Source organism: Artibeus jamaicensis, unplaced genomic scaffold, assembly GCF_021234435.1.
Source record: "Artibeus jamaicensis isolate MK-2021 breed Jamaican fruit bat unplaced genomic scaffold, CSHL_Jam_final contig_233, whole genome shotgun sequence".
In the NCBI taxonomy this organism is placed as follows: domain Eukaryota; kingdom Metazoa; phylum Chordata; class Mammalia; order Chiroptera; family Phyllostomidae; genus Artibeus; species Artibeus jamaicensis.
The window spans coordinates 52,561,888-52,704,019 of record NW_026521486.1 but is presented as its reverse complement, the minus strand read 5'-3'; the positions used below and the strand labels follow the sequence as shown (position 1 = coordinate 52,704,019).

General features: G+C 45.8%; 5 protein-coding genes across 9 annotated transcripts in view; 4 read left to right on the top strand and 1 right to left on the bottom strand.

Moving 5' to 3' along the window:
* The window catches only part of GTSF1 (gametocyte specific factor 1), a 13,983-nt gene extending 5,819 nt beyond the window's left edge, over positions 1-8,164 (top strand). The window contains exons 4-9 of the mRNA XM_037159674.2: positions 1,596-1,722; positions 2,144-2,227; positions 2,680-2,743; positions 4,249-4,343; positions 5,263-5,295; positions 8,080-8,164. Of these exons, the coding sequence (XP_037015569.1) occupies positions 1,596-1,722; positions 2,144-2,227; positions 2,680-2,743; positions 4,249-4,343; positions 5,263-5,279 (387 nt within the window). The 3' untranslated portion in view covers positions 5,280-5,295; positions 8,080-8,164. The remainder of the gene's footprint in view (positions 1-1,595; positions 1,723-2,143; positions 2,228-2,679; positions 2,744-4,248; positions 4,344-5,262; positions 5,296-8,079) is intronic.
* Positions 8,165-49,966: 41,802 nt separating this feature from the next.
* On the top strand, positions 49,967-71,888 carry ITGA5 (integrin subunit alpha 5). Its single transcript, XM_037159657.2, has 30 exons — positions 49,967-50,452; positions 57,007-57,137; positions 58,447-58,559; positions 58,695-58,815; positions 59,039-59,100; positions 59,191-59,236; positions 59,435-59,560; positions 59,788-59,832; positions 59,971-60,014; positions 61,756-61,812; positions 61,996-62,048; positions 62,354-62,562; positions 62,817-63,008; positions 63,231-63,276; positions 63,455-63,556; positions 63,751-63,806; positions 63,943-64,097; positions 64,398-64,535; positions 64,670-64,737; positions 65,339-65,489; positions 65,592-65,684; positions 65,812-65,891; positions 66,000-66,080; positions 66,380-66,485; positions 67,467-67,619; positions 68,447-68,533; positions 68,634-68,747; positions 69,341-69,442; positions 70,007-70,129; positions 70,792-71,888. The coding sequence occupies exons 1-30, from the start codon at positions 50,079-50,081 to the stop codon at positions 70,873-70,875; spliced, it is 3,312 nt and encodes a 1,103-aa protein (XP_037015552.2). The 5' UTR covers positions 49,967-50,078; the 3' UTR covers positions 70,876-71,888.
* Positions 71,889-75,375: 3,487 nt separating this feature from the next.
* Positions 75,376-96,435, top strand: ZNF385A (zinc finger protein 385A). 5 transcript variants are annotated; one of them, XM_037159665.2, is made up of 8 exons: positions 75,377-75,475; positions 81,709-81,845; positions 89,608-89,718; positions 91,349-91,511; positions 93,824-94,066; positions 94,445-94,614; positions 94,839-94,934; positions 95,082-96,435. In XM_037159665.2, the coding sequence occupies exons 1-8, from the start codon at positions 75,466-75,468 to the stop codon at positions 95,310-95,312; spliced, it is 1,161 nt and encodes a 386-aa protein (XP_037015560.2). In that variant the 5' UTR covers positions 75,377-75,465; the 3' UTR covers positions 95,313-96,435. The 5 variants fall into 5 exon arrangements, with proteins under 5 accessions (XP_037015562.2, XP_037015560.2, XP_037015561.2 ...); XM_037159666.2 differs by lacking the exon at positions 75,377-75,475 and adding an exon at positions 80,526-80,640; XM_053661679.1 differs by lacking the exon at positions 75,377-75,475 and adding an exon at positions 81,570-81,600.
* A 4,478-nt stretch (positions 96,436-100,913) lies between these two features.
* GPR84 (G protein-coupled receptor 84) lies at positions 100,914-102,648 on the top strand. The gene is given in 2 exon segments (XM_037159670.2): positions 100,914-102,064; positions 102,067-102,648. Coding segments are annotated over 2 exon segments (1,191 nt in total). The 5' UTR covers positions 100,914-101,316; the 3' UTR covers positions 102,510-102,648.
* Positions 102,649-112,459: 9,811 nt separating this feature from the next.
* COPZ1 (COPI coat complex subunit zeta 1) lies at positions 112,460-133,128 on the bottom strand. Its single transcript, XM_037159658.2, has 9 exons — positions 133,022-133,128; positions 122,201-122,269; positions 120,357-120,438; positions 119,652-119,743; positions 118,190-118,245; positions 116,322-116,399; positions 116,102-116,153; positions 114,894-114,932; positions 112,460-113,855 (listed from the first exon to the last, which is right to left on the bottom strand). The coding sequence occupies exons 1-9, from the start codon at positions 133,037-133,039 to the stop codon at positions 113,808-113,810; spliced, it is 534 nt and encodes a 177-aa protein (XP_037015553.1). The 5' UTR covers positions 133,040-133,128; the 3' UTR covers positions 112,460-113,807.
* Between the last annotated feature and the right edge of the window lie 9,004 nt (positions 133,129-142,132).

Here is a 142,132-nt window from a genome sequence, read left to right as displayed (position 1 = left end):
ACAGTTCCTCTGGAGTCTTTTCATCCTTTGTAAAACAGAGGAAACACGAATTTTTGCTAGCAGTAAGAAAAATCCCTCTTGCCTTGTGCATTTGATGTGTTCATTGTCCTGATAAGGGTTGAATCTATAATACCTTGTTTTTTGATATTTTTTGTTATAAATTTTAGAGAAGTTGAACAGATAGAGGTTAGCCCAAGAAAAGATTATTTCTAAAACTAACTGTTTTTCCAAATTTCAACAGTAAGCATCTTTGAGGGGGGGAAAAAAAACAACTCAGAGTTTCTTTCCTGGTCATTCTCTTGTAGACTTAGCTGATGTACACTGCTTTAATGCTGGTATATTAACTGAAACCCTTTGAAAAGATTATTAGAATGCAGGTATCAGATACAGAGGCCAAAGTTCTGCCAGAATTTATGCTTGGAAAACAATTTTGGTATTTAATCCAAACTGCATACAATTTATGTATGCCATTTTATAAGTGTCAATTTATAAATGCCATTTATTATTATTTCTCCACCTCTTTTTAATCTTTTGAGCAAAGCTCCCTTAAGGGTGAACCTGAGCAATACGATTAGAAGATAGCGCCACAGCTTCCTTCCCTAGGCCCTCAAACATGACCAGGATGAAGGTCGGGAAAGGGAGCCAAGCAATATGAAGATATTGTCATAACTCCCCTCTTCTAATGCTCTTCATCTTTGGCCACAAAAACTTTGCATTGGGATGCCTGATACCTCTTATGAAATCATGGAGATAAATGCCCTCACAATTTTCTCCATCCTTTATTTTTTTCCAGTCTTCTTCCCATTTCACATTATCTTTACTTTTTTTAGTATCATTTTTGATATATCTTTTGCTTCTCCTAGTAAATAAATGTATTAATTTCTGGTATATTTACCATAAGATTTGAGTGACAGTAAACACTTTGTTTTGTTTTAAAATAGGGAACTTGGTCAGCAGAGTAGACTCTATCATTTGGGCTTTTCCTTAGTGAAATGACAGAAATAAAGGTCAAATTGTTCAGAGCCGCATTTCAGGCATCATTACTTTAAATAAACATTCTGTGTTAATCTGAAAAATCATTGGTTTGCTTCTTCTGCAGCTCCCTTCTAACAGTTATTTTCCAGCTCTATTGTACTGCAATAACAACAGCACTGCTGCAGTGCAGACTTAGTGTTACTGTTCATCCTGAATATCAGCTTTCAAAGTCATCCAGAGAGCTCTGCCATTACATGCTGTGCTACCTGAATCTCGTGACCCTGAAGAACAGGGGAAGATGTGGTTCAAATACTCAATTCTAAATTTGCTGTTTACCTCCATATAAGCCAGTTTAACACCAATATCTGGGTTGTTAGTCTCTACAATCATAACAGAGAGGCTAACATTTTGAAGATTTTGAAGTACCATATGGTCTGTTATGAGTGATAAATAATTTCTTCTTAGTTTTCTACTATGAGTTCACCTATTGTAACTAAGCCACAAATTTATTGAGAGATTTAAGGGAAGCCATTTATAGATAAAGTTGAAAGGAGATAAACTCCTCTTGGACTTTTAAGAGGTCCACAAAATTGACAGAACCCTTAATTTTTATTCCACAGAATCATCCTGATGTCGCAAACAAATTGGCTACTTGTCCCTTCAATGCTCGCCATCAAGTTCCTCGGACTGAAATCAGTCATCATATCTCAAGCTGTGATGACAAAAGTTGTATAGAGCAAGATGTTGGTAAGACTGACTAGTTAAAATGTTACAGGACTAGAACCCATTTAAATTTGTATAATGCTACACTATCACCTTGATTTTTGCCTTTCACCATTCAAGAACAATGCTTTCAGCAGGAAAAGTTTGTCAGGTTGTTTTTCAGAATGCTTTCTAAACAATCTGATTCATTTTACTAGTAATTCATCTAACTGTAAAAGTCCTTTTATCCTAGTAAACATCTTTGTTTACTAGGATAGCAGAAACATCTTTGTTTCTGCTTCTCTTTCATGTATGTCAGCAAGGACATGAGACCACTCTATTTATCTTCCATACCATTCAGGAACAAAGACCCATTAGACTACCCTGCAATCTTTTTAGCACTGACCCGTTTAAACATAACTTAGCAATGTCCTGTTCTCATGTCAGAATCTCTATTGTCTTGCAGTCAACCAAACCAGAAACCTTGGACAAGAGACTCTGGCTCAGAGCACCTGGCAGTGCCCTCCTTGTGATGAAGATTGGGATAAAGGTAAGTGCTTCTGCGTCTTTTTCTTTACAATATCTAAATCTCAAAGCATTTTCTTTAGAGAGAAGAAAGATTTTTCTTTTTATAAACATACCATGTTATTTGGAATGCTTTTTTATATTTATTGGGCCCCCAAATAAGCACATTTGTATTGCTGTGCAGACACTTGGAACAGCCTATGCCTCTTGATTGGAAAAGGCACTTCTTTTACATCTGTTTTTTTCCATAAATTGTGTTATACCATCTGTATTTGGCTGTTACTAGGCCGTTTATTATTATTTATGTCATTTGTGTTTATATCCTTCAATGAAATTCCTGCTACTGTGTCACTTATGCAGGGTACTTGATCGATTTTTACTTCCTTCTCTAAACTTAGATGTATTATTTCCATCTTACAAATTCAGCTTGCATGTGCTGGTGTCTTGTAACACAAACTGCTTTGCTTCCTTTGGCAGATTTGTGGGAACAGACCAGCACCCCATTTGTTTGGGGCACAGCCAACTACTGTGGCAAGAACAGGTAAATGAAATGGTCTCAATCCCAGCACTGCCTCCCAAAATCAGAGTGCTTTGTTAAAAAGGGGGGAAAAAGCCACCAAAGCATGAATTGACCTCTTTCTTTGATGATGTTACACAATAGTGACAGTCTAGATACCTTTTTGGTGGATTTTCTTATTTCTCCCTTGATTCATAAAAAGGTCACATGCTTTATGTTAATCACTGTGGGAACAAAAAAATACTAGCATATAGTCTAGCAAAGGAGACAGTGGTGCTGACATTCTCGTGTCTTAGTTGGGTTTTTTGCTAGGTTCATATTATTTTAATGCTTTCAAAAATTCTCTAGCTATATACATGTGGAACATTTTTACTCTTGGTAACTAGTGTCTAAAGAAAAAGTAATCTTAAAAGTTTTTTATTTGAGCCTTGGCTGGTGTGGCTCAGGGGGCTGGGGATCAGCCTTTGAGCCAAAAGATCATTGGTTCAGTTCCAGTCAGGGTACACATGCCTGGGTTGTGGGCCAGATCCCCAGCTGGGCACATGCAAAAGTCCACCAACCAGGGTTTCTCTCACACATTGATGTTTCTCCTCTTCTTTCTCCCTCCCTCCCACCCTACTCTCTGAAAATAAATACTTTTAACAAAAGTTTTCTGTTTGAAATTGGGGAATCCAGAATACCTATTGGGTAGGGAAGAAAATTCCCACTAATTTTGTATATAATTTTTAAAACTATATGATTTTTCATTATTATTTGATCTCCATACCTTAAAAGATCACATTTAAAATCCAAATGAGTATATTTCTGGATTAGAAATTAAAGAAGAGGGTACTGGATGAAAGAAGGTAAAGGGATTAGTCAAAGAACACATATGCAAAACCCATAGACACAACAGGGTGATTATGGCCACAGGGAAAAGTGGATTGGGGGCTGGGGTGAGGCAAGAAAAGGGATCAGGGAATAGGGATATCTGTAATAGTGTCAACAATAAAATTTTTAGAAACAAAGAAAATGAAGGAATGTAATGCAAGACTTCATTTTTTTTTTAATAAAATACCAATCTTCATTTCTTAGCTCCTAAGGTCAGTTAGTAATTGTAAGTGTACCTTATTTTGTGTGTGTATTAAGACAGAAAAAAGGTGAATTTCTACAATTTTAATTTTACCTCAGTTCTGTGAGATTTGTTGCCTTTGGTTTGATAGTCTTCAAATTTGATTTTATCTCTGATGTTTATTGAGTTGATGAGCCTGTCATACAACTGAACAGTAGATGCCATTGCTGTTTATCTGAATTTCTGGAAAATGAAAATGCTTAGGCCCATTTTAATGCCTGTACAGAAGAGTGAGCTTTCCAGAGAAATAGTAATCATTCTAATTGCAAGAATGTTATGATGGAAATGTGTGTACATTTCACAATGTAGGTTGTTGTTTTCCCCCATATTACAAAAAACACATTTTCATTATCTTGTGTGTGCCTGCCTGAAGAATACAGATATGCTGGTATGGTCAAATTTATCTTTCTTTCCGCAGCCCTGCAAGTAACCTAGTTATGGAACATAAGAGTAACCTAGCTTCAGGCATGCGCGTTCCCAAGTCTCTGCCGTATGTTCTGCCATGGAAAAACAGTAAGTGAAATGAGACAAAATGCTTTTGTTCTTTTCTTTCTGCTAATGAATATGGTTAGCCTTGATATTCAAAGACATATTTAGTCTGCACACCTTGCCCCCGCATAAGCCTGAGAGTAAGTACCTCCTTAAATGTTGTACCCTAAGCACCTCACTCACTTCACCCTAGTGCTGACCCTTGTTAGTAACAGGAAATTATGAACAGGAAAGTACAAGGTCACAGAAACCAAAGGAATATTTTCAAGATGGGGTGACCACAGATGTCAAATATCATGAGTAAATTTGGGAGCCAATGAAAAGACTACTGATTTTGGCAAGTAGGAAGTTATCCCTGACTTGCAAGGCATAATATCAGTAGGGATTGGGATTAGAAATTGGATGTCAGGGGCCTAAAAGGAAATGTATAGAGAGAACATGAAAGTTATGAGTCATAAGAACCAGCATAAAAAGAGTATTTAAATTGTCTTCAGAGACCATGCTGAGCAAACAGATACTAAATTTGTATCATACCACCCTGGTAAAGAAATTACCACATATGGAACACTCAAGATACTGTCATTTAATATAAACTTTGTTTTTCTAAATTTGCCCCTGAATTCAGATTTCCTTGGGTTTGGTCTTTGCTACTGTTTGCGTTAATTTTCCGTGGCTAGAGGATTTCCTTTTAAAAAGTTTCCCTGTGGAGATTTGCCAAAAAAATGAGATCACCAAATCATATGCCAAAGGGCTTGATAGGTAAAGGACTATTTTCTTTTCTCATGTTGTTGAGTGAAATCCAATCACTAAGTTTAAGTTCTTCTACTTTTATATTGCATTTCAGTATACTCCATAATAAGTCATTTGTGTTTAGTAAGAATAGAAGATGGATTGAATTTCAGTTGATGTGGTATATTTATTTTGAAATATTTCTACTCTGTAGATGGAAATGCACAGTAACTGAGTATCTCATCAAGTAAGTGTTTTTTTTTATTTCACTATCTCTTCAGATGGTAGCAATATTTAACTGGACATAAAACAATTTGGGTCCAATTTTTTTTCAGATTATGGTACCAAATTAAAGCTTTGTGTGTGCCTATGCTTTTAAAGTATATTATATAGCTTCTGTTATGCCTTTACATACTAATGAATAGGCATTTACTGGTTAAATTAGAATTCAGTTAACATGCCAAGTTGCTTTCCCTAGAATTAGTACACAATGCCTTTTGCCTTTTTCTTTTTCTTTTTTTTTTATTAAAGTTGCATTTTTAGGTCTGTCGTGCCTCTTTAATGGACTAAGATTAATCAAACAGCTGTGCTTCACTGCTCTGCAATTCTTTCCCTGTGCAGTACAATCTAACACATCAAAAAATTCATACTCTTCTTAATGAGCACTTAAAAGTTTTTTTTATATAATAAATTTTATTTAGTTACTTTTCAAGTACATTTTTTTATTTATTTCTCCCATCCCACCCCCGCCCTGTCTCCCCCCTCCCTCCAATTTCCCCTCCCCCAGTCCTCATCCCTGTGTCTTTCATACTTGTTCCTCAAAATCCCTCCCCCTTTGCACTTAAAAGTTTTGGGTCTCAAGAGTCTTACACTATTGATCTTATCTGAATATTTGATTTAATAGAACCTCACAAAATTTGTATAAGGAGAGCAAAATTTCTTACTTTTCACAGATGAAGCCTTTCCTTAAGGTTACCCTGTGTACCCATAGCAGAGACAGTTTGAAACTTCAAATGCTGTCTTGACTGAGGCTGCCAGCCACATTGCTCCTGACAAAAGGAATATTATAAAGGCTAGAAATGAGATTATATTCCCCACCCATCTTTTTAAATTTTTTTATTGATCTTTAGAGCAAAAGAGAGAAACATCAAATTGTTGTTCCACTTACTTACACATTCATTGGTTGATTGTTTATGTGCCCTGACTGGGGATCAATCCCTCAACATTGGCATATCCAGAGGACACTCTGACCAACTGAGCTGCCTGGCCAGGGCTATCCCCCACTGTCTTATATATAGTAGGCCATCAATGAATGTTTAGTGAATGAATGACTAATTGCCCTATTGCCTTCCAGTTCATTCAGTTCCTCTGGACAGTGAATTAGATGGGTCTTCTGTGAGTTAGGGTTCATTTTGTACCAAAATTGATGTTTCTTCTGGTGAGAAGTAGAAAAGAGATTGTAAAAGCAAACACCCCTTAGCTATGGAAAATAACTATCAGTTGCTTCCAGGTATTGGCCATTTTCCTTGGTAGCTTCTGACTTGAAATTGTTAAATACATCAGGAAGGCATAAAATTGCATTTGGCCCCAGAAGGGAAAGAGACACAATAGCACTGGGGTGTGTCAGGAAAGCACACACAGATCTGGATAAATCATGAACTTTGAATCTTTCTCTAACACACTGTACAAAATGCTTGGCACTCTTATAACGTGGATAGTTACCTAGTAAAAATGACTACTCTTAAGGTGAAAGCCTAGGAGAAATTTTTATCACTTAAGAAAAGTCATTCCTCTCCTTTGAAACTTAACTCTTTGCTGTTAAACTCCTTAAATGCTGAAAATTTATTGTTCTGTGTAACCCCTGAGGAATAAGTGGGGAAATTATCCTAGGTTAGGTAAGAATCCTTAAACAGCCCTGGCTGGTGTGGCTCAGAATTGAGTGCTGGCCTGCAAACCAAAAATTCACCCATTTGATTCCCAGTCAGAGTACATGCCTCGGTTGTGGACCAGGTCCCCAGTTGGGGATGTTTTCCCTCTATTTATTTATTTATTTATTTATTTATTTATTTATTTATTTATATATTTATTTATTTATTTATTTATTTATTTATTTATTTTTCAAGAGAGGGGAAGGGAAGGAGAAAGAGTAGGAGAGAAATATCAGTGTATGGTTGCCTCTCATGCGTCCCCTGCTGGGAACTGGCCTGCAACCCAGGCATGTGCCCTGACTGGGAATCGAACCACGATCCTCTGGTTTGCAGGCCCGAGCTCAATCCACTGAGCTACACCAGCCAGGGCTAAATAAAATTTTTTTTAAAAAAAGGATCTTTAAACAGCCACAGGCCTTCTTATCTTCTTAATAAAAATAAACTATCATTTTTTGAATGCCTGTTGTTGCAGAATTCCCTAGCTTCTTTGGAAAGATGCAAAAGAAGTACAAGACAGGACTTACTCCCCCAATGATCTTAATTATGGGTGGAGAAAGAGTTTTTTGAATGCACATACATGAAAAGGGTTTGTTCACCTTGTACTCAGTCTGCTTTATCCCAGTTGTATTTTTATTAACTCCACTTTTTACTAGTTAAGTACCTCCAAAGCAGGTAATATTAATTTTTGTTCTAATGTATATTGTAACAGCTCAAAAACTATTGTTAAGTTAGTGAATAATAGCGTGAATGAAAAGAAAAAATTAATATAATTTAATTGAAATTAGTCCAGAATTATCTGTAGGAGTCAGTTGCTTGCATAGTGAATTCTGATTTTCTCCTCACTTATGAAACTGTTGACACCAGTGTACATTGATCTCTGCAAAGAATGCTTTTAATTCAGTTAAGAAGTTTCTGTGTGCTTAGTGGTACTAAAGAGCTCAGGATCAGAACGTACTCAGTGTTCTGCCATTAACAACAGCAGATTCTTCCAGCAACCAAGAGATTTCAGTTGGGTTGTAGTTGTATGGCCCATTATCATATGTAGTTGGTGCCTTTGACTTAAAAGGAACTAAAAATTCTTTTTTTTTCTCATTTCCTTACAGGTGCCTGAACTCAGAAGACTCTTGCTTCTTCCTGCTACCAGTGGGTTCTTCATTTTTCTCCTAGTCTAATTATAGAAAAATAAAGGTCTGTGACTTTCAAACTGACAAGTGCCTTTTTCCCCTCCCCCCTTTTGAGTCTTCACTCATCTGATGCAAGAAAGAATCATCATACTTAGAAAAACTGTCTCAAATAATTTATTGATGTAGATAGCTTGATAGTTTGGTTAAGTACCTGTGGCCCCAAGATCAGAAATCATATCCCATTCCATATTAATGAAACACATTTAAAGTAATCTTTAAAAATCTAGCAAAAGCAGGCAAGAAACTTGGGTTGGGAAAAGTAACTATATTTGTGTTTTCTGACGCACATGGACCAATTCTTTTTAGCATTAGTAGGAATGGGCCAGTTTGATTAGTGCATCTGTATATCCAGAATCTCCAAGAGATTGATAACATTTACAGAGCAAAATATCCTATTCTTATTTAGAATCTTTAGGATAGCTTGCTGCCTAAATATTTCCAACCTAGGGTAGGTTTCTTTTATTTCCATTATTTCTCCCACACTACAGCTAGAAATTTTACTAGCTGTTAACCTAGGTGTGGATTATGTAGAAGGGAATTTTGGCATGGAGAAGAGGAACTATGTGTACATGTGGCAAAGAGATAGGCTTCCCAACCTGTGTGTAAACCTGGAGCTTCAAAGCCTAAATGTGTAAGGGCCCTGTTGACTACCCTGGGATATATGTATAATAAGTTAGATTTTGACCTGACTGGTATAGCTCAGTGGATTGAGCATGGGCTGCAAACCAAAGGGTCACCAGTTCTATTCCCAGTCAGTGCACATGTATGGGTTGCAGTCCAGGTTCCCAGTAGGAGGCATGTGAGAGGCAGCCACACATTGATACTTATCTCCCTCTCGTTCTCCTTCCCTTTTCTAGTCTCTAAAGATAAAAAACCTATATTAAAAAGCTAGATTTTGAAACATTCAAAACTCTGGCTGTCCTAGCATCTTGGTTATCCTTACAAGGAGACTTCATAATCTCCCCAGAGATTGTTTGGATTGTTTTTGTGTAGTGGTTTGCAAGTTTGGTTTGGTTTTAAAACTGGCTGGCTTGGAGAGGGATTTGTGATCTGGTATAGATGGGCACTTCAGTGAATCATACAAATAATTCCAAAAATGATTTCTCTAACAGGGTAACAGATAAGGGAGAGTAGACTCTTGTGGAATGCCTCCTTCCATGAGTTTTACACAAAACAGGATTCTTCCCTGAAGTAAATCTGTTTATTTAGTTCCAAACTCTAAAAACGGGTTCAAGATAAGCCCCAGTACAATAGTATTTCTGCCTAGCTGTGTGATCTTAAGTGAATAACTAGGCCATTTCTTCTGGAGAGGGTGGTGAATATACTGAGGAGGGGGAAAAAAACACCTTTTATGCCCCTAATTCTGGTCATTTATGTTTGTATATCAATCAACACCTCACAAACACTTAATTTAAAAATAGTCTTACTACTGGAAAATACAAAACCCTTTTGATTTCATTTGGGTGATGACAGAACAAAACTATCATCTGCTCCACTTGTAACCCAGAACTCCTACCTAGTTTAGGAAAAACAAGCAGGAGGGTGAGACTCATTGCAAAGAATTAGCTGCTTGAATACAGCTCAGCAAATGAATTAAAATAGTTACTTTGTGTTTTTTTTAATAAGAGGGGAGATAGGCTAACATCTATCATTTATGAAAAACAAGTGAAAGCCCTGATTTTGTTATTTTAGGAGGACACCTCTTTGCTCGTGCCTACTAGAACTCAATCACAATATATCTGACCTTTTGGAATATAACACATAGGATAATGGCTGCCTATATTAGCTCAGAAAGTAGACAATCCTGTTGTTTCTTTGGTAAACTAATGATTAAAGCAACCAATTTGCCTGATCCAGGAGCTTTCAGAGACTGGGACTTTTATTGGGCCTACGATTCACTAGTCTGGACTTTGTTTGCTGGAGATTTTTAGAGATTCCCAAAAATTGAAGCTAAGAAGTAACTATTTAACTCTACTACTTCTGTCAGAGGTTGGGAGAAATTTACTTATTTTTGAGACCATCTTTTTCAGATGATAGCCTCCCTTTGGAATGTGAGCAGTGAAAGGTAAGGAATTGAATATTTTACTGTAATTTTAGTTACAGTCAGATGTTATAGTTCAAGGTTCAGTGCAGAGGTGTGTCAAAACCTTAACCCAGATCCTCTGAGTCCTACATTTTGATCTTATGCAGAACTCCCAGACTCTACCCCAAAGAGAGGATTTGCTTTTTTGTAAGATTGCCTGTCTCTAGAGGGGTTCTAGAAGTGCCATTGTGATTTGCAAATGTTATTACCAGGAATAAACAAATGCAGGTAATAAAGGATGTTTAACTCTCCTGGTAGATCTACCTGAACTAGACAAGGAAAGTATTTAGATTTAATCTCAAATAATGCACCACACTACCCTTTCATTGGTGAGGCAGAACAGTAGCTGCTTGTGTTAGTCCCTTAGACAAAATGTATATACCTATACTGGTATCCTTAAAGTCCTTCACTTGTACTTCTCACAATGCATATTAAGCTCAAAAGTAAACAAAAACCAAGGAGATAATGTTACGCTTATTATTACCACTTTTAAAGATGCAACTTGTAAAAATCAAGCTGATTTGTATACTATATTTTAAATTATCAAAGCAAGACTAGCCTTGCAAAGACGAGACCTTTTGGAAAACATCAGTTTCTTGTATCAATACAATGGGTAGAATAAAGAAATACCATTATAAAAACACTGTAGTGATGAATCATTCTTTTTTATCACTTGTCTTCTTGGTACTGTTAAGCTTTGGAACATATTCATATCCTACTTTACAGTCATCCTTTTCAGAGGGCCCTGAAGACATTAACCTGTTAACCTCATACCAACAATATCAGCTGACTTTATTCCAGCATACCAGTCTGAAGAATGCAAACCTGTATATGAACAGGGTATTGGACCTTTATGCAGCTATTCTACTCCTTAGTCCAACTCACTTAGATTTTATAAACTTGATAACCGGTGACAAATATAAAATCTAAGATTGTGTATAACTAGGAAGAACAGCATCTTAAGCCAACAGTAACCCTAGAGAACAACCATATGGTCAACAGACTTGCATTTATATTTACTTTAACTAAAGACTGTTTTATATGAAACTAAAATAGTGTAAGAACCTCTGAGGAAATGTGAAGAAGTTGTTTTGTTTTATATTATATATATATATGTAAATACATATAATAGAGGAAATAAGTCTAGGTTGTATGAAAAGCTGCATATGAATCCAACCATGCCTCTTAATCTTTATTAAAATACCTGACTGAAATAAAGTATGCTTTTCCGGTTCATCTGTTTTGGTTTTATTTCCTCAGGCTTTAGTTTCAGGTTTTCATTGGACAGGATCAAGATTATTTAGTTCCTCATGTTGGTTTTCTATGGAGTAGAACTTTATAGCAGAGTTGCAGTTGAAAGAGATAGTCTTTTTTTTAAGATTTTATTATTTTTTAAGAAGGGAAGAGAGGGGAAATAGAGGGAAAGAAACATCAATCTGTTACTTCTCACACACCTGAAACCCAGGCATGTGTCCTGACTAAGAATTGAACTGGTGACCTTTTGGTTTACATACTGGTGCTCAACCCACTGAGCCACACCAGCCAGGGCTGAAAGTGATGGAAAGTCTTGATCTTGAGATTAGAAGCTCCACTGAGATATCTTTTTGTTGAATTGGAGATTTCAACAGAAGAGTCCATGTCTTCTTAACTTTACAAAATCCTTGAAAAATAAGCATTGATACAGTTCTACTAGGTATGTGTCTTTTATATCTTAAAGCTGAAAGGAAGCTTAGAGAGCACCTAATCTAAAATTTCATCTTCCATATGAAGAATCAGGCCCTGTACAAATATGCAGCATAGCCATTTAAGAAAAAAGGGAATGGAAATTATAAACACAAAGTTCAAGATAGTGGTTATCTCTAGAGGAGAAGCTGGGAGGATGGGAATCAGGAAAAAATACAGTATATTACTAGTATTCTGTTTAATAAGTTGGGTGGTAGGTTTCCCAGTGTTTATCTTATGTTTCATACATATATTAAATGCTATATGGTTTTAAAACATTTAAGAACAATTGCTAAAATCATTGTACAGTGTTCTTGGTTAGCATTTTACATATTTTAACCCATAGGGTTAGGGGGAAACAGGCCCTGAAAATTTTATCTTTGCCAAGGATACACAGCTTGTTAGTAATGAGCTATGACCATAATGTGGGACTTCTGGTTTCTAATTTACTGCCTTTGTTTTTATAACCATCCTGCTTCTATGACCAAATGCAAAACCAACTTCCCTAAAAGTTGGTTTTGCATTTAACCTCTCATTCTTTCAGGCTATGAGTTTCTTTCTGAATTCATTTCCATGTCTACCAGCTTGGACTCCATGGTCAATCACTTTACTAACCTAATTATCACCCTAAGTTCCCTTGACCCCATTGTTGTCTTCCTCTACTTCAAAAATTCCCAAGTCAAATGAAACGCACCACCTTTTTTACTCTGTTTCTTTAGGTGCATAGTGATAGGAAATCACATAAATATGCCAACTGACTGCTGGGAATGTATGATTTCTTAACTCAGGCACTCATTCCTATTTGACTGTTTCAGATTTACCTGGTTACCATTGTACCCTTTTTATTGTTCTCAACTTTGTAGTCCATACTTCCCACCTCCACTTGCAGCTGATGGCTTTGTCTGTTATAGTCTAGAGAAAATACTGGTCTTCAAACTTCCTCTTTTTTCCATTTCTAGACTTAACTCTTACAGCATCTATTTTTTCTCTATCTCAGGAATATATTTCTTCTCCAAGGCTAACTCTTCCTTCTACCTGTACTATATTCTAGTGTATCAGCTATCTGTTACCCAAAACAAACATTTCCCCAAACCATAGTGGACTAAAACAATAATAAATGCTTATTACCCTTGTAGTTTCTATGAGTAAGGAATTTAGGATCAGTTTGCCTGGGTAATCCTGGCTTGGGCCTTTCATGTGGTTACAGCCAAGATGTCAGCCAGGCTGGCAATTTTCTGAAGACTGAGGCTGAAGGATTTGCTTCTAAGGTGGATCATTTACAAGTTTAAAAAGTCAGTGTTGATTGTTGGCAGAAGACCTCAGTTACTCCTCACATGGGACTCTCCACAGCCTATTTGTCCTCACATGTCAACTGCCTTCCCTCAGAGTAAGAGCAAGGTGGAAGTTGTAAATTCTTTTTTTTTTAGATTGTATTTATTTAATTTTTTTGAAAGCTGTTTTTATTTCCTTGTTTTTTTAAACTGTTGTTCAAGTACAGTTGTCTCCTTTTTCCCCAATCACTCCCCTCCACCTCAGCCGTCCCCACCTTCCACCTTCAATCCTACCCCCCTTTGGCTTTGTCCCTGTGTCCTTTTTTACCTAACTTCAGAAGCCACACTCAAGCCCAGCCATATAGCTTAGTGGTTTGGACTTTATCCCACAAACCAGAAGGTCACTGGTTCAATTTCTAGTCGGGGCACATGCCTGGGCTGCAGGTTCAGTCCCTGGTTGGGGCCCGCACAGAAGACAATCAATCCATATTTCTCTGTCACATTGATGTTTCTCTCCCTCCTCCCTCCCTTTCTCTCTCACTGAAATTTTAAGAAATCACACCCCATTATTTCCACAATATGCTTTTGGTTACACTGGTGAGCCTTTTCACTGTGGGAGGGGACTTCACAGGAGCATGAATATCAGGGGGCAAGGATCATTGTGGGCCAGCTCAGTGGCTGGCTGTCACACCCAACTTCTCCTATCCTCCAGTATGTTCTATAACGTATTCCCTCTTTTCTCTTTACCTTAATTCTATTTCTCTAACATTTTTCTTTGTGTCATGTTTTCATTAATAAATAGGTTATCATCTTTAACATTTAACTCTGTAAACTACAAAAATGCTAAGGTTACATTCATTCTTTAAAAAAACCACTTAACCCTGTCTGGTGTGGCTCAGTGGACTGAGTGCTGGCCTGTGAACAAAGAGATTCAGTTCAATTTCCAGTCGAGGCACATGCCTGTTGTTGCAAGCCAGGTTTCCATTGGAGGCTTGTGGGAGGCAACAGATCAACGTACTGGTATATCTGGGCACATTGATGTATCTCTCACACATCGATGTTTTTCTCCCTCTCTTTCTCCCTCCTGTCCCCTCTCTCTAAAAATAAATAAAATCTTTTAAAAAAATAAAAAATGGTAAATTAAAAAAAATGAAATAAAAACCACATACACTGTTGCTCATAGCAGTGAGGGTTCATTTGCAGAAAACAATCCATTTTAGCTTGTCTCAGCAGGAAGGCGAATGTTACAGGGTATTAAATGGATCACAGAATTGTTGGGAAGACTTGAGGAAACAAACCCTACTCTGAATTTCAAAAAATAACTCCCAAAGACTGCTCAGGGACCTGCTACTACTTCTACAATTAGGAAACTGCCACTGCAGCAGCCAGTTCAAGCACAATATCTCTGCTGCTGTCAGCAGCCCATGTGGATGCATCTTGTCTTTACCCCTGCTGGCTTCAGAATCCAGGTGATATTCTAGTGCATCTGATTGGCAAAACTTAAATCACATCTGAGCCCCAGCTACAAGGGAATGTGGGACATGTGGTCTTTTTAGCTTTCCAGCTTTTGTACACTGGAAGAGCACGTGTGTTCAGTAAACCAATACACAGAAGCCTCTACATTTCCTCTTGAGCTGTCGCTTCCTTCTTCCCTTCAGTGCCAGCATTTCTTGTAAAAATTGTCTGCACATGATCTGCAGTTCCTGTTTACTCCTTAATCCATTGCACTCTGCCTACTCTGTTTTCACCATCTCCATTCAACCTCCTAATTTACAAGACCAGTGGTCTATTTTAGTCCAACTCCCTGAAGCATTCAAAAAGCAGCAGGTTGTTACTTAACAATGCTTGTGGGAAAAGCCATATCAATGTAATGCACAAAAGAATTACTTAAGACCACTTTCCTCAAACAGGACTTGGACTTGGAGGTGCTTAGAGCCTTTGGCTTCAGCTGCCACCTAGAACTGCTCTTCCTCATAGTCACTCCACCCAGCTTCTCAGAATTCCCTCACATTCAATTAACCACCAAATCTTGGCATTTCAATACCAGAGATGAGTTCTGAAGCCAACCAATTCTTTGTGTCTCCACTGTCACACCCTTATTTCCAATCACCATCCTGCCTGGGTTGTTAGAGCAACCTCCGAGTCTTTTAGCATTAGGTTTTCCCCATTCCAGTTTACCCTCCACTGTCTTAGCATAGCATTCAAGGTATTTAGTAATCTGCTCCCAATTTACCAAGTAATAATAGAAAAGGCTTTTTGAGCACTTGGTATGTGCCAAGCTCTGTACAAAGTACTTTGTATGTATTGTCATTTTAATTCCACATAACCCCATGAAGTAGGTATCATTAAGTCTCCAAAGGTAGTTAAGGAAACTAAGGATCAAAAACTATACAGAGTTTGACCAGAGTTACCTCATTACTATGTGGAGGAGCCAGAACTGCAGTCAGGTCAGCTACCCTCAAACACACTGTTCTTACTCCCACTGCATTTTATAGTTGCCCCAACATCATCTCTCCCCACTCTGTGCATAGTCTAGCCTTAGTGAACTCACCATCTCTCTAACACATTGTACTCTTTAATGACCATATGTTGGCACATCTTGTTTCCTCAAATGTACATGTTCCCCCCACCTCCTCTCAACACTTTTCTGCTTAGTATATTCCACCTTCAAGTTCCAACTCAAATGTTACCTCCTTGGGTAACTTTTTTAAGCTCTCTGGTCTAGGCTCCTACTAGTTTTCTGTTTATATTTTTTTGTTTTTCAATTACAGTTGACATTCAGTATTACTTTATATTAGTTTCAGGTTTACAGCGTAATGGTTAGACAAATATAACTTACAAGCAATCCCTCTGATACTTCTAGTAACTACCTAACACCATACATAGTTATTACAATATTATTGCCAATATTTTCTATGCTATACTTTACATCCCCATGACTATTTTGTAGCTACTAACCTGTACTTTTCAATCCCTTTTTTCACCCAGCCCCTGAGCCCCACCCAATCTGGCAACAAACCATCAGTTTGTCTCATTATCTATGAACCTGTTTTTGTTTTGTTTGTTAGTTTATTTTGTTCTTTAGATTCCACATATAAGTGAAATCATATGCTATTAGCCTTTCTCTGTCTTACTTATTTCACTTAGCATAATACCCTCTAGGTCCATCTACATTATCACAAAAGGTAAGATTATATTCTTTTGCCCTGGCTAGTATGGCTCAGTGGATTGAGCACCAACCTGCTGAACCAAAGAGTCACCAGTTCAATTCCCAGTCAGGGCACATGCCTGGGTTGCAGGCCAGGTCCCCAGTTTGGGGACATGTGAGAGGCAACCACACATTGATGTTTCTCTCTCTCTCTCTCTCCCCCCCTTTCCCCTCTCTCTAAAGATAAATAAATAAAATCTTTTAAAAAGGTTGTATTATTTTATGGCATACTAATATTTCACTTCATAAATGTACCACCTCTTCTTTATCAAATCGTCTATTGATGAGCACTTGGTAGGCTTCCATTATCTTAGTTATTATAAATAATACTGCAATGGACATAAAGGTGTATATATCTTTTCAAATTAGTGATTTAGATTTCTTCAGATATATTACCTAGAATTAGACTTGCTGAATCATAAGGTAGTTTTATTTTTAATTCCTATGGACCCTCCACACTGTTTTCCATAGTGGCTGCACCAATCTGCATTCCCACCAATAGTACACAGAAGTTCTTTTTCTCCACATCCTCACTGGCAATCATCATTTGTTGATTCATTGATGATAGCCATTCTGACAGGTATAAGGTGGTATCTCATGGTGGGTTTTTTTGTTTGTTTGTTTGTTTGTTTGTTTTTAAAGACTTTATTTATTTATCTTTAGAGAAGAAGGGAAGGAGAGAGGAAGAGAAATATCAATGTATGGTTGCCTCTCATGCATCCCCTGTTGGGAACTGGCCTGCAACCCAGGCATGTACCCTTACTAGGAATCGAACCATGGTAGTTTGGTTCGCAGGCCCGCGCTCAATCCACTGAGCTACACCAGCCAGGGCTCTCATTGTGGTTTTAATTTGCATTCTCTGATGATTAGTGACCTTGAGCATCTTTTCACATGTCTGGTAGCCATCTGTATGTTCTTTTTGGAGACATGTCTATTCAGGTCCTCTGCCCATTTTTTAATTGGATTGTTTGGGGTTTGGGGGTATTCGGTTGTACGAATTCTTTATAAATTTTGGATATTAACATTTTATTGGATGTATTATTAGCTAATATTTTCTCATTCAGTAGGTTGTCTCTTTGTTTTGTTCATGGTTTCCTTTGCTATGTAAAAACTTTTTAGTTTGATGTAGTCCCATTTATTTATTTGTTTTTTGTTTTGTTTCCCTTCCCTAAGGAGATATATCAAAAAAAATATTACTTAGAGAAATTTCAGAGTTTACTGCCTATGATTTTTCCTATGAATTTTATGGTTTCAAGTCTTACATTTAAGTCTTTCATACATTTTCAGTTTATTCCTTTACATGATGTAACAAGGTGATCTGGTTTTATTTTTTTGTATCAATCTGTCTAATTTTTCCAACACCATTTATTAAATAGACTGTCTTTACGCCATTTTATGTGCTTGCCTCCTTTGTCCTATATTAATTGACCATATAGTCATAGGCTTATTTCTTAGCTCTCTATTCTGTTCCATTCATCTATGTGTCTGTTTTTATGACAGTATCATGCTGCTTTGATAATGATAGCCTTGTAGTATAGTTTGATATCAAGTAGCATGAGACCTCCAAATTTGTTCTTTTTTTTTCAAGACGTTGATAGGGTCTTTTTTGTTCATTTGTTTGTTTGTTTGTTTGTTTGTTTGTTTGTTTGTTTGAACTGAACAAAGTTTTATTGTATTTTTTCCATTACCATTTAGTCCCCTTATACCTTCCTCTACCCCAAACAATCACCTCACTGTTGGCCATGTCCATGAGTTCTTTTTCCTTTTTGTTTAATCCCTCCAACACCTACCCTCCGCCCACCTTAGCTGTCATCCTAATCTATATTTATGAATCTATCTCTATTGCGTGTGTTAGTTCGGTTTGTTCATTAGATTCCACATATGAGTGAAATCGTATAGTATTTGTCTTTTTCTGACTGGATTATTTTACTTAGCATAATGTCCTCTAGGTTTATCCATACTGTTGCAAAGGGTAAAATTTTCTTCTTTTTTATAGCTGAGTAGTATTCCATAGTACAAATGTCCCATAGTTATTTTATCCACTCATCTACTGATGGACACTTGGGTGGCTTCCATATTTTGCTGTTGTAAATAATGCTGCCCTGTACATAAGGGTGCTTATGTTCTTTCTAATTAGTGTTTTGAGTTCCTTCAGATACATTCCCAGAAGTGGGATTGCTGGGTTAAAAGGCAGATTCATTTTTAATTTTTGAGGTATCTCCATACTGCTTTCCATAGTGGCTGCACCAATCTACATTCCCACTAACAGTGCAAAAGTGTTCCCCTTTCTCCACATCCTCACCAGAACTTGTTTGTGATTATATTCACTGAAGCCTATGTTACATGCTTGTGGTAGCTGCAAGTGTGCCCACTAATTTTCACTCTGACTCCTCCATTACAGGATGGTATATAACATGGAAATTTTTCCATTTCTAATCAAGATTCTGTACCGGAAGTTCAGGATTAAATGAGACTTCAAAACTCTCATAAATCTTCCAACTTTGTCTTCCTCCATCTAAGATGTTGAGATGCTGAGGTGTTGAGTGCTACTCTTCACCAAGGTGAGAATAAACTCAGCTTTGTCTTCTCAGTGACTTGTTTGGGTCATATTTTGGGAGAGCCAGCACTCAACAAAAACTGTGACTAAACAAGGAAAAACAGTATCAATCAAGGCAAGAAAGTAGTTACAAGAAAATCCAAGCATACCTCAGAAGGTCAGTATAAGGTTAAGGAGTAACAGGGTGCATTAAACCTGAAGGCAAGTCTAGAGTCTTTTTCCATTTTGGTTTAGACTTAATGGTGGTTCTCACGACACCTGTGTTCTGGTGGCAACTCTGATGTGAAAAAGATTGTTCCTGATCTTAAGGAAGATATTTTTATCTTTTCCCCATTAAGTACAATGTTAGCTGTGGGTTTGTCATATATGGTCTTTATAATGTTGAGGTATGGTCCCTCTATTCCCACTTTGCTGACAGTTTTTATTATAAATGGATGCTGAAATTTGTCAAATGCTTTTTCTGCATCTATTGATATGATCATATGATTTTATATATGTGGCATATCACATTAATTGATTTGCAAATATGGAACCTAACTTACTTGCATCCCAGGAATAAATCTTTGTTGATCATAGTATATGATTTTTTAATGTATTGCTGAATTTGGGTTGCCAATATTTGAGTATTTTTGCATCCACATTCATTAGGTATATTGGCCTATAATTTTCTCTCTTTTTTTGTAATGTTTTTGTCTGGTTTTGGAATCAGGATGGTGCTGACCTCATAAAAAGAACTTGGTAGCCTTCCCATCTCTTGAATTTTTTTGGAATAGTTTGAGAAGGATAGGTGTCAATTGTCCTTTGAATGTTTGGTAAAATTCACTTGCGAAGCCATCTGGTTTTTCGGGAGTTTTTGAATACTGATTCAATTTCACTGTAGTAATCTGTTCGGACTTTCAGGGGTTTTTTATTTAGTCTTAGAAGATTGTATGTCTCTAGGAATTTAACCATTTCTTCCAGATTTTCCAATATTTGGCATATAATTGTTCATAGTATTTTCTTATAACCTTGTATTTTTGTAATGTCAGTTGTTACTTCTCTTCTTCCATTAATGGTTTTATTTATTTAGATCTTCTCTTTTTTTTTCTTGAAATCTGGTTAAAGTTTTATCAATTTTGTTTATCTTTTCGAAACCAGCTCTTGATATCATTGATCTTTTGTATTGTTTTTAAAATTTTTTTATTTTATTATATTTTTTACTCTTATTATCTTTTTCAATTACAATTTACATTCAATATACTATTTTGTACCAGTTTCAGGTATACAACTTAGTGGTCAGACAATCTATACCCTACAAACTGCTCCCTCTGTTATCCCAAACACCCGTCTGGCACCATACATAGTCACCACAATGTCACTGACTATATTTCCCATGTTGTACTTGTATGGTTTTTTAGACTCTATTTCATTTATTTCCATTCCAATCTTTACGACTTCCTTTCTTTTACTCACTTTGTGCTTTGTTTGTTGTTCTTTTTCTAGTTCTGTTAAGTGTAAGTTTAGATAATTTATATGAGATTTTTCTTCTTTATTCACGTAGGCTTATATTGCTATGTATTTCTCTCTTAGAACTGCTTTTTCTGCACCCCACAGATTTCAAATTAATTGTGTTTTCATTTTCATTTGTCTCAAGGTACCTTTTTATTTTTTCCTTGATTTCATTGTTAACCCATTCATTGTTTAATAACATATTATTTAGCTTCCATGTGTTTGTGTGTATTTCCATTCTTTAAAATATATTTTATTGATTACGCTATTACAGATTGTCTAATTTTTTCTCCCCTTTATTCCCTTCCACCCTACACCCACCTTCCACCAGAATTCCCCCCTCTTAGTCCATGTCAATGGGCTGTACATATAAGTTCTTTGGCTTTTATATTTCCCATACTATTCTTAACCTCCCCCTGTCTATTTTGTACCTACCATCTATGCTTCTTATTCCATGTACCTTTTCCCCCATTCTGCCCGCTCCCACTCCCCACTGATAACCCTCCATGTGATCTCCATTTCTGTGGTTCTGTTCCTATTCTAGTTTTTCCTTAGTTTGTTTTTCTTTTTGTTTTAGGCTCAGTTATTGATAGTTTTGAGTTTGTTGTCATTTTACTGTTCACATTTTTCCTCTTCTTTACTTAGATAAGTACCTTTAACATTTCATATAATAAGGACTTGGTGATGATGAACTCCTTCAGCTTTACCTTGTCTGGGAAGCACTTTATCTACACTATCATTCTAAGTGATGGCTTTGCAGGATAGATTAATCTTGGATGCAGGCCCTTGCCTTTCATGACCTGGAATACTTCTTTCCAGCCTTTTCTAGCCTGTAAAGTTTCTTTTGAGAAATCAGCTGATAATCTCATGGGAACACCTTTGCAGGTAACTGTCTTCTTTGCTCTTGCTGCTTTTAAGATGCTCTCCTTATCTTTAATCTTGAGTAATGTAATTATGATGTGCCTTGGTGTGCTTCCTTGGATCCAACTGCTTTGAGACTCTCTGAACTTCCTGGACTTCCTTTGTCAGATTAAGGAAGTTCTCCTTCATTATTTTTTTCAAATAAGTTTACAATTTCTTGCTCTTCCTCTTCTCCTTATGGCACTTCTATGATTCAGATGTTGGAACATTTAAAGTTGTCCTAGAGGTTCCTAAGCCTCTCCTCATTTTTTTGAATTCTTATTTCTTCATTCTGTTCTAGTTGAATATCTATTTTTTCCTTCTGCTCCAAATCATTGATTTGAGTCCTGGTTTTCTTCCCTTCACTGTTGGTTCCCTGTACACTTTCCTTTATTTCCCTTTGCATAGCCTTCACTTCTTCCTCTATTTTGCCACCTTACTCAACCATTTCTGTGAGCATCCTTGACTACCAGTGTTTTGAACTCTGCATCTGATAAGTTGGCTATCTCTTACTAACTCTGCTTATGCTTACTAACTCTGTTGAAGTTGTCACTCAGTTTATCTGTTCTTCCCCTAAGTTTCTTGGGCATCCTTATAACCAGTGTTTTGAACTCTGTCTCTGGTAGATTGCTTTCCTCCATTTCATTTAGTTCTTTTTTTTAAGTTTTATTTATCTATTTTTAGAGAGAGGAGGAGGGAGGGAGAAAGAGAGGGAGTGAAACATCAATGTGCAAGAAAAATATTGATCAGCCACCACTTGCACATGCCCTGACTGGGGACCAAATCCACAACCCAGGTATGTCCCCCCAACCAGAAACTGAACTGGCAACCCTTTGCCTTGCAGGATGACACCCAGTCAACTGAGCCACACTGATCAGGGCTCATTTGTTTTTTTTTCTGGAGATTTCCTGTTCTTTCATTTGGGACATGTTTCTTTGTCTCCCTATTTTGGCTGCCTCTCTGTGTTTGTTTCTATGTATTGGTAGATCTGCTATATCTCCCAGTCTTGACAGGATGGACATATGTAATAGGTCTCCATGATGACCTGAGCCAGGTGCTCCAGGAGCATTCCTTGTTTGGGTTGCCTGTGTTTTACTGTAGTTGAGCCTTGATTGCTGTTAGCATATCAGTGGGTGGGATGACCTGAAGTCTAGCTGGCTGTGAGAACTGGCCATGACCATAAAGTACAAGCTGCTGCGTGGGAGCTGACCACATGATGTAGGGTTCATCCCAGCAGGATCTGGTTTCTTCCAAGATGTCCCTTTGGTTATGCCACTTGTGGAGCTAATTGGTTATGGTCTGAAGCCAGCCACCATCTGTGTTGGTTCTAGGCCCTCTTGGGAAGGACTCCAGTGCAGGTCAATGTCAGATACTGTCTATGACCAGCCTGTGGCTACCTGTTTGGAGCTACAAAGTGATCTGTGGTTGGTAGCTGCCTCTGCTGCCACCTGAATGCTCATGGGAGTGGCCACACTGTGAACCAAGGCCTGCTGCCACCAGTCTTGGGCCTGGGGCAGGTCAGTAAAAGGCCCAAGGCACCCTGAGATCTGATGCCACAATGACTGCCCATTTGGCTCAGCTGCTGATAGAGTCTTGGTCAATACAGGAGTTGGCTGAGGCAGGGTCTCAGGGAGACACAAGGGTGGGACAAGTGCTATTTGCCAGGTTAATACAGATTTAAACTTGGCACCAATGCTAGGCCCGAGGCCATTCAGAAAAAGTTTCAAGGTACACCTAGGCTAGCCACCACCTGCCAGGGTCCTGCGGAAATTTGCAGATGGGATTTTAGGAAATCATCAGAATGGAGCTAGTGATGTTCACTAAGCTAAGGTAGTTCAGATTTGGTCATGTGGAGGGAAAAACTCAACACAGAAGCAATAGCAGCTGACCATCCATCCCTTGTCCTGAAGCCACACAGCTCAGTTTCTCCTGCATGTCTCTGGCACTCCTGGGCCTGACCAGAATTCAAGAGCTATTTTTGTTTTAATTTACTGATTTGAGAGAGAGAGAGGAAGGGAGAGAGAAAGAGAGAAATATTGATTTGTTGTTCTACCTATTTATGCATTCATTGGCTGCTTCTTGTATGTACCCTTCTTGTATGTATGTGGGATTGAACCCACAACCTTGGTATATCGGGACCCAAGTAGATATTGTAACCTACTGAGCTACCTGACCATGGCAAGAGCTTTTTAAGAAAGATTGTAATGCAGGCCCAGGCTGGTTGCCACCAAAATATCCTCAGGCGTGCACTTTGATAGGGCTGCATCTCAGAATCATCGGGACAAACCTAATGAAGTTCACCAGACTAATGTAGATTCAGAGTTGGCTATGTGGGCAGAGGGCTCAACAGAAAAACAATGGCAGCTGTCCCTTGCCCTGAAGCCATACAACTCAGTCTCTCCTTTAATGTCTTAGGTGCCCCTTGAGTCACTGACCCTCCACCAGAGCCCAAGGTGAGTGCCTGCAAGTGAAAGTTTGTGTGTTGGCCCTTTAAGAGGATGCCTGGGTTTCCAGCAGCCCTCCATCTTACCCAGATAGACAGAATCCCCACTGATTATCACAGCCAGATATTATGTGAGCTCCTCTTCCCAGCACTGGGCTTCTGGGCTGGGGAGCCCTGCATGGGTCTGAGACCCCTTGCTCCTCAGGGGGCATATCTACAGCTGCAATATACCTTGGATCTCAGCTGCTACACATGGGTGTGGGGCCATCCTATTTCACATCCTCACCCCTCCTACTAGTCTCCACGTGGCTTCTTCTTTATATCCTTAGTTATAGGACTGCTGTTCATCTAGTCTTCAGATGATTATCCAGGTTGATGATTCCACAATTTAGTTGTAATTTTGACATAGTCATGGAAGGAAGTGAATGCAGAGTCTACCTTCTCCACCATCTTGACCAGAACCATTCACGTGTTGTAATTATTTTCTAAATGCTTATATCAGGATTTAGAACAGGGAGCAGAACCCATTCTCAATATCTCAATATTTTTAAGTGGAAAGGAAATGTAAGGAGAATTATTATTATTAAGTGCTTACAAAATTATTTGAATAGCTGGAGAAGCAGGCTATATGGGAATGATTCCTAGAATACTACCAAACTAGTCTGCCAAGGGAGCTCCAGCCTCTGGAATACTGAATCTGAGAACATAGCACCATAGCCACAATCCAGGGATCAGGAAGCTGCCACAGGCAATCCCACAACATATGTCAGACATTTTGCGGAACTACTGACCAATATAAATACCCAAATGCACGGTCAGCAGAGAAAGGAAAAAGGAAACTTGACAATCAGTAGCTGAAGCTTTGAGTGTTTGCTCTAGGGTGTGTTGGAGTTTTGAATATTTGTTTTTGTAATAAGATTGAGGTCAGCTTTTTTTTAAAAGGAAATAAGTCACTTTCACAGTTCACAGAAAAAATGTGCCATGCCAACCTCCCCCCAAAAAAGCCAAAAATTTGTTGCTATAGTACGTGAGTACTACATGGTCATAGGCAGGCAAAAACTACTTGAGAAAAGTGGTTTATGAATGCAATTAAGAGGTAACACTGAACAAAGAATTAGACCGACTTATCTTGAATCTAAAAACAACCTTGTGACATTGGACATACTCATTAAACTTTCTGTGCCTCATTCCCCTCTTCTGTGAAGTGGGGAGATTGAACTACATGATTAGGACAACTGGAAAATTCTGTTTTTCTAGTTATTCAATTGAAAAACAAATTTTAAGTAAAGAGGAAAAAGAGTGTGCAACCATTTCTCAGGCTTGCTTTGTTTTTGATCTTTCTGCAAAATTTTCCTGTCAACCTGAAAATATTCTCTGAGGCCATCCAGATAAGGTAAGAGAAGCAATGGGGGAGAAAGTTACCTAGGGAGTTAAGGCAGTTTTGCATTCACCATGTTGAATCAAATACAGTCTTTCAAAATACACAGAACAACTTCAGAGCTCCCTAATTTCCCAATTTGAGGTTTGGTTAATCTGTCCCAGGAGTTAAGGGGGAAAGAAATCCTTCAAAGAATCACCACTGATTCTAGGAGCTAGAAGGCTCATCACAACCTCAGAAGCCAGGTTTGTTATAAGAGGTGCATTAAAAGCATCCTCTAGGCTATGTTAGCTAGGCCAGGGATTAAGTAGTTTTCCACCAGGTTCCCTGCAGCCTCCTTTGGGCTATTTCAGGTGCTTGCTGCATTTTTGCCCTGATTTTTTTTTCCTCGAGATTTGTCCTTCATTTTCTTGCTTCTCTGATGTAAACTGCTTTTCAGAACACCATTTCCAAACAAACCAAGGGTCAGTTTGCCATTACTGTTTTTTTGTTGTTATTTCCTTTAAAATAGGAAAGAGTGAGCAGCAACTGGTGCTGTCTTCAGAGAATGCTGTGGTGTTAGGGGACCCATGTGCAGCCCTTCATTTCTCCCTGCAAAAACGCTTCCGTAGTTTGCGCCAAAGCTTGTTTACCAACTCTAGCTTAGCCCCTGACTCTCCTCCCTTTCCCCTGTCCCCTGCATTGTGCATTTCAAAAGATAGAAAAAAATAACATATTCTTCTCAGCCCTCTCCAATGAAGACTGCAGAATAACTAGGGCCATATGTCGAACTGTACAGCCTTCGTCAAACCATTGGACAGAGATATTTCAAGTTGGCAAAAGAAAAAGCCATTTAATATATAACACAGCTTCTTTATTTTTTTCTTTATTTTTATTGTATTTTTCCATTATCTTGTATCTCCTTTATATCCTCTTCTACCTCCACCCACCCCCTTCCCCCATTCCCGCATCACCATACTGTTGTCCATGCCCATGCGTCCCTTTTCCTTTTTGCTCAGTCCCTCCACCCCTCCAACCATCACCCACACCCAACACAGCCTCTTTTCTAAGGGCCTCTAACAGATAGGGAGACCCCACGGCTGCCTCTCCTTGGTGGGGAAAAAAAAAAGATCAGAGCGAATGAGCAGCTTTAGTTCTTAGCCAAGGATGATACAAACCAGTGTTTGTATCATTGTATCAGTGTTCTATCTATTGCCACATGCAGCCAAATTTAATGGGATGTACACATGAAGATTTGTTATAGTTACAGCTCTACCCTCAGGCCTTTTATAGTCAAAGGCGGTATTTCTCAAACTATAAGCCAAAAATCACCTACACTCCTTCTGCCTCCTGGATGAACCCAGTGGCTTCCTGTGGTGTAGCATGCCTCCTCCTCTTGGAAACTGCTACAAATGAAGATATTCAGTTGTAGCCTATTAGCAAATAGCTTTCTCAGCCCATTTGCTGCTCACCAAGAGTTGGAAGAGCAATAGTTTCTATTAGTCCAGTGAGCCATTGGCACCCTGACCGAGAGTGGCAGTGCCAAGCTCCTTCCCTGGGAACCACACTCAGCATCAAGCCACCATAGCTTTGAACTGTGCCTAGAGAGAGGAAGGGAGAGAGAGAGAAAAAAATGTCAATCAGTTGCCTCCTGTATGTGTCCCGACCTGGAATCCAATCGGCAGCCTTTCGGTGCACAGAACCACACTTCAACCATCTGAGCCATGCAGCCAGGGCACATGCTAGTCATCTATCATCAAGTTTAATGAAATTACTCTAATGCACACCTTTTGTGCTGAATGAATTTTAGCTGTCCCAACTGAAATAAATTATAAAGAAAAACAAATATCACCTACATCACAATTACTTGGGCAATTATTTAAAAATACAGATTCCTTGGCTTTAGTCCAGATTTCCTGAATTAGAATATCTAGAAGCAGCACACTGGGATCTATTTTGCACAATCTTATATAATTCTGATGCATAAAAATTTCAAAAAACACATATCACTTTGAATAAAGACCTTTTTAAAGGAATTTACAAGGAAGATTATTACACTGAGTTTTTTTTTTAATTTATTTATTTTTAGAGAGGGGAAGGGAGGGAGAGAGGGAGAGAAACATCAGTGTGTGGCTGCCTCTCACATGCCCCCTACTGGGAACCTGGCCTGCAACCCAGCATGTGCCCTGACTGGGAATTGAATCGGTGACCCTTTGAGTGGCAGCTTGTGCTCAGTCTGCTGAGCTACACCAGCCAGGGCTACACTGAGCTTTTAAAGACACAAGTAGGTCCTTAAAAAATCTACAAACTAGTCACAAAGAAAAGAGTATAGCATAGCAGTGACTAAGAACATGAGGATAATGAAGGTACAGAGCCTGAATCATACAATGATTTAAAGGTGTCAATGGGGAAAATGTTCTTTTTCTTTTTAGATTTTATTTATCTTTTAGAGGGAAAGGGAAGGAGAGGGTGAGAGAAACATTAACGTATGGTTGCCTTTCGTGCGTCCCCTGCTGGGAATTGGCCTGCAACCCAGGAATGTGCCCTGACCGGGAATCGAACCGCAATTGTCTGGTTCGCAGGCCCATGCTCAATCCACTGAGCTACACCAGCCAGGGCTTGATGGGGAAAATGTTTTTAAGTTTTTAAGAGTGTTAACAGTAAGCACTCAATACATTTCAGCTCTAATGAATAAACTCAGGATACCGAGCAGAGATGACATGAGGTACATGTAGCATAAGATTATCTCCATATACTGTCTTATCTCCTTGACTTCTTCCTTTTAAGAGAAAATGTGAGACATTTAAGTCTTGACATTTCAGTCAAGGTTAGGCATCTAAAAAAAATTTTTTTTTAAAGAAATGACTGCTTTTTACTCAACCTGGGTAGATCAGAGGGTCAGCTGGGAAAGGAAAGTAAATTTCTGGATCTGGTTTGTTTTCCTAGCCCTATAACCTTCATGGATTGATATTGTATGTCCTGATCAATTTTAGAGGTATTTATTGACATTATCCCATTTTGCCAATAAAGTATCAATGTGAGAGCCATCACTACTTATAAATGACCTTCCCTTTTGAAGATGTAGTCCTGGGGACTCTCAGGACTCCCTAGTTTTTGGTTTCAAGATGGACTGAATGATTGCTAATGGATTCTAAAGGACTTGTCTTTGCTAGTGGGATGGGAAGAGAAGAATGAAGAGAACAATAGAGGATGCCCTCAGGCTCTGCCATATCTGAATCAGGTAGGAACAGAGAGACAAATAAGAGCGATTCTTTAAGATTTACTTCTCCCTGCTCATAAATAAAACTAACAGGGATCTTGTGATCCATGCTCAGGTATAATCTCATTAACTGCTGCTTCTGTCTGTGGGCAGAGTTAACCAGAGTGAGGAGGGTCATAGATTTCAGCCACCCTACATCTAGGGCAACTAAAGCAAGGAGGTGAGGCTCTTGAGCCTCAAAGATGTTTTGAAAGGGAAAGGACCACATATGGGGAAAATTGTACCCTGGTCTCCCTATATTTAGTCTCATTGAAAAGGCAGTCTCCCAAGAGAGAAAACTATAACCTCAACAGATTGTGAGAAAGAATTTAACCCTGAAATGAAGATGGAATATTGGTGAAGTTTTAGTCTCTGTTCCAAAGAAACAGCTGAGCCCTGGCTGGTGTGGCTGAGTGGATTGAGTGCCCATCTGCGAACCAAAGGGTTGCTGGTTCGATTCCAAGTCAGGGTACATGCCTGGGTTACAGACCAGGCCCCCAGCTGGGAGTGCATGAGAGGCAACCACACATTAATGTTTCTCTCCCACTCTTTCTTCCTCCCTTCCCCTCTCTCTGGAAGGAAATAAATAAAATCTTTGTTAAAAAAAGAAAGAGCTGAGGAAAAAAAGAAAAGAGCTGACACACACAGGGCTGTTGATTCCTCAGTGACCAGCAGGTGGAGATACAGTCTAAGGCTGCCTGGGACTGTTGTGGAAATTATTTGGCAATAGGTAGCTCCCACAGCCTTCTGAAACCTGAGGATAGATAGTAAGCGGGGAGAGTAAGCAGGGTACCTTTGTTGCTAACCCACATATACCCCATTTCTCTTTCTTCCCTTTCTTAGAAACTTTGGCCTGAGATTGTCACCTGTCAGCTTCTTGTATGAGGGTGATACAAAGAACTCTATAGTGGGGGAAAGATGAGAAAAGGAGTGAGATCACAGAGATATTTGAAGGACTTACCTGAAATCCAGAAGGTCCTATGTTGTTTAGTGCAGATTCTAGGTTGGTAGTAAGGTGTCCCGCCCACCAATCTAGAACTGCCAGTGTCTTAAATCCACGGAGGAGCTACCCTCCTAAAAGTGACACAAACCAGGACCAGCAGACCATGCAGGATACAGCGTAGGTGTCCAGCCAGCAAGCTGTCCAGCATCCATGGATGCTAGGCATCAAGTTAATACATGGATAGGTACCCTCTCTGCCAGGGGGCACTAGGCCATAACCACCAGTTGGGTACAGTCAGCTTGCCAACATGGAGGGCATTCCAAGGTACTGTGCCCATTGGCTTTCGCAAACTGAATGGAGCCCAGAACTTCTGCGAACCCTCCTGTGAATAGAGAAATAGACTAAGTTCCTCACTGAGGGCAACAGGAGAGAGGAAGGCAGGGAAAAGTAGTAATGCTCTACTGCACCTAAAAACAAATCAGGGGCTCCTCACAGTGCCAATGGAAAAGAAAAGTCTGGAAATGGACATTTCTGAATATGACCCAGAATAAAGTTGGGAGTTAGTGGGATGAAGTGGAATATATGATTAAAGTAGAGTGAAGGCAAATGTGATATGATAGAAAGAGCTACCTTGGAATAAGGACACCAGGATTATATCCCATATTAGCTGTATGACCTTGGGCAAGGCATTTCTTTTCTCTGGGCCTCAGTTTCCTTATCTATAAAATGAGGACATTGAACTATAGGTATCTAGAATATCTTCCTCCTCCAATATCTGCTATTCAATATTGAAAAGTAATTGACTTTCTTTTATTGAGGGTTTCCCATGTCTAAGCTAAGGGAACCATATACTAGAGGAGCGGGGAGAGTGAAAGTTCTGAGTTCACAATGTTCCTACTCCTACTGTGTCTATTCCCACACTAGACACCTACCACCACAGGGGTTTGAAGGTCAGAGGTCCAGACATCCTATTCCTCTATACACTGGAAGACCATAGGCTCTAGCCAACCTTGTAACTAAAAGAATATAAGCTACCATGTCAAATAGCAAATGATGTTCATCTGGATAACATGCATTTATTACTCAATAAAATTTGGTTTCAACGTGGTTCTATCTCTGATCTCCTCTTCATTGCCCCCAGAGCTGTCCTTCCTCCCTCTGGTCCCTTTGTGCACATTCAAATTCACAGTGGGATGACTCTGTTGGTTCTGGTTGCCTATGCAGTGTTTACCTGGTCCTTAGGAAGGAACCTGTGCCTAAATTTATCGTGTGAAGGGAGACAGCTCTACTTTCCCTCCCAGCATTGTCTCACTTCCTTTGCCCAAGTTTCTGTGATATATTGGAAAATCCTCATCTACCAAAGCTTCCTTATATACCCTGGCTTAAGAAAATATTTCTCTTAAGAATTGAAAACAGAGAGTTTTGGGAAACTGCAAAATGACAAATAATAATACTTACCTTAGTTCTCCCCTGGGCCTCACCTCCACCCTGCGGTATGTTAAATACCCTCAGAGAAGAAAGAATGGTCAGAATATTCTGACTGATTAACTTCTTATTTTTTTCAAATCCAGTTGTATCATGCCGAATTTCAAGGGCAATGTCATTTCACCTCTCATATTCTACCAGATGTTTAAGTGTGCTCTAATCTCCAATGCAGGGCAGGAGGTTGATACAATAACTTGAAGAAAAATAAGTATAAGATGAATCCAACTTTCAAGGAATTTATAGTCAATATTAATTACCTATTCATGCATAACAAATTATCCCCTAAATTTAGTGACAAAACAATAAACATGTAGTCTCTCACACAGTTTCTGTGGGTCAGGAACTCAGAAGCAGCTGAACTACGTGGCTCTGGCTTGATGTCTCTCATGAAGTTGCAGTCAAGATGTTATGTGGGACTGCAGTTATCTAAAAATTTGACTGGGGTTGGCTACCTTGCACTAAAAGATGACACACATAAGTGAACTCAAATTCAGACAAGCTGGTAATGGCTTTTGGTGTAAGGCCTCAGTTCCTCCCCACATGGGCTTCTCCACAGGGCTGTGTGAATGTCACCATGACATGACAACTGCCTTCCCTTAGAGCAAGTGATCCAAAAGAGGCCAAGGTAGAAATGGCAATGTCTTTTCTGACTTAGCTTGGGAGGTTACACCTGTCACTTCCACAGTATTGTGCTGATCACACAAGCTAGTCATGATTCACTGTAGCAAGGGAACACAGAAAGGGTGTGAATACCAGAAGATGAGGGTCACTGGGCCATCTTGGAGACTGGCTACCATGTAATACATCTGGAATTTCAAAGTTCTCATAAACAGCCCTGACTGGCGTGGCTCAGTGGGTTGGGTGTCGTCCCCTCCCCCCCGAAAAAGTTGAAGCTTTGATTCCCTTCAGGGCACATGCCTGGGTTGCAGGCCAGTCCCCAGTTAGGGGTGTGCAAGAGGCAACCTATCCATGTTTCCCTCACACATTGATGTTTCTCTCCCTCTCTTTTTTCCTCCCTTCCCCTCTCTCTAAAAATAAAAATACTTTTTAAGTTATCATAAATAATAAATTATGCTAAATAGAAATAGAAGAAGTAGGATGCTTATAAACCTGCAAGAAAGTTGAATATGCTCATGATAGAACAAATTTCATAGTCTTCACTAGATTTCAGCAGATTCTACTTTCATTAAAACTTGGTAGTTTTATTTTTGAGCTCCTTGAAAATATTCTTAGGAATAGGCTAACAGATTTCATGAATTACAAGGTGATAACCTTTATTCAAAGAATGTAGTTCATTTCACTATAACAAAGAGACCCACTAATAGAGTGGTTCAAATGAAGTAATAGAGCAGAAGTAAATGGGTTAGATAGTTCTCGACTGGTAGAAAAGGCTTGCATCTATCTCTTGGTCCAAGGTGGCTTGCCTAATTTGTCACCATATCCCAGCAAGCAGAAGGAAGAAAGAGGAGGTCAGGGGCAATCAACTTCCCTTTTTAAGGACATGACCCAGAAGTTACACACACTGTTTCACTCACATCCCATTGACTAGAACTGTTATGTGGCCACCACCCTACTGCAAGAGAGTCTGGGCAGAGCAGTATTTAGAAGGCAGCCATGTACCATGGTAAAACTCTGTGTGTGGGTGGCAGGGTAGAGGGGTCATATTACTAAAAGGAAGACCAGGAGACTGGATGCTGGGAGACTATGCAATACAGTTCTGTGAGGACTGGTCAGGTGACAAATATTAACAAGTAATTGGATCACATTTCCAGACACATTTCAAGAATTGAGCTCTGGCCAGGTAGTTCAGTTGGTTTCAGCATTGTCCTGATACACCAAGGTTGCAGGTTCCATCCCCAGTCAGGGCAACCAATGAATGCATAGATAAGTGGAACAGTGAATCAACGTTTCGATGCTTCTCTCCCTCTCTCTCTCTTCCCCCTCCCATTTCCTCTCTCTAAAAAATTAATTTTTAAACATTTGTTTTAAAGAAAAGGGTTGAATGTACAATATAATAACAATAGCAAGCAGTGATTTCTTGCTAGAAGATGCTCTTATTTTAAAAAAACTAAAATTAGCCCTGGCTGGTGTACCTCAATGGACTGAGGGCAGACTGTGAACCAAAGGATTGCCAGTTCAATTCTCGGTCAGGGCATACACCTGGGTTGCAGGCCAGGTCCCCAGTGGGGGCCAAGTGAGAGGCAATCACACATTGATGTTTCTCTCCCTCTCTTTCTCCCTCCCTTCCCCTCTCTCTAGAAATAAGTAAATAAAATCTTTATTAAAAAATTAAACTAAAATTATTTGTCATACAATTCAGAAATTACTGTGCTCTGTTTAGCGCTGCTTTTTAAAAAAATGTTCAGTTTATCCAAATAATACTTACTGATCTATGCAATGTGCTAGGCAATGGAAAAACAGAAATAAACAAGATCCTTACCTCACAGAACTTAGTCTAGTGGGGGAGGTACATTAAACAAGGGGATAAATGCAGTAGAATAAATGCTATGACAAGTCAAATCTGGGGTACTGGGTCGGGGAAGGAAGGCTTTTTAATGCCTGTGCTGAGAACTGACCTATAAAATACATTCCATTCTTTTCAGAGAACACATCAGATTTTGAGTAGATTTTAGATTTATCAGACAGACTGAGTGAAGCTTAAATATTTCCAGTCAAACATTGTGGTAGGTAATCGTACACATAGTATATTAGTTTAATTCTCACAACAAATCTACAAGGAAGGTATTAGCTCCATTTTACAGGTTAAAATACTGAGACCCAGAAAGATTAAGTAACTTGCCAAGGTCACACACACATCTATCAAGTGAGAAAGGCAGCATCCAAACTCAGGTCTTTCTAGCATCACATATACACTTCCTGAGCAAGCACATTAAGAAGGAAACATTAATATTAAAAATTGTGTGGACTATGCTTTCATAAAAAATGTATAGTTGCTTCTATCATATATACAATGAAATGTATTCAATTTTTAAGTTGCACAAGGACTTTATAAATACCCTGTTATAATTAAGTGTTAGGCTCTGTAGTCCAGACTCTGAGTGCAGGAATTTAGAAGAGTGAGACATTACTGAGAGAATGAGCTGGAGAAACTTATGTAGGGCTTGGGTGGGCCTTGTTGAATGAAGAAAGCGCATTCCAGATGCTGGATCACAGGAACCAAGTTAAACTGGGCACATCAATGAGACAATATAAAAACACTGAGACTCAAGTAACTGCAGGAGAGGGTTATTAAAAAGAAGCTTTTGCTGGTTTTCAGAGGTGGAAGAGTGGGGAGGCCTTGGTGTTGGTCTACCCCCATTTCTATGGCCCTACCCCATCCCCTTTTTTTGGAAAAAATATATTTCAGCATTCCCAAGATCTACCCTCCTCCGATATTATCACATTGTCACTTTGCACATCAAATATATATATTGATGTGCACAGTGTGGTTCAGTTGATTGGAGCATCATCCTGTAACCAAAAGGTTTAGTTATGACTTTGCAGGTTCAATTCCCAGTCAGGGCACATGCCTAGGTTGTGAGTTCAATCCCAGGCCAGGTACATATGGGAGGCAACCAATATATGCTTCTTTTTCACATCAGTGTTTCTCTCTCTCTCCCTTCCTCTCTCTCTAAAATCAATGAAAAATGTTCTCAGACTGCCAGTCAAGATGGTGGCATAGGCAGACATTGCTCACTTCTTCACAATCCACATCAAAATTATAACTAAAATATAGAACACTATCACTCAGAACTGTCAGAAATTGAGTTGAATAGAAGTTTGACAACTACAGAACTAAAGAAACCCCATCGATCCAGACTGGTAGGAGGGGTGCAGATGCAGGATGGGCTGGTCCTTCACCCACATGTGATAAATAAAAATTTAGAAGGGATATCTCGGGATTGAGACTCCCAGCCCCATACCAAGCCACCCAACCCAGGGTTCCAGTGCCAGGAAGATAAGTCCCCAGAACTTCTGGCTGCAAAAACCAGTGGGGATTGAGTTGGTGGAAGAAACTTCTAGAACCCCAAGCAGTTCCACTTTAAAAACTCACACACAAACTTACCTACTCAGACTCACTCTCTCTGATGTTCAGCACCAGGGTAGCATCTTAAAAGGCATCAGTGGTACACAAGGAAAAACTGAAGTGTTTAGCATCAAGGTGAGCAGAGGCCACTGTTCCTTTTCTAAACTCTCCCCCGACAGAGCCAGGACACTGGTACCATATCTGAGACTGTCAACCTGACTAACACTGAGCTACCCTGAAGATCCCCAGAGACTGCCTCAGCTGCTTTTCCATATGAATGGCTGGTCTTGGCTCTTGCTTCACGATTTCTTGAATCCTCTCAAACAAGCAACAGCTGGCTTCAGTGAGCCCAAAGCTCTGCACTAGAAGCAGCCAGATTATATTCATAGCTTGGCTTTCCCTGGGAATCTCTAAGCCCAGCCTAAGTAGCAGCCATCTCAGATTGCTTTATAGCTCACACAGGGTGGCCCTGGGCAAAACACAGGTGCGGGCTAACCTTGGCCTGCACCAGCTGGGAAACCCAAGAGCCTGCTCACCCAGTGGACAGCTACAGACCACATCAGAGCACCACCATCTTGTCCCTGCACAGCACATCCACCACAGAGGCCAGAGGTTAGTGGTCAGTGGTCACAGCCAGTCCTTGCAGCTGACAGGCCTCAGCAAATCCCTCCTATTGATCTACCAAAGGCAACCAAGGCTCAACTACAAGAGGAGGGTGCTCAGCCCACACAAAAGGTGCACCTCGAGTATCCAGCTTGGGAGACAGGGGAGGCTGTGCCACTGGACCCTACAAGGCACCTACTACATTAGGCCATGCTACCAAGACACAGAGTCATAGCAGCTCTACCTAATACATGGAAACAAACACAGGGAGGCTGCCAAAAATGAGGAGACAAAGAAATATGGCCCAAATGAAGGAACAGATCACAATTCCAGAAAAAGTGATAAATGAAATGGGGATAAGCAATCTATCAGATGCGGAGTTCAAAGCACTGGTTATAATGATACTCAAGGAACTTAGTGAGGATCTCAGCAGCATGAAAAACATCCAGTCAGTAACAAAGGATACACTAATTGAAATAAACAACAGTTTACAGGGAAACAACAGTAGAGTGGATGAAGCTAAGAATCAAATCAATGATTTGGAACATAAGGAAGCAAAATACAACCAATCAGAACAAGAAGAAAAACTAATCCAAAAAAAGTGAGGATAGCATAAGCAGTCTCTGGGACAACTTTAAGAGGTCCAATGTTCACATCATAGGTGTGCCAAAAGGAGAAGAAAAAAAGCAAACAATTGAAAATCTATTTGAAAAAATAATGAAAGAAAACTTCCCTCATTTAGTGAAGGAAATAGATGGTCAGGTGCAGGAAGCAGAGAATCCCAAACAAGATGGATGCAAAGAGGCCCACACCAAGAGTGGGCCCACATATCATAATTAAAATGTCAAAGGTTAAAAATAAAGAGATAATCTTAAAAGGAGCAAGAGAAAAGACGTTAGTTACCTACAGGGGAGTTCCCATAAGACTCTCAGCTGATTTCTCAAAAGAAATTTTGCAGGCTGGAAGGGATTGGCAAGAAATATTCAAAGTCATGAAAAGCAGGGACCTACACCCAAGACTGCTCTACCCAGCAAAGACACCATTCAGAATCAAAGGGCAGATAAAGAGCTTCCCAGACAAGAAAAAAACTAAAAGAGTTCATCATCACCAAACCATTATTAAATGAACTGTTGAAGGTACTTACTTAAGAAAGAGAAGATCAAAACTATGAACAATAAAATGGCAAAAAAATACAAATCTATCAACAATTGAATCTCAAAAACAAACTAAGCAAACAAGAACAGAAACAGAATTATAGATATGGAGTGTTTTGATGGTTGCCAGATGGAAGGGGAGTGTGGGGGAATGAGTGAAGAGTTGAGGGGATTAAGAAATACAAATATGGCCCTGGCTGTTGTAGCTTAGTGGATTGAGTGCCAGTCTGAGAATCAAAGGGTCACTGGTTCAATTCTCAGTCAGGGCACATGCCTGGGTTGTAGGTCTGGTGCCCAGTAAGGGGCACATGAGCGGCAACTACATATTGATGTTTCTCTCCCTTTCTCTCTCCCTTCCCCCTCTCTAAAAATAAATAAATAAAATGTTTTAAAAAAATTTTTAAGTACAAATAGGTAGTTACAGAATATCTATGGGGATCTAAAGTACAGTTAGGAAATGGAGTAGCCAAAGAATTTATATATATGACCCATGGACATGAACAATGGTCGGGGGATTACCTGATAGAGTGAGGTTGCTGGGTGGAGAGGGTATAAAGGGGGAAAATCAGGGCAACTGTAATAGCATAATCAATAAAATATAATTTTTTTAAAAAGAAAAAATCCTTGAATAAGGATGAAAAATAATATATACAGACACACACAGAATGGGGCAAAAGTAGGTTTACAGTTTTGAGTGCATGAAACATGGAGTTTATTCTTGTATTATTATTCACTAATATTTGCATTATTTTCCATATGAACAACTGTAAACTTACTTTTGCCCCACCCTATGTTATTTCCCTAACGTTGGCCTGGGGGCTGTACCATACACACAATTTTTGTTCCATTAAAGCTCCCAATCTAATGGGATGCAAGCAGACAATTCAGAACAGAATGGGGCAAACTTAACCCAAAATAAAAGCATCATGTTTCCCATTAGATGTCAAAGTGCTTATAGTTATACACGATGGGGCCATGACAAACTAACTCCTTTACATGGAAGAGAAGACTAAGCATAGATGGGATAATCCCAGGCTAGATAAGGTTACTGATGCCTCCAAGTCCCTGTAGTCAATCCAGAACAGTCACCTGCAAAAGGGCTGATGGAAAGGGTACCTTTTCTCCTGAGAAATCATCCTCTTCTGTCTTACCTGCCAAATGAGCATCGAATGGGAAGCTGACCAAAGAAGGAAGTAGGAGGCGCTATTAGGGTCAGACAGGACCCAGCAACCTGGACCCAAGCCAGCAGAAAACACCATTGAGTAACTTTCTCAACTTCCTGCCCTCAAACATCTACCCAACCCAACATGCATATTCCATCTCATGCCTCCTGCTCTACCTCCTCCATCACTATGGTTAGGAGGTACTGCACACTAGAAGGACAACAGACCACCAAGTTTCTTCTAAAGTGAGAGTGAAGACCATCCAGACCTGTCCCAAGTGGGAAAGGGCAAAAGAGATGACATAGTGCAGGTCTATGAGATCAGCAGAAGAGGATGTTTCTTAATGAAAACCCAGGATATTCATCCCTCTCAATACCTGCTCCTTTTTCCTAGTGCAACTTGCTATTCCAGAAGATCTGAGGGTTTCTGGTAAAAGTGAGCAACAGTTGGGTGAGGGAATAGTAGGGAGTGCGACTATATAGGTGTTTGTGCCTTTAGGCTTGTTCCAGTAGTTTTATTTGTGGGAAGAGAGAATTCAGCAGACTAGGTATAGCTGTGGGTGTGTCCCAAGGGGATAATGGGTCTACAACTCAGTTTCCTTAGAATCTCTGGGCTCCCGACCCTACCAGCCTTGACCCTGAGCCCATTTCATGACACCATTTGTAGTCCCAGCTAATATCTACCAATTCCAGTTCCCAACCAGTCACTTCCAGCATCTTGGTCCCTCCCCCATACCCACACTCCTTCCTCTGGCAGGATAGCTGGACTTTTGGCTGGAAATTGAACTCAAAGAGGAAACAGGCAGTTGGGAGATACGATTTATGTTTCTAACTTCACCCCAGGGTGGGGCCCAAATACATGGACACTCCCCAAGTGCCCTTTTGGCAAATTTCTACCTCAGAATTCTCAGACTCTCCTAGCTGGTCAGAGGTCAACCAGGGGAACCACCCCATCTCCACTACCATCCCCTCCTCCACCACCACTACCACTCATACCTCCACTTCCTGCCTAGTGATGGAAAAACGCATTAACTTTACAATCACCTAAGGAAGCAAGATCCTCCTATCAGCCCCAAACAATAGGGAAGTCCCACTACTTGTCTAATTTCCTTATCTCTTGCTGTTGGAAACAAATGGTAGCTAGTTCAATCAAAATTCTGCCTCTGGCCTTTCAAGTTCCTTTTGCTGATTTAAGGTTACTATCCAAACACTTCTCAGAAACATTATCAAAGATATCAGATTGCCATTTCCCACTGATTTGTAACATGTCAGTGACGCTGGTGTATATCTTCACTCCCATCTGCCAATGCACTCACCCTCCCTTCAGCTAAACCAATTCTGAACTCAGAGCCAGAAAATACGTTCCTGGGAAGTGAGAGTCTCTTGACTCCTTCCAGGGTCTTCCACCTTTGCCAGTCAGAAAAGTCCTATTAGAAATCTAATTTTCCCTTTTCCTGCTTTTTCAGATTTCTCATGAATCAAATGGCATTATTAACTTTAGAGGGTTATTATGAAGATTAGATGGATAAATTGATGTGAAAGATGAATAAAATACTGCCTCATAGGATTATTTTGAGGTCAAACCAGGTAATATATGTAAAATGCTTATATCTGTACCTGATACTTGTCAGGTGACTCTGGCACATATATTCAAATGCTAATTTTTCTCATAATACCTCAAAAATTGGGGAGGGGCCTCAAAGTTTGCCCTTCCTAGACATCTAGAGCTCATATTCTCATTATAGCCTCCCTGAATGGAAAGGTCAGGTTTCTAGGTTTTAATTTCTAAAGGAACAGTAGAGTGAATGAATGAGTCTGTCCACTCACTTTACTGGGGTTGGGCCTTGCCTGACCTGGCTTAGTTCCCATCACCCCCTGCAAGCTTTCTCCCAAAGCCCTGAGCTCATCCTAGTTACCAAGTGTTTGTTTAGTCCTGGCCACACACTAGGACTCCAGCCCCCATGCTGGTTTTCCCCACTGAGTTCCCATATAAGAATCTAAATGTGTTGGAGAGGCAACCTCAGGGATCACCTCGTTCAACTCCTTCAGTTAGGAAGGACAAAATTGAGAGCCAGAAAAGGGCAGTCTTGCTCAGGCTGGAACTGCCAAGTCAAGTACCTGGATCCATCCCAGAGGGTCCCTGTCTGCTGCAGGGCTGGAAGAATTCTCAACCCTTCTTCCTTTCTCCCCCTCACTGGGTAGAATAAATCACTATTTTTAACTGCCTGGAACATAAGAAAAGACTGGAAAAGGGCCCAAGGAAGTCCCTCCACGCACCCACTGTGGTTTTTCTTCTTCATTCTCCCAACTCTTCTCTAACTCTTATTTCAGCCTCTTCTTGCATCTCCCAACCCTTCCACACCAGTCACACTTATGTGGCTTCTGTGCTAACCTACATATCATTTGCATATCACTCAACAATAGATTTGTTGTAATTTATTTTCTGTTTTTTTAAACATGGGTCAATGGCTCTCTGGAAGTGTTCAGTCTGAATCCAGGCAAACACGCAAGGGTCCGTAGTGGGTCACATTTGATGGGCAGCTTCTACAAGCGCTGCCACCCCTTAGGCCACTTGGGCATTCCTTATGCCTCTGACAGTGAGTTTCAAGTGCTCCGCAGACAAACCAAGTGGGTTGATTTCTCCTAAAGAGATGCTGGATTGCTTCATTTTGAACCCAGCTTTTCCACTTACTCTGACCAAGTTACTTAACCAAGTCTCTGTTCCTTGGTTCCCTCATGTTACTAGACAGGTCAACAATACCTCCCTCACAGAGTGGCAGTGTCAATGAAATGAGTTAATATATGGAAAGCTCTTAGAATACATAGTATATATTATAATGTATGTAATAATATGTATGATATGTATAATAATATGTGTGATAGTATATATTATATAGTATGTGTAGTACTAATAGCATAAACTATTATTATTATGGGAAAGACAATAACTCTAGAAAGCTCTGCCTCCATCCCCAACCCTATACATACCTAGGCGATGTGGCCCTATTCCCCTCTCTTCCTAAGATCCCATTACCCTTCTCCAAACCTGCCCATCTGGCCTCTGACCAGTCTTACGCTTACCCAGACCCCTTTTCTCCCCTGGGGCCCAAACCTAGGTGTAGAGGAGGAAAGGAAGAAGGGAAGGAAAATGTGGCCATTTTAGGGCAAAGGAGCTGTTACAGGGGAGAGAGAGTGGGGGCAGCAGGGGAGTGGACCCAGAGTTTCCAGGCTCCTTATTGGGAAAGGCCCCTGTCTGATTCTGTGAGACAGAGGCCAGGCCTGGGCACTCAGCCAAGTCCAAAGAGCGGGCCCCAGGCCCTCATCCTGGCCCCAAAGCCAGCACCGGTGAAGAGACTAGATGCTCCTTCTCCACAGTCACAGCACACAATCCTCTATCCACAGCACACAACCCCATCTCTTTTGCCTAAACCTCTGTAGTCATTAAAGCAGCTACAACCAAGAATATGACCTCCTTGTGTATGTGTGTATTGAGGAAAGCAAGGGGCTCCTCCTGATTTGGCTGTCTCAGGACACTGTCCACCACCCACAGCCCCCATTACCGACTCACCCATGTCTGACTCTGTGAGCTCCTCCCACAGGAATTCAGCCAGTTCTGGGGAGACAACTGCCAGTGGGGAGGGGGGGCCAAGGGTGAGTAACGGTTCCCTTGAGGATGGGGTGCCCATGACTAATCAATGGGAGAGTAAGAGAGAAAACTTACATTCCTTGACTTGTAGGGCAGTGGATGGAGGTGGGAGGTGGGGCAGGGGCAGACTGAGGCAAGGACAGCCAAGTAGGGATGCAGAGAGGGAAGTGAAGCTAGAGTGAGGATGAGGTGTCTCTCCAGCTTGCTCTCTCCACATCCCAGGCTGAGGATGGAGAGGCAGTCCCCAGGTAACCAAACATCTGGCTAACTGCTTTGTTCAGAGTGCTTCTCATTTGCCGAACCCTCTATAGATCATTCAGGCCTGCGTTACTGACCTTTGATGGCTTATGGGGTCACGCTGGCATCTCATTTGCTTCCTCAGCTCCTATTCCCACTCATCTAGGGGTCCCCTTTCCCAAAAGACCCAGCTTGGAAAAACTCTGCTGTGTTAGTCTAAAAGCTGTGACTAGAAGCTGTGCTAAGGGCCATAAGAATGGAAATGAACTGAGGGCCAAGGTGTCACAGGGAGGAAGGAAGCCAGTCTGCTGCCACAAAGGAGTCAGGAAAGAGAGGGAACAAACAGCCAAGTGCTTCCTACCCACCCCCTTCCCTGCCTCGCCTCCTAACACTCTCCACCAGCCTCTTCCAGTTTGTCCCAACATCTCAAAGCCTGGGGGAAGGAGGAAATGTGTGCAGAGACCCACACTGGACACCTTCTAATGCTTCCAGCTCAGCAGCCTTCATGACTGCGGGCCACATGCTACTGTCACAGCAACCCCTTCATCTACTCCCGGGGAGTGACTCTCACCACAGCCAGTCCAGGAAGCCCCTTGCCCTAATGTTTTCTGGGGAGAACAGTGACCTCCTTCTCTCTCTGTTTTGTGGCTTGCTTTCTCTGGCCTTCCAGTTACCTATGGTTGAGAGAAGGCCATGGGTTAGAGAAGGATGAGGTAGTGGGGAAAGCAGGCAGCCCTCCTTCCCAGGCAGCTGTTTCCTCTCCCTCTACACTTGGAACAGAGCAAGGCAATCACACCCTTACACACATGCACACTTAACTTTAACCTACTGACCACTCTGAACATAGATGCCCCCACTCATGCATACATGTACACTGACAGAAGTATGTTCAGATGTTCAGACCACACACACACACACACACACACACACACACACAAACATTCATACAGTATCTTTTCCCAACCTGGCCAGCACAAATGTTGAACATTTATGTGCAGGGATAGAGAAACCTGGGCCAACTTGGGCCCAAAATCTATTCTAGCTTTGGCTCTTCTCCAGGCTTGTGTCTCCTCTATCCCTTCTCCTCCCCTAGGGCTTTCTCTGTAGAGCACAGCAGAGATCGAATGGCAGCACCTGAGGGTGCTCCATCCTCAGGACTCCTCATTGTGAAACTCAGTCAGCTCTGTCTGAGTTTCTGGAACCCAGCCTTCCTCCCTGAGGTGATCACATGGAAAATGTCCAGCTGTGGTTGCTTGAAGAGATGAGCTCAGCCAGTCTGAGAGGGGCCGGGGGCCTGGACTCGGCGTCATACTTTCCACCTCGGACCTTACCCCTCCTCCCACCCTCAAATACCACCCCAGGGATTCAGGAGCAGGAAAGAGGCCAAAGGGACTTCTGAAACAAACATCTCAGCCCTGGACAAGTTTGGTGGAGGAGGAATGTCACTGAGTAGAGAGCAGACCAGAGTTGGAAACACCTCCAGTCTGTTTCATCCTCCTCTATCCACTATAGGGGAAGAGATCTAGAGAAGAAGGACAAGGGAGACTGGCCTGCAGCGTGATGAGTGAAGAGGAAGTTGACTTCAGAAATCTGTACAAGAGAGGTGAAAGTAGTGAAGGCAGGAAATCAGAGAAGGAAGAGAAATTCAAGGGCCCCCAAAATGGCAAAGGACATAGAAAGCTGGACCCTAAACGGGAAGGGGTTAGGAAGCAGACCGGGTAGCCTGCAGGCTTCCTGCCCACTCCCAACTGCCTCTCATTGGCCACCGGGGATTTCCCAAACCACAAGAAATAGAGGATTACCCCCCATTTCTATCAGTCTCCCACTCTCCATGACCCCACACTCCTCCTCTCTCCTTTCCCCACATTCCTCTTCATTAATGCCCCCCACTTTTATTCCCTTCTCCTTTCCTTTGTGCTTCCCTCTCTTCTACCATCTTTCCAGGATCCTCCTTCCCGCTTCCTCCACTCACTTCTCTTTCACTCTCCATTCATTACCCCTGGCTCTCCCTCCCTACAGTCAGTCTGCATCTTCTGTCTTTCTGAGGCCTCTCTCTATCCATCTCTTTCATTTTGTTTATGTCTCCATCCTATGTCAATTTCCTCTCCTTCTCCCTTTTTTTGCCCCCAACATGACTGAGATTTACACATAGTTAGCACTCAAAAACATACACTGAATTGGGTCAGTGTCAATGGCACTATGTGCCTTGTGCAGTTCTAGGCACTTTGTAGTAGACAGATCTTTACTGGTTAGAAGGTTGGAGCCATGAAAGGTTTTGAGCTAAGAAGGAACATCATCAAAGCCTTGATTTCAGAAGATTAATTTGCCTGCAGTGAATAAGGCAAACTACAGAGGAAGTAAGACCCTTTTTTTCATTTCTTCATTCCCTCTCCTACTGTTTTCCTCCTACTCTTCCTCATCTTCACAGGCTTCCCTACCTGACACAATTTTTCCTCTCTCCCTTCTTCCTTTAGTTTTTCTTCCCTACTCCCTCTATCTTCCCTTTCTCCTTTCAACCCCCACCCCTTTTCTAGAACATCTGTAAGCAATCGGCTTAGGGAGGTGGTGAGATCTCTTCCCAGCCAGTTGTGGGGGTGTGGCGAGCCAATGCAGGCTGGATGTGAGGGTGTGGCCTGAAGGAAGGGTAGATCTCCCGGAAGTAAAAGTTTAGAGCTCCATCCCACCTTTCCCTTCCCCAGCCATTCAGCTGACTACCCAAACCCCAAACTTCCCTGGTCAGTCTCTATCACACATCCCTCCTCTATCTCTGACACACGAAGGCCTTAGCCCTACAATTCTATCTACTGGGACCCTTTAGCCAAATCCGTATCTGAGACTGGGACAAAGAGGTCTCTGGCCTCTGAGCCACTGGACAGCTATCAGAAAGGCTCTAAACCAAAAGGTCAGGAAGCTCCTCCCCTTGGCTTCTCCCCTGGGGCTTTGAAGTTCAATCCAGGGTTGAGGCCAGAGGTGATAAGGGGTGGAGGCTCAAAGAGCAAAGCCCTTCAACTTTTGTTGAAGGTGAGGCAGGAAGCCCAGTTTTTGTAAGTTAGACATAGAAATAAACCACTTGTAAATGTCACATAACACTACCTTCTATTATATTACCTCAACTCATTAAGTCATAACCTTGGAGTCCAGGAGTTGTTCAAGAATCGTTTGTGGCTCAGTTCCTTCCTCAAGCTATAGCTGTGGAAGAGTAAGCTCTGCTCCTTAAGAGTGCTCCACGTCACCAAGTTCGAATCTCAGACTCAGAGACTTTCCATTTCACCCTGAGGAGCTGGTGGCTGGGGACATTTGAACCCTTGCGAGGATTACTATACACCCTTTTACCCCCTATTCAGCACCCCAAAACATTAGATCTCCCTGAGAGGAAGGGCAAGTGGATGGACCTATTCTTAGCTCTGTACACGATCCCTGGAAAACAAATGTGCTCATTACAAGGTGATGATGGACAAGGAGGAATTTGCAGCCCAGGAAAGAGTGTGTGTGTTTGTTTGTAGGTTAAAGGGTGAGAAGTGCCAGAGATGCAGAGAACTCATGAGAACTCATGAGGAGGACTTATGCCTTCTCATGAAAAGCAAGGAGAAGTGCAAGCTATTCCACATCCCCAACCTCATGCTACAGCATATATATATTATTATGTTAAGGATAAATGGCATACTTATGCTGCATACACACACACACACACACACACACACCCTGATTTCTACCTAATCAGAAATGCTGACACCTTTATAGAACTAGAAAGAGATGAAGCTACTGAAAAAGTATGTCTGGGTTTGGGTGAATCCTTGGCCCTCTTGCCCTCCTCCTGGACTTTTCTGATGCCCTAACTTCCTGTCTGGGATTGGTAATCCTTCCCAAGAGAGAACTAGAAATGGCAAACAAACTCGTGAGGATAGAAGGAATCCTGGTTCATCCTCAGTGTCTCACAGCCTCAATCAGATTGTGTATTGAGAATCCTGATGCTCCAAGTCCCTCCCTGATGGCCTCCAGATGTGCTTACATCTGTGAAGGCCATCCCAGGAAACTGATGCTCCCACCCACAGCTCCCACCCCGGAAGGATCTTCCTCCAGTTTCCAGGCCCTTGAGCCCAGAAGCTTCAGGCACTCCTTTCCTCTCCAAAGGTAGGTACAGGACAGCAAAGCAGAAAAAAAGAACAGAAAGTAATGGGGGTTAGGTGCATGAGCAAATCAAATGAGGTCAATGTTTAGAACAATCCGGAGAATCTTATTTCCCTTTTAAGTTCCTATCCGGGGTTGTAATATATTGTTGTAGAGTTCTGTTGGGGTGGGGGGGCTAGAAAAACTGAAGAGTGATTGGAAGAGAAGGCACTAGCTGGGACAGAGGAACTTCCTTCTCATTGATCTGCTTGTCTGGACCCCTGGGTCTTATATTTTTACCCTAGTGTCGGCTGAGCCCTGCTCCTCTCCACTGAGTGCCCTTCCCCTAATCCCTCTCCTTCTGTCCCTCCCCAGCATAGCCCAACCTGGAAAAACTTCCAATTTGATCTTACAGAGATATATGGTCATAGTCTCAATCCCTAGGTTCAGAGTCCTAGAGCACCAAGTAAACCCAAGTATCTTATCCCCCAGGCTTAATCTTGTCACCCCAACAAACATCCTTCATCCATCCCTCCTATTATCTGAGCAAAGTGGGGATGGAAAGGGGAGGGGAGTTTGGGTTTATTCTAGGTCTGGGACATGGGGGAGGGGTTTCTCCCAGGTCAGACAAGGAGTGCTCCTGGTGGGTGGTGACTCACAAATGATGGAGCCATTAGTTCCCCTAGGCCCAGACCTTGAGTCAGGGCAGTGACAGAGTCCCAGAGTTCAGATGACCTACTCCCGTACTTTCCCATTTCTCTCTCTTAGACATGCACACACACTCAGAGCAATGCCCCAACTTTAGCTGGCTCTAGACCCAGACTCCTGGGTTAACTAGGCTCCTGTTTTCCTTCCAGAGACCCACTTGCAGCTTTATAATCTTCATTAGTATCCCCCCTTCCTTCCCCCTTCCCTCACCCCACCACAGGGCAGGAGTGGGATTCCAGGGCCAAAGCCAGCAGCCACAAGCCAACAAGCTCCTCTGCCTCCTTTTGCCCAGCGAACTCTTCCCAAACTCTTTTGCATCATATCACATTGATGTTACATTTTTTTATAAGCAAGAGAGTTCACTCTGGGAAGAGGCCACCAGTCTGGGGACTTTGGCAGGCTGCAAGAGTTGAGGTGATTAATATGATCTCAGCACACCTACACCCTGTTTGTGTGTGCTATCAAACACCAGTCAGAAAGTTTCATTTCATGAAGACTTCACTCAACTAAAGCCCCAACCAGGCTTTTTACAGGCTCAACAAGGCTCAGATCTATCCCTTGAAATCAGGACATTCAACCTCAGTGCTCTCAAAATTTCCAGGCATTTGAGAATCTAAAAACAATCGAGTCTCACCCCAAAGAAATCACATACACACACACACACACACACACACACACACACACACACGAAAACTTCCGGTTTCAGAGGATTAGTCAATTATGCATCAAATCTTCCCTCCATCCCACTCTGGGAACAATGGACCTAGGTTAAAGATCCCTGCTCCAGAATCTTCCTCGATAGAAATTTAGAGGACTAAACTAACAATTTAGAGGCCTAAACTAACAGTGCAGTGGGAAAGCAACAGGCTTTGGAACCAGCTGGGATTGAATTTGGATTCCACCTCTGGCCCTTTATTTTTGTGGATCTTGGCTTAGTCACTTCACTCTCTGAGCCTCAGTTTCCTTGCAGTAAAATGAAGATCACAATATCATTGGTGATGGATAGTTGAGAAGATTAAATGCAATAAAGGCACATTAAATGTCAAGCCCCGGGCCAGGCATACAGCACATGCTAAATAAACCATTATTAATACTCTCCCACCCCTCTCTCACCCTGTTGAAACTCAGCACGGCTTCTGGCTTTTTATCTTGCGCCTCCATCCTGTCCATTTCTATGGAAATTCACTCTTCTGATTCTAAAGTTCCAGCCTTCTGGGCAGGTAGGCTGGTAACAGCAGGAGCCTGGTGAGTGTTCTGCCCTTGCCCTTCACCCCTTCTATTCCTGTCAAGCAGACCATGATTAATAATAGTCTGTCATCACAGCGAATCATTCCTACTGATAGATGAAAGGACAGAGGCTATGAGAGAGATCATATCTGAGAGAGAAAACAGAGACGCTGGGAGACACACAGGCTGGATCAGAGACAAGCTGAGAGATACACAAGACAGAAAAAGCTGAGGAGACAGACCATTTCAAGGGCAATAGACTGAGAGGAGAAAGCATTGGGTTTAGAGTCAAAACACTTAGGTTCTAGGCTCACCAGTAACTGACTAGCCATGTAACCTTGGGCAAGTCACTTAAACTCTCTACATCCATTTCCTCTTCTGAAGGAGAGGGTTGGGCTGATGACTTCTAGAGTTCCCTCCTTGCTGACCTTTCCAGACCTGGAGGGCAGTGCTGAAGCAACTCCAACTAAAAGGGAACCCCAACTTCAGGACTGACCTGGAGCAGGCACGGTGAGAGGAAAAGCAGGAGGTGTTAGGGCCACTGGGTGAGGACTTATAAGGACACAGAGAACCAAGAGAAGAAGGATATTGGAGAGAGTAGAAAAGCCAGCCAGGGAATGACTAAGGGGCTCCTGGTGTAAACAGAAGCAGGGAATGGACAGGGAGGGGGCCTGTTTGAGTTGGCCAAGTGTGGGAGTGGGGGGTGGAGATGGGAAGAAAACTGGAGTAGAACGCTATGTCCCTTGTCCCCCCACCAAGGCTCCTGGGAGGAGCTGAGTCACACACCTCCCTCCCTGTACCCCTCCACCCTCCACCCCAAGCTCCCAAATCCTGAGAAAACCTAAAAAGCTTTTGCCTGGGCTGAAAAAGGAGAGAGCTGGGTTTACACACATGTGCTTTTCTGGTTTATAGAGCAGTCAGGCCTCAGCCCCTCTTCTCCCAAAGAGGGTTCTCAGCCTTGGGACAGTGCTATGCTTAAGATCTTGATCCAGAGTTTGCTTGGGTTCCTCACCTAAGAAAGGGTCAGGACTGCAGATGGGAGTGGGATGGGGGCCAGCATTGTCCCACAGTCTGACCAGCTGGCTTCTCCCTTGGGTTGCAGCTGACAGGGTTGTGGGGCGTGGCAGGGGGAGTGCTTTAAAAAAAAACACAGCTGGGTGATTTGGGACAGAAAATACAGTAGCAGAAGGAAACTCATAGCAAAAGAAAAAGTACTGATTCTGGACATTTTTATTCTGGGTCCCTGAGACCCGAGTGAGACAGGGAACTGGGGAACAGAGGGAGCAGGGTTTGATTTGAGGAATTATTATTCTGGAAGGAAAGGAGTCCTGGAGGAAAAAGGCAGGAAGGAGGCTGGAAGGGAGTGGAGGTTAGGAGAGAATCTAGTCCCCTAGGTCCCCCTCCTCCAGACTACAATAAAGACAAGAATCCTGAAAGGTGATCGCAGTACACAGAGCCAGGGTTGGAAGAAAGGGTGGGCGGGGGGTCACTGCCTTCCCTTGCTACGGTTTCTTCCTCTACATCACCAGGGGACCTGGAGAGAATGGAGTGGCCCCTTTGCAAGATACCAACACCACCCCTCCACCCCATGCTACAACTCTCCAGGTTTATAGGAATCACTTCAGTTTTGATCAAGAAGACACTGAGGGACCAAAACACCACCCTCCCTGTCACTCTCAGGCTCTTCCTCAACTGCCATATTCTAGGAAGGAGCTCAACAGAGGTTTCCATGCCCTGAAACCAAGAAGGGGGTGACCTGGAGCAGAATCCTCCTGGTGAGTGACCCCAGACTCCTAGGTTTTCAATTCTAGTAGCATGGGGTGAAGGGCCGCAAGCTCGAGGAGCCTGTAGAGGTCCTCCATCAGACCAGGAGCGCTCTGTACCTCAACTCCTGAGTCCCAGATCCAGCTGGCAGGAATCCAGGCGGCACCCAGTGGCCCCGGAAGGCAAAGGGGAATCCCAGTTGGCCAGATGCCAGAGACGCCTCCCGTCTCTTTCCACCCAAAAGTCTCCTCCCTGGAAAAGTGAGGAAGACCTCACACGTATACAGGCTCCTCCGACCTCCAGAGGTGATTCCTTTCCTCATTAGGAAATTCTCGGCTCCCTTTTTCCGACTCCTTTTCCGAGCGTTTACGTTGTACATCTGGAAAGGAGGGGGGAGGAAGGAGGGGGAAGCAGAGAGAGGAGGGGGAAGAGCCCAAACCCGCCCAGTCTGACCCAGTACAAACTACCGGCCTCCAGCTGGGGCTGGGAGAGAGGAGTGGAGAGGTGCGGCCCCCCCACGCCCCTTCGGGGTGGGGGGCGCGAGCTCAGCGTTCAGGGGACCCAAGAATGCCCCCCTGCCAGCACCCCCGGCAGGCGGGGGGAGGGCTCAGCCGGGAGTTTGGCAAACTCCTCCCCGCGTTGAGTCATTCGCCTCTGGGAGGTTTAGGAAGCGGCTCCGGGTCGGTGGCCCCAGGACAGGGAAGAGCGGGCGATATGGGGAGCCCGGCGCCAGGGTTCCCTCTCTACGCCGCGCAGCCACGCTGGGGCCCCCGGCACCGACCCCCGCTGCTGCCGCGGCTGCTGCCGCTGCTGCTGCTGCTGCCGCCGACACCCAGGGTCGGGGGCTTCAACTTAGATTCGGAGGCCCCAGCAGTGCTCTCTGGGCCCCCGGGCTCCTTCTTTGGCTTCTCGGTGGAGTTTTACCGGCCGGGAACAGACGGGTGAGTGAGGAGAGTTGGCGGCAGGATGGAGGGGGTGGTGGGGACGCCTAGAAGTGGGGGCGCGGCTGAAGTCTGGAAGGTACCGAGACTTGAGTTTGAGAGGCGGAGTTTGGAAGGACTTGGGCTGGAGTTGGGGGCCGGCGCAGGAGTTGGGGGCCCGCGCAGGAGTAAAGGAGGAGACAGTGGCCGGCGTGGAGGGGGCCCGGAGTTTGAGAGAAATAAGTGGGGAGACATGTGTGGGGTGGAGAGAGATCACGAAGCTGGAACCAGGGGAAGAAGTCTGCGCAGGGTCTCGGGGCCAAGGGAGAGGAGGGCGCATGAATGGAGAGCGGAGGGTCTCCGGCTGAGATCTGTGAGCTGCCGGGACCGAGGCGGACCGGGGCGAAGAGGGGTCGCAGAGGCCGGGAAGGGCTCTTTGGAGCACCGGGGGACCTCAGGTCCCCGATGGCCATTGTGAGGAGAGAGAACTGGTCGAAGCAGATTGAACCGAGTGTAGTAAGAGGCGAGTCGGAAACTGAGGGGGCGCAGAGGTTAAAGGGGGGCCAGCCTCATCCTCCCCTCCCCCTTCAGCTCAGGCTGGGAAAGACCCGGGAGGAGACCGCGACTCCCTTCTCTTTCTTCTTGGTCTCCTACTCCGCCTTCCACCCCCCATTCTCTGTTCGGATGAGGGGATCCAGGAACTTGGGAGAGTCCCAAGACCCTGGCACTGGGGGCGCCGGGGCTGGGGGTGGGCTCAGCCAAGGGCGGGTGCTAGGATGTGTCGGGAGGGGTGTGTGTGCGCGCGTGAAGGGGGGTGGGCGGTTTCCCTCTTCCTCTAGCTCTGGGGAGGAAGAGAGAAGCTGGTTTCCTGTAGCTTGTGGGCTGGAGCTGAACTAAGACCGGGAATTCTGGGGCTGGGGTCGGAAGCTCCGGAGACGCCGGCTTGCTGGGCCCAGTAGCATCACAACACAGGAGACCGGGGAAGGCTCAAAGGAGGATCCTCATTCTTAGCTCAGCAGGGTGACCATCAGGACGGACCCTAAGTGCCCGGAAAGTGGGGAGCCCACAGGCAGAGGGAAACCGAAGTTAGATTTGAGGCAACATTAGCACTGGGAATATTATTTAAATGTTGGGATTGGTAAGTAAGAGGGGAAAGTAGCTGCTTCTGGACTGGGACAGGGACCTCCAGTTGCCAGATTCCTGATCCTCCACGATAATTCTTTCTCCCACATCTCCGGGCTCTGAGCTTCCTGCTGCTCCCACCCCCTACCACCGCTCTAATCTATAGTATCTCAGGGTTGATAGGACCTCTGTCAGAAGTTAGCTGTTTTTACACCTGATGCAGTTAACTGATTTCTACTCATTTTCTTTAATTTTGAGAGAAATGGGTTAATTGGAGAGGAGGGCTTAAATTTCTCTATTGTCTAGAGAACTTGGGGGAGGGAAAAGAAATAGTTTAGTCCCTAGCTGTTGGTTCTGAACTATTCAAGGTCCCCACCCAACCCCCACCCCACCTCCCTGGCCTCTTGCCCAAACCCCATTGCATCACCCTGGCCTGGAACCACTGCCAGGTCTGGCCTCCCCAAGGCCCCCTCAAACTGCTTACCACAACCCTAATGGAGTAAAAAAAGGAGGGAGCGGATGAGATTCTCCCCACATCTGGGTAACCTTCTCTTACCCCACTCCACACCTAAAAATAGGGTTACCTCCCTTTTAAAACATTCCTCTAAAACATCTGGACTTTCACACACTTCCTGTTCCCTAGGTGTCTGTCTGGCCCCTGGCCTGATCCTGCAGTCCCCAAAGCCCTCTTCTAAAACAGGACCCAGCATTTTCATCCCTCTCCCCTCCTCTTCTCATCTTTCCTTCCAAGAGAACCCAGGTGTCTAGCTTGCACTCCTCCCCCTCTCATTTTCTCTTTACAACACACTCTTAGAATAGGACTCTGAACATTCCACCTCCTCAGTGACCTCCCTTCCACCACAGCTGGGCCTTCCACACCCTCCTACCCAAGGCGGGGACACATAGCCCCTCACCTGGCACCATCTCTGGAGAGGGAGGGCCACAGTGTTCTTGGTCCCTCTGCATCACTTCTCATTCTGGACACCAAAACGGCATCAAAGGGCAGGGTGAGCACAAAAGAGTTTTCATGGTAAGCAGGGGCCAAGCCTTAAGTTAGGCAGAACTGTGTGTGCACCCTGGCCCCTCCACTTACTTGTTCTTTGTGTGACCTGGGACATTCTCAGAGCCTGGTGTCCTTGTGAAAATCAGACACCTAACTTATAAGACTGTTCTGAGGACTGAGACTGTGTGTATATCTTCACCCAAGGACACATTTTCATTGCTTAGAGAGAGAGAGAAATATCCATCAGTTGCTTTCAGTCTGGAAATGTCCAGATTGAACCCCAACCTGAGTATGTGCCCTGACCAGGAATAGAACCTGGGACCCTTCTGTCTCTGGAATGACACTTCGACCACAATGGCCAAGGTTAAATGAGACAATATATAAAAGGCATCTGGTCCATAGAGGGTGATGAGTACATGGGAGGCATGATTTTTATAAGGTAGCAGTTTTCTGTCTCTGCTTCTCTCCTCCATAATACCACCTAGTTCTTTTCCTGAGTTTGCTCTCCATTTCTTACTCACCTTTAATATTTTCTTATAACAGTGATAGTAATAATAGTCCCTCACATTCCTTAGCACTTTCATATAAATTTTTCCATTGGATCATTACAAAAATCCTTTCATTAGACAGGAAGCATTATTGCTCCATTTTACTTCATGTGTATATATGTATATACAACTGAAGTTTCAGGAGTCATGGAAGTTTAGAACTAGATTTTTTTTTTTTTTTTCCGGAACCATTCAAGGGCAACCCGTCATTTTATGGGTAAAGAATCCATGGCTTGGAGAAGAAAAGTTACTTGGCCTAGGACACAAACTTAAAGGGTACACCAGGCTTAGCCCAGCTCTTTTTCTGTTCTGTTACTCAGTTGCCATAGGTAGAGGCAACCCTGCCTCCCCAGCCAGCCAGGCAGTTTCTTTGAGAATACACTGGGGAACCCAGAACTAGGTGTCCTGCCCTGGCCTGCCAGGACTGCTGTAAGACCTGAAGGAACTGGGCCCTGGTCTGCTTGCCTCTCTCTTCCCCAACCTTGTCAGGCCAACAGGGTCAAACAGTAACCATCTAGTGAACGGGATCTTAGTTAATCAGAAACTTGGCTGGGGAGATAGTGGAGAGGAGAGGAGGGGATAAATTGGCAACAGGGTAGACCAGAACACTGACCTAGGAATCAGGATTCCTGACTTCTGGTTCTTACGTTGAGAAGGATTCTGAGTGACCTTGGCCATGTTACTTCACTTTTCTGGGACTTAGTTTTCCCATCTATACAATAAGAACATAGGACTCAGCAGAATTTGTTTTTTGTTTGTTTTTTTTTTTTATTTTATTTATTTATTTTCAGAGAGAGGGGAAGGGAGGGAGAAAGAGAGGGAGCAAAACATCAATATGTGAGAGAAACATTTGTCGGTAGCCTCTCTGCACCCCCAGCCAGGGACCTGGCCCGCAACCCAGACGCGTGCCCTGACTGGGAATCAAAGTGGCAACCTTTCAGTTCTCAGGCCAGTGCTCAATCCACTGAGCCACACCAGCCAAGGCAGTTTTTTTTTTTAATTAAAGTTTTTTCCTTTATTTCCTTTTTTAAAATTTAAATGATATCTTATTAAGACATTCTATATAAAATAGGGGGAAGAGGTTGCCCTACAGGAAGATGAGGAGGAGTGTCAGGACCACACTAGACTCTCTTTACTCCCTGTGGCAGCCCTGAGACAGCTACGAGAAGTCTTCAGACCAGTAGGTGCCCCCTACTGTGGCCTCCAGCTGTGGCAACCTGTGTCTCCAAGAACCAACTCTGGAATTTCAGGGTTCTGAGACTTCAGAATAAATTATGGCAATTATTTTCTCCCTTGGACTCTATGTTTTAGAAGAGTTTATCTACCGAACCACATTTAGTAAGAAATAATTCTTTTTTCCCATTTTTTATCAACTAGAAGTTAGAACAAGAAGACATCTGTAGCTCCCAATCAGAACTTATAACCAATATGAGATAGCCAGGTTCTCTATACATGAGTTGATAAAATTCCAGCCAAAAAAGCAAATATACTTGAGGTTTTAATTAGCCTGGGCTGCCTTATCATGTAATGCATGATTTCCATTAGGCTTTCTGAAAACTTGAAAATAGCCCAAGGACCCTCCATTGTTGCCTTCTTGAACCCCTAAAAGGACCTAACCTCTCCAGGATTTAAGAAGCAGGAACTAAGTGGGAGAGAATAAGGATAAGCCATGTGATGTGCCATCCCTGACACCACGCACTTCACTTGGCACATAGGGGAGGGTAATAGTTATTTGACTGAGTTGGGGAAGCTAAGATAGAAGGGCCACTGAACCCTTGCGTATAAGCCATGTGTGGTGGGGGGCACATCTGGTTCAGGGACTGTGTCCCCTGCCTGCATGCCAGGTCTGTCGAATCTTCACACAGCCACAGCACATATGCCCCTGGCCCATGAACTTGTGGGCTTTACAAGCTTCGTAAGGTTTCATTCTCTCTCTCACCTTCCAACCCTGTCAGACAAACTCCAGCCTTCTTCCTTGGGCCACCCTCAAAAGCCGAGTGTTGGGAAAACTGAGAGTGGGCACTGGGTCCCTTGGCCACAGCCCTGTGTTCTCCTGGAAATAGACTGTCAGAGCTCCCAGAGACTTTGAGATAGCCTGTTCAACCTCTTTTCCCAGAAAAAGAGGAAAAGAGTATAGCCCGAGTCCACACCGAGCTGGTGCCTGACCCCCAGCCAGCGCTGACTCCTGGTGCAGTGCTCGTCACTGCCTCTGGTACCACAACTTTTCTGAGGCTGCCCCTGCAAAGAGAGGGCTGCACCCATCTCTCCTCACCCGCCGTGAGGCAATGCAGCCTCTCCCCACCATCAATCTTATCTACATGCCCACTGCCCAACATGTAATGTTTGAGCAAAAAGGGTGGGGCCCAGTGGGTGGGAGACAAACGGAGAAGTGAGAGGTTGGAAACAGACAGGAAGCCACATGCAGTAAACATTTCCTGTCCCCAGGGTAACCAAGGCTGGCACCACCCCCCCATCACTCCAGGAACTCTCACCCTCAGGGCCTCCCTCCTATTCTTCTGGACCCTGCCTTTTCCCTCCTCTATTCTCATCCTGTGGCCCTCCTAGACCACTGTTCACCCCCCCCCCCACTTCAGCCCTTTGGATCTGTTCCCACCACCTATTCCTCTTGGACCACCCCTTTTACCCCTTCCCCACGCAGTCCTCTTGGAAGACAGCCCCAGCTTTTGTGACCTCTACCATAATCCCCCACTTAGACATGCTCTCCTGGTAAGAAAGGCTGAAGAAGTTATCCTAATATCAGGGGAGAGGGGTCATTGGGAATGCTGAAGCTGATAGGGCACAGGAATCTGTAGAGATGGAGAAGTCCAAGATCTGGGATCAAGAGAATGAAAATCCAAAAACTGAAAGCGAGAGAGCAAGCAGTCACGGCCGCAGAAAAAGAGAGATTGAGAAGTAGTACCAGAGGCAGGTATGGGAGAAAAGCAGAGGCTAAGACTTGCAGGGACACGGGCCCAGGGCCAGGCCCAGTTGCCTGAGTTACCAGATGCAGTCCTCATGGGAGATCCTAGAGTAGAAAGCCAGAGGGCTGACTGCTATGCAGAAGCCTAAGAGACAAGAGACCAAGGAATGGTAGAGATAGTCAAAAATGGGAAGATTGTCCAGGACCTTGACTGTGACCACCTGTTATACAGGACCCCCAGCAAAGGCAACCCTCCCCTCGTCATTTCAGGGGGCACTAAGGAACTGTGTCCAGAACTAAGACTCCAGTAGAATAGGATCTGAATACAAGCTTCTAGAGGTGGTGTGTGGGAAAGGGGTTCTGGGACTGGGGATGTCCACACCAGAGCCCAAGGTGAAGGCAGGCCCAGGTCCAAGCCCAGGGGAATCATCGATTTTCACCATCCTCTAGCTCCTCTTTCTACGGCCTGATTTCCAAGACTCACATTTTCCTCCTACACGCCCCAGGGCTGGGCGGCTGGGCAGCAGGGCAGCTGGATGCCTGGGTCTTGGCCCAGAGAAAGGCTTTGGCTTGGGACAAGAGGGTACAGGCTAGGTGAGAGATCCCTGGGTTCCAAGGGCTGCACATCCAATCTTGGCAGGTCCATAGAGAGATGAAAAAGCTGAAGCCAGAACCTCTGGCCCCTCTTTCCCTTCCCAGAACTGACTCTGGCTTCTCTCTCTTTAACAACAGGGGAAGGTAGGACAGGAAGGAGAGTGGTGGGAGGAGGAGAGGGGCTGTGTTAGTGACAGCAGCACATGGGGACCGCCTGACTCCAGCCTGTGCCTCTGGCATCTGAGGCATCTTCTGAGATATAAATACAACCCAGGGGGCATCTACCCCCCAGCCAGCCCCTGGCCCAGAAGTCTGGGTCCTCCCTGCCTTGGGAGACTGGAAAAGAGCTAGGAGCCACGCTGAACTGCCTCTTCTTTCTCCTCCACAGGGTCAGTGTGCTGGTGGGGGCACCCAAGGCTAACACCAGCCAGCCAGGAGTGCTGCAGGGTGGTGCCGTCTACCTCTGTCCCTGGGGCTCCAGCCTGGCACAGTGCACCCCTATTGAGTTTGACAGTAAAGGTAACCAACCTTGGTAGGCCTGTGAAATTCAGGGAGGGGCTGGGGGTGGGGCTGTGGCTTGGGGGCGGGGCCTGGTGGTGCCTGGAGTGAAGGGTAGAGCCTTCCCAGTCCCTTGGCTGTGTGCCCTCCCAGCGCTCTGATGCTCTGGTGGTGCTCCAGCTCTGTGCAGCCCTGCAGCAGCTCCCCATGGCACTCACACCACGTTCCCAGTCCAGCCCAGCCCAAGGAGGGCGGGCATGATTCAGAAACATGTGGCTCTCATTTCCCCTGAATCACCCACAACTCAGGGAGGCCAGGGCAGTAACACAGACAAAGACAGGGAGAGGCACATAGACTATTTGATTCATGTAACTAAGCACTGACTAAGTGATAGTGAATGCCAGGCACTGTGCTGGGTCTGTTGAGGATTGAAACATGATTTAGCCGCTTCCATCAAGGAGCTCGAGGTCCAAAGCAGATGCAGAGACAGAAGGAGGGAGACAGACAAGAGATAACAGCTAACACTTCAAGAGTATTTGCTCTGTGCCTGGCACTGTTGTAAGCACTTTACATATATTAATGCAGTCCTTTCAACAACTGTATGAGGTATTATCCCCATTTTATAGGTGAGGATATAGAAGTTAAGTAACTTGTTCAAGGTCACACAGCTAGTAAATGGAGAAGTAAGGACATGAACTTGAGCAGTCTGGCTGCAGAGATAAAGATGGGTGAGAGGACAAAAGAAGGGGTACATAAAAAGATGGAGGCAATGGGGGGGCGGAAGATAAGATCATGAAACAGCATGATTTTTTTTTTAACCTGAAAGACAGGTACGCACAAGAGGGATGAAAAAGGATGTCCTATAGAGGGCAGAGCTAGGACATAGAAAGAAAAAGACAGATGTACAGAAAGAAAAAGGGAGAGGAAGAAACAAAGGAACAGCAATCCAGAGCTGTGACACAGATCAAGTAAAGAACAAGGTGCTTAGAGATGAGGCCCAGGTAGAAAGAAGTGCAGCCAGAGGGTTATCCTCTTGGGAAATAGCCATTCTTCCCCCTCTACCCTCCTACCCCCACTTCACTGCAAGCACACTTGGCCCAGCTGGACCAGAGGAAAGCAACACTAGAAACCCCAGGTGTGTGTGTACAGAGAGGAGGGGTGAGTCAGTCTACACAAAGCTGAGTTTAAAGACCCTTACCCACTCCCCCTCCCAGTGAGTCTTGGGCTTCAGGCTTAAAAGACCTTGAGCACCCCCAGGCTGAAGGTGAGGCTGTGTGCTAGGGCTCAGTTGTCCACTACCTGCATGACTCCCCTTTCTCACTTCCTCAAGGCTCTCGGATCCTGGAGTCCTCACTCTCCATCTCAGAAGGAGAGGAACCTGTGGAGTACAAGTCCTTACAGTGGTTCGGGGCAACAGTTCGAGCCCATGGCTCCTCCATCTTGGTGAGGGGCCAGCAGGCCCAGGGAAGTGACTAGGGGATGGGCTGAGTTGGGTATAGTGGACCACAGCCCTGGAGGGAGGAAGGGGGGGTTCCTGTTGGTCTAAACCTGAAGCTCCCTTCTCTGGGACCTTCCCAGGCCTGTGCTCCACTGTACAGCTGGCGCACAGAGAAGGAGCCACTGAGCGATCCCGTGGGCACCTGCTACCTCTCCACCGACAACTTCACCCAAATTCTGGAGTATGCACCTTGCCGCTCAGGTAGGACAAGAGTGGGCATGTGCCTGTGTGTGCATTTTCTATACCAGTCCCTACAAACCCTCCCCCTATTAAGACTAATAGCTCACTATTAGTCTTATGCTCACTGTTTGGTTCAGGGAGGTCTGTCCTCCAGTTTCCTCTCCCACCTCCTTCCCCAGTCTCTCTTCTTTCCTGCATTACCCATCTGTGCAGGCCTCTTTCCCACCACCTTCTCCCCTCACAGATTTCAGCTGGGCAGCAGGACAGGGTTACTGCCAAGGGGGCTTCAGTGCTGAGTTCACCAAGGTGAGAGGGTGATCTGGGAGGGAAGTGGCTGTGGGTGGTAGACACAGGGGGATCAGGACCAGATGTAAACTCACCTGCTTCCCCCCACAGACAGGGCGTGTAGTCCTGGGTGGACCCGGGAGCTATTTCTGGCAAGGTAAGTGCCTCTGTGCTGACCTCTAGTCACCTGGCACAAGACCTCTCACCGTCCTTCCCTCCTCTCCCTTTCTTGAGACTTACAAGCCTCCCTTCCTTGAACCAGGCTTTTGGAATCCTACCCAGTCACCCCCTCCCACCCCAGTGTCTCCCCTCCCTGCCCTCTCCTACTCTATCTCCTCCTCATCCCCTTCCCCAGGCCAGATCCTGTCAGCCACCCAGGAGCAGATTGCAGAATCCTATTACCCTGAGTACCTAATCAACTTGGTTCAGGGGCAGCTGCAGACTCGGCAGGCCAGTTCCATGTATGATGACAGCTATCTGGGTGAGTGAGCAAGTGGAAGGAAACTGCAGGGGGTAACCTCAGGTGCCCCTGTCCTCACATACCCTGTTGCCTCCTTTTCTTCTAATCAGGCAACCACAGCTCCTCTGTCATACTTGTCATATGCAGCCTGACTATGAAGGCCCGGGGGGGGGGGGTTACTAGAGGATGGGCCAGGGCAGAGAGTCCACAAAGGGAGAATACTAATACTCACCTACCCTGTCCCCCAGGTTACTCTGTGGCTGTGGGTGAATTCAGTGGTGATGACACAGAAGGTAAATGTGTCCCCAGGATAGGACCAAGGGAGGGGGTGGATGGAGACCCAGGGCCTAGGGTCACAGGAACTGAAACACTTACCATTTTTGTGACCCCCTTTCTCACCGTTAGGCCACAACTTTCTCTTCTCTTTGCAGACTTTGTTGCTGGTGTGCCCAAGGGGAACCTCACCTATGGTTATGTAAGACCATGCCTAACCCTTGTTTCCTTTCTTTCCCTCTCCTCCCCTGGCTAATCACAAAAAAACATGCATGACAGTTTGTGAGGATTCAAAAAGTGAATCAGGACACAGGCTATGGGGTCAGACCTGGGCCTAAGTTCTGGCACTTAACTCTGGATGAATTATTCTGTTATTTACTCATACCCTACTTCATTCTGTAAAATCCTTGAGACTGCTTAACCTCTCGGAGCTTCATTCTTCTCTGTATAATGGGATAATAATAGTTCTGACCTCACAAGGCTCTTGTAAGGGTGAAATGAGATAACGCATGTGAAAGTACTTAGTGAACTGTTAGGCAGTGTACAACTGGTAGCTGTTATTATTAGACCATGACAAGGGCTTTAAAAGGGATACAGATAAGAATGCCATAGGAGTTTGTTCAGTTAACGTTTATTAAGACAAGGTAAAAGATAAAAAAGGAGCTTCTGATCAAGTATGTAAGATAAAACACACACAATTATAAACTTAGTTAGTACTCATGAGCCCTAGTGTGTTGGGCACTGTCCACTCATGATTCCTATTCTTCACAACAAGCCAATGGGAGTAGATATTACCATGTGCTCTTGACACATGAGAAAGCTGAGGCTCTAAGACACCAAATAAGTTGTTTAAGATCACAGTTAGTAAGTGGCTGGATAGAGGTTTGAAAGCAGGCCTGTCTTATTCCCAAATCAGCACTCTTCTTACACTATGATAAATTTCAAAAAGTGGTGAAGATAGCATAGCAGTTTGGGGGAAGTAATAACCTCCTTTCCAGGGAAGGAGTGGGTCAGAGAAGGTTCTATGAAGGATGAGTGGAGATGAGGCAAGAGGACATCCGAGGCAGGAGCATGGCAAAAGGCATGGAAGAAAAGAGAAAAAAATTAGGCCTGTTTAGCAGACTCATGGGCTAATTGAGGATGAGGAGAATAAGAAAAGTTTGAGCAAAAGCAGGCAGGTTGGGGCCAGTTATCTAGGGTCTCAGAGGGCCAGCCAAGGAGTCAAGACTTTGGACAGTGGCTGCAGGGAACCCCTGTAGGTTTCCAAGCCAGGGGTGTCCCTCCTAGACCTGCTCAAGGCCAGTCATTCTGCTGCAGTGAGGGAACAGTGCTAGGAGCAGGGGATAGCCTGCGGCAGGCATGGAGGTTGCCAGGAGGCTCTCCAACAGTCCTGTGAGAGGACTCTCACCAGAGTAAGAGCAGAGAGAGTGGGAAAGAGAGCAAAGAGTCAGAAGACTCAGGGACTGATAGGGTCAGTCACTAAGGTGGGGCATAGAGAAGACAGAAGTGTTTGTGGTTTGGGAGGGCTGGAAGATGAGGAATGACTGAAGCCTCATTGTGCATTCAGTCATGCAGCTAATAATTGTTGAGTGTCTGCTGCTTGCCAAGCACTACTTTAGGCTTTGAGAAGAAAGCAAAGAACCAAACCAAGCTCCTGCCTGTGTAGATCTTCCGTGCCAGTGGGTAGAGCTGGACAACGGACAGATAAATATGAAATCTGGCAGTAGTTGATAAGCAACATGGAGAAAAATGATAAGTAGCTGTGGAACCGAGCTACTGGCATAGAGATGGGAATGTGAGGGCAAAGCTCAGGAGGGAATTAGGGGGCAAGTAGTCTGTGTCTCTCAGGAATGCCTGCCCTTGGGTAGCCTGTACATATCTGCCCTTCATCCATGAAATGGTCTGAGAGTCCAGGGCCAATGATCACATCTCCTCATTACCAGGTCACCATCCTTAATGGCTCAGATATCCGATCCCTCTACAACTTCTCAGGGGAACAGGTGAGGACACTGCCACCCCCATCCCATCTTGGCCCTCTGCCAACCAAGCCCCAACTCTGACCCAACAAACTCAGACTAACTTCTCAGGCTCCCTGAAGTCTCTGACCTCCCAGCACAGCCCCTAGTGATTCTGTTGATTAAGCACCTAGCTTTGACCCAGAGCTGCCTCTCTCTCCTCCCCAGATGGCCTCCTACTATGGCTATGCAGTGGCTGCAACAGATATCAATGGGGACGGGTGAGTAGTGGGAGAAGGCACACCATGATGCCTTTCCCAGAATGGAAGAGTGGGGTGGGACAAAAAATTCAAGGAGAGTTTTTCTCCAGGCTTTTCCCCTGGATTCTCCTCACTTGTGCCTGCATTCCCTTTACCCAAGGTCAAGGAGAGGGCTGAGAGCCAAGACCAGAAGACCTCAGCTCTTCTGACTTGGGTGGGAGGGAGCCTGGGATCCAGGATGCCTGGAATTTCCTGGCACTAGGATTGGGGAGGGAAGGTGGCAAGGCACAATATCAGGATGCCTCTATTTTTTCCCCTGCCCCCAGGCTGGATGACTTACTGGTGGGAGCACCCCTGCTCATGGAGCGGACAGCCGATGGGAGACCTCAGGAGGTAGGCAGGGTCTACATCTACCTTCAGCAGCCAGACGGCATGGAGCCCACACCCACCCTTACCATTACTGGCCATGATGAGTTTGGCCGATTTGGAAGTTCCTTGACCCCCCTGGGGGACCTGGACCAAGATGGCTACAATGGTAAGTACAAGGATCTAAGTCAGGCACCTGAGTTAGAAGGGATTTAGAAAGAGGGTGGCTAAGATACCCAGACCCCTAGTGACTTCCCAAGGAGGTGTGTAGACTTTAATCCCAATGTCTAGGTCTTGAGGCTTTGAAGAAATTAGAATACTGGGAATGACAGATGGAAAAAAATAGGGTCCTGGGGTTTGGTGGTAAAGATCTGGACTCCTGACTCCAGGCCTGTTGACTGGTGTGTGTTGTGTGTCTTGCAGATGTGGCCATCGGAGCTCCCTTTGGTGGGGAGACCCAGCAAGGAGTGGTGTTTGTATTCCCTGGGAGCCCAGTGGGGCTGGGCACTAAGCCTTCCCAAGTTCTGTTGCCCCTGTGGGCAGCTGGCCACACTCCAGACTTCTTCGGCTCTGCTCTTCGAGGAGGCCGAGACCTGGATGGCAATGGATACCCTGGTGAGTTGTGCCCTAGGCCCTTGTTCATCTTCAAGCTCCTCTGTCACTGGCCCCTTACCCAACTCTGCACTTTCACAAGGTCTTGGGTGCAGTTCTAGGATACTGCCACCAGATGGCAATGTCCTTTCACTTCAGCCTTCTTGAGCAATGACACTAGAAGGGCGTTCGGAAGGAATCTGCTTCGGGGCTCTCTGTAAGGGGTCATTTCTTGGCTTCTTGCAGATCTGATTGTGGGCTCCTTTGGTATGGACAAGGCTGTGGTATACAGGTATGAACTCCAGGGTGGGCAGCCTGGGAAGAGTGGGAACTGGGGAATTCTTCAATGGGGCTGAGGTTGGAAAAGTATACAAAGGACACTGGGATCCTGGGGCTTGAGCCTCAGCTTCCTGTGCCCAAGTTCCAGAGGAGTCTTAGTTCTCTATTGACCCTATATCCACTCTTGGCAGGGGTCGCCCCATCGTATCTGCAAGTGCCTCCCTCACCATCTTCCCTGCCATGTTCAACCCAGAGGAGCGCAGCTGCAGCTTGGAGGGGAACCCTGTGGCTTGGTGAGCTGGGGCCCAGGAGATTTCAAGGACCAGTCTGGGTTACCTCAGTCTGTGCCTTGTAGTGGGCAGGGAGACCAGGTCTTCAGAAGGAGACAAAAGGGGGTGTCCTAGTCTGGGTCCGTCTGGGACATAGGTGGAAGATAAGATGCCTCTTCTAGTTGGGTACATCAGCTTTCCTCTTTGTCTTCTTCTAGCATCAACCTTAGCTTCTGCCTCAATGCTTCTGGAAAACATGTTCCTGATGCCATCGGTAAAGGAGACTCCTGACTCTCTCAGGCACTGGGACGGGATGGAGGAGTTAGGGGCATGGGCACTTACCTTCTCTCTGAATAGATTAGGAAGGAGAGACAGAGGCAGATTCTCCTTAACATACATCCCTGTTGCAGGCTTCACGGTGGAGCTCCAGTTGGACTGGCAGAAGCAAAAGGGAGGGGTGCGGCGAGCACTGTTCCTGGCTTCCAGACAGGCGACCCTGACCCAGACCCTGCTTATCCAGAATGGGGCTCGGGAGGATTGCAGAGAGATGAAGATCTACCTCAGGGTATGGCCTCAAGCCAGATATAGACTGGCCTGGGGAAGGTGACCACGGAGAAATGGGGGCCCCTCCAAGATTAGGAGATTCCATTGAAAGGCTTGGGACTTTGGGGAGCTGAGGAAGGGTCCCTCTGTCAGAGAAGCTGGGAACCAGGCTGCCAGGGTGTCTCAGGCAATGGGGATGGTCAAGTCTGAACACTTGAATTCTTGAAAGCCCTAAGTAGACAAAAGGAGATGTGAGTCTGAGGATCAGGGCCGTCAAATCCCTGGAGTCCGCTGACTCTGTGAACCCTCTCCCCTGCCCCAGAATGAGTCAGAGTTCCGAGACAAACTCTCCCCGATTCACATTGCCCTCAACTTCTCCCTGGACCCCCAAGCTCCTGTGGACAGCCATGGCCTCCGGCCAGTTTTACACTACCAGAGCAAGAGCCGCATAGAGGACAAGGTGAGGACAGGGTAAAGAAAAGCCAAGAGGAGAGGGGCATGGGCACTTGGGGGCAAGGCCTTGGAGGTGGGGAGCCTATATTCAGACCAGGAGTGGTTCTAAGCTCCCTCTCTGAAGGCTGCTCTGCTTCCCAGGCCCAGATCTTACTAGATTGTGGAGAGGACAACATCTGTGTGCCAGACCTGCAGCTGGAAGTGTTTGGGTAAGTGAAGGCTAACATCAAGCTTGGGGGTTCCAGGTGCCAAGGTCTTGAACAGGACACACGAAACTTGCAAGTACCTGGCACCTGAAAAAGTACAATAGGGACATAGTAGCTAGCTGTCTGACCATAGGAAGTTGTTCAGCTTCTCTGAATTTCAGCTTCTTCATCCACATAGTGGAAATAATAGCATCTACTTCTCTAGCCTCTTGGAAGAATTAAATAAAATATTTTCATAAAACATCTATCCTTTCATAGAGTTAGAACTCAATAAATTGTGTCTATTATTATCATATTTTTTTAAGATTTTATTTATTCTTAGAGAGAGGGGAAGGGAGGGAGAAAGAGAGGGAGAGAAACATCAATGTGTGAGAGAAGCATTGATTGGTCCCCTTTTGCATGTGCACCCCAACCCAACTGGGGACCAGGCCTGCAACCCAGACATGTGCCCTGACCAGGAATTGTACCCATGACCTTTCATGGAAGATGCCCAACCAACTAAGCTACACTGGTCAGGACTATTATGTTGTTATTTTTATTGCAACCCATTGTCCTGGTTTGGGGATTAATTCCAGTGTCCCTTAACCTTGTGTGCTCCCTCCAGGGAGCAGAACCACGTGTACCTGGGTGACAAGAACTCTCTGAATCTAACTTTCCACGCCCAGAATGTGGGTGAGGGTGGTGCTTATGAGGCTGAACTTCGGGTCACCGCTCCTCCGGAGGCTGAGTACTCAGGACTCCTCAGACACCCAGGGGTATGAGTGGACTCCCAGGGGGGACTCTCAGGTAGGGCTTGGGAAGAAGCCCTGCCAGAGGGGGCAACAAAAACCTTACCTGCGCACCCACCCCACCTTCAGAACTTCTCCAGCCTGAGCTGTGACTACTTTGCCGTGAACCAGAGCCGCCTACTGGTGTGTGACCTGGGCAACCCCATGAAGGCAGGAGCCAGTGTAAGTTGGGCTGGAGAGAGGACAGTGACCAGCCTGTTCAGAGTGCTGTGGGATAGGGAAGGAGGGCTGGAATTGGAGTAAGGCTGCCCAGTCTAACAGCCCCCTGTCCTCCTTCCCTGTCCCACAGATCTGGGGTGGCCTTCGGTTCACAGTTCCTCACCTGCGGGACACGAAGAAAATGATTCAGTTTGACTTCCAGATCCTCAGGTAGGGATTGGGAGGGGTCAGGCTGCAGCCCAATTGGGGGCGGGGCCTGAGCCTGCAGAGTGCTCCCTGGCTGGGCGCCAGCACCACCTCAGTCTCTCCATCCCACAGCAAAAATCTCAACAACTCCCAAAGCGAAGTGGTTTCCTTCCGGCTCTCAGTGGAGGCTCAAGCCCAGGTCTCCCTTAACGGGTCAGTGTCTAGGGGAAATGGGGCTTCACTGGGAGGACGGACAGACTTCTAGGAAAGGATGCATATGGTGTCTCTTCCACTGTCCTCTAAACCAGCAATACCCTGAAGACCGAGGGGAGGTTGGGGGGCTGAGCTCAGGTGAGCTTCCCTTCTGCTCCCTTGCCTGCTATGGGTGGGTGGAGCAGGGGTAGAGAGAGAGGAAGTGGAACTCACCTGAGCTTTGCTTGCAGCCAGGTTCCTAACAGGCCTCGGACCCTGGGGCTTGGGACCCCTGCTCTAAACCACCCTTCTCTCTTTAGTGTCTCCAAGCCTGAAGCAGTGCTATTCCCAGTGAGCGACTGGCATCCCCCAGACCAGCCTCAGAAGGAGGGGGACCTGGGCCCTGCTGTCCACCACGTTTATGAAGTGAGGAGGGATAGAGGCAGGGAAGACTAGGTCCAGGGCAGGCAGCTGGGAGTGGAGGGGTGGGGCCATAATGAAAGACTGGAAAGGAGGAGCTAGTATGAGTGACAGATGGATGGGACCAAAATGAGGGACCAGAAAGGAGGAAGGGGCAGTAACATGTAAAGGTCTGGAAAGGGTCAGTTGTGACAGATAGCCAGAGGAAAGACAGGCTAGTTGAGTGACTTTGCAGGGAAGATGGAGCAACCTCCAAGAATACTGATTGGAGAGGATTTCATCTCTGCCCATTGACATCCTCTCTAACTCCTGAGGTAGCAGGCTTGCAGCAGGCCACATACAAGGGAGGACAAAAAACACTGAAATTTATTTATTAAAAATTGTGTATTTATTCTTACATGTTTAAGCTTCATTCCCCTTCAAAGTACTCTCCATTTGATGGAATACACTTATTGAGATGTTTTTTCCACTGCTCAAAACAGTTTTTGAACTCATCAATTTTGATGCCTTTTAGTGCTTCTGCTATTTTTTGTTTTACCTCTTCCACAACAGCAAACCGTTTCCCTTTGAGGACTTTTATTGTCAAGGAAACAAAAAACTTGCTCGGGACAAGATCAGTGAATAGGAAGGGTGGGGCACAGGGGTCCTGGTGTTTTTCATCAAAAACTGCTGAGCAGTCAGCGCAGTGTAAGCAGGTGTACTTGTAAATCATTCATCATGAAGTGGACAAACACACTGAGACAGTTTTCCAAAAAAATTCACTGAAGCCAAATGCAGCCTCTCACAACAATGCCAGCTGGTACACTGATACAGATGGGTTCCTAGAACACTCACCTAGTGGGGGGAAGCCTGCACTACAAGGGGCCCACCCTCCAGAAGATAATTCTGGCTTTTTTGGGGTCCCACTCATATAGCAGGCCATGGTGACCCAGAGCCTCAATGGGGCAGAATTATTCCCTTCTCATGGTGATTTTGCTCTCTTCTCAGCTCATCAACCTGGGCCCCAGCTCCATTAGCCAGGGCATGCTGGAGCTTAGCTGTCCCCAGACTCTGGAAGGTCAGCAGCTCCTCTACATGACCAAGTTTACTGGACTCAGCAACTGTACCTCCAGTCACCTCCTCAACTCAGAGTACCTAGAGGTGAGAGGCATGGAGACTGGCATTTGGGAGGGACCAAGGGTAAGGTCTGGGGAAGGTCACTGGGGGCCTGGTGGAGCCAATGAGGATGTGCCTAGCTCTTAGGCCATTGGACAGGGGTCAGAAGGCCCACAGACACTCTGCCTGAAACATCCTTCCCTTATTTCTTGCCCTGGCATATGCTGAGAGCCCAGCTCTGTGTCAGCTCCTCTGCGAAGCCTTCAGATCTATGCCTCTGGGCCCCAACACCTGTCTACTCATTAACGATATTTAATTAAATGAGTGCCTGTACTGAACCATATTATAAGCTCAGGAAATAATGGTGTCGAGCAAAACTAGCAAGATCCCCACTCCCATGGAGCTTATATTTTAGTGGAGAGTAACAGAAAAGAAAAATTAAAAGGAGAGCGATACGCAGGTATTGAAAAGTAATAAAAGTGCAGTGCTAACATTCTTGGATACAGTGAGGATTAGACACTGCTTGAATCATCAGGAAAGACCTCTTGAGGCCTGAAAGATGAGAATGAACCTGCCTCTGGAGACTTGGGAACGAGCATTCCAAGAAGAAGGACCAGCCGATATGAAGGCCCTAAGGTGGGGATGTGGGCCTAATTACTTATTTATATATCTCTTCCTTGTAAACTCCAAGGACCAAGTCTTATTTTATTCATTTCCATGTTTCACACTGAGCTTGGTGATTTGCCACCAGAGGCAGTTAGTTGAATGGATAAAAGAACAGGTTGAAGCTGTCCTGGAGCCCCCGGTACAGGCTGACTTAGATTCTGTAATGAGATGGAACAGGCAGCTAATACTCTTCTTTCCTCTTCCAGTTGGATTCCAAGGATTCCCAGAACCACCGACTACAAAGACGGGAAGCTGCAGGTCAGAGCCCTTCTTCCTCAGGGCCTCAAATCCTGGTAAGTCATCCTGGGAATGAAGTCTGAGCCCAAGCATCGAGTACCTGTTTGAGTTCTCAAAGGGCAGAATTTGAGGTCCAAGCTTCCTCTTTCTTCCCAGAAATGCCCAGAGGTGGAATGTTTCAGGCTACGCTGTGAGCTTGGGCCACTCCACCGGCAAGAGAGCCGAAGTCTGCAACTGCATTTCCGAGTCAGAGCCCAGGCCTTCCTGCAAGTAAGAGAGCTTTACCTCAGCCCTCACCCCCGACCTTTGGGCCTACCTGGACTGACCCTCCTTTTCCCCACTGCCCTCACCATATCCTTTTGAGGAGTGGGACCCAGGCACTCACCTCCCCTCCTGTCCTTGTTTAGTGCAGGGCTGTGTCCTTGGCACCACCTATGGCCACATTGGGAAGAGTGACATCTTCCCTTTCCTGGCCCATTCAAAGAAGGCGGAAGGGCTCAGGGAGACCAGTGTACAGAGAATGATAGAAAAACAGAGATGGGAGATGAATCTATAGTGGAGAGATAGTAGTAAAGAATAGTAATATCATTTATGAAGTGTACACTATTGTCTTGGGTGCTTAACCCACATTAATGATTCAAAAAAAAAATTCTTCTATACATGTAGTCATCTAATTATGCATTATTTAGTTACAACTATTCAATTACACGTTTATCATCTCATGTGAGGAATGTAGAGATTCAGAAGGGAATAAGCCCAAAATAAAGAAAGATCAAAACCTGATCGAGACCATGAAGGGGAGCTCCATGTCCTCTAGGCCCCAAGGAGTGGGGCTGCCCTTAATGCCTTTTGTCTACCCACAGCGAGAGCACCAGCCATTTAGCCTGCAGTGTGAGGCTGTGTATGAAGCCCTGAAGATGCCTTACCGAATCCTGCCTCAGCAACTTCCTCGAAAGGAACTTCTGGTGGGTCCAGGGCCAGAGGCCTGGGCCAAGGAAGATAGGGCTCAGAGTGCCGGGCCTGGCACTGGGACTGGGGCATAGATTGGGGCTGGCCTTGTTATTGTAACAAATATTTATTGAGTGTCTACTATGTCCTGTACTTGGGATATAATGATAAGCCAGATGGACAGGGCATCTTCACTCCTAGAGTTCACGGTCTAGTGGGCAATAAGAACACAGTGTGACAAGTGCCAGGATATTTATGGGAACACATCACAGGGACACTTGAACATAGTCTTGCAGGCCCAGGAAAGGCTTCCTGCAAGAAATGATGTTTAAGCTGAGACCTGAACTACCAGGCTAACCACTCAGGAAAGGAATATTCTCTGGAGAGAGGAAATTAGCAATTGTGAAGGCCCAAAACTAAGAGACACTAGCGCACATTTCAAGAATTTAAATTTTGAAGTTTAGAATTCTGTTAGTTCAAGATGGGAAGTGAAATGTGGGTCCAGGTCCAATGATGAGTGGGAGCCAGGTATAGGTAGGAAGAACTAATGACTTTTCAGTGACTTCTGGCTTGCTCTCTAGGTGGCCACAGCTGTGCAGTGGACCAAGGCAGAAGGTAGCCATGGTGTCCCACTATGGATCATTATCCTAGCCATCCTTATTGGCCTCCTGCTCCTAGGTCTGCTCATCTACATCCTCTACAAGGTCAGCCACATTCTACCTGTGACTTGGCCACCCTCTCATCAGGTTTTGCCCTTGACTCAGCACAATCCCAAGCACCTACCTCCAGATGAATTCTATAGCCACATGCCCACACCTATGCCCTAGCCACCTGCATCCCATCCTGACCCTGCCTGTAGCATCCTTCCCTTCATTCTGCAGCCCCTATCTCAAAAAGAGTCCCTTGAATCAAGCTGATAAGTTTGCCTATACATGCAAAAAAAAAGTGTTACTCACAGGTGGCAACTATATGGCACTTATGCTGTCACTTCTCCAAAGACCCATGGCAACTATCACTAATTGATCATGCCCTAGCAGTGGCCTCAGAATCCTCCTCAAGAGGCAGCCAATACTAGGCAATCAGACTTGGAACTTGAGTTCAAACCTATTTGCTATCCCTGGCTTAAATGTGGCCGTTTTTATGGCACTAATGAAAAGACTCCTTTATACCAGAGCACCCCCAGCTTTAGCCCACCTTGGCCCACTGAACTTCCAGGACAGGTAGACATAACAGCCCGAATTTAGGCCACTTTTGCAAGATGGGGAGATTGGAAACACCAGAGTCCTCTTCATTCCCTCTTGGGATAAGATCTGGGAAGAAATGGGAGCCAGAGTATCTCAAGTCTCCCTTCTTTCCCCTTCATTAGCTTGGATTCTTCAAACGCTCCCTCCCATATGGCACCGCCATGGAAAAAGCTCAGCTGAAGCCTCCAGCCACCTCTGATGCCTGACTCCTCCTACTCCCAGACTCCAATCCTGAAGGCTCAGTTCCCCCACCCTGAGTCAACTGACAGGGAGGGAACTGGGTGCTTCCTGAAGGTGCTGATGGCCAGGGAGAAGTTCATCTCCCCAGCCCAGAGACATACTTGAAGGGCCAGTGATGGTAGATGAGGAGCTGGGGATCCCCGCTCCCCATGCACTGTGAAGGACCCTCGTTTACACATGCCCTCCTCATGGATGGGGAAACTCAAATCCAGGGACAGAGGCCCCAGCCTCCCTGCAGCCTTTGTATTTTGGAGAGACTTTCCTGAAAAGAACTTGGAACCAGAACTGGAGAATCCAATCCCAGTTCTCTGGGCCAGACTTGCCACCGGGACTTTCTGTCCAGCTCCAGCCTGCAAAGATCTGTCCTCAGCTTTGCCAGAGATCCACAGGAAGCCCCAGCTAAGAACGTGGAACCTGAGGAGTAAGGCCTGGCAGCTCTGGACAGCCCCCACCATGGTGGGCAAATACATAACAGTAACTGTGGATGGTGCCCCAGGACCAGCTCAGGACAGATCCTAAACAAGGATCAGTGCTGGCCCAGAACAAGCTCCAAGGAGAATCAGAACTCTAATGGGGCCAGATTGAACTTGGGGCCTGGGGTTGCTCTGGGACCCAGACTCAGACATTGGTAACCTAACCAGGCAAATCCAGGTCAACATTTGAGCCTCACCATACACCTGGGCTTGGAGGCCCAATCCACATCTGACTCAGGAGAAGTCAGGAATTGCCCAGGACTCTGAAGGGGCCATGATGGCAACAGATCTGGAACCTCAGCCTGGCCAAAGGCAGGCCCTCCCAGTCCCCTGGAGAAGGGGGAGCCCACTGTCCTGGGCCTGCAGAATTTGGGTTTTGCCCACCAGCTGCACTGATGCTGCCCTTCCTCTCCCTGCCCAACCCTCCCCTCACCTCGGCTCGGGACGCCCGGGACTTATTTAAACTCTGTTGTAGTGCAATAAACCCGTCCCGGTGCCCCCACTGACCTGGAATCTCTTTCATACCCTTTCCAAACCCATCCTGGAACCAGACCACAGTGGGTAGGAAAAGTGGGTTTATTGCAGCTTCTTTCCAAGATTACAACCCCCAGGAGCTATGAAACTTGTTTCGGGGTTCCCTTCGCTTAGGTGAAAGAAAGGGTGGAAGGGGTGAAAGGAAGGCTGGACTCTTCTGCCCATCATTCAGCCCTACCAGATCTTGCCCCTAACACTTCCAAGAGAGGAAAAGAAATCCCTTTTCTTTGAGGATTAAGGAAAAATGCAAAGGAAGAGGTCCAGGTTGAAGGTGGGGGAAGATGGTCCAGAAGATTTACTTAGGCTTCCCTAAACCAGAATGATGAAATGGGTTGAGAGAAAAAGCCACAGAACTAAATCAGAAGAAATTGGGGTTTGGTTTTGTTTTTATTGTTTATGGTATGCTGGTGGGTAGAGGGGGTGTTAAATGTATATATACATTATTTCCTTTAATTTCTATAAATTACCCTGTGTGGTAGGTACAATTAAGCCCATTTACACAAGGAGAAATTGAGGTCTGGAGAAGTTATGTAACTTGCCCAAGGTCACACGGTTCCAGAGCAGAGTCAAATTCAGCCTTGTCTGACTGTGAAAGCCCTTCTTCTTAGCCAACATGCCCTAAGGTTCAGGTCTTTGAAGATAAATAAAAGTGAAGGCGCCACTGTCCTCTCTCCTCAAGGCCTGTCCTAACCTGCAGCAAGAGAAAGGAGAGGGGTGCAAAAATTCTAATGGGGATTGTTGGAGGCAAAGATGTCCATGCTATACCAGAATTCAGCCACCAGAGGGCAGCATAGCTACAAATTTATGGAAATTTAAGGAAGGGAGGGTATTAGGTCCCTCACACCCCCTTCCTCCATAACCAGGACTATTCTTATTAACTTGGGCTCCTGCCTAGCAATACTCGCATCACCTCATGATATCTCTCCTGGGAGATCAAGCCTGCTCCACACTCCAGTCTGTAACTTCTTGATAATTCTGAACCTCAAGAACTTCTTCCTAAATGAAGAGGGACTGATGGGGAAGAAGAGACCTGATGAGGTACAGAGCCACCCAGTATTTACAAGGATAGCAGCTGTGCTATAACAAGGCACTGGGAATTCCCTTGGGGGAAGGGTGGGATTCAAACTTCAGGGACTAGGTCTGAGATTTCTTACACGATTGTGAGAAGGAAATGAGGAAGGAAAGTGGGCTTTGAATATTGGGCTGGTGTCGTGAGTGTAGTGCCTGTACCTTTGACACTCAGAGAGCAACGAGGTCTCTCAATATACGAAAGGACTTCTTAGGCTCAGAAATACTGCAGAGGTAATCTATCACCAGCCTCTCTGTCCCTGAACAGTAATTTTCAGGCTCTGATCTGTTTTCCCTTCCCTATCTCCCAGCCCCTCCAGAGCATGTCAGCCTCCATCTTTGAGACTTGAGTGATCCAGAGGGACATGAGGGTGGGGAGTTGGAGGCCTGAGCCCTTTCCTTGTCTGTTGGTGAAGATGGAAAGGAGGCCCTAGAAAGGGAGCAGAGCAGCTGGGGGTGCAGGGAGGGGGAGGGGGTTCAGGAAAGGCAGCTGGCAGGCAGGAAGCTGATCTGGGGGTCTCAAGTTTCTTGACATCAATTAGAGCAGCCGGCCTGGGCTCATTAGTAGCCCAGGGTGCAGGGCTCATCAATAATGAATTCACCCCACACACTACCCCCCCAGCTGCCTTCAAGGTCACCCCGCCCTCAAGCCAGCTGCCTCCCCTTGGTAAGCTAAGCAGCCCCTTTTGAGACCTTCCTGACTCAGAGTCCCTAGGGCAGTGCGAGAGGGTGGAAAAAGGCTTGACAGCAAAGGGGTCTCTATTACTAACCAGCCACACCTTGGAGTCCACCCAGGAGGAAAAAGCATGGGAAGAGGCATGGAGGAGTGTATGTGTGGGAAGTGGGTAATAAGGTCTGGGGAGAAGCAGGCTCTGTGATGCCAGGGTTGGATGTTGTGGTTGTAGGTCAGATCTGGAGCAAGTGGACCTCCTTTGATGGGCTCAGAGACCCCATATTCTCCCCTAAGGCCAGACCTGTACAGCAAGGCCATAGTACCCTAAGATCTCTGGCCCTCTGAATCAGAACAAGACCAATGCATTGGCCACCCCAGCATTCTCTTGCCCTTGAGCTGGAGCATCTCGGCAGGTGCAGAAAAGATCTTTTCTTCAAACCCACCAGATCAGTGGAGTGAGGACAAGACACAGGTGAGGCCCAGAAACAGGAAATTGCACTTCCTGTACCTTAATTAGCCATCTAGTCCCAACTTCCCTGCAGAACCCAGGAATGTTAGTCCTTAGTACCTTTCCCTTCCTAGTGTTCTAAGATTCCAGTCCTGCCACCTTTCCACTGACCCCTTCCATCCCGCCACCACCCTCCCTAAATTTTACGTGTTCTATTTCCCAGTCACACTTCTTTTTCCCCTGTCTACAGTTGGCCTGATGCTGGCTGCTTGGAGCTCTGGGAGGGCCCACCTCCTGCTACCCTCCCTCTTGGGGCAGGTACAGACAGGTTCAGGCTACAGTAGCTGCATCTTCCCCAGACACCTCAAAGACTCCCAGACTCCAGGCTTATGCTAGTGTCCTAGTTGCCTGCCTCCAGCCGAGTGCCTTTGTTGGTCCTTAGAATATATCCAGGGTCCTGTACTCCCCCTCCCTCTATCATTCTCCCCAGCCCTACATTCTGTCCTATCCTCTACCTCACAGAAAACCTCCCACCAGTCCTCTTCAGGTTCACTTTAGTGGGGAGTACCCTGGGTTCTGACCCTGGATAGATACTCCTATCCCCACCCCAATCCATGTCATCCCTACAAATTTGAACCTCAGTTCCAGATCATCTGTCATCTTCTGGCTGCCCTAATGATCTCAGTTGCAAGCTTCTATTTACACCTTTTTTGATCCATTGATTACATTCTCTCCATTCAGACCTTCCCTAAGGACCTAGGCGTTTGGACCTCAGCCGTAGATCAACCTGGTAACCATTTCCAACCCTACATTTAACCTAAGACCTAACCCCCAAACATCCTTTTCTAAAGTGAGACAAAGACCCAGGCATTCTCTGCACCCCGCCCCCACTCAACCGGCCACTTTGGAGAGGATCAAGGTGACCCACCCAGCCCAGGGTCCACCCCTCCCCAGACTATTTAGGCATCCTCCACCCCATACCAGCCCATGACCAGACTTCCCGCTCTCAGACTCAGCCCTTCCCAGGAACCCAGGCAACTTAGTTTCCATCACCTCACACCGTCTTCTAGATGTCTTGTTTCCTGACCCTGGCTGCAATGACACAGTAAATCCAGGAGACCCAGGGACAGCAAAGAGAAAAGAAAGCCGGAAGGAGAGAGGAGCCGCCAGAACGCCCCCTCACGGAGCTCTGGGTGCTCGGGTCCCCCCTCCTCCCCTCTTCACCTGCTGCCGGCTCCGCCCCCGCTCCGCCTAGACCGGCCTCTGCTCCTCCCCCAGCTCCTCCCCCTGTACCCCCAGCCCGGCCAGAACGGCCCCCGGGACAGAGCGACGCGGAACCCCGGGCGCCTGGGTCCCCAGCATGATCCTCGGTGAGTGGGCTCTGCAGCTCCAGCCTCCAGGCTCCTGGGTCCCTCTCAGTAGGTCACCCCCCCTACCCTCCCCGGCACCGCGGTGACTGCGGCCGCCCGTCAGCGACCGGTTCCCCCTCCCCCCTCATCTGGCTCCACATCTGGGGTCTCCTCTTCCCCTCTTCCCCAAGCTGCTGCTTCTCCTGGTAATCGGTAATCTAGCGAGTGGTAAAGGATCAGACAGAGCTGAGTGAGACCCCCTCCCCATAATAAGAATATTGCGTATTCATGAGGCTCATGAATATTATATGACCGTCTATGAGAAGCTGGGGGAAGGGGCTGGCCCTGGCCTGGTGGAGTTTTGAGGGAAAGGTTCTGACCTGTCTCCCCCCACCCTCAGTGGTGGCACTCCGACATCCTTCTGGGCCCAGGATAAGAGGGAAAGGAGGAAGTATGGGGCGGGCGGGGGGAGAATATGGTGGGTGTAGCTTCGAGGTGTATGTGGTGGGAGGTGGGAACCTGAACGCTGGAGATTAGGGGGCTGGGGAGAAGAAGAGGTGGGAAGCTGTCCATCCCAGGGCCCCTGCGGTTCAGATCCTGTCTCCGCAGCCATCCTGCCCCAACACGCCAAGACCTGCCCCTCTCTCTCCCTGCTCTGGCTGCCTGGGCCCTTCCTTCCCGGCTTCCTTCTTCCTTCTTCCCCCCTCCCCACCCCCGTCTCTGCCTGGTGGAGGAGAGGGGGGACCAGGAGAGGAAGGGGCAACAGAGAGAGTAAGGGTGGGGGAGGGGAACTCCCCTGAGGCTCTGACAGCCCTTCAGCCACAGCCACCCCATCCTCATGACCTACATCGAGAGGGAACCCCGGGGGGTGGGGGGGGCGGAGAAGGACAAATAAGCTATGTGCTGGACTCATCAGCCGGGTTCCAGGCCCCTGCCTCCAAATAGTCCCAAGGCCTGCTCTGTCCTCTGACCTTTGACATTTGCCCTGGCTAGGTCAATTCCCAGACCCTATTTATGGTGGGAGCCCCAGTAACCAGACCCAGACACCTGTGGTCCCCTCGCCCCCACTGGGGACACCTGGCTCCAAGCCAGTGCCCCAGGCTTTGCTGGCTTCTGCCTCAGCCCTCTGCTGTTTGCATCCGTAGCTCTTTCTTTTCTTCTTTCGTTTGACCGCTGTTGACTTCCCACTGTCATTATCCCCTTCTTCACTGAATCTCCCTCCATCTCTTTCTCTCCCCTTCCTGCATCTCCCCACTCCCTCTCCACCTGGCACTCTAACATAGCTATTCAATAAATGAAGGAACGGAGTCATGACTGACTGGTTGCCTGCCTCTTTCCCAAGGGTATCGCTAGCAGGGAGGAGACTCCCACCCATCTGTGAAGACTACCTGAGAGTGACCCTCAACCAATACAACCTGGTCTCAGGTCCCCATAGCACAGGCTCCACATTCCTCCACCCTGCGCAAGCCCTGTACCACGGCCCCACCCTTGGGCGTGAGGCCCAGGGGCAGCATCATGCTTGTCCAGAACAGGCCAGTGTGAGCCATACTTCCCCTGGTCAGTAGGACCTAAAGAGGACTTCAGGGGCCTGCCCAGACCAGACCAAGATCCCACCACAGAAAGAATACCTTGATCACCACCAATTGGACCTCCACCACATCTCCCCAGAGCACAGTCTAATTAACTCCCTCCTTGTGCCCAACCACCGAGGGGCAGGAAATCGGGTGGCCCAGGACCATACATCATAGTTTGTTGGGGCGGGGGGGGGGTTGAGGAAAAAAGGGGAGAGGGAAGGAGCTGCCAGCTTGGGGTCAGGCCCCACCCTCAGGACCCATGCTAAGGTTTTCAGGTTCTGAATGCTGAAGTCTACTGAGTCTAGGTCCATGATGGCCCTGCCCAGCAGATAAGGCCCAGCCTACCCGTGGGTGCAAGTTTAAGGTGGTGGTTATAGGCTCAAGTTCCCTGTTCCAGGTCATTCTTACTGTCCTCTCCAGCTGGGCCCCTAGCATCGCAAAGGAGGAGCCACTGAAAGAGGCCCTTTTCTGACAGATTTTGAGGATATCCCAGGGTGTTTTTTCCTCTCTTCCCTTCCTGGCCACCTTCTCCCTTTGGCCCTGCCCCCCACCCCGCCCACATCCACCCCAGGGTTATTAGGGATGATATTTTGAGTAGTTGTTCATAATCATCCTCTTGTTACTTTCATCTTTGACTTCAAAGCCTTTCCAGCCCTCAGCCTTCCTTTTGCCAAGATGGGGAAAATTGAGGCTGAAGGAGACCTGTGCATGGGACTCGCTCAAGAAGGCAACACCCAGGGTTTCAAGGATTTCCCCTCAGTCCCCAATATTAGACCTTTCTGGGGAGGTAGAAGAGGCCTGAAGAGGAAGAGAGATGGATTAGAGAAGAGATCCCAGTCCAGACTCCAGTCCATTTTCTCCCTTGGCCCCTGAGTCTAATTCCTCATGCTTTTCACCACCTTGGACCCTAAGAAAACTTGCAACTCTAACCCTGATACCTCTGTCTAATTTAAATGTTATCCTGGCTCATTCTCCAGACCAACACGAACCCACAGCCCTACCCTAACACCTTTCCTGGCTCATGTTCCTACCCAAACTGGGCCAGTCCCTGAGCCATCTCATGGCAGACACTCCCATTCTTTAACACAAGGGCTTGAAGCCTCAGACCCAATGTAAGATAGCCAAGGGGCTGGGACTCCTACCAGGCCAGAATTTCTGGGAAAGAAAAAGACCAGACCCCAGTAGGATGGAAGAAGTCAGCTGTAGCTTGGTGCTGGAGAGGAAACCTGAGTAGGATCAAAGTGCGTAGGGCAAGCTAGAACACAGAAATGGACAGATGGACATCCATCCAAGGGTCTGAGAGTTTACCCCCCTGAAGTTCATTGGGAACTGTCTTTCATAAAGCATTTGGCAGTTCCCCACAGAGCTGGGTGGGGCTGTATCTGTTGCAGGTAATTACTCTAATGAGCTACCCTCTGAAGTGACCTGCCCCAGCCAGGCCCCAGTTCCTCCCTGCCCTGCCCTGCCCTACCTGCCTGCACAAGATGGCATGCACACACACACGCACACACACTCCACCCCTCTTCCAAACCTGCCTGAAGCCCTCACCTAGCCAAATAACAGAAACCCTGAATTTCCTACTTCATTTCCTGTTTCCCCAGTGCTTATAATATCCATACCCCCCCCCATCCCTAGTCTACCCAGAAATGTGTAGTGCTTGAAAGCTCTGTACCTGGAGCCAGACACCCAGGTTCAAATCCTTCACTAGCTGTGTGACCTGAGTTAACTAACTCCTCCTCTCTGAGCTCATTGTCATCATCCGTAAGATAAGATTAATTTATTCATCAGCTCCCCTGTGGCATGCCAGCACTTTACATGGATTTGTTCAATCCTCTCAACAACTCCATGAGACAGGTACTGTTGCTCTCATTTAACAAATGAGAAATGAGACTGAGAGAGTCTGAGAAACTAGCTAGTCACCCAGCTAATGAGCTGGGCTCCATTTGCAGGGACACTGTATGTAAAGTGCCTGGCATACAGTGGCAACTATATCCCTCAAAAAGTGGCAACTTTTATTATTCTCAGAAAAGGGGTGGGAGAGGGAACTGAGTCTTGGGCTACCTGAAACCAAGAGCCCTGCTTCTGCCCATTTGTCCTATAAGCTGCCATCTGCCCCTCTGCCCACCTTGCTTCCTTCCCTCACTCCATCTTCATTTCACCCCTTTCTTCCCTCCTACCTCCCCCACCCCTGAGGGCTCCTGTCAGTGGAAAAGATGAGTTGCTGGCTGTAGGAAACTGAGTGGCTGCTACCTGGTTTCCTCGAGTCACAAGAAGTGCATGGAACTGGCTCTCTCCTTTCTCTGCTTGAATAAGTGCGCGCTCAGATCTTTGCTTCAGAGTCAGATTGGAGTCCTTTGGGGTTACGTAACAAAGAAAGAATTTGCTACAGGGTGCAACAGATCTTGATTTAAATCATAGCTCTTATAAGCTGTGTGTCATCAGTCAAGTTTTCAACTTCTCTGATCCTCAGTTTCCTCACATGTCAAATGGAAAAAATAGTATCAGCTATCTTCATAAAATTGTCAGTACCTTAGAGATTCAATGTGATAATACTCAACCCCGGAAAGGGTCAAGGAGCTGAGCTGCTGTCTCTGGTGCTCTGGGGCGGAGCAAGTGCCAACCCCAAACCAGCTGCTAAGGGTGGCTGCTGGGTGTCTGGGACTCTGGGAGTGCTCAGGTTTCTCTCACCATTCCTGATGCCACCCGGGGCTCGTTAAGGCTGCCCTGGTCTTGTGTGCCAGGCAGGCGGGGGTGGGGTGCAGAGAAAAGAAGCTATGAGGGGACAGACCAGAAATGGGAGATGGTTGAACTGCCCCATCAGTCTGTCTGTCCCTGTCTGTCTCTCCCTATCTTGCTCTGTTTTCTGCCCATTGTCTTTCTACCGCAGTCTCTAACTCTGTGTCCAGCTTTTCAGCAGTGTCCCTGTTTTTCTCTCTCATTTCACTCTCTTCCATCTCCCCATTGTTCTCTATCTATCCTTTTCTCTCTGTGGCTATGTCCCCCTTCTCAGTCACTTATTCCTGCTTCTATCTGTCTTTTCCATCCCTCTTACTCGTATCTGCCTGTCTCTCTCTCTCTGTCTCCCTCCTCTCCTTTTACCCCACCCCAACTCCGAGGGCATGACACAGGGTGTACAAAAAAAAAGAAAGAGAGAGAGAACGGATGGGCACAGGGTGTACAGACCCCTATATGCCCAAGAGCCAAAACCAAGCATCCTGACTTTTCCTTCAACCTTTAGACTCCTGGAGCCCACTCCCACAGTCTTGACCCTCTCTGGCTCAGGCACCATGGCTACCCAGTCCTAGCAGTGGGTGGAAGAGACAGACCCCTCCAGACCTTTCTGGACCATCTCCCTGCCCCCAGCTGTGCCTGAGTCCTCCCCACCCCCTCCCTCTCGCCTCCTATTCCCCTAATCCCTGCTCCCCCGCCCTCCCCTCTGCCCCACTTTTGTAGGACTCTGATTGGCTGATTCTACTGACTGGACTGGGGGGGGTTGCTGGCAAAGGAGAGGGCAGGGGGCAGAACCAAGAGAAGGGGACACTGTCAGGCCCAGGCCCCTGGGGGGCCAGGGCCAGGCCACTGCCTGAGGGCAGCAGTCACCAGAAACTAAAGGTATGAAAAGGGGCACACTCTATGGAGGGAACAAGAAAGGATCTGGGAGATCCTCTGCCCCAGTAAAGTCAAGGGAGGATGGGGCCAAGCTTGCAGCCTCCTGGGTTTGCCCTGTATCTAGGAACCCCTGTTGCTAGCAGGGACTTGCTGGAGCAGCGAAGGGCTGCCAGAGTTCCCCAACTGGTGGACTGGGAGGTCAAAGAAGGGAGCAGGGCCAGTGGAAGCCCAGAGGAATCCTGAGGGCCTTTGGGCCACCCCTTTGGAGGCTGGTGGGGCTCCTCCCATGGCTCTGGAGGGAGAAGAAGGTTTGAGTGGGGAGGGGTGGAGTGGAGTGGCTGGTGTGGACTTTCGTTTCCCCTTTGGTTCAGACCAAGGCATTCCCCTCCCAGAAGCCGGGTTGTAGTTCCTCCTGCTGAGCTGAAGCTGAACATTTGGGGTTAGACAGAGAGGCATGGGGGAAGACAGGAAGGTTGGGAGAAGGGCTGTAAAGGGGCCCCAGGCAGTCCACTTGCCAGAGCAAATGCCACTAACCTACTATCCACCCCCACAGTTATCGGAAGTTAATTAAGAATTACGGTTGTGACAAAATCATAACTCTTTGAGGAGCCTGAAAGATTCCGTAGCCCTACTACAAATATAGGCCTCAATATTCCCCTCTGGGCAGTGGAATGAATCACCCATCTGACTATTCTCCTTGGGGTGAAACCTAGCTTTTGGGATTCCCTGGGGGAAAGCAAAACCAGAAGAAGGGAGTGGCCAGGGGCTCAGGGTTCCCAAGTTCTGCCGGTCCAGCAGGCAGTCTGCAGAGGTCTGTGCTCTTCCTGGGTCTAATGGTCTTGGAGGAGGGAGACTAGAGAAAGGGGAAGTGAAAACAACCCAGAAGGGAAGGACTGGTCTGCACCCTCCCCCAGACCCACAGGGCACCCTGCTCCACTGCTCCGGAGCCAGCAAACAGGGGAAGTGTGTGTGCATGGGGGTCATACTTTTGAGTGTGGGGACTCCAGTTGGGGAGTGGGAGAGACAGGCTTCTATCTTCCCGCCTCACATAATGTTTTTTCTGCCCTTCAGGCAGCCTGAGCCGGGCAGGGCCCCTTCCTCTGCTACGGCAACCCCCCATCATGCAGCCCCCGCTGGACCTCAAGCAAATCCTGCCTTTCCCACTGGAGCCGGCCCCTACCCTGGGCCTCTTTAGCAACTACAGCACTGTGAGTAGCAGCCTGCCAGCCTTCTCCACTCTCCTGTAACCTCAGCTTTCCCTCGGACCCACCCTTTCCCTCTTTACCTCTTCCCCTGTATCTAATTCCTTATCTCTTTTTAGAATTCCATCTCCCTTCTAGTCAGTTATAAGTATTGTTGGCTATCTGGTATATTATTAAAATAACAATAATAGCTAATATTTGCTGAGGTCTTGCTATGGGTTAGACATTGTCTTAGGTGTTTCATATGACTCATCTCATCTAGTCCACCATCTAGAGAAATATGGAGACCTAGATTGGTGGCAGTGACTACAGGAAAGTGAGAGGGATTATAGGATATCCAGAAAGGGAATAAGCGGGGGCAACCATACCTATTTGTAAGTTCCAGCCCTCTGGAGTCCATAGTTGGGTGGGTAGGGTCAGCAGGTTTGGTCTTGCAGAGCTAGTAAAGTTGTCTAGATTTAAAACAATATGAATTGAGAGCCATTATCCATTCTTGAGCGGAAGAGTGATTTGGTAAGAGCAGTGTTTAAGGAAGGTGAGTGGAGCAGCTGGATGGAAGGCAGCAGAGGCTGGAGTAGAGTGGCCAGTTAGGAGGCTGTTCAGCAATGTGGGCCTGCAGGGAGGCCTGGAGTACCAGACTAGCCAGTGTTTAGTGATAGGGGCAATGAGAGTAGAGAAGAAGAGAGACGGGGAAGGTATTTCCAAGGAAATATTGATAGACCACAGTGACCAACCAGTGTTTGAGGGTTGGGGAGAAGAGAGAGGATTAGTCAAGGACAACTCCAGGGTTCAGGTCTCTGTGACTGGGTGGGAGAAGTCACCTTGACAGGAGTAGAGGGTTGGAAGAGGAAAGTAACCCAGAATGAGGCTGCTGAATTCCCTTTAGAACATGGTGAGTTGGCGTACCAGTAGAACATTGAGCAGACAGAATTTGGGGCCTGGAGACTGGGCTAGAGCTAAAGTTTGGAGGAAGTCAGCCTTATTCAACTCACATAACCCACCATCAAACCATATTCAGCTACAAACATGTACTGAGCATCAACTATACACCAGGCACTGTGGTAGATGTATCCACATATGCTCTCATTTAATATTCACCACAACCCAACCAGGTAGACATTGTTCCTCTTTGATGTGTGGGAAGATAGAAACTAAGGCTCAGCCCTGGCTAGTGTGGCTCAGTGGATTGAGCACCAGCCTGTAAACTGAAAGAAACTACGGCTCATAATGGTTTAGTAATTTATCTAAGTTGACACAGTATGTGCCTAAGGTATGATTTGAACCTGAAGCCTGTGACTCCAAATAGAGTTCTCTTAATACCAGTTGCTTCCTCTACCAGGGGTGTCAAACTCATTTCACCAGGGGCCACATCAGCCTCGAGGTTGCCTTCAAAGGGCCAAATGTAGTTTTAGGACTGTATAAATGTAACTATTCCTTAACAGTTAAGTGAGAGCTCCGCACTGCCACTGGGTAGAAACAAGGCGGAGGGCTGGATTCGGCCTGCAGGCCTTGTGTTTGCCACCTGTGCCCTAAACTCTTCCCAGAGAATCCAAACCAATATTTACATTGTACTTTAAAGTTTACAAAGTATTATTCATATATCAATTTTGATAGTAACCCCAGGGGGTAGCTGTGATTTTATCCTCATTTTACAGATGAGAAAAATGAGTGCTTACTATAAGCAAGCAAGGCACTGCTCTAGATATGATGAAGACATGAGGGTGAATGTGATATAGTCCAGTCTTGAAGGAGCTTATATTCAGAGAAGAAATATGGACATATGTGCAGTGATCTGCAATGCAAACCAAAGGAAGAGTTAATAAATATTGGGAAACAGACACTAACGATGAGTCAGATGAACAAAAAAAATTTTATTTTGAGCACCTACTATATGCTGGGGGCTGTGCCTAGTGTCAAGGACACAAAATTCAGTTCACACCCTTGGGAAACTCACAGTGTAGTAGAAAAAAATAACAAGTTAACAGTTACTCTGCAGTGTGAGAAGAGCTGTGTCAGAGGCATTTAGCTTGTATGGAAGCCCAAGAGGGTGTCAAGAAAGACTTGCTGGGATCAACCTGAGCTGAATTGAATATGCAGCAAGCGACATATGATTTGGGCTTTGAAGGATTAGCAGTAAGATTTTAAAAGGAGCCTCAGGGAACATTCCAGACAGAAGCAAATAGCAGGAACAAGGTCTAGAAAGGAACACATGCAATTGATTGGGTGTAACTAGAGCAGAACATGCTGGGGATATTTTCTCCCATCTAAATACCCGATTCACACTTAGATCAAGTCTCCAATCATTTCCCCCATTTTATAGATAAGGAAATGATGATCCAGAGAGGTTAAATGACTTGCCCAAGGTCACCAAGCTATTTTGTGATTCCCATGGATAATCCAGGGCTTCTGACTCCCCCAGGGTTCAGAGCTCCACTGCCTCTACGGGGGGAGGAAGGACTAGCAATTTAAAGCCGTAAGTGTGGGTAAGCTTGAAGAAGGCAACAAGGTCTTGAGCAGCACCAACTTTGGCATCTTACTGGTAGGATTTGAATTGATGTTATAAAAGTGCTGGCTGTGTAGCCTTAGGCAAATTACTTAACCACACTGAACCCAATTTTACCAGCTGTAAAATAAAATAATAATAGTACCAGCTCACAAGGTTGTGAGAATCATAGTACATAATCATAATGCCTAGCACAAAGTGAGTGTTCAGTTAATGTTAGTTGCTATCATTATTATGTTATTGCTATTATTTTTATCTAAGGAAGGATCAGAGAGAGAAAGATAGTATGGCCAAGGCCTCAGCCTTGGGGAATAAGCAGAATTAGATAGTGGGAACAGGAGGAGGCTGCAACAAAGGAAATGGAGGAGCCAGCCACTGGAGTGGGTAGGGACAGAACCAGGTTCCTGTAAAGGCAAGGGAGAGAGTGTGGTGGGCTGCATCAATAGTGTCAAATTCCGTAGGGGAACAAGGACTTCAGAAAAGCTGCAGACAGGCCTTTGGCAGTACTGTGCAGCAGTTAAGAACATGGCTTTGGAGTCAGGCTGCCCAGGTTTAAATTCAAATCCCAGTTCAGCCACTTCCTAGTTTATGACCTTGAGCAAGTTATTTAACCTCAGTTCCCTCATCTATAAAATAAAGATAATAATAGTACTTAGAATAGTGGTTGTGAAAATTAAATTAGATAATCCACCCAGAGTTTAGTACAGAGGCTGGCACATTCCAAGAGCTCAATCAACATTAGGTGGTGGTAGTATTATTATTATTTAGGCAGTCTCTCCCTCCCTGCACTAAGACCTCCTCCAGATCGTTCTCCTAACTGGGCAGTTCCTATTCCTTTAACCCCTCCCCTGCATTATGTGTCCTTCTGCCCTTGGACAGCCCTCACAGTCTCCCAAAGAGCCTCTCTCTATCTACACCCAGTCTCCTGCTTCACTCATCTCTCTGCCCTAAGTGGAATGGGAGGTGGTGGGATCCAGAGATAACAGAGAGAATCCCAGAACCTGCCCAGAGAGGATGAGGAGATGTCTAGGGGAGTGGGCCCCTCTGTCCTCTTGCCCGCCTCGTCCCCTATTGCTGTCCCCACTCAACCGCCAGAGGGCAGCAAGTGCACGAAGTATAAATTCTTAGGGAACCTGGTTCTCCCGCAGGTGGCGGGCGGGGAAAGGAGGTAGGAAGAGGTTAGGAATAAGATCTCCAGCCTGAGATCGGTTCTGCCCTGGGCGCCCGCAGCTCCAAACGTTCAGAAGAGTCACTGAGAGAGCACTGCCTGACACCTAGCTACCTACTCGGTTTCCCATCCCTAGTAGAGAAAGTGGCATGTAAAAGGGCACAGGGCCCATGGGCAGAGAGCAGGGAAAGGGTCGTCTGGGGACTCAGAAGAGAGGCTGTCAGCAGAGGAGAGAGGGTCAGAGAGGAAAGGATGAAAGCAAAATGTCCGAGCTAGAGAAACATGGTCGTCCATAGGATTGGTGGGTACACTATACTCAGCAAGGGTCCCCAGCTGAGGAAAGCCAAGGTCATCTAGTCAATGCCCCATCTCCAGACCGACGGGCCCCTCACACCAAGACTAGGTTTTCCCTGAAACAAGTGTCTGGACATAGACTCTCCCTCCTCTTTTTCGCCCTAGCCCCTCTCTCTACCCGTGATAGACTCCTTCTGTCCGGCCCCGCCCACGGCCCGCCCTCGGCCCCGCCTCCGGGGCGGGGCGGGGCCGGGCCGGCACCGCCTCCCCTTCTCCGGGCCGGCCCGGCCGCACAGCCCCGAGCCACCCGGGCAACGAGAGCCTCTTTCCTGGCCTCCCTGGCCCGGCCAGGCTTGAGGCCCCCGCCCGGGTCCGCCACCTCAGGTCATGGAGCCGCGGCCCCCGGGGTCCCGCAGGGTAAGCCACCCGTTCCTTCCTCTCTCCCTGGCTACCGCTGCTGCCGCAGCGCCCCCCACCCCCACCCCATCCCCGCCCGCCCCTGCGGGGCTGACTACCTCTCCCTTCGCTGGCCCTCGGGTTATCTGGCCCATCCCCCACAACTGGCGCGGCTCCATCCAATCTCTCCATCCCAGCTGGCACCCTCAGACTGCTGCCACCATACTTGGGTACCCCAGACTCTGTTTCCCAGATCCTTGGAGTACCCCAAATCTTCAGACATCCCGTCAGGTCTTACACCTACCCTGAAATCACCATGCCGCTCAGATCCCTCATATCCAGCTCTGACCCCATCCCAGCCTCTCCTTCCCAACATCCCTCCCCCACCAGCTTCCACCTGCTCTTTAGACACCCCCTAGCTCCCTCTCTTTCCTATTTCTATCTGCCCTGTCCCTCAGGTCTCATCACTAAGATACCACCCCCTTCCCTTTTTGCCTGTATTTTGGGGGATGGGGAAGTGAGTGTTCAAACAAGGGGCAGCAGATACCATCAGATAAAGGGCAATGGAAGGAAATATAATCATAGCCCCCCCCCTCGGTGTTCCTGATCTGGTTTCCCCCTTCCCTCCCCCCTTGCCCTTCCTGATTCATTATGCCCCAGCTTCAGGGAGCAATTCCCCTTCATGTCTGCTGTTGGAGGACCAGTGGAAGGGGACCATTTTATGGACCTCTCCAGGCAGTTCCTAGGCCAAAATCCCAGGGAAGGGGCTCTGGAGTGGAATGGGCTCTGGGAAGTGTTAGCCTCCTCCCATCCCCAGAGAGCCCTCATCTAGGTCACCAGGGCCTCTTGACCTTGGCCTGAAGCAGCACTTCAGTAGCTCACATTCCACCTGCACAGGGATTGGGCCAGGAGCCCTCAGTTCAGCCCGGTGTCTCCTCAGTTCCTGGAGGAGAGGGTGGGAAGGACCCACCTGACTGGGTTGATGCCCTCTTCCCCGCCCTCCCCCACCCGTAGTTTGTATTTATGGGCTTAAACCTGAGGAGGGGGTTGTGCAAGAGAAAAGGTTATAACCCTGGAGGAAGGACACAAGTAGGGCAGGGGCCATTCTCAGGGGATGGATGTTGGGATGGACAGTCCACAAGTCATCCTCAGGGCACTGGGTCCTCAGTCACTCAGGGGAGCAGGCTGGGGTGATGGGGTGGGGCACAGAGAATCAGAAGCCTTTGCTCTCCTCTCTCCATCCCACTACTCTCTCCCTATTATTCTAATCTACTTAGGTTTCCCGGCCCAGATTGGGTTTCTATTTGAGCCGAATTCCATTCCTCACACAGCATGTGAGGAAGCCCAGGGACTGAGGGGAACCCTGGGGCAGAGTCGAGGGGGGTCTCTGAATAGAAAGGACCAAAGCCTGGAGACTGAGAGCTGAAAGCAGTCATCTGTCTCCTTTTTTTGATTAAAGCTCGTCTCCAACTTGGTCTGTCTTTCTTTCTGCCAAATACATCATACATTCACACAGATAAACACACAGCTGAAGACTACTCAACCTGGGCAGTCACAGTGTCAGCAGAACCCCTGACATAGAAATGTTGATATGTAAGTGATATACACACAGCACGTGACACTCACACTCCACCCATGCACAGATTGATCACAGCCTGCCTAGACACACACACACAGACACACCCATTCTTTCCATTTGGCTGTCCCTTGAAATAGGTCCTGGGCTTTCAGGGGGTGAAAAGTGAGTCACTGAGAGGGGCTGCTTCCAGCCTAGGGCAGGCCGAGAGGTTGACCCTTGTCTGATCAGTTACCTGAACCTGAGCTCGGTTCCTGTCTCTACCACTACCAAATGGGACAGCCCTTTTCAGGAAAGGGGATGTTAAAACCCCTTTCTACTGGGGAGAGCAGAGGGAAGATGGGATGTGTGAGCTTCCCTGACTTGAATCACCTTCCTCCCTTTGCTTCACATTCCTGTCTCTCACCCGATGTCTCACTTGGAACCATGAAGTTCTTGGCACAGGGAGGGGCTCAGTTAAGGAGCTGAGGACCTCCCCTACTAAGTCCCTAACACTGTTTTTTAATTGATCCTTCCACCTGGAAGATAAGATTTCAGCTCTAATTTGGTTCCATATTTATGAGAACCGGGCTGGTATAGCTCAGTGGATTGAGCACGGGCTGCGAACCAAAGGGTCGCTGGGTCGATTCCCAGTCAGGGCACATGCCTGGGTTGCAGGCCAGGTCCCCAGTGGGGGCCACATGAGAAGCCACCACACATTGAATGTTCTTTCCCTCTCTTTCTCCTTCCCTTCCCCCTCTCTAAAAATAAATAAATAAAATCTTTAAAATATATATTAAAAATGGTTAAAATGGTAACCATTTTTTATTTTAAAAAACACAGAGAGAGAGAGAGAAAGTCCAGGAAGATCATCCAGCCCTCCTCAGCCTTAGCTACATTCCAGGCTCATGCCTCCCTGGCTGCCTAGGGGCCAAAAAGGTCGATGGACAACTGTGCAGGAGGCAGTTTTTATGCCTCTAGGCCACAGGCTTCATCCCCTGATAGCAGAAGGCCTCAGAGAGAAACTCCCATCCTCTTCCCTCCTCATGTGAACTCTTGGCAGGAGACTGCAAAGACATCTGCTGACCCAGGGTGGGGGCAGAGACTGTTTCTAATCCCGCCAAGCCCCGCAGCCCTGCCCCAGACACCCTGTGATGAGACAGAGAGAGAGAGTTCAGATCTGTGGGTTGCCTCAAGCCAACCCAGCTTCTTAGGTTCCCCCACTTATTCCCCATTACTTGTTAGAACCTACTCTCTCCTGAGTTCTTTTACTCCCTCTGGAAGCTATTGCCCTAAAGAGGTTCAGGGAGTGAGTATGTTAAGATAACCTGGAGGCCAGAGATGGGAAGTTGGAAACATCTGTCTCCTAGGACTAGAAGCTTGGCTTAGTAGACCGTCTTGCCCCAGGGGCGAGGCCAAAAAGGCCTTAACTAGAGGCCCTAAGCTCTGAGATGCTTTGAAACTTCCTGCCAGTGGGCTTCTGGTGGATCAGCCTAGCTGTAGGAGATAGTTCAAGGTGACAAAGTTGGATCTTCAGGGTATGAAGGACCAAGACAGACTCCCAGGTTCAGGTTCCTGCTCTGCTATTAACTTATGGTGTGACCTTAAGCAAACCACTTCTACTTTCTGTCAAATGGGAGCACTGGGCCAGTTGATCCCTCAGGTCCTTTCTAGTGCTGTGAAGATTGGGCTGGGAGGGAATCCAGAGGGACTGAGACTCAGAGCCCTTAGGCATACTGAGGGACAGGAAGGAGGCTCTGGGACTTTGGTTTAACCCAGCTGCTGCCACTGAGGGGATGATGGACATGAGCTTGTGCTGGAACTCCTGGCTCACCCCAGCCTGCCTCCACAGATGGACCCTGTACAGAAGGCTGTGCTTTCCCACACCTTTGGGGGACCCTTGCTCAAAACCAAACGGCCCATCATTTCCTGTAATGTCTGTCAGATCCGCTTCAATTCTCAGGTAAGAAACCCAGTCACTCATACACCAAATGGGTGGCGGAAGGGCAGGGGATCTTGGGGAAGGACATAGGCTGGGTGCTCTGGGTAAGGGGCAGGGATTAAGGGGATATCAGGGGAAGAGCAGGGAATGGGGTACTGTAGAAAGGTCAGGGAATGATAGAAGGCACTTGAGAAGTCCAAGAAATGACTACATTTCATCATGAAATACACTAGTCTGCTAAGGCTGAGCCCTCCCTCCCTTAGGGACTGGTGTATCCTTGGCTCAGAACTTTTTGGAACACAGGTGGCCATCAGTGTCTGGGTAGGAATGTGGCCTCTGGCCCACTGGTCCTTGGGAGCAGAATTGAGTTAGGTTATTGGCTCCCTTGTAGAGCCTGTACCCTCTTTGACCTCTACTGAACTCCTCCCCAGACCCACCCACTTCCCTCTAACCTCATGGCTTCCTCCTCTCTCCACCCCCCTCCCTCCAAATCACACAAAAAGCCTGGTGCCCACTCCCTTCCATGGAACTTTCCCATGGGGAAGAGCCACCAAGGACTCAGAACCTAGGTGTCTGGCCTTCCAGATTTGCTCCCTCCAAGGCTCCCTTGGGACTCCTGTGTGGGTCTAGAGGGGGCTTTGTGAGGTGCAGGTTCTAAGAGCTTTTGGGAGAAAAAAAGCAAAGCCTCATTCTGTTGAGTAGGGGGAAATAAAGCATGTTCTGTTTCTTTACCCAGTTCACATATACACATACCATGCTGCCAGGCTCTGCACACCACCGCCCCACCCCTGGGCTGTCAAATCTTTTTCTGCCTATCCACATCTTTTTTCTACGCTATTCCTGTCTGGATGACCTTGTAGCTCCAGGACTGTACATTCTTAGCATGGGGTACATATGGTAGAGGGGGGTGGAGCCAGGACCAACCCAGCTTTAGGCCTCCCCTCCACTTCAGCCTCAGGCCTCCCCCTCTCCCAACCCAAGGTCCACTCACTGGTGGAGGGTGGAAGACCAGAAGGGTGGGGGCCAATAGCAGGCAGTCTCCCCTCTTTCTGCCCTCCCCATCCCTTCCCAACCAAGAGGCTCTGTTTTGACAGCTGTCTCTGCTGCTTTCTCTGTCTCCAGAGCTGGGCATGGGGCCAGGGTCCTCAAGGGTGTCTGTAGAGGCTTCAGGGAAAATGAGACCCAGGGGGCAGCAGTCAGTGAAGAGCTCAGGCATCAGAGCTTCTGGGACTCCCAGACTAAGGGTGGAAGCAGCAAAGGCTGGATCCGGGGGCCAGGGGACCAGGGTCTAAATTATACTAACTGGCTTGATTGCCAGGCCCCTCCCATTTAGAATTCTGTAGGTGTGGAGTCCTCCCTCACCTCACAACAAGGTGGGAAGCCTGAGTCAGCAACCAGGCCATGGGTGTGGTAGTGGGTGGAGCCTGGGCTAGGTAGGGATCCAGGTTCCCAAGGGACTCAAATTTGAGAAGCTACTCCAGGTCCCAGGAATAGCCAGGCTCCTCCGCATGGGGCTTTACATCTCACTGGTGTAGGGAGAGATTCACTGCATCCTGCTGAGACCACCCCAGGACCTATAAAAGAGCTCTGTGGGGAGAATTGTCAGATGAAAGGTGATCTCAGTTTCCATTTTCCTCCTCCATCCCTACAGAGCCAGGCTGAGGCGCACTACAAGGGTAATCGCCACGCCCGAAGAGTCAAAGGCATTGAGGCTGCCAAGACCCGAGGCAGGGAGCCTGGTGTCCGGGAACCTGGAGACACAGCTCCCCCAGGCAGCACCCCCCCAAATGGGGATGGCATAACCCCTCGTCCAGGTATGTCTGACTCCCCCATATTCTTCAACTGATTGTACCTCCTCCGTTCGTTCTTTCCCCACTTCCCAGAACTCTCCTCTGCTTTCATCTCTCTCTCCCTTAGCCCCCACCTCACCCTCACCCCCCCTCCCGCCCAAGGTGAGTCCTGGAGCCAAGTACAGTGATACAAAATTTCCATCCTGTCACTCCACTCCTACCCCAGCTCCTCACAACAGAATTCCCACTGTCTGTCCTCCCCACCACCCAGTGACTCAGAAAGGGGCGAGGGTGAGGCCACCTGGCAAACTTCCTCAAGAAAAAGGGAACCATCAAATCCAGTGAGAGGCCCCTTCATCTTGGGAAGAGGGATAGGGGACGGAGTCAGGATATCTGAAGGCCTGCCCAATGGGGCTCCCCTTGGGGAAAACTGAAAGTCTAGGAAACCCAGGCAACTCTCTGTATAATCTTGCGTAGATCATTTGACCTCTCTGAGCCAGAGTTTTCTTTTTTTTTTTTTTTTAAGATTTTATTTATTTTTAGAGGGGAAGGAGAGAGGGAGAGAAACATCAATGTATGGTTGCCTCTAGTGCATCCCCTACTAGGCATCCCTGGCCTGCAGGGAACTGGCCTGCAACCCAGGCATGTGCCCTGACTGGGAATTGAACCGCGATCCTCTGGTTCCAGAGTTTTCTTTCCTTTAAGATCTTTGGGGTCTTTTCTGACCCCCAAAGGCAACTCTGAGATTCTTTTTCCCTCATGGCTAGTGGCCATCTTCACGCATATTGCCAGCCAAGAAACTGGAAAGAAGGAATAGGAAGATATGAGCCACCTCCAACCTGGGATTACCATGTCAGATGTCAATCATGACCGATTACAGAGACCCAGCAGCCCATTTTCTCCTTATCCTTGCCTGTCCTTCCTGCCCCACCCTAAGCAGAATGAGAACCAAGCATCTATACCACCAGCTTGGGAACAGGCCCCCGTATTCTAGCGTGCGCACACACACACACACACACACCATACCTGAGCAATGCACTGAGAAGGTGGGCAGGTGAGCTGAGTTCTAACTGTGCTCTGGCAGCTTCTTAGCCTAATCATCTTTTTTTTTTTTTTAAAGATTTTATTTATTTATTTATCTTTAGAGGGGAAGGGAAGGAGAGAGAGAGAGAGAGAGAGAGAGAAATATCAGTGGATGGTTGTCTCCTGTCTGTCCCCGGATGGGAACTGGCCTGCAACCCAGGCATGTGCCCTGACTGGGAATCGAACTGCGACACTCTGGTTCACAGGCCCGCACTCAATCCACTGAGCTACACCAGCCAGGGCCCTAATCATCTTGAGTTAATTTAATAACATCTCAGTGAAATAGGGATGATGGTGGTGGTGGTAGATAACATTTCTTCAACAGCACTGTTCCAGGTGCTTTTTGCATATTATCTCATTTAGTTTGTGCAATATCTCTCTAAGGAGTTAATGTTACCTGCCCTGCTTTTGTAAGCTATGAAGTCCTCTCTAGACTGAGATGTGAGTGTGCTGTCTGGATTGATATGGAGATGAAGGATGTCAAAATGAGTAAGTGAAATAGAGGGAAATACCACACTGTGGACAAGCAGGTGGACACCTGCAGGAGTCAGGAGGTCCCCTCTCATCAGCTCAGCACCCCCACCACCAGCCTCCTCATAACCCGGAAACTGGATCGGCTGCTGGAGCAAGAATGGGAGCGCTAGAGTTTCCCCTGTACGGTGGCCAGAACCCAGTGCTGAGGCCTAGGGCCTGTGCATCTTTAATCAAGCCATGAATTATAGAGCAGCCCTTATCCCTGTCTCATTCCTCTCTGGTTCTGCTGCTTCTGTTTCCCTTTGCTATGTCTGTCTCTCCCAACCTCTCCTTGGTCATCCTGCCTCTGTGCCTTCCTAGAGTTCTACAGCGTGCTTCCTTGGGGACTGGCTAGGACTCTGGGAAGGCTAGCTGGCAGACTATTAGGGGGTGAATCCTTGTTCCTTGCCTCTCCCCCTGGCTAGGCTGGCTACCAGCTTCACCCTGAAGGGGATGCCAGTGGGGCTGGACAACCCTCTCACCGTCTCTCCCTCCCTTAGCCCCACCCCCATCATTCCCAGCTAATGGAGAGTGAGCCAGGCATTTCAGTCAGTCTCACACCCAGCCTGAGGCAGCTGGACCACATCTGGCTCTGGCCCAGCATGAGAGCATACATGTTGTCACAGGGTGGGGACTCCTGGGCTCTTGCCCTCCAGGAAATGGGGGTGGGTCTTCTCTGCATAAAGAATCTTCTTCAAAAGCCATCTGAGGTGACCCCTGTGTTTCTCCCACAACAACAGTTTCCATGGAGAATGGACTGGGTCCAGCCCCAGGATCCCCAGAGAAACAGCCTGGCTCCCCATCCCCTCCCAGTGTTCCGGAGACTGGTCAGGGTGCAACCAAGGGTGAAGGGGGGACTCCAGCCCCAACTTCCCTGCCTGGGGGTAGCAAAGAAGAGGAGGAAAAGGCCAAGCGGCTGCTCTACTGTGCTCTGTGCAAAGTGGCAGTGAATTCCCTGTCTCAGCTTGAGGCGCATAACAAAGGTATGGACTCCTTTACCCCCCACCCCCTGGGAGAGTGTCTCCCCTACTCCCCTGTCCTCATCTCACTTCTGTTCCCTATCTCCTAACTCCCCTAGCTTCCAATACCCCAGTACCCTCTAAGACCCGCCTTCCAGCTTATCTCTTTCCCTAATCATCTCCACCATTCCTTAGCCCTTTACTTCCCCCTTACCTTACTTTCTTTACCTAGGACTCTCCGCTGACCCCCCCCTGTGCTTGGGTAGGAGGATCCCCGGGGGCTTAGAAACTCCCCACTCTTGATGCCTCCCCTATCGTAATTGGGAAAGTGGATATTTGAGGTCTAATAGGCCTGGAGAATTTTTCCTTCACTCCTTACCTCCTGCCTTCTGCGGGTTTCAGGTACTAAGCACAAGACAATACTGGAGGCCCGAAGTGGACTGGGCCCCATCAAAGCTTACCCTAGGCTGGGGCCTACCACTCCTGGGGAGCCAGAGGCCCCTGCCCAGGACCGAACCTTCCACTGTGAGATCTGCAATGTCAAGGTCAACTCGGAGGTCCAACTGAAACAGGTGGGTGCAAGGCCCTTCCCAGAAATTCTGGGGAGTTCCCCCAGCTAAGCAGGAAAGAACAGGGAATGTGAATGAGCGCTCTTCTACAGGGTCATCATCCCTTGGTTCTACAGCGTGGGCAGGGCCGGGTACTTGGGCTGTGATTGCCATTTTTATGGGCCTGCCTCCTGGGGGTTGCTCTTTTCCTGGGGGCTCACAGGCCCCTAACCCACTCACCCCTGCAGCACATTTCCAGCCGGCGGCACCGAGATGGCGTGGCGGGGAAGCCCAACCCGTTATTGAGCCGTCACAAGAAGCCTAGGGGCGCCGCGGAGCTAGCGGTAAGGCCCTGGGCACTGAAAATTAGACAATGGGGGAACCAGTACGAGGAGGAGAAGGGGACACGGGCTGCTTAGGGTGAGGTGGGGTTTGCAGGGCCAGAGAATGACTTCTTTTTCTCTTCCGGCCTCCTCCCCTGACCCCTGCAGGGCACGCTGACTTTCTCCAAGGAGCTGCCCAAGTCCCTGGCTGGTGGCCTGCTCCCCAGCCCCCTGGCGGTGGCTGCGGTAATGGCAGCGGCAGCAGGTTCCCCTCTGTCCCTGCGCCCGGCTCCAGCCGCACCTCTTCTCCAGGGGCCGCCGATCACCCATCCCCTACTCCATCCGGCCCCTGGGCCCATCCGAACAGCGCATGGACCCATCCTCTTCTCCCCCTACTGACCTCTACCTTGAACCCCCCTCCCATTCAACGCCCCACCTCCAGCCGGGACCCAGGCCTCCGGGCTCCCAGCCCGCCCCTCCTCCCGGCACTCCCTGAATGATCTCTCTCCTTCCCCCCCACCCCGAGGTACGGGGTTCCAGGAAAGGGGAGGGGTAGTGGGGGAGGGGGGCTTCAGAAGGGGGGGAACACCCCAGATCTCAGGGAACCCCGCCCCCTGCCCTTCCCTCTCCCCTAGAAAAGGGGGGGCCGTCTCACCCCGAGCCCCCTTGGAGACACCCCCCCTCCCAAAAGCCATGTCCATCCAGCCCTTCCCCCCAAACCTAGCACAAAACGGGGTTCACAAGCCATGGTCGGGGTCCAGGGGGCAGAAATGGATTTTCTTGGCAATAAGCGGACTCTGGGACTCCAGCCCCCTACCCCAAAATTGAAGCGCTTCCGTGAACACTCCCGTCCTCCACAGGGGGAGGGGAACAGGCGGGATCCCTCATAAGCACTTTGGTTTTACCGCCTGCAACCTCACTGTGCCCGCCCCGCATCATGCTCCCGCCCCAGGTCTAGCTGGGCCCATCATGGGGGGCAGCACTTGGAGGCATCTCTGGCACTTGGGTGGGACCAAGTAGATGCCCCTTATAGTCCCTTCCCTCACCTTCTTCCTCCCCAGTCCGGATTCCATTCTTCTCACCAGCACCCATCGCCCAAGGGGTACTGAGGGGGGCAAGGTGTGTCTAGTCAAAGCCCACCCCCCGCCTCGCCTTCCGCAAAACTGTGAGCAAAAAGCAATAGAAGCCTCACCTCCTCCTCCCCCTTCCGCAGGATTTGCAGTCTGTAGCCTCCTCCATCCCAGCTCCTAGACCTCATGGCTGTCCCCTTCCACCAGACACCACAATACAGCTGGGGTGGGGGCATAACCTTCCCCCCCCCCGCCCCCCCCCCCCCCCGCACCGGTGATTTCTGTCTTGTCAGCCCTTCCAGCCACTGACCTAGGAGGAGTATGCCCCCCCCCCACTGGCCTTCTCCTCATCAACTCTTTCCGCTTGATGATGTAGCAACCTTGGCCCCCAAACTATGTCTTTCCCTTTTCCCTCTCCCTGACAATAAAGTCTGGATTCGTTGCCCTCTGTCCCCCAGACTCAGACTTTCGATCTTTGCCTGCTGTTTTGGGGAGCAGTAACATCAGAATATGTATCTGTATGGTGAGGGAGACAGGCACAGTAGAAAGAGGAGCAGAAGAAGGAAGGGGTTAGGAAAATGGAGGTAGGAGGAGGCAAGGTCTGAAGCTTGTGCAAAGCTGGCAGAGGCTCCCCATCCCACTCACCCCCACTCGGTCCAGCTCAAGTGTAAACTTGGCCCTGGGGAATCATTCTGAGTCCAGGTCTCGGATTGCAGCCACGGCTGTTGAGAATTCACAACTCCACCAGGCGGCGCCAAGGACATGAGAAAGGGATCTTCCCCTAGCCTAAGACTTTCCTGTGGTGTGTCTCAGCAGTCTAACGCGACAGGCCCAGACCCAGTCTAAGACAAAAGAAAAAATCAGTTTTGTGCCTCTGGTGGGAAACCCATGCCAGAAACAGGCAAGGCATGAAAAGAAGTGGGGACAGGGACTGGGAATCTGAGCTCTACACTCTGCTTTGCCCCATATAAATAGTCTCCTTAGGTTAGTACTTCCCCCCTCTAGATCCCAGTTTCCCTATCTGCAAAGTGAGCCCATTTGGGTCTCTTAAAAATTTACTGAGACCTCATGTATCCAAGACAAAACTGGGATTGTTATTTACATGTATGCTAGTATACCTTCTCATCTTGTTCCCTAAGTGTTCTGTGAAACAAGACAGCACATCCTTCTCTCTTACGTAATGGGGGTTTGAGGGTGAGAGAGAGGTCTCCTCTTTATCTGCAGAATTCAGTTCAACCACACACACTCCCAAAATTAGCCAGTGACTCTCTGACCCTCTCCCTCTAGCCCTTCTGGATGGCAGAAAGGTCGAACAAAAAAGGCTAGACCAGAACCCAGAATCACCATGGGATCCTCCTGAGCTGCATCATTCCTCATTTCCCCCTTTCTACCCTCTGAGTCTTACAGAAGAAAGGAAGAGGGATGATGATGGCTATTAAAGAGGAAGGAAAGGGGAATAGGGGCCTCCTGGGTTTGAACTGTGAAGTCTGGGTTCAGAAATGAAACCCAACAAGGAGTTTGGGGTTTATTTGTTTTTGTGTTCAGGTCTTTCTAGCTAAAAACAAACCAAAAAAATGGATATCCAGATTCTGGCCCTATAGGAGAGTGAGTGGAGAAAAGCAGGGGCTGGGTCACATGTGGGGAGAGAGGGGCTAGAAGAAATTGAGGCTAGAAGTGCTAGGGATACTAGCATGCTGCACAATCACCTCAAACCTAATCTAAAACTCAGTTCATGATTTACCCCTTCCCTAAAACTGTTGTGCTCTCCACATTCTCTATCTTGGTTTTTAAAGCTCTCTCTTGCCCTGGCTGGTGTGGCCCAGTGGATTGAGTGCCAGTCTGGGAACTGAAAGGTTGCCCGTTTGATTCCCAGTCAGGGCACATGCCTGGGTGGGAGGCGTGAGAGAGGAACCAATGGATGCAGCTCTCACACATTGTTGTTTCTCTCCTTCTCTGTCTCCCTCCTTCCCCTTTCTCTAAAAATAAATAAAACCTTTAAATACAAAAAAATTAAAAAATAAATATTTATTTATTGACTCCAGAGAGAGAGAAACATCAATATGAGAGAAACATCTATCATTTGCCTCTCATTTGTGCTCTGACCCAACCCACAACTTAGGGATGTACCCTGACAGGGAATTGAACCTGCAGCCTTTCAATTTACTGTACTTAGCTCCAATCAACTGAGCCATACTGACCAGGGCTCCCTATCTTATTAAGAGCACTACCATCCACCTGTAAAAATGGGGTTCATCCTACTCTTCCCTCTTTCTAACCCTTCATCTGCAGAGACACTACTAAGTCCTGTTTGACTTCTTAGCAACCTATAGAGTCTGATTACTGTTCTCTATTCCCACAACCACTGCCCTAACTAGGACTGGCTACATAATTTGTGGGTCCAGTGCAAAATAAAAAACTAGGGCCCTTTGTTCAAAAAAGATCTCAATTGATTCCCAATCAGGGCACATGCCTGGTTTGCAGACCAGGTCCCCAGTAGGGGACACATGAGAGCCAACCACACATTGATGTTTCTCCCCCACTCTTTCTTTTTCCCTTCCCCTCTCTCTAAAAATAAATTTTTTAATGTTAAAAAAAAAAAAAAAAAGACCTCAAGCCCTAGCTGGTGTGGGTCAGTTGGTTGGAACGTCATCCTGTAAACCTTAAGGTCGTGGGTTGGATTCCAGGTCAGGGCACAATCCTAGGTTGTGGGTTCACTCCTCTGTTGGGATACATTCAGGAGACAACCAATTAATGTTTCTTACATTGATGTTTCTCTCTCTGTGTCTCTCTTCCTCTATCTGGTATCAATGGATATATCCTCAGATGAGAATTTATTAAAAAATCTCAAGATAGTGACTACAGAACAGTAAACCAACCAGTGGATCCTTGGCCCTATGCCATGACACAGGTAGCATGCCCATGGAGCTGACCCTGACCATAACTCAGGCCCTACTTCTCCTTTGTCTGAATGGGTTCCTCCTTACTGCTCTCTCTCACTTCTGGCCTGCATGCTTTCACTCCCAACAGCTTTCTGAGTGCTAATCTCCCCCTCGTCTTGAGATAAAACCCCAGCTCAACATGATATACAAAGCCTTCCTTGATCTCAGCCTTGCTCACTTCTCCAGGATCTTCTCTGTTCTTTCCTACTTTACACTCTTTCTTCACCTCTTCCTAAACCTCTGTGAACTCTATGCATCCTGTGCCCTTTGTCTAGAATGTCCTACTTATATTCCCCAAAATACTCTGTTAATCATTCAAAATCTAGCACAGATATCTCTGTGGACCCTTTCTTGACCTCCTCCTTAACAGCTAGGTCCTCTCCTCTAAGTTCCTGGTACACTTTATAGCAAGAGTTGCCAACTTTTTCTTAAAGGGTCAAATAGTAAATATTTTAGGTTGTGCTGGCCAAGAGGCAAAATTGAAGATATTATGTAGGTACTTATATAACCATTCAAATGTGACCATTTTAAAATGGAAAAAACGTTGACTCACTGCCCACACAAAAACAAATGACAGGCCAGATTTGGCCCATAGGCCAAAGTTTGCTGACCCCTGCTTTAGAGAATAAATTAAGCATTTATACACTTATGCATCTGTCTCCTCCACTAGACTATGCACAAGCTTATGTACCAAAATTTTTTGTATCCTGTGTCTAGTTCAGAATCTGGTGAATAGTAGGCACTAATATGCTATTTTTTTAAAGATTTTATTTATTTATTTATTTATTTATTTATTTATTTATTTATTTATTTTTAAGAGAGGGGATGGGAAGGAGAAAGAAAGAGAGAAATATGAATGTCTGGTTGCCTTTCCCATGCTCCCTACTGGAGACCAGGCCCGCAACCCAGGCATGTGCTGACTGGGAATCAAACCAGTGACCTTTCAGTTCTCAAGGTGGCACTCAGTCCACTGAACCACACTAGCCAGTGCTCAATATGCATTTATTGAGTGAATGGATGAGTGCTTGAACTGAGCCCTGTGGGGAATGAAGCCAGAATCCTGACTGTTTCATTTCTCACCTTACTTCATCTGGCTCCTTTTCTCAGATGTGCTAGGATATCACATAGGACCCTCTGACTTGAACTATCTCCATGTTCTGGACAGAGGGAAGCAGCGCTCCCCCAAAACAGAGCCAAAGCTTCTGGGGTATCTAAAGTTGCTCCTGCAACTTGATCTTGTCCTTTGGCCCCTTGATAAGTGGCCTAGATATCCAGATGCTCTTTCTCCATGCTTCAACGATTTTGGACAGTGATCTTACAAGTGTTCTGCTATGCAAAGACAGGAAGAAAACAGAGCTTGGGTATCAGAAAGAAGAAAGGGAGAAATGAGATGGCTTTGGTGTAAGTAGCAGAATTTCAACAGAGACGCCCAGATTTCACTAACCAAAGCAGACTAACCAAAGCAGAACAAGTAGGACCGGAGGTGGTGAAAGAAGTGGCTGAGGTTGAGTAACTGGGGAGTTTCTTATTCTTTCAGTCTAGCATAATAAGGGACATGAAAGCAGGGTACCCCCTATTTGAAGCCTGACTGCCCACTAGAAAGGACTGCCCTTTCAGTGAGTTTGATTTCTTCTTCCACTGGAGGAAGAACTTAAGGCTGGGAGATTTAGGTTAGTAATATTGTGGTGGGTATACTTTTCTTTCTCTGTTTCTTCATCTTGCAGGTGGTAAAAACAGGAAAAAAATGAGGTCAACCTGTGTGTGTAGTGAAAAAGAGCAGAAGGGACTAAAGCAGCATCCTGGATACAGAAAGGGGACTCCTGGCTGGTCTTAGGAGGGGGGAAAGAATTTTTAAAGTTTAAGGGCACTGGGGTTACTGAGAGTACCTGGATGGGTGTTGAATGAAGCCTGGAGTTTGGAGTAGACAGAGATTACAAGATATTTATTTTTTTAATTATATATTTATTTATCTTTAGAGGGGAAGGGAAGGAGAGAGGGAGAGAGAAACATCAATACATGGTTGCCTCTCATGCATCCCCTGCTGGGAACTGGTCTGCAACCCAGGTATGTGCCCTGACAGGGAATTGAACCACGATCCTTTTTTTCGCAGGCCCGCACTCTATCCACTGAGCTACACCAGCCAGGGCAAAAATGACAAGATAGTTAGGTAAGAATTTCGGAAAATCTTTGAGAATGGAAAAGGTCTAAGAGAGTCTAAGAAGAAAGTTAGAATTGGGAATTGGGGTAAAGAGGCTTGGGAATGACTGGAAGCTCTTCTGAGCTCTCAGAGCAGTTCATATACCCAGGGGCCCAGAATTGTTCAAGAGATTTAAATTCAAAGTCAAGTTCTGACTTCCTCTTCCTCTTCCACCTGCCCCCACCTCAGCCTCTATCATGTGGAACACCTCTGATGCCAACGTTTCCTGCTACCATAAGTCTGTGCTGGGCTATCTTTATGTGGCAGTTACCTGGGGGGTTGTGGTAGCTGTATCAGGCACTGTGGGCAACATGCTCACCCCGCTGGCCTTGGTCATTCAGCCCAAGCTCTATACCCGCTTCAACCTGCTCATCGACAACCTCATAGTAGCTGATCTGCTCTACTGCACCCTTCTCCAGCCTTTCTCTGTGGATACCTACCTCCACCTGCACTGGAGAACTGGTGCCACCTTCTACAGAGTTTTTGGGCTCCTCCTCTTTGTGTCTAATTCCATCTCCATCCTCACCCTCTGCCTCATTGTTGTGGGATGCTACCTCCTCATTGCCCACCCGAAGCTCTTTCCCCAAGCGTTCAGTGCCAAGGGGATAGTGTTGGTACTGGTGAGCACCTGGGTGGTAGGTGTAGCCAGCTTTGCCCCTCTCTTGCCTGTCTATATCTTGGTGCCCATAGTCTGTACCTGCAGCTTTGACTGCATCCAAGGCCAACCCTACTCCACCATTCTCATGGGGATCTACTTTGTGTTTGGGCTCAGCAGTGTCAGCATCCTCTATTGCCTCATCCACTGCCAGGTGAAGCGAGCAGCACAGGCACTGGATCAGTACAAGCTGCACCAGGCAAGTGTCCACTTCAGCCACATGGCTGGGACAGATGAAGTCATGCCCGGTCATTTCCAGGAGCTGGACAGTGGTATGGCATCAGGGGGCCCAGTGAGGGGATTTCATCTGAGCCAGCCCAGACTCTGGAAGTAGATTCACCAGAAGTGGGGGACCAGAGCAATAGCAAAGTAGCTAAGCAGGTGACAGAGAAAAGCCTTCCACAGGCACCTGCCAAGGCCAAGCCAACTAAAGGAACCCCCAAAATTCAGGACTCTCCATCAGAGTTTAGGAAGGTGACTCGTATGTGTTCTGTGGTGTTCCTTTGCTTTGCCCTGAGCTACATCCCTTTCTTGCTGCTCAATATCCTGGATGCCAGGGTCCAGGCTCCTTGGGTTGTCCACATGCTTGCTGCCAACCTCACCTGGCTCAATGGTTGCATCAACCCTGTGCTCTGTGCAGCCATGAATCGCCAGTTCCGCCAAGCTTATGGCTCACTCCTACAACAAGGGCCCCAGAGTTTCCGTAGGCTCCAGAGTTTCCATAGGTTCCATTAGAGCTGTGTTTCAGTCACCAGAATCTGGGACTGTTCCATCCAGAGCTAGAGTGGTCAACTGGTATGAAAGTAAGATGTGTAAGCATTTTCATAGACAACCTCCCCCTAAATCCCAAACCAGGCCTCTCCCTTGCTGAATGTTTCAGCCCTAGGCTCCTCAAGATGTATTATTAATTATCAATAAAGGAATTCCATCCTTATAATGCTCAGGTGTCATCTTTGGGGTAGAAGGAAATAGGCCAGTGTTGGTTTGCAGCTGGAACTTAATAGTGGAGGGCTTGGGGAATCCAGGTCAGAGCAGGAGCAGGAAGCAGTGGTCCTGGGGTATAGTCTTCAGCTGAGGGGTTTCCAGATATAAAACATGTGAATTTGCTCAAGAAGATTAGGCTTCCTTTCTAATATCCCAGAAATGGCCCCTACCTCCTACTATTGCTGTCAGGATCCCCCAGTCCCTACAAACAGATGTTCTTCAGCGCAAAACAAAAATTTAATCCAGCTTTTAAAAAAGATTTTATTTATTTTAGAGATAGGGAAAGGGAGGGAGAGAGGGAGAGAAACATCAATGTGTGGTTGCCTCTCACATGCCCCGTACTAGGGACCTGACCTGATCTACAACCCAGGCATGTACCCTGAGTAGGAATCGAGCTAGTGATCCTTTGGTTCACAGGCTGGCGCTCAATCCACTGAGCTACATCAGCCAGGGCAATCCAGCTTTAAAATATATATATATTGATTGACTTTAGAGACAGAAAAGAGAGAGGACATCTTCCTTTAGGAAAGGAAAGAGAGAAACATAAATTTGTTGTTCCACTTATTTATATATTTATTGGTTGATTCTTGTATGTGCCCTGATCGGGCATCAAACCCCACAACCTTGGAGCATCAGGACAATGCTCTAACAAACTGAGCCACCTGGCAAGGACTTAATCCAGCTTTGATAACCATTTCAGTGAGCATAGCCCCCTGGCCTTTGCCTTATCCAAAGAGAATGGCCATAAGAGAAGACTCTTGCTCTGTGGAAATGGTACTAAGCTTAGCTGAGGCAATAACAGATAGGTAGTTGCCTTGGTAGGATCACACTGGTTGGAGCTAATTCACCTTGCCCTTCACATTTCCCCAAGACTTGCTCTTACCATCCTGGGTTATAAAAGCAGAACAGAGACTCTAGTTAAGAGGGCTCAGGGGCTAGGTTGAGGGGAGGTCACACTATTTTTTTCTCCAGACTGACCAACATCTGGTCATCGTAAATGCATGCACACACACACACGAATTTACAGCACCTGTGACCACCAGGTGACGCTGGTTCTCTGTATTTCCTTTCCCTGATGAGGACAGTAGATGTCACAGGGACTGAGAGTTCAGAGATACCCTCTCCCCTCCCACCAGCAGAGGTGGAAAACTATATCTGCACCCCTCCCTTTTCCTCAAACTTAAGAAGAAAAGTGAAGAATTATACTTGAACAATAAATGTATATTTATTATTCATGAGATATGTATTGTCTGCATGGTTAAGGTGGTGGAGCAGGGTGGGCATTAGGCTGACACTGGGGATGGAATGTGAATTATGACAGTGAAACTGCTCTGGCTGCATGCTGTTCCCTCCCTGCCTCCACAGTTTGAAAGAACAAAGTAATGTCCAGAGAGAATTCAGACAAGGGAAAAAAGAACAACAGTGAAGTGGGCAGATCTATACTCTCACATTTAACTTAACTTCCAGGGCCCAGATATCCTGCCTCCTAATCTAGAACATGTGCTTCTGAAGTGTCCTCTTCCACAAAAATCACAACAGCCTAAACTGAGTCAAGTTCAGTCTGCTGAGGCAGGGGCCCAGATGGGTGGGATGAACAATAAAAGACCAAAAAGGACATGTACCTGGGAGTGTAGAGACCAGGGTTCCAGTCAAGGTTCTCTGATAACTATTTCTGTGAACCAGAGCAGGACCCTTGACTCTTCAGGGCCTCAGACTTTATTTTCTGTAAAAAGGTGAGAATGAGGTGCACACTCATGTGCCCCAGGACTGTGTTAAAGCCTATAAATATCATATATTATTTTGTGTAATCTCTACAAAATTTACCATAAGTATTATTATAATATCTTGCTTACAAATGAAAAAAAAGTGAAGTACAATTTGGGTTAAACAATTTGTCCAAGAGAAAGAGCTAGTAAGTGATATGACCATGATTTGAAGGCAGAGAGTCTGAGTGTAGTACCAACTGCTACAGAACAGCAATCTTTTTAAAACTGGAATCAAGAGACCAGCTGAACCCTAAATCCTGCTCAGACATTCTAAGATTCTGAAAGTTGACAATTCTCTGAAGGATTGTAAAGGTGTCGTTTTCATATTCCTTAAAAGTAATTCAAAAGTTTTAGCAAGTAGAAATGAGTAACAATGGGGATTGAGGTTAGACATCAGGAAGGACTTCCCAATTATCAATCACTGAGGGGGATGACTCAAAGGGACACAAGAAGAAACCCCTGGAGTCTGAGTCCTGAGAGGACAGATCTTAGCAAGAAAGTAGCCCAGTCCTCTCTCACCCTCCACAGCTAATACATTCACACACACACCCCCCCCGCCCCTAATTTCGTTTAGGGTTGAGTCAGGGAAGAGAGGTAGGAGATTCTCTCTCAGGCTTTCTCACTCGTGCGGGTGTGAATGGCTCGTGTGTCCACGCATGAAGTCTCTCATGAAGCGGAGCCCACGCGTGTCTCTAGGGAGTATGTGCATTTGGGGACCTTCCTGAATGTGAGTCAGTGTTCGTCTCCTTGTTGCTTTATCTGTGTTAGTCTACCGTCTCAGCCCGAGCTCTATAGCTGAATTTCTGACGCTATTTCTCAAGGCTTGTCTTTGTCTTTCTTCATCTGTCCGTCTGTCCTGTAGGCTGTCTTCATCTCTTGTACCTCTGTTACCATCTTTTTTCTCAAGAGCTCTTTCTCTCCCTCCTCCCGCTCCACTCTCCTCGCGCCCTTCCCCTGTTGCCCACCCCCGCGGCTCTCGCTGGCTCGCCTGCTCGCTCGCTCTCTCGCTCTCGCTCTCGCTCTCGCGCTCTCTCTCTCTCTCTCTCTCTCTCTCTCTCTCTCTCTCTCGCTGTCTCCAATGGGCAGATTTATGACCAACCCAGGGCTTTTCATTGGCCAAGCACTGACAGGATTTGATTTAACGCCGCTTCCCATAGGCTGAGCTTGACAGCCCGATTTACGAGTCACTCTACCATTGGCCAAACTACCTTGGGCTTGATTTATGGCTCAGTGCCTGTGGGGAAGGGGGGGCGCAGCTGCGGAGAGGGGATGCCCCTCCCCTTGCCACCGTTTCCGTCTCCCTCTCCCCAGCTTTTTCTCCTCTTTCTCTCCCTCCCCTCAGGGAACCGCATTCCCTCTACCTGTTCCTCAAGTCCCTCCTCCCTTCTCTTTCACCCGGCGGAAGGGGAATATGGGGTGTGCTGGTGGTGGGAACTGAAGCGCAGGATGGGGTTTGAAGGGGTAAAAGTGGGCGGAGGCATCTGAGGGGTGGGAGATGGGGGTAGAGCGGGGACAGAAGAGATGATTGAAGAGGGAAAGTGGATATTGAACTGAAGAGCTAAGGGGAAACTGAGGAAGCCAAAGGGGTGACAGAAAAAAAAGGAAGGCTGAGGAGAAAAGACTGAGGGTGTGAAAACGGAGGCGATCTGAGAAGGAGATGGAAAAGAAAGGGTTCATTGAAGGACGCAAATGGGCTGAAGCGGGGAGATCCGGAAACTGAGAGAGACTTCTTTTCAAACATCACTATCCAGATTTGAATTAAGAGGGGAAATTTGCTCTTCAGACAATGGCTTTGAAAAGGGCGAGGCTGAGAGGAGAAAGGCTAAATGAGAGGTGTGAGAGGGGCAGGAAAAGAGAACTAGAAGGTAATATCGAAGAAAAGAGGAAGGGAGAAGGAAGGAGAATTAATGGAGAAGAAAGAACTAAGGTTGGATTTTTGTTTGTTTGTGGGGGGGCGTGTAGTGACAAAAGCCTAACTCCCAGAGGCACTATTGAGAGAAACAACTACTCCTCTCAATGAAGACTCATAGGCGCTGGTTAGAGAACAAGTTAGGTGCTTCCCTCAGGAGATGTTCTGCGACCTCAAGGTTACAGTAGGCTCCCCTCTCACTACACGTCACTCCTTTCCCTTGCACAATCTCTAATCAGGGCTGGCCTTCATGAATTAGGAATATCCATGCTTCTTTGAGAGTGAGGTTTGGAAAGTGATAAATAAGGGGTGAGGGTGCAGCTGGGGGGGGGCTTCTATTTTTAGCGTGGCCACTTTACAAAGGCCCCCAACCCACCATTTCCCTCTTATCCTAAGCCAGAGAAGGGAGCACTAAGGGAAGTAGAGAATGAGTTTCAAATATCAAGTAGGGAGTTGACTCTCCTGGAGAAACCCTCAGAGGACGACTACAGATTTCTGCAGCAGACAGGGTTGAAGGCAGATGTGAAGAGGAACTTTCCAACCATCCTGGCATTCACATAGCCCCAGGAGTGCAGTTACAGCATTTCTGCAGAAAAGAGGGAGAAATAGGGAGAAGACAGTTTTGCCTTTGCTGCCCTAAGCTCAGTTGGTGAAAAATAGGGAAATTGTCAGGAAATCCAGAGGCAGGTTTCTTTGGCATGTCACCTCCCTCACAGGGAGAGGAAGATTTGAAATCCTCCACTAGCCGCCCCCCACCACCACTACCACCACAGTCTGGGTACCTGGGAAAGGAGGCTAGGAATGTGGGGCATCTCCCAGGAGTCTCAGCCCCCAACCTATCCACCCCCACTGCTGGCTGAGGTGAAAAACCCCTTGCCCCAGGCCTCCATGAAAGGAGGGATGAAAAAAAATCTGTCTGGGGATCCACATGCCTTCTTCAGCACTGTGTTTCTCCCCAGCCCACTCAGAGGGCTTGCTCTGGGCTTGGGTAGGTTGTGAACGAAAAAGGGGTCCATGATATAAAGGGGGCTCTAAAGAGAACAAAACAGAAAGAGAGCTAGGGAAGAGCTCTCCCCACCAAACACACAAGAATGGCCACAGTGCAAGTGTGGCCACACGCATCAGGCTGTGCTGCTTGGAGTGCGAGAAGGGAGGAAGAGAAGGGTCTAGACTGGCCCTTTAAGAGCCACTTAGGGTCAGAAAGCTTGGGCTACAGAAAGGGGAAGGAGCTGATGTCAGAAGACGGATGGGCAGCAAGATGGGGATTGATGCTAATGGGGGAGTTAAAGCTAAGTACCCAGACACTCAGAGGGCAGAACTGCAGATCTGTCTTCCTTATGCTCACCGCCCCCTCCCCAAACCAAGGCTGTAAATCTGCCTTCTCAACTGGAGGAAGGGGGAGTGAGGAAAAAATGAGATGCTTTCTTTTCCCTTTTCTTATTTTTTTCTTTACCCTGTGCTACCCCTCCCCCCAATTCTTTTGTCCTCTCTCAATCTCTTCCTCCCAATCCATAACCCCTTCCCACTTAAAATTTCCAAATTTTGGCTTTCCATCAGGAACTGAAGGAATGGTGTCAGCTTGTAAAAGAGTTTGAAAGGAAACCACAAGAAGGCCTCTTACCAGACCTGGATGGGAATGGGTTGGTGGTGAGACTGGCAACCTTGAAGCTCTCAGTTAGTTGCCTTGGTTTCCCTTCCTTCCACCCTTTTCTCAACTCGAGGTAACTCTACCAGCCTTCTCCCAGGACAGTAAGGTGAAGGCAGGAAGCAGGATATTGGATGCCAGAAGTTGAAAGGGGTGTGAGAGCTTCAGAGTTGGGTTGATGGAGGCCTCTGATACACTAAGATGTTAGAGGGGCTAGGGGACCTCCAACGACAGCTAGGGAAGTTACAGAAGCTGTTTGCTAAAAGATATATAGTCTGGTTTCTCGGAAACTCCTGGATCATACCGTTCCCTCTCTGAGCACACACCCTGCCTGCTGAGTAGAGACAATTTCAGGCCAATAGTCTGTTTACTGTAAAGGCAGGGTCCAGCTGCTCCTTATACCTCGCAGGAAGCAGTTGGAGGATCTCAGAAAAGATGGCTGCTTCAGAGGGGCTGGAGCTAGTAACCTTTGAGAAATTCCATTTCTTTATTTACTTTCAGATGAGATCCTATCTTCCATCTTACTGGACCAATAATCACCTTTATCTCTAGTGGCAATCAGGGCCTGTTCTTGAGAGAAGTTCCTCTATTTTAGAGGAAGTCCCTCTCCATCTCATCTGTTGCAGTACTAAACCTGAACTCTTCTAGTCTTGGAAACAACTGGTGCCTGATCGCTACTTGGTTTCCAAATCCTTGTCAGCATCCATAAGAGAATGAACCTAAGACATCAATCTCCTCCCAGGTTTTCCTTAAGAGGCCTAAAATCAGCTAGAGGCTATCCTCTCTCTGTTTCCTAGATATTCAGGGGCAAGGAAGAGAACAAGGTTGGAATGGGGAAAAGTGGGGGTTGTGAGCAAGAGCCATCGGAACCCAGGCTTCCAGCCTCCCAGCATCTGGCCAAACACTCCCTCCCATCCCAGAGAGGTCAGCCATTGCCCTTGCCTTGGTCTCTGGCTGCTTCTCTATCCTGGTGATAAATCCTGTCTTTGTCTCCCCTTCAACCTGGGCCCCAGGCGGCTAGGGGTAAGAGGCTGGGGGGAGGGGTCATTGAGGAGGAGGGAGAGACACAAGGAAAGTGGGAGGAGAAGATGGACAGGAGCAGCTGGTGAGCAGGCAGAGGGGGTAGGGGGGATGGGGCTCCTTGATTCTACAAAACCTGACTGCACATTCCAGCAGGTCTGCATTCCAAGTGAGAAAGCCAGAATTCCTGAGATGTGGAAATACCTTGGGAATGTCCCCTGGAGCATCAAGAATACTGGGAAATGAGGGGTTCGTGTGGGGTGCCCCAAAGAAGAGGCTCCTGAAAGAAATGAGAATATTGTGAGAATCATCCCTATGCCTATCACCAACCCCCTCACATGTGTGCAGTATGTGCATGCACATATGTAAACAGACAGACACACATGTGCACACACAAGATTTATGGTCCATCAGAACAAGAGAGCCCAGGACAGCCAGCCTGCCCCTTGACCAGCCCCTTCCCAACTGCCTTCTCTTGCTGTGATTTTCCTGTCTATCTCTCCATTCTTTTCTGTCCTCCCAGTCTTGCTGTGCTCTCTTTGTGTGGGTTCCTCTCTCTCCCAGCTTGTTATGCTGGCTTTCAGCTAACTCTTAGACTCTGCCCCTTTCTCTCTGTCACTTTTTCTCTTTCACTGTGCTTCTCTTTCCATCTTCCTGTCCCACTCCTCTCCATTCTCCTACTTCATTGGACTCTCTATCTGTCCTACCTCTGCCCTCTAAGGCCCAGCCACCCCCCCTACCTCATTGCTACACCAGAGACCTCTGTTTGGCCCAGGGGACAGTCAGGTTTCAATGAGGGATAGGAAGGAGAAAAGAGACTCTGAATGAGTCCCTGCCTTGGACAGTCTGGGATCATATTGTGTTATGATATGGGATGAAAATGGGGAGGGGAGGCTAGGTGACTGGGAGAGCTCAGCTAAGAGACAAAGGGTAAAATGGGAGGGAAGAGAAATTGATAAAGAAAAGACACTAAAGCTCTGGATGGGTAGCTCAGTTGGTTATAGCATCGACCCCATATGCCAAGGCTTTGCGTCCATCCCAGGTCAGGGCATCTAAAGAAATCAATCAATGAACTCATAAATGAGTAGGACAACAAACTGATTTTTCTCTCAAAATCAATAAAAAAAAGACACTAAAGAGAGAAGGGTATGGACTAACAGTTCCTTTTAAGTGTGTGTTTTAGGTCAGTCTGAAGAAGAGGGGCATCTGCTGAGTCATACTGAGACACAGACCCAGAGACAGGATCTGGAAACCAGCCCATGAAACAAAGATATGATGTCCACAAGGCAGGCACAGTTCTGAGCTCTCTTACTACCGGGGAAGATCTCTCAAACCTCTTTCTCCTCTGCAGTCTTGGAGTGCTAGTTCCCTCCCTACCCACCTCCTCCTCCCCAACCACCTCCTCTCTCCACCAGAGAAAATGACCTCAGCTCCAGCTGCCAACATCCTCAGCCCTGCTGATGTACTCTCCCATGGGCTAAACAGAGGCCAGTCACCTCTGCCCCACCCATTCTTTCTCCAGCCCAGGAGCCCAGGCTTACACAAGCAGACTCCCCAGGGTGGGAATGGAAGGAGGCAGGACCAATAAGGCCTTTGCAGGACACAGTGGGAAAAAAGGGGGAGGGACATGGACACCAAGGGGAGGGAGAGGAACTGGAGTGGGGCACTTGAGAAAGAGGGGCTGCAGCACTAAATCACCCTGTGGGGGGGGGTGCTCTCTCTGCCTGAACTCAGTGGGGTGGGGAAAGGATAGACATTTGGGGAGGGGGAAGAGAAGAATGGGGAATCGCCACATCTGGCAGGCAGGTGTCTGGCACTGTTTAGGCTGTAGTCAGTCACTTTCCCAGCCAAAAAGAAGGAGGCGGTGAAGGGAGGAGGGGCTTCCCAGGGTCCCCTGGGGAAGAGGAAGGGCTCACACACAGAGACCAAGGCCCAGAATTAGACAGAGACCAAAGGAGGGAAATAATCAGACTCTGCTCCCTCCCCAGTCTCTGCTGGGGATGGTTTGCTCATAGTGTTGAGTTGTTGGCCAGAATACTGGGTAGGTCAGGGCACCAGAATTTCATTCGTAGTGGGAATCAGAAGGCAGAAAAAGTTCAAACTAGGCCAGACTGAATGGGTAAGCTCAGAGAATTTCAAATTTAAGAACTAGATAGAACTCCATTCTCCACCTCCCAATTCTTACACTGACATGCCTCCTGCGCAGGGTCAATGCTGAGTGATGAGTAGGAAGATCAGGATGATAATGCTTGACACTGCTTTTCCTGATGCAAACAGGCAAAGACAGACACCCAGCCCTCATCTAGCCCCCCTATATCCCAATTTTCAATACAGGACTGCAGGGATGGTACATCCAAGCATATTTCTTTCTTTCTTCTTTTTATTATTTTTTAACCTGAGGGCAATCCTGAGCACAGGTGCCCCACAGTTGTTCAGCTTAATTACCAGCTTCTTACAGAAGAGCAGACAAGACTGGACTCTAGGTTCTATGTCTTGATGCTGGGAAGGCTGGCTCTTTCCTAGTTCTTTTCCTCATCCTTTCCTATCTGAGGTTCTAAATACAGTCTCACTTGCTGAATTCTGGATTTGCAGGCCTATCATATGAGCAATAGAGGTGACTGAGGAGAGAGACCCTTCAAACTGCAGTGCAGAGGCGGGCTCCCCACACTTCCCCCTCCTTAAAATCCTGCAGAGGAAGGGGAAAGAAAACCAAAGCATTCTCCTGTCACCAAGGCAACCATAATACCCCCCCCCCCCCAGCTAAATCCATCTTGTGAGCTCACCGCCCCATTAAGATGCAGGGCCAGGCTCCACGCCAGCCCAGCCACATTCATTTGTGAGAATAAAGGTGGAGGAGGGGGGAGGGAGCAGGCTCTGGAGGGATGGGGAAATGGTGAGAAGAGGTTATTTACACCACCGTCCTGACCTTCTGGAGCAGCACTGGCTCCGATAAATAACCCGCTCAGCGCCATTTCAGAGCAGGAGTGGGAGGTGCAGGAAGGGAGCAGGGTCTAGAGGAGAGCCCCCACGCAGGTGCACGTCTCCGGGTTACTAATGGCTGAAGCGGGAGCAGGCAGCTGGCTTTGGGAGTGGTGGGGGAGAACTCAGATCCCTGGGACTCCCACTGAGAAAATATCATCCCCACCCCAGCCCTGGCGCCAATTTTCAGGCAAGGGGACTGAGAGATGCCAAGGAGGCAAACAGACCCGTAAATTAGGGATGGCAGTGGTGGTGGGGGAGAATCCTGGGGAGTCTCTGAGGTAAGAGGGAAGAAATATTGTAAGATGGGGAGTGAGGGGGATGCTAGAGGAATAGGAGCAGTTGCCAAAAAGAGAGGAACAAAAACATCACACAAAGGCAATTTGGAAAAAGAAATCTTTTATTCCTCTTTGCACAGAGCAAGTATATGAAGGAGGCTATTTCTGACTCCATACATCTCTTACACAAAAATGCCCCCTCAGACATGCCCAGTTATGCACCCTACTTCGGTCATGGAGAACTGGTCATTAGTAGGTGGGGCAGAAGTTTCAGGAAGGTTTTTTGAGACATTTTTGTGGAGCGTTTTTTGGGTCAAGGGGAAAGATTAGACCCAAGAGTAGGCATTCCATCCTCCTTCTTCCTGGGGAAATCCAAATCCCGAAGGTTTTGTGAAGAAAGGCACCTCTCTCAGCAACCTAGGGAGGGGAAGAGCCTAGACCTACTACCTGGATGGAGACAAAGAAAGGATAGGGTTAAGCGGCAGAGATTATAGACCCAAGGTAAAGAAGTGAAAAGCATGTGGGGAGAGCAAAAAGACTGAGAGGGCCCAGAAGCCCAAGTCATAAATTCCACCCCCTCCCTAGCTCTAAGCCGAAACTCTTCTTCCTAAGACTAGAATGAAGTTTTAGTTCAGGGACTGGCTTTCCTCTAAGACACAGGGAGGACAAGTTGGGCAAAGATCCCACGGCTGTGAAGGTATAGTTTAGGTACCAGACCAAGAGATGGACTTTGCCACAATGACCACTTACAGACCACAGCACTTTTGAAACTATAAGCCAGAATCAGGGTAAAGAATGCAGCTGTGACTGAAATACAGAATTTTATAAGCCCTATCCAATAAAATTTAAATTACCGCTTCTTCCACTCTGTCCCCTGCCTATGAGCTGTTCCAATCTTTTTTTCCAAGGCTGAAGGACGGGGCAGTAAGAAGGGAGAAAATACTGAGGCCAGTAAGTGGGGCTGTGGCTGAGACTAGATATACCTCTCCTCACCACCACCCCTATGCATTCTATAGGAAAGAATTCTCTCCCTCCCCTTGCTGGACATATGAACTAGTGGGGTGAGGGCCCTGTAAGGGTAAAGGGAGAAAAATACTCAGCACATTCTTTCTCCTGCTTTGATCTTAAGTGTAGCTGCAGCAAAGGGCACAGAAGTTAAGAGGAAAATATTCAAGATAGGAGAAGGGAACATAATCCAGTCTAGAAAGGAAGAGGTGCTTCCCGTGCCCTGCATCCATATCTGTTGGGAGCTTTACTCCCAGAACTTCAAAAAACTGAGAAGGAATGGGAAGCACCTACAGGTCTGGGGGGACAAACACAGACAGGATGGAGATGTAAGGATCCCTTGTGATCCCCAAGATGACCCTGAGAGCATCAGTTGGGGGACTGGATGAGAAATCACAGCAGATGTGGATTTTTTCAGGGGATGAGGAGCCAGGAACAGTGGGGTCTTCACCGAAGGAGTGACCACTTGATCTGTTCTTTGGCTGACTGCAGCACCTGCAGAAACAAGGGCAACATTAAGGGGCTTGGTTGCTGAAGGGTAGGATGGGGATAAGGATTGGGATTGGGGCTTTTCCTTCCCCTACTTGCCTTCTCTGTCCTTAGAAGAATGGCAAATAGGAAATTTCCAAGGGCAGAGGAATGGAAAGAAGCTCTCTAAAGCCCTAGAGGATTGTCAGTTTGGGAAATTGCAAAAAAATTCAAATCCTTTGAGAGGATAAGGAGAGAAGAGATATGCCTGAGAGGAAAGAAAAAACTGGGGATTACTGGACATATGTTAAAAGGGATGTGTATATGTTACCACATCCAGATAGACTTTTTAAATAAAAATTTTATTTATATCTAGAGAGAGGGGAAAGAGAGAGAAAGAGTGGGAGAGAAACATCAATGTGAGAGAGAAACATCAACTGGTTGCCTCTTACAGGCCCCCAGCCAGGGACCTGGCCCAAAACCCAGAAATCAGCCGTGGCCACTAATAGAACCAGCAACCTTTCAGTCCACAGGACCGGCGCTCAGTTCAGTAAGCCACACCAGCCAAGGCCAGATTAACTGCTTAGTGAGAATTCCAAATGGGTAGAAAACAGAATCTCTCCTCCCTCCCCAGTCAGGTAGACAAATCTATTTGCAAAGTAGCGGGATGGATCTATAAAACCTGCATATTCTAGAATATGCATTTCCAGCTTAGCCCTCATTTGAATAATTAGGCAGTGTATGCGTGTGCACACCCGTGTGTGCATGCGTGCACATGCACACACATAGACCATCTGCTTAAAGCAAGCCTCTGCTGGAGAATAAATCACTGAAATGAGGCACCGGGCAGGGAGGGTCTAAAGGGTCCACACCAAGGCTGACAGCCACTGCTCACAGGAAACTGGGATGGGAGCTAGGGCGTAGCCAAATGCCCTTCCTGGCAGACCAGGAAGAAATGTCTTCAGTCTCTAGTCTCATTCAGACTTTGTGGGTTGGGATAGAATGCTATTCTAGCCTCTTTAATGACCCAGTCCATCTGGAAAGGAAGAAGGGAGAAAATTATACCTGAGACACGGTCTGCTCCGTAAGGGGAACGTCTTCACCCTATACACAGAGAAAAAAGCATTCAATGTGGGAGAAAGGTGGAAAAAGACCTGACTGAAGTTTGGAAGTAGAGAAAGAAGAGATGGTCCTTTAAACTAAAGCAAAGGACAGATACCTTCAAGCTCTCAGTCACTTTTAAGAACTAGTACAGCCACAATTATACTTGGCCAGAGGGGCTATGAACAAAAAACGGTCATTTCATCCATTCTCTATTTTAGACAGGAGGATGTAAAAGATTTATTTCATTCCAAGTAATCATCAGGTTATGTGATCCACAACTCAGGGGGACCTGATTCCCTAGTCAGAGAAGACCATCCCTGAATATCAATATCACTAGGGAAAGAATGAGGGGGATCCAGGGATAGTTTAATGGATCCCGCAAGGCCTGATGGGTAACGACAGCATGTTAATTTGAAGAAATAAACTGCTGCCAACAGCAGCCTGAGAAGGGGAAGGAGGGAGTTGGTGGGGAGGACCCTCTCTCTTGCCACACAGAGACATATGTTAGAGAAGAAGATTAAACTATGCAAATGGAGCCCACAGCAGTTAAGGGAGAAGATTTCCCATTACCCAGCATTGTCAGCCTTCACTCTTTGGAGGTCAGAACTGGGACATTCTGTGAATGGGGAGATCTGCTTTGCTCAGACATCTCTGCACCCCTACAATTTGCTGGTGGGCTCTCTCCACAGATTTGGAGCCTTCTGCGATTAACTCAGAGGCCCCTTTCTGATATTACTAGCACCAAAGAGGACTGAAATTCTAGCAGATAAGTACTTTCTGGAGAGGTAGTTTCCTCAGTTTTGTAAGACCTTAAAAGACAAGGAAAACACTACTCTGCCTCAAATGACTGTGATCCATCCCCAAAGGAAGAATAAGCCAACTTCAAGTTCCTAAAGTTTCAGGACCAGCAATATTAAAATTTCTTTTATTATATCATTGCTTCAATAAGTACATATTAAATGTGTACTCTATGCAAAGACTGTATGAGATTTTAGGTACTAGTTTAGGGGCAGAAATAACGTTCCTCTGCTTCTGTCTTTGGGACAATGAGAATTTGAAAAAGGATAAGATTGTATGTATTTTACAAATTCGAACACTTAGATACAATCAGCAAGTCTGGCTCTGGAGAGTGAGTAGATGAAGGGATATAAATGAACCCTCTTGCTTACCCTTAATGCCACCCGGTGTACCACTTGCTGGGGATCGCTTTCTAGGATCACCCTACAAAGACAAAGAAGAGATTATCAGTCACTCTCTCCTGAAAAACCAACTTACTGTGGGAAAACTCTAGCCACTCAGTCCACTTGCCTTAGGATAGGGGCAGTTACCTCCTCCCACTCCAATACACACTCTAGATTCAGAGAGGTCCAGGCAAATCAGAGAACTCACCCTCCATCTACGATTTCATCCACAGCCAGGAAAAGCCCCTCCATGTTCTCCAGCAGCGATCGCTTTTCTACATTTTTCCTGAGTCCCCAAGGGGTGGGGGGAGAAACAGTTCATGTGTGAAAGGAATCCTAGGTCATTGTCTAAGTTGGGAACCTACACTAGAGCAATAAATGTCTCCACCAACTACACAAAAAAGTAAGTAAGGTGCCCTGGCTGGTGTGGCTCAGTGGATTGAGTGCTGGCCTGTGAACCAAAGGGTCATCAGTTCGATTCCCAGTCTAGGGCACATGCCTCTGTTTCAGGCCAGGTCCCCAGTAGGGGGCATGTGAGAAGTAACCACATGTTGCGGTTTCCCTTTCTTTCTCCCTTCCCTCTCTAAAAATAAATGAATAAAATATTTTTTAAAAGTAAATAAGGTAATTAATTCCTTTTTAGTTAATCCACTCTAAACACCTTCCTACTTCTGTTTGCTGGGAAAGGATCAGGAATGTCAGGAAAGAGATTTAAAAAATGCAGTTAAAAAAAACAAAAACAAAACCCTGGCTGGTTTGGTTCAGTGGATTGAGTGCCAGCCTGCAAACCAAAGGGTAGCCAGTTCAATTCCCAGTCATGGGTGTTGCATATGCCTGGGTTGCAGGCCAGTTCTCCAGTAGAGGGCTCAGGAGAGGAATCCATACACTGATGTTTCTCTCCCTCCTTCCCCTTCTCTCTAAAAGTGAACAAATAAAATCTTAAAGAAAAAAAAAATACAGTTAAGTTCTCAGGGGTCGATTATCCAGAGCTGTTGTTTCTTTCCTACCTGCCATGATGCTGCTCATGACATTTCTCATAAGTGCCGACATCAGTAGATGGTAAAAAGGAAATAAACAGAGCTAAAACTCAACCTGGAGGTGTTAGGAGGTGGGGAGGGATTGAGTACAAAGTCCACTTACACCCGAGCTCTGACCGACAAAACTCCTAAGCTCCTCCTCCCTCCCCCTTAGGATAGGGGCAGTTACCTCTGCTCCCCCTGCTCCCCCTCCCTCACCAGCCCTGTTCAGGTCTTGAAAAGAAGCCCAACAACGGGGCTGGGAACAGTCAGACCCATTTCCCCAGCCTCAGATCTTGTGGTTGGTGCTTGTGGCCAGTCACATCCATCAGTTTGACTCTTTCACTAGATTACCCGAAACGAAGTCTATTCATTCACCTGGCTAAGAAATAAATCATCCCCTTCCTGAGGAAATCTGAGCCATTCACCCTGCTGATTTTGTGGAGCTGAGAATGTCTGCTGTTCTGCTCCGGATGGCTGGCTGTGCTGAGTTCACTAGGGAGCTGCTATGGGGGAACGAGGTTCAGAGCCCTGTATGTTTTCAGGAAAAGTATCTTATACTTTCTCTACTGCCCATCTACATGAGAAGCAGAGGACTGGTGGGGTGGTGAAAGCGGGGGAGAGGGTAAATGGCAAATTCTTCCTGTTCTACAGAAGGGAAGAGCTAGAAGTGAAAAATTGGGAGCGTTTTCTCCATTCCTAAGGTACTGATTTTTTATAGGACAGTTTCCTATGCTTGCCCCTTTCCTCTCTCTAACATAAAGAATGAAGTCCAGGAAAGCATTTTCAGGGTGCTTAGAACTCTGACAGAGGTAATGGGGAATAGAGTAGACACAAAGGTGAAGATTCTGCTACCTCCCAATCCCTTTTTTCAGAACTATTCCCGAGAGACATACTCTTCCCTCCATCCAGTCCTCCCCATCAGTATGAATTCCTTATTCCTAATAAGCCCAACTTCTCAAGGTAAATCAGCTCCCTGGAGCCTCTGCTTCCCCACAAACCCCTGGGCCTGAAATAGTGACTTTCTCTCCTAAACAGATGTCAAGAATGAACTGCTCACCTCAGCATCTGGCTCAATGAGTCAAAGAGGCAGTTCAAAACAGCCATGAGCATCAGCTGTTGGGAGACAGAAGCAGAAGGTAAAGGTTCAAGGCCATGAAAGCTGCTACCTGAAAATAACACCCTTAATTTTTTAAGCATCAAAAGACACAGGCTTTCACAAAGGACCAAAAGCATAAGGTGGAAGTGAGAACGAAACAGAAAGAGGACCCATGGCTCCTTAGAGAAATAAATTCTGCCACATGATCCCACAACTGGATGTCTCTCTTTGACCGGACTGTTCAAACAGAACTTCCCTGTCATAGTCCTCTACATGTATTTACCAACTGTATGTGCTACCTCGATGTCTTAGAGAAATCATTAACCAAGCAATAGCTGAGGTCAGAGAGTCAGTAAAAAGAGCATGGGCTTTAGAGTCAGACAGATCTGGGCTTAAATGCCAGCTGAGCCATTTTCTAGATGTGTAACCCTGGGAAAATTAGGTTGAACCACATAAAACTGCCACTTTTGTAGTTCAACAGTGGTTAAATACTAGTAATTTCATATGGCTCCTCATCCACAAAACAAGGACACCAATGCCTATAACTCACACAAGTGTTGTATGGTTTAAATGACAATGTACTTTACAAAGTACTTATAGCAATAAGAGCTCAATAAGAGTTGAGTCTCTCAAACTTTTGCTTTTGCCTCAAATTATGTGAGGGCTTATTTTTACTTATCTACTCTCCTTCCTAGAACTTGCTACCTCAGATAAATTGTTTTTCCAGTGCAGAGCACACAGGCTAGGACTACATCCAATCTTCTCAAGTATATAAGTCTCAAGTCTCAAGGACTATACCCATTCAGAACGTACGGCTGCCAACATGACCCAGAATGTTGGCTAACTGACTCAAACTCAGTCAGGTGTGGAACCTTCATAGCAGGAGCAATCACCCCCCCACCCCCAACCCTAACCATACCTCAGAAATCCATCTTAAAACACACTACCAAGGGAAGGCCATTGATGTGGTACATTACTATGCATTCAAACACATGTGGTATGCCCTGGCTAGGTAGCCCAGTTGTAGAGCATTGTCCTGGTATGTTAAGGTTGCAGGTTCAATCCCTGGTCAGGGCACATACAAGAAGTAACTGGTGAACACAAATAAGTAGAACAGCAAATCAATGTTTTTCTCTCAACCTCCCCTCCTGCCCCCAAAATCCATCAATAAATTTTCTAAAAAACCACACACATGTATGTCTCCCATATGGAGATAAATAAAGATCTGGGAAAACTTCTATTCTAGGTTGATTCATTTGTTAGGCTATTTTTGTGTGGCCAGCAGGAATCTCTGTCAACTTCATTAGCTCAGTCAGAAGCCAGAGGGATGTGGTACTCCTTAAGGCCAAAAACCACTAACTATGTCATGTCTCTGATTTAGGAAGTGGAATCAGGGACAGCAAAGAGGAGTGGGGATTCTTACCTCATTTTCATAGGAGCTGCCAATCACATAGAAATAGAGATCAATACTGCTTTTGTATACTACTGTTAGGCCTTCCAAGAGGGCAATTTCACCTGAGGGCAAAAAAAGGCAGAAACAGTGGGTGGCCTGAGACAAGTAGGACAGAAGGAGTTACCATAAACTCCTGGTATCCAGCCGTTTGGGGCTGAGATAATGTAGGTCAAATGACCCCCAAAGATTGAAGTTGAACGGCTTTTTATTTTCAGGCAGTAGCAGAAGGTAAGTATAAACTTGGAAAGTATAAATGTATCTTTTTCTCTAACCACCCTCCCCCCAACTACCCTCATTTCCCTCCTTGTATAAGACACAAGATACTAGTGGATCCTTCGGAGGTGAAAATGCAGAGCGGTCACCTTTACAGACTTCCATTTACCTGCCCTAATGGATGCGGTACAATAAGCAGAGCTGCAGTTAAATTTGTCAAGTGAGGCTCATAAATCCAGAGACTAGACAGGTAGCTAACAGCCAACCTTCCAGCACAGTATTCCCGCGTGAGGTACACTCACCTCCCCATTACATTTCTGAAGAGTTTATTATATGAGGGGAGGAGGAAAAAAAGAGAAAAGGAGGGAGAGTCATTTTATCCTTTCTCTGCAGTCCTGCTGCCACCCTCTTCCCACCACGGTTCTCCCCAACACAGAGAATAGTGAAAAGAAAATGACCTACTGTCGGTCCGATGGGTCTTGTTGAAAATGTTCTTCTCAAAGGCTTTTTGCTCCTTTACGCTGGGGTAGGTGTCGTCATAATACTGGTCAGAGGGAAAGGAGAAGGGTAGGGTCACTAAAGCTCAGAGCCCAGAATGATTAGTGACTTTTGCTCAAAACATTAAAATGCTTTACTCTGGATCTTCGATTTCTCTCTTTCAAGGCATGGGGTGAGGGAGAAATATTGACATGAAGAAGGAAGAATTATAGAGGCAGGGAATGGGCAGGAAGTAACTGAATATGAAAGTAATTTTTAAGGTTCTGGCTGCTGTGGTTCAGTGGATTGAGTGCAGGTCTGTGAACCAAAGGGTTGCTGGATCGATTCCCAGTCAGGGCACATACCTGGGTTGCAGGCCAAGTCCCCTGCAACCCGGGGCAGGGAGGGTGGGTGACAGGCAACCACATATTGATGTTTCTCTCCCTCTCTCTAAAAATAATTTAAAAATTTTTTAATTTATTTTTTAAAAATATTTTATTTATTTATCTTTAGAGGGGAAGGGAAGGAGAGATGGAGAGAAGGAGAGAAATATCAATGTATGGTTGCCTTTCATGGGTCCCCTGCTGGGAACTGGCCTGCAACCCAGACATGTGCCCTGATTGGGAATCGAACCGCAATCCTCTGGCTTGCAGGCCCGTGCTCAATCCACTGAGCTATACCAGCCAGGGCTTCTTTTTAAATAATAATAATTTTTAAGGACCCAGCTCTGAGCAACCCCACCTCATATTTCTATGACTGTAAGAGCAGAGGCCTACGATCCTATGATGAGGTTCTGCCCTGGTCTCTATTCTAGGAGAGCAATCCCGAGACCACTCTCATTGTTTCCTAGAAGCTACCCCCTGTCAAGGAGTAGTGCTACAGAACACAAAAGGCAGTAAAAGCACAGAACACTTCTTGTAGACCCTCATTCACTGAATGAAGCTGAGGAATTAAGAAAGGCTACAAAAACCTCCTCTAAAGAAGGGCAAACCCTACCTTAATGCTGTCTCAGAGCTTAGTTTTCTTTTCTGCCAACTGAAAGAAGCAGGAGGCAATCTAGCACATTGCTGAGCCCACTCCCAAGCTCTCCCCGGTAAGGGGGTGGAGAGAGAGGCTGCTAAATCGCTCTGCTCTTTAGGGGCTAATCCGTTGCAGTCAGCTGAAGACCTATGACAGGTCTGGCATTTAGTAACTGGATAACTGTTTCAAAAGGTGTCCTGCATAGTTACATCCAATTACAAGGAGGAACAGCTGGTGAATTCTAAACTAATCTCTACCTGCTGATTGATTTATGCTACACTCGCCCATAGTTAACACACAAGGGACAGAAAAAATTTCTACAGGAGGGGGAAAATATAGAGGGAGAACAGAGGGGTGTCCTTTCTCTTCTTTTTAAATCGATCCAAAGTTAGAAACATCACACTGAGAAAGCCAGTAGGAACAAGTTTGGTAGTAACTGCAGGCCTAGGGCTGTAACCCTGGAACTACGAGAAATTTCCCTAGAAAAACCCAAACAGGTAACAAGGTAGAAGGGAAAGGGACAGGAGTGATGGGCATAACCAGGCTGGATCTCAAATCTAGATCCCAAGTTCTTCTCTGTTCTAATGCTGGTAACAAAGGAGGTCAAAGTCTGAGGACAGCAAGTAGAGAAGCAGGGAAACTAAGAGACAGAAGCAGTTTAGGTTTAATCTGGAGTAGGCATGGACAAGATGGAAGAATTCTTATCATTACAGTATCAAGGAATATGAGTTAATAGGACCAGTCCCAAGATTCAAATCTCAGAGTAAGTCTTTGTCTTACTTCTAAACTAGTTTGAAAGGGAATCTCACCTTGGCAAAAAGTCGATCTCCATCATTGTCCAGAATCAGGATGGCTTTGACAGTATACAGGGAAGGTTCCTGAAGAGATATGAACACACTTTCAGTCCTGAAGCCTCCTGCCACCACTGGCAAACTAGATACTTTCTCCTAGTCTCACTGAGGTGCCTCTGTGTATCCCCTATCCCAACATGGTTAGATACTGACATTTCCTACTGAGAATGGCCAAATAGTGAATGAAGTGAATTGAAGGAGGGGCGTTTTAACAAAGGATTCCAAAGCAGCATCAGACAGTTTCTCTGGGCCAGACCCACAGAGTGCTTAACCAAGGTAGGTCATGCTTTTATTTCCAAATTATTCTCCCTCACTGGTCTCCCATGCACAAGTGAGTATGGAATATGACCAGATTAATTAATAGCCACTGCACAAGGCTACTTGAAAACAGGGCTGAATGCCCTAATGTACTTGGAAGTTTCTGCAGTCCCAATGCAGTTGCAATGCAGAGGCATGAAGCAAACCTTCCCTAAACCACCCATAAACACAGAGGGAAATGTCAGTGTGTGTGTGTGCGTGTACACACATACCAGTTCTCAATGGAGCCCAGTGAGACACCTATCTCCCAAAACTTCCCCTATGATCCCAATTCCTCTGCTATACCCCAACTACCACCACTTAACTTGCCAGAACAAAAACCAATCTAAATTTTGGTGAAGCTAAGAAGCAGTGAGAAGAGGATCCATCTAAGAAACACTCTGAGGCCTGGAGATAAAGAGGGGATGACGGGGGTGTTGTTTCTTCACTACCAAGAATCAAACTTTGAGAACACTGACTCTCATAAAGGAATCACAGTTTCTGCCTTGTTACACACAAACTCAAACAACTAAAAAGTACTATCACTTTGCAAAAAGCTCCTCTACTCCTTCAACTTCTATGGGACCAGCTAACCAGGAGAAGAAGGAAGGGGAGGCAGTGGTATATGTATAGGTGTTTGCAGGCTCACACTGACTTTCTAATCAATATTACTTACCCACTGATATCTCTTCCCTGTGCTACAAGGACAAGGCTGTTGCTTTGCTACCCCCCTTTCCTGGCTTAGGAAACCCACAGTCCTCACAGGAGCTGAATATACTCTCCAAGCCTATGTTTAATAAATACCCAAGAGTGAAGAGAAAAGAATCATTCCCAAGGATCCAGAAACTTCAGTGTCTATGAAAGTAAATTGTCCCATGAGGCTCCATAAGGTTTATGGTTCCATATAAAGAACCAATCCTAGCTCAGGGAGTTAAAAATGAGAGTAGAGGAAACCCAGTCTTTGGACAACAAGGTGAAGAATGTAAGCTTTCCTCACTTAAATTCTTAAGGAGAGTAATTTTTACATTTTGTTCATTGATTTATCCCAAATGTCCAGAGCAATGCCTAACCATACTAAACTCTCTATTTGTTGAATGATTATGAGACTACAGTTTCAGAATAAAGTAAAAATGTTTTGATATAGTATATACCTAGGAGACCCTCTTATAATTAGACTTCCACATATAGGTAGATTATCTAGTATGGCCACTTTGGGTGACATTACTTACTACCAACTTATCTCTCCTCTGATAAACACTCCTTAGAGATGTCCACTCTATATATTACTCTCTGGAATAAACAAGGCATGACCAATTCTTCTCTCAAAGAACTCTATGTCTAGCAGACAGAAGTCTCTACATTCTTGCCTACTAGGTCACAAATAAAAGCAGTTTTCCTAACTCCTAAATCCCCACAGAAAGATCTTCCCATAAAGTAGGTTGGGAAAGATCTTCCCATAAAGTAAGTGACATGGATCCTCAATTCCCCAAAAGAGAGAACACAATGGGAAAGAGTTTCCTAAACAGAGAAAAAAAAGTCCACAGGGAAGAAGATACAGAATATTTCCCCCCCACAATCTTTTCCCTGGAAACCTTTGACTCTGTTCCTCTATCCACATTCACAGCAAACTTAGAGAGCTACCTCACAGTTTAAACTGGGCATTGAGCTGGCATAGGTAACTAGTTCTTACAGTCACAGAGTCTGGCATACCTAGAAAGAATGGGATCCCAAAGAAAAGCCACTCCAGCTACATGCCAATTAGGAGAGTCAAACAATGTGTCCTTTGTGGCCAACAATGTGTGAGTGCCTAAAACAGGTGGCAAAAAAGAGAAACAGATTTCTGAGTTCTGTTCCTGGCTCTTTTCACTAGCTTTTTAGATGTTATTAAGAAAACTTCCAAAATAAAAAATATTGGATTTTCCTGGAAAGGGTAAAAGACAGGCAAAGGAAGGCAAGGAGATGTTTTATTATGGCTCTGAAAGGGGTAAGAAGGCACTAGACAAAAGGCTGGTCATTTCAAATTCCAAAAGAATAACTACATTAAATAAAGCTGAGAATTTAGGCAAGAGCTTGAATGCTGTTTTAATTCTCTATTCTGCTACAAGTGGAGCCAGCAGCTTCTCTTTTACTTCTCCTGCCACCTCCTGAGTGCAGCTGGTTTTACTTCAGCCTGGGGCCTTTACTTCTCAGGAGTGGGGAGGGTCAGGAATTCCTCTGACCATAAAACCAGCCAGTTTAAAGGCCCCAGAAGCCATTACTGATAATGTAATTTCATTTTTAAGTTTTTGCAAAGGGCAAGTTTATAAATAACTCCCAGCTATTGAGAAATGGGCTTCTTGGACAATGGACTAGACTTGACCTGCAAACACATTAAAATGCTGGTTATTGAGAAAGACCCTACAAGTTTAGGGATGTGTTCAAGGGATTTAAAAGGTCTACTCTTCCCTCCCATTCCCGAATGGGTAGTTGCTAGAAAGCTTTCGAGACAAAGTTCTGTGATGCACTGACTTTCAGAGAGCCACAGCCTGAGTGTATAACAGAACTTCACCTCAAATGCTAATGGTGCCTGGAAATTATGTGTAGGCAGATTAGTTTGTGGGAGGTCAGGTGGCTCAGATAGATTTTCACGTACATTTTTATTATCAAGAAAAACCAAGACTGAACTCCTAAAGAAAGCTGAAACAACACTGAACAAGCAAACAGTCTGCTGCAAAGAAGTCTTGATCTCAACCAGGAGATTCTGAAGCCTGGTGAAAAAACAAAACAAAACCACTTCCCAGTGTGCCCTCCACCAGCAGAGGACTAGAGGGAAAGAGCCATTCCTAGTGCTGCCCCCTGTGGGCCTTCAGATGACCTGCAGCTTCCTAAGGATTACAGTCACTAGCCAAACTATTAAAAAGGCAACTAGCAGCTCTGGATAAAAGCTCTCTATGCATGTCTTGTAAGCCAAATTAGAAGAGATGGGCTCTGAAAAAGCACTAAATTAAGCGTGTTCACAGTGTATAAGTATGTAGTAAGAGAACACTTTGGGATAAGATGATGATATGCCATCAGAAGAGGACTGAAGGAGTGTTTGGTGCAGGTAGACAGGATATTTGGGGGCTGTGACTAATAACTTCATTTGATTCATTTGGAGAGTGACCAACAAGACTTTGTGAAGTAGGGGATGCCATCCATGGAGCTGAGAGGGCACAAGTAAGAATCTGGTTGAGATTCCTAGAAAGTTTATTTCCCACTGAAAAATCTTTATGGTCATGCCAAAGAGGTAGTACCATGGCTTGGCAATAGACTTGATCAACAAGAAACAAGAGGCTCTTCCCTCAACCTTATCTATAAAATAAAGCCCAGACAGTAAAAACTAGAAAGAGAAATTACTAGATATTAATCCCTGCTCCACAAGACCTAGGCAGGTATATGCTCTCTCATTCTGTGCCAACTTCTTAAAAATGAAAAGCTCATTTGGGGTTGAGGGCCCCAATTTGCCAGCCACAAGCCTAGGGGCTTCAGATTAGGTTTACCTAATACAGAAAAGAATTAGGTAAACACTTTTGACGGGGAAAGCTGTTTTCACATGCTATCCAGGGGCTTTCTTAGATTCAAGCAGCACAGCTCAGGAAAGAACAGGAGCCACAGGTGCCACTGAACTGGATGACATGAGACCAAATATTGGTTATACAGAGGAAACCAAACACATTTTGGCAAGGAAGAACTGAGAGCAGAAGAGATACCTAGAAATAATCTTTCTTTCTGACATAGATACAAAACATGAATACACAAACACCAAGAATTCTGACACTACGGGAGAAAATGTCTCTAACTCCTAAAAAATCCTTGTGTTATAGTCTGGATCAGTCATTACCTCAAGTTCTTTCTCTAGGACTAAGCTTCGTCGCTGGAGAAATGAAAGGCCTGAGCTAGATCAGTTATGTTAGTATCTTTTTTGAAGTACAGCAGACCCCTTTGAAAGCTTATGAAATTTATGGACCTTGTTATCAGAAAAATACACATTCACAAATTGTTATGATTTGAAGAAGTTTATCGACCTAGGTTTAGAATTAAATGACATTCTTTCTGAAGATAATAAGATGGTATGGGGAGGAAATGAAAAAGGAGAAATGAGTGATACTTTTGTAAATCACCCCTTTTCTCTGCCTGGCACCAAGTAATGGCCTCAATAAATGTGTGTGTGCATGTGTGTGTGTAGCTTTCATAAATTAATAACTATGACTGAGAAAACTAACACAGCCACCAGGGGGAGAAAAGGTCAGCACCACACCCCGCCAGCTTTCAATGACTAAATTTGGTGGCTGTGAGATAGGACAAAGATAACCAAGCCCCTGGCTCTTCAGGAATGCAAAGTCTCAGGTCCTTTATTAAAATTCAGAAAGCCAGTTTGCTAAAGAATTTTATGTCCAAAGGTCACAGAGCCCCTAATTCTTCAACTATTATAGAAGTAAAACAATTACAGAAATGTGGGACAAAGCAAGCAGCACTTATTGGGAAGAGAAATTAACTGAACAAGCAGAAATCCAAGTACTCTCCACCTGAGGCTTGGGAACAACATTAGAACATTCTGCCTTCCCAGTCTGGTAATTCAGGAGCCCTCATTTAAATATCACTCAGCAAAGGGAAAAATCAAATGGGGACAGATCAATTTCTGATGAGTCCTTGGTCATGATCTGTATCCCAATTTACTCCCAACTCCCCTCTCCCCCCACATCTGCTCCTGAAAACAAAAAGCTAGTCTTTAAAAGACTGAATTGATAGCCTCTGTGTTCATCTTTCAATCTATTTGCTCCCCAAATTCACCTTTGAGGAAGAATTGCTAGCCTCTCTCCTAGTTTCAGTCTCCCTCTAAAAACTACACAAATAAGAGAAAAGAAGGGAAAAAATCAGTAGACAAGCCAACTAGCTGTGAGTGGAGATTATTTGCCTCAATAGTGGGAAAATCAAAAAGCCAAATAAAAAAGCTTCATCTGCAGCATTTAAGACTCGGGTTATACAACAGTTAAGATTTCCTGAAGAGATGGGTGGTCAAATACCAGAAGAGATGACACAGGCTAGGAAATCTAAAGACAGAACTCTCATTATCTACCTCGGAGAAAGCCTACTCAGTGCAGAATCAGGAGATGCAGAATGTGTGTGGGCCCTTGAGAGTAGGGACATCTTAAAATGTTCAGGGACTTAACCTCCCAAACCATCTTCATTGGCTGCCTGTGGGCACTGTGCCTACATCTTCCAAATTATTCTGGCATAAATGGATAGTTAGCCACTGATTCTTTATTTTTGTTCTACCCCTTACTTGCTTTCTTAGTTCCCTTTCCATAACTAGTTTGTTTGTCAATATCCTACTAATCAAGTTGTATCAATGGAGTAAAGAACAGTAGCAAATATCTAGATGAAAAAGACCCTAAATCTGTCACTGTGCTCCCTCGAGCATTTGGATATTGCATTCATCCTCTACCTCCCAGGGAAGACCTGGCTTCTCAAAGGTTTGGTTTTCTTCATGTAGAGGCTCCTCCTCCTCTTTTGACCATGTGACAGCTCCCTTAGACCTTTGATATAATTTATACCTTGCCAGGGACCAACTCTTTCCCACCACTGTGAAGGAGAGGGAAAAAATATATATAAATACGTCGGAAATCTATACCGAGGTCTTCTTGGAGGGCAAGACATGGGGAGAGTTAGAAGCAGCGTCAATTGCTCTTTAGGGGTTTTAGTTCAAGCCAAGGTCTGCTTCCAGCAATCAACCATTAAAACAAGCTGGCCAGAGTAGCAGCACAGTTTATTCTGATCATTTAATTTGAAGTGTCAATAAATTAAACTTCAATCAATTAAACTAGGTGTGCAATAACCCAGATGGACACCCCGACACCAACATAATCACAATAAAAATTTTTATGGCTGCCAAGGACCTCACCGGGGGCAGCGCTGGCACTGCTAGCGCCCTAGCTGAGAAATATATCTCCACAGTGCAGGAACGAGGAGATTGCTTCTCCTAACGAAATGGAGGGGCCAGGCACCAGCAAGGACGCAGCTGGGAGAGGGGCACAAGGGACTGCCAGGAATGAGATGGGAGTGCTTTTGGGGCTTAATGTAATTGATACCTTTGCCCAGAGCAGGAGGAGGGGGCATTTAGGCCAAGTACCTCTACTGTTAGTGCCAAAGGAATTTAACAAAAGCCCCATTAAGATAATTCAGTAAGCTAAAGCCTCAGAACAGTTATCAACCTTTAAGAGAGTCATTGACGTAATCTGCAGTTTCCTCCTCTCTCTCTATATGCATACTCTTGTGCACTTTAGATGCTCTGATGTTTGAATGAGGCTTAGTTACAGTTTTGTTTTTTTTTTTGGATAAAAATGTTATGAAAAGGAGAGAGAGGATACAAATAAGAAGTATGGTCCATAAAGCACTGAAAAAACACTCTGAAAGTGAATCCAGAGATTAGTAAACATGAAATCTATTCGGGAATTTAAGGATCTGGACTGCTAAAGTAATTCAGCTTTGGAAAAAAAGGTAAACCAAGGGAGGAGGGGGATAAGCCATTATCTTTAAGATTCCACAGGTTGTTGTCTTGGCCAGGTATCTCAGTTGGTTGCAGCATCATCCCAATAAACCACAGTTGCAGGTTCAATCTCTAGTCAAGACACATACAAGAAGCAACCAATGAATGCATAAATAAATGGAACAAACCAATGATGTTTTTCTCTCTCTCTAAAAAATCAATTACCTGGATGGTATAGCTCAGTGGATTGAGCGTGGGCCTGCGAACCAGACAATCTCGGTTCGATTCCCAGTCAGGGCACATGTCTGGGTTGCAGGCCGGTTCCTTGCAGGCCAGTCCCCAGCAGGGGATGCACGAAGGCAACCATACATTGATGTTTCTCTCCCTCTCTCCTTCCCTTCCCCTCTAAAGATAAACAAATAAAATCTTTTTAAAAAATTAAAAAAAAAATCAATTAGCCCTGGCCCACGTGGCTCAGCGCTTGGAGTGTTGTCTCATAACCAAAAGGCTGTGGGTTCAATTCCCAGTCAGGGCACCTGCCTGGGTTGCAGGTTCATCCCCAGTCCAGGCATGCATGATCCCTGGTCTGGGTGAGTGCAAAGGCTGCCAATCAATGCTTCTCTTGCATCAATGCTTCTCTTGCATCAATGCTTCTCTCTCCCTTCCTCTCTGTCTCCAAAAAAGCAAATAAAAATGTCCTTGGATGAGGATTAAAAAAAAAAGTAAAAGCAATTTAAAAAAGATGAATGGAGAATGGTGACCTGCAGATCTCCCTCTCCATTCACAAGGAAGGTATATTCAGCAGAAAACAGCAAGAGAGAGGAAGCTAAGTCTGAAGATGCGTGCTGGGAGCATCTTAAACATATTAAGTACTGGAAACAGAAGGAATCCCTTTCCTTAGACACTACAAAAAGACCTGAGAAAATTTAGACACATGTGGTTGAGGGCTAGACTACTTAATTTAAGAAAGAAATGTGACCAACTGTAAAATCCTTAAATGAAGGGAACCTACTGATATTTAGATATACCCATAATAAGATCAAATTCCAACTGATGATTCTTTTTTTTTTTTTTAAGGAATGGATTTTTCAAAAGATATTATTTATCTTTAGAGGGTAAGGGAAACAGAGAGGGAGAGAAGTATCAATGTATGGTTGTCTCTCTTGAGCCCCCTGCTGGGAACTGGCCTGCAACCCAGGCATGTGCTCTGACTGGGAATTGAACTGCGGTTGTTTGGTTCGCAGGCCAGTGCTTAACCCACTGAGCTACACCAGCCAGCTCTGATGGTTCTTCTTGAGCTCCTCTAGTTTACCCTGCCATTCTTCTCAATGTTCTATGTCTATGCACCTTGTAGACATGAGAATTGAATATGCTTTGCTCAGATTTCCCCAGGGATCCAGCCAAATCAGGTAATAAAACTGTGAGAGGAGAAAGCCTAAAGGAACTTTAGCATTGTCTCCCTTTCTAAGGAGTGGCTTGTTAAATTCCATCCAGTTACAGTTAACTCTTTAGTTCAATAGAGAGCTAAAGTAAGCTCCAAGGATTCTTCACATTTTTCATAATGAAGATGGTGACCCAAGAATCCAGAGATGCTGCTGAAGACAAAACAAGGTGAAGAGAGTAAAAGCAGTGAGGAAGGGTGATTCTGAATTGGAGCTAAATTTTGTAAGCCAGTATGTGAAGGTAGTGAGAATGAAAAACCTATGAATTATTACTTAATTCTGAACTAGCGTTCTTCATCTGAACCACTGAATGTTGAAAATTTTTTTATGGGACTGTTTTCTCACTTTTCCAAAAGATGGTACAAAACCAGTGCCATTGTGGATACTGGGAAGTTGGTTCATTACATAATGAATACCTTAGGTCATTAGGGATTCATTTTTCTCCTGAACTCCAGCTGAGAAAGGCTAAAATTGTGAGAAAGGTATATAAATTCTTAATTGGGAGCCTAAAATATATTGAAATTGTAAAGAGAAAAATAAAAGTTAGAAAGAGCTGACACAGATGAGACAAATGAGAATACTACTTTAATATCGTGAGAACTCTGGAGATCAGCACAAGAATTGATAACTGTTGGTACTTTGTCTTCAGTAGAAACTTTATACAACTGATGGTCAAAGTACAATTTTGTATACTGAAGAGGCGGAAGGTGATAATGAGGTAATATGTGAATTAGTCGGGGATTAGAAATAAAAATCTAATCTGATGTTGACAATGTACTTTCTCGAGCAAGTCCTTTTCCCTATACCTTAGTTTCCCCTAACCCCACCACACAGATTCATCATGATGTAGAATCAGTACAGTTCTTATAGCAAAGTTCAGGAGTGAAGTACCTGACCAGGTTAGCAGGGATCTGTGAATGTGGCATCTTAGGTACAGATTAAAATGGATGTAAGAGAGAAGGGGGTTGAAACACACTTCACTGAGGAAGCAGAGACAGGTAACTGAGGTAAGAGAAAATGTGAGACAGACTTTACATATAAGCCCCTCAACTCACCACATACACAGATTCCCAAAGTATCATCTCCCTCAGTCCTTTACCTGTAAACAGGCTCCCTTCTATAAACAAATATAGGGAAATCTAGATATTTCTAAAAACTTCCAGCCCTGGCTGGTGTAGCTCAGTGGATTGAGCGTGGGCCTGCGAACCAGACAATAGCAGTTCGATTCCCAGTCAGGGCACATGCCTGGGTTGCAGACCAGTTCCCTGCAGGCCAATTCCCAGCAGGGGACACATGAAAGGCAACCATACATTGATGTTCTCTCCCTTTCTCCTTCCCTTCCCTTATAAAGATAAATAAATTAAAAAAATTAAAAAAAAAAAAAACTTCCGAAGAAACCAATCCCCTAGAACTTATTCCAATCTGTTAACTGGTTAATATTATTTAACTGCTTGAGGCAGAAAATACCTCATTAAAAACTACTCAAATGTTATTTTTAAAAAAACTACTCAAATTTTAAGCTTTCTACCTGCACTTGACCACCCCATATGATGAAAAGGAACTATCTCTACCTTCGCTATTTTGAAAAAAAGCAAACGGAAACCTGTTATTCTCTTTTACTGGATGAGGGTTTGAATGCATACATGTATTAGAGCTGAAAGAAAGAAAAAGACAAGAAAGAGGCCCAGAGAGCAATTTTTAAGGAAGGAGCTGGGAACTAAATTCCTACACACAATCTGTTAACATCTCCAAATTGCAAAACAGGTGAAGCACTTTTGAGGGAAATTCTCTGGTCCGTTTTTTTAAAAAGGGGTAAAAATGCTTCATTTGTTTGAACAAGCGAAAAAGATCATCTGGGCAAGGAAGCTAATACACCACTTTTACCACCAAAATTCTCATATAAGCAGGAGAGAGTTAGATCCTATGAGAATTCCTGAAGTTTAAGTGGGCATAATAAGGAGTCTAGAAAAATATTTCACAATCCATGCTAACTCTACCAGGTATTCCAGAACTTTGATGGAATAATTCTTTATCATGACATATGTATATAAAATGGATTAACAAGAAACTAAAGTAAAAAGAAAAAGTTTTTGAAGGAATGTGGCAATTATTAGCGGGGAGTCAAATTGTGACAACCAACAGTAGAAGCCTGCAACACCTGCAACCTACTGCTAAAATCTGGGGCGAACTTGGAGGTTTGGGGAAATTCAAATCAGGATATCATCTACAGTGCTTAGAATTGAGAGAACCTGAAAGACCCCAAGTCAGTATGCTTATGATCCTTTGCGTCCTAAGGACTCCATGTGCTGCTCCCTTCAACTTCCCACCCACTCTGCCCTCTCCCCGGCAGAGCTTCCTACTCTAAACCGAGGCTTTAGCTCTTGCTCTAGGCCACACGCTTATTACAGGGGCCAGTCAAACCCTCAGTCAGCGAGGATTTCCTGGAATTCCCCTTTCTACCCAGGCCCAGTCAGGCTCAACCCCGACTCCCAGCCCCTCCGGAGATCACAGCATCTTAGCTGCCCCGGCTCCTACCAAAATCAGCGCCTCCATCTTGCCCAGCAGTTGGTGCCGACGTGGAGCCGCAAAAAAACAACGCCGCCGCTGATTGGTCCTACGTCCTCATTAGACCCCGCTGGGGATGGTGATTATTGGACTACCGGATGCTAGCTATTGATGTATTGACCAATCGATGTACTAGTTTGCTTAGCCGGAAGCAAAGTGTCCAGCCACAAGGCGCAGGTATTTGATTGTCAGTTGAAACACTCAATAAAATGGCAAAACCTCTCACTGAATGGGGAGGGAGGGTCCGTGGGAGGAGGCTGTTTCCATGGGGAACAGAGGAAGCGAATATTAATTTTCAATTGGCAGGTGGAGAACACGTGATGTCATCCGCCTGATTTAACTGCTTTAATACGCTTTCCCTTTTGGAGGCGCTATATCTCTTTAGCCCTTAAGATTATCGACTCCTGCCGGAATCCTACCCCAACGCCTATTCCAAGAGCTATCATTGGGCCCCTGTTATCCACGATTGCTTTGGCAAACACTGCTACCTCTTCCCTCAGACTCGCTCAGATCACCCCAGCATCCTTGCAGAAAGTCTGCTCCACCACAGAATAAAAAAAAATCAAAGGACGACGAAAGTGTTAACTAGATAAACCGAAGTCACCAGGAAGTTAATGGCTACAGTAATAATCTACACAAAGGAAAGTGCCAGACTGTGTTGGACTTAGGTAAGGACCCAGTAAGTTTGTAAAAGCACATTTTCTTTTATTAGAGTTTTGGAGACCAGAGAGGAGAGAGGAGAAGAGACGAAGGGGTAAAGCGTCCAGGATAAGGAAGAATATAGGGAGCAGAGTCTGCAGTTCTCCATTAAGGACAAACGGTTGCAAAATGAGAAAAGAGAAAGAGAAGTTTACTGAATTCAGGGATTTCACAATAGGGAAGAGGGGTTTTTTTTGTTTTGTTTTTTTAAGATTTTATTTATTTATCTTTAGAGGGGAAGGGAAGGAGAGATGGAGAGAAGGAGAGAAATATCAATGTATGGTTGCCTCTCATGAGTCCCTTGCTGGGAACTGGCCTGCAACCCAGGCATGTGCCCTGACTGGGAATTGAACCGCGATCATGTGGTTTGCAGGCCCACGGTCAATCCACTGAGCTACCAGCCACGGCTAGGGAAGAGTTTTGATGAAGTTCAGTTTTCCCCTAGTCTTCTGTTCCTTGGCCTCTGACCCAGCCGCCTCAGGTTAAGAATACCTTCTATTGCCTTATATTATCCCCAAAGCTATCCCCACCCCACCCCTCAACTCCCACACACTGTTGTCTTTAGGAGCTCTCTAAGAAGAGCATCCAAACTACCTAGGAGTCTTTCTAATAATATCAGAGTAGAGTCAGAGGGCCTAAGAGAAAAGTACAGAACAACACAAAACAAACTCCAGCGCTAACAGCTAGGAAGGAGGGTATTTGATTTTCTGGTAAAATCCCAGTGACAAGCTTAATATCTGGAAGAAGCAAGGGCTTAGCCTTTATCTATTCCAATTAGGGAGTTATTCAACCATTTAGCATTGTGCTAACACTTAGTGTTGTGCCTGGTATCATAAACTTGTTCTTGGCTTGGTAGCTTAATGACAATACGAACATTGATCACTTACTATGGGCCAGGCACATACTAAATCTTTGAATAAACTATTCAATACTTTTATTTATTTGTTAATTTAATATTTTATTCCTTTTTTTTAATTTTTAGAGAGAGGGGAAGGGAAGGAGAAAGACAGGGAGAGAAACATCAATGTGTGGTTGCCTCTCACATGGGCCCCACTGGGGACCTGGCCTGCAACCCAGGCATTTGCCCTGACTGGGAATTGAACTGTGACTCTTTGGTTCACAGCCTGAGCTCAATCCACTGAGCTACACCAGCTAGGGCAATACTTTTATTTTTTATTTATTTTTAGAGGGGAAGGAAAAAGAAGGGAGAGAAACATTAATATACTGTTGCCTCTCACCTGCCCCCTACTGGGGACCTGGCCCACAACCCAGGCATGTGCCCTAATGGGGAATCGAACCAGCAACTCCTTGCTTCACAGGCCAGCACTCCATCCACTGAGCCACATCAGTCAGGGCCATTATTGAACACTTTTAAAAATGCTTATGAAGTAGATGAGAATGGTGGAGCTGGGAGTGGTCAAATAATTTAATTAAGACCATACAAGTATTAATTGACAGCCATACGTACATTTGAGCACAGAAGGTCTGGTTCTAAAGCCAGGTTCTTACCCACAATCCACTCCTTTGACTTAGTGGTATAGCCTGTTTAGTATCCTGGTCCTACCCTAAGTACCCTACAACAGTGCCAGATGATCTATAGGAACCATGAGGAGGAAAAAAGTGTGATGTGATTGGTTTGGAGGAGGGAATTGGCTCCTCTTTCTTTTTTTGCTTTTCTTTTCTTTTCTTTTTTTTTTTTTTTTAGAATTTCAATTTTTTATTGATTTTAGAGAAAGAGGAAGGGAGAAACATCAATTTGCTGTTCCACCCATCTATGCATTCATTGGTAGATTCTTTAAAATTTTTTTAAATTGATTTTAGAGAGGAGGGGAGAGAAATAATGCTTTAGTGTCCCTCTTATTTTTATGATTCATTGGTTGATTCTTGTATGTGTCCTAACTGGGGATGGAACCACAACCCTGGCATGTAGGGATGGCAACTCTAACCAACTGAGCTGCCAGGCCAAGGAATCTACTTGTTCTTTGATTGTGGAGTAACTGACAAATTTTAATAGACCAAAATGTTTCAGACGATGGCAGGGTGGGTGGGGGGAAGCAAAAAAAAAAAAAAAAAGAAGAAGAAGAAGAAGATGGCTAATTCTCAGCTCTCCAGCCTATTGGGTAATTGTGGAGTGAGGAGACATTAGTTCTTGTCATTACTTTGCCTTAATAAGTGGGAGAATTCTGGCAAGCCCTGGTACCCTCTCTGGACTACAGCTGCCACTGCTGGAAAATGGGTATCTAGCCTCAAAGTTTGGTGATCATTTTTGTTCATTTTGCTTCCATCTCTCCTTTAACTGGAAAAATCTTTAAGAACCAATCAAGTGGAAAATGCATATGTTCCCCCTACCATATACACATACATATATACACATAGTTGACCCTTGAACAACATGGGTTTGAATTGTGCAGGTCTATGTATATGTGTTTTTTCTCAATAAATACTATAAATGTATTTTCTCTTCCTTATGATTTTCTTAATAACATTTTCTTTTCTCTACCTTATTTATTATAAAATGACAGTATATAATATATAAAATATAAAACATATGTGTTAATCAGCTGTTTCTTTTATCAGTAAGGCTTCCTGTCAACATTAAGTTTGGAGGGGTGGAGTCAAAAATTATATGTGGCCCTGGCTGGTGTGGCTCAGTGGATTGAGTCCCAGTGTGTGAACCAAAGGGTTTACTGGTTTGATTCCCAGACAGGGCACATGCCTGGGTGGTGGCCAGGTCCTCAGCAGGGGGAGCTCCAGAGGTAACCACACATTGATGTTTCTCTTCCTGTCTTTCTCCCTTCCCCTCTCTAAAAATAAATAAAATATTCTTAAAAATTATATATGAATTTTTTACTACTCTGGGTGTCAGCACACCTAACTCCAGTATTGTTCAATGGTCATATACACACACACATAATTTAAAATCATGTGTATATACTTACGAACTATTTAAAATGTATACAGGAGCCCTGATCTGAGTGGCTCAGTTGATTGGGCATTGTTCTGCAAAACAAAAAGTCACTGGCTCAATTCCTGGTCAGGGCACATGCCTGGGTTGTGGGTTCAGTCCCCAGGGCACATATGAGATGCAACCAATCGATGTTTCTCACTCACATCAATGTTTTTTCCCTCCATCTCTTTCTCCCTCACTTCCCCTCTCTCTAAAATAAGTAAAATCTTTTTTAAAAAATGTGTAGCCCTCGCTGGTGTGGTTCAGTGAATTGAGTGCCGATCCAATTCCTAGTCAGGGCACATGCTTGGGTTACAGGCCAGGTCCCTGTTGGGGGTATGCAAGAGGCAACTGATGGATGTTTCTCTCACACATCAATATTTCTCTCCTTCTCTTTCTTCTTTCCTTCTCTAAAAATAAATTAATGAATAATAATTTAAAATGTGTAGAGTAAAAGATGGACTGGAAAGAAATACATCAAAATGTAACCTACTGTATTAAACCGCCAGGACTCTTTTTAATGTTTCCATATTTTCTAGGTGTTCTAAAATGTGTGGGTGCTATTTTAAAATGACAAAAATCATGTTCACAATGAATTAAAAAGCATATTCAGGCACTGGCTGGTGTGGCTCAGTGGATTGAGCACCAGTCTGCGAACCAAAAGGTCACTGGTTCAATTCCCAGTCAGGGCACAAGCCTGGGTTGCGGGACGGGTCACTAGTTGGGAGTGTGTAAAAGGCAACCAATTGATGTATTTCTCATACACTGATGTTTCTCTCCCTCTCTTTCTCCCTCCCTTCCCCTCTCTCTAAAAGTAAATAAATAAAAAAAAATTTTTTGGTGTGGGCATAGACAAATAAGTCAGCAAAGTCCAGAAGCAGGACTGTGAGTGTATTGTCATTTGGTTTTATTTTTATTTTTTTATATTTTCCCCCTTCATTCCCTTCCACCCTGCACCCCTCCCCCACCATTCTCCCACCTTTAGTTTATGACCACGTGTCTCAAGTTCTTTAGATTCTATATTTCCCATATTATTCTTGCCCTCCCCCCATCTATTTTCTACCTTCCATCTATGCTATTTATTCTCTGTACCTTTTCCTTCTCCCACTCTCCTGTTGCTAACCCTCCATCAGATCTTAATTTCTATGTTTCCACTCCTGATCTAGCTGTCCTCTTAGTTTGCTTTTGTTTTAGGTGTGGTTGTTAATTACTGTGAGTTTGCTGTCCTTTCCCTGTTCATCCTTTTTATCTTCTTTTTCTTAGATAAGTCCCTTTAACATTTCATATAATAAGGGCTTGGTGATGATGAACTCCTTGAATTTGATCTTATCTGAGAAGCACTTTATCTGTCCTTCCATTCTAAATGAAAGTTTTGCTGGATAGAGCAATCTTGGATGTAGGTCTTTGGATTTCATGACTTGGAATACTTCTTTCCAGCCCCTTCTTGCCTGTGAAGTCTCTTTTGAGAAATCATCTGACAGTCTGATGGGGACTCCTTTGTAGGTGACTGTCCCCTTATCTCTTGCTGCTTCTAGAATTCTTTCCTTCATTTTAATCTTGGCTAATGTAATTATGATGTGCCTTAGTGTGTTCTTTCTTGGGTCCAACTTCTTTGGGACTCTCTGAGCTTCCTGGATTTCCTGGAAGTCTATTTCCTTTGCCAGATTGGGGAAGTTCTCCTTTATTATTTGTTCAAATAAGTTTTGCACTGGTGGCTGTTCCTCTTCCCCTTCTGGTACCCCTATAATTCGGATGTTGGAGCATTTAAAGATGTCCTGGAGGTTCCTAAGCCTCTCCTCATTTTTTTGAATTCTTGTTTCTTCATCCTTTTCTGTTTGGTCATTTTTTTCCTTTCTTCTGGTTCACTCCTTTGATTTGAGTCCCAGTTTCCTTTCCATCACTATTGGTTTCCTGTGCATGTCCCTTCATTTCAATTAGTTTAGCCTTCATTTGTTCCTCTAATTTGTGACTAAAATCAACCAGTTCTGTGAGCATCCTGATTACCATTGTTTTGAACTATGCATCTGAAAGTTTGGCTATTTCTTGGTTGCTCAGAGTTATGGGCTCTGGGGCTTTGAGTTCTTCTTGAGCCATGTTTTGGTCTGTTCCCACCTGTTACATAGGAGGAGCGGAGCCTTAAGTATTCATGGGGGTGGGGCCGCCCCCCCCCCCCCGTCCCCGTCCCTGGGTTGTGACACTGTATGTGGGGGCGGGGTCAGAGAGGGGCAATAGTGGTCTCCTCTGCTGCTTCCTGCTGCTGGGGCCTACACAGTCTGTCTCACTGCTTGCTCCTTCGCTAGTTTATCTGCACACAAATGTGTGACCACAGTCAGCCAGCCACCTTGCACCCTCACTGTGTCTGCCCATTGAAACCCCACACCTGGGATCCACCAAACACCGCCCACCCCTGTGCCTTGGTCGGTCTGGTTGAGTTTTCCTGTGCAACCCTGCTCTGCCAGTCGCCAGCTTTGCCCCTCTTACCGGTCTGGCTGAATGGTTTGTTGTTGTTGGACTTCTGTATAGTTCAATTTTCTGTGTTTTGGCTGTGTTTTTTATTACTAAAACTTTGTTGTCTTTAAACTTGGTTGTGTGAGAAGGCACAATGTTTCCACCTACTCCTCCATCTTGGTGGAAGTCCATAAATAAAATCTTTTTTTTAAAAAGCCTATTTACAGAGCCCTGGCTGGTGTAGCTCAGTGGATTGAGCGCGGTTCGATTCCCGGTCAGGGCACATGCCAGGGTTGCAGGCTGGTTCCCTGCAGGCCAGTTTCCAGCAGGGGACCCATGAAAGGCAACCATACATTGATGTTTCTCTCCCTCTCTCCTTCTCTTCCACTCTAAAGATAAATAAATAAATAAAATCTTTAAAAAAAAAGGCCTATTTACATATGTTATGTAACCATCACCACTATCAATCTTTAGAACTTTTACATTATTCCAAACTGAAACTTTATACCCATTAAACAATAACTTCCCATTCTCCCCTCACCCCTCCCATTTGGATGACCACTATTTTACAGTCTGTCTCTATGAATTTTAATATTCTAATAACTTATATAAGTAGAATCATATATTTGTTGTTTTATGTTTGGCTTATTTCACTTACCATGTCTTCAAGGTCGTATAAGAGTCTTTAGGGGGAGGCAAGAATAGTATGGAAAATGTAGAAGCTAAAGAAATTGTGACACATGGACATGAACTAAAGGGGGGGAATGGGGAGAGGGGTTGTACAGGGTGGAGGGGAATTAAGGGGGGAAATGGGACAACTGTAATGGCATAATCAATAAAATATACTTTTTAAAAAGAGTCTTTAAGAGATTGATTTCATGGGACAGAGGATTCAAATAAGGAAGGGAATAGAGATAAAACTGAAAAGATGCTTTGTGGCCAGATGGCAAAATGCCTTGAATACAACTACTGTAATGAGACCAGATGATTGTGGGAGTTGGAACTGTTACAGTTTTTTGGAAGGTATTATAGAAATATTTTACAAAATTATGGGTGGCTGGTGTGGCTCAGTGAACTGAGCACCGGCCTCTGAACCAAAGGGTTACTAGTTTGATTCCCAGTCAGGGCACATGCCTACATTGTGAGCCAGTTTTCTCCCTCTCTTTCTCCCTCCCTTCCCATCTCTCTAAAAATAAATAAATACAATCTTTAAAATTAAACATAGGTTCAATAGCATTACAAATATAACCATTATATATTGGTTGTATCATTATATACAACCAGTATATAATGATACCTATGTAAAAATGCTTATTATCCTGTGTTCATTGTAGCACTATTTACAATAGCCAAGATTTGGAAGCAGCCCAACTGTCCCTCACTTACACAATGGAATACTACTCATAAAAAAGAAGAAAATCTTATCCTTTTCGACAGTATGCATGGACATGGAGAACATTATGCTAAGTGAAATAAGCCAGTCAGAGAAAGACAAATATTGTATGATTTCACTCATATGTGGAAGCGAATGAACAAATCGAACTAACAAGCAAAAATAGAGACAGACTCATAGCAGAATGACAGCTAAGTGGCAGGGGTGTGGGGGTGGTAGCAGTTAGGGGCTGGAGCGATTGAGCAAAAAGGAAAAAGGACTCATGGACGTGGACAGCAGTGTGGTGATTGCGGGGGCAGGTGTACAAGGAGACTAAATGATGATGGGAAAAAAGCTGTCAGAAAGAAAAAAAAAATTTCCTAAAAAAAAGGAATGCTTATGCAACATTGCTTATAAAGGCAAAAATAACTTTCTCATCTATCAACAGGAAAATAGGTGGATAAATTATTATACATCCAGTTGATTAATATGCAATTAATAAAAACTAATGTAGAGTTGTATGCATTAACTTGGAGAAATGGTAATGAAATGTGAAATGACAAAAGTAATTGAAAAATTTATGTGGTATAATTCCATTTTTTCATTTAAAAATATGACTAATTAGCCCTGGCTGGCGTGGCTCCATGGATTGAGAGCAGGCTGCAAACCAAAGGGTTGCTGGTTCAATTCCTAGCAAGGGAACATGCCTGGGTTGCAGGCCAGGTGCCCAGTGGGGGCCATATGAGAGGCAACCACACACTGATGTTTCTCCCCTGACTCTAAAAATTAATTCATTAATTAAGTAATAAAAAATAAATAAATAAAATATAAAACTAATTATAAATATGTTTGAAATGTTTCCATTCTATTCATTTCTTCATTCAAAAGATACTTATTGAATGAGAGCCATGGGCCAGCCACTCAGTCTAGGTACTCAATATATAAAAATAGTGAACAATAACACGGACAAGTATCGTTGCCCTCAGGGAATCCCTGCATTATAGTTGGAGAGCAGGAGCAGACAATCACCAAAGAAACAATTAAATGCTATAGAAGTGTTAAGTGTTATAAGTGTTAAGTGGTGATAAGTGTTATGGAGAAAATTAAAACTGAAAAGGAGACTGGGAGCAATCCCTCTATATTCCACAATTTGGGGTGGTGCTGTTCACTTTGTGGAGACATGAGAGACAGGGAGAAATTTCAATAGGGTGGTCAAGACCTTACTAAGAAGGGGCCATTTGACTCAAAACCTGAAAGGAATCAGGGAATGAACCCCAAAGATATCTGGAGAGAGAGCATTCCAAGCAAAGGGAACATAGAGGAAAGAATGGAAGAAAAATACTAATATATGTTGTTCTATAGGTTGAGATGGAAAGAGCGAGTCACTAAATAGTTTTTCTTTATATATGTGGGTATCGTTTGACTTTGTTACAACAAGCATATATTTATAATTTTAAGCTAATAAAAGTGATTATCAAAATGGGGATAAAATTGTGAGGATTAAATTAGATAATATGTATAAAAATACACGTAAACTTTTAAAAGCTCTATTGTTATTTATTATGAGATTATGGAAACATTTTTAATTAAAGCAAAGTTAATATAACAAAAATTA

Coding starts and splice junctions, on each gene's coding strand:
- ITGA5 (XM_037159657.2), top strand. CDS start 50,079: ATGCCCCCCTGCCAGCACCCCCGGCAGGCGGGGGGAGGGCTCAGCCGG. Junction 58,560..58,694: donor CCCATGGCTCCTCCATCTTG/GTGAGGGGCCAG, acceptor GGACCTTCCCAG/GCCTGTGCTCCACTGTACAG. Junction 62,049..62,353: donor ACAGATATCAATGGGGACGG/GTGAGTAGTGGG, acceptor CCCTGCCCCCAG/GCTGGATGACTTACTGGTGG.
- ZNF385A (XM_037159665.2), top strand. Junction 89,719..91,348: donor AGATCCGCTTCAATTCTCAG/GTAAGAAACCCA, acceptor CCATCCCTACAG/AGCCAGGCTGAGGCGCACTA. Junction 91,512..93,823: donor TGGCATAACCCCTCGTCCAG/GTATGTCTGACT, acceptor CCACAACAACAG/TTTCCATGGAGAATGGACTG.
- COPZ1 (XM_037159658.2), bottom strand. Junction 114,933..116,101: donor TACACCGGGTGGCATTAAGG/GTAAGCAAGAGG, acceptor CTCTGTGTATAG/GGTGAAGACGTTCCCCTTAC. Junction 113,856..114,893: donor CGGAGCAGACCGTGTCTCAG/GTATAATTTTCT, acceptor TTGTTTCTGCAG/GTGCTGCAGTCAGCCAAAGA.